This window comes from Salvelinus alpinus, chromosome 4 (genome assembly GCF_045679555.1).
Source record: "Salvelinus alpinus chromosome 4, SLU_Salpinus.1, whole genome shotgun sequence".
Lineage (NCBI taxonomy): Eukaryota > Metazoa > Chordata > Actinopteri > Salmoniformes > Salmonidae > Salvelinus > Salvelinus alpinus.
The window spans coordinates 36,748,531-36,866,168 of NC_092089.1; the positions used below are offsets into that span (position 1 = coordinate 36,748,531).

At 42.6% G+C, this 117,638-nt stretch overlaps 2 protein-coding genes and 2 long non-coding RNA genes across 8 annotated transcripts; 2 read left to right on the top strand and 2 right to left on the bottom strand.

Annotated features, from left to right (window-relative positions):
- Positions 1-15,382: 15,382 nt before the first annotated feature.
- Positions 15,383-18,839, bottom strand: LOC139572416 (uncharacterized). The gene is made up of 5 exons (XR_011674409.1): positions 16,831-18,839; positions 16,478-16,585; positions 16,225-16,356; positions 15,972-16,093; positions 15,383-15,847 (listed from the first exon to the last, which is right to left on the bottom strand). It is a non-coding gene; the product is annotated as an uncharacterized lncRNA (long non-coding RNA).
- Positions 18,840-19,131: 292 nt separating this feature from the next.
- On the top strand, positions 19,132-21,631 carry LOC139572414 (uncharacterized). Its single transcript, XR_011674407.1, has 4 exons — positions 19,132-19,258; positions 19,483-19,851; positions 19,989-20,024; positions 20,516-21,631. It is a non-coding gene; the product is annotated as an uncharacterized lncRNA (long non-coding RNA).
- Positions 21,632-26,262: 4,631 nt separating this feature from the next.
- LOC139572382 (amyloid beta precursor like protein 1-like) lies at positions 26,263-74,227 on the bottom strand. 4 transcript variants are annotated; one of them, XM_071395128.1, is made up of 18 exons: positions 73,816-74,227; positions 44,114-44,293; positions 41,673-41,802; positions 37,335-37,447; positions 36,274-36,464; positions 35,842-36,194; positions 34,908-35,035; positions 34,315-34,389; positions 34,020-34,178; positions 33,467-33,595; positions 32,783-32,882; positions 32,259-32,426; positions 32,089-32,112; positions 31,917-31,981; positions 31,479-31,544; positions 31,178-31,321; positions 29,987-30,102; positions 26,263-29,948 (listed from the first exon to the last, which is right to left on the bottom strand). In XM_071395128.1, exons 1-17 carry the CDS (start codon positions 73,879-73,881, stop codon positions 30,004-30,006), a joined length of 2,190 nt encoding a protein of 729 aa, XP_071251229.1. In that variant the 5' UTR covers positions 73,882-74,227; the 3' UTR covers positions 26,263-29,948; positions 29,987-30,003. The 4 variants fall into 4 exon arrangements, with proteins under 4 accessions (XP_071251229.1, XP_071251226.1, XP_071251228.1 ...); XM_071395125.1 differs by having other exon boundaries at positions 29,987-30,105; XM_071395127.1 differs by having other exon boundaries at positions 26,263-30,102.
- Positions 74,228-75,177: 950 nt separating this feature from the next.
- Positions 75,178-113,436, top strand: LOC139572381 (suppressor of tumorigenicity 14 protein homolog). 2 transcript variants are annotated; one of them, XM_071395122.1, is made up of 19 exons: positions 75,178-75,515; positions 95,499-95,646; positions 96,406-96,566; positions 98,258-98,328; positions 98,628-98,797; positions 99,877-99,912; positions 100,516-100,747; positions 102,519-102,658; positions 102,786-102,889; positions 103,387-103,496; positions 103,657-103,787; positions 104,407-104,511; positions 104,792-104,899; positions 105,233-105,346; positions 105,721-105,840; positions 106,380-106,560; positions 108,091-108,359; positions 110,657-110,793; positions 110,960-113,436. In XM_071395122.1, the coding sequence occupies exons 1-19, from the start codon at positions 75,489-75,491 to the stop codon at positions 111,119-111,121; spliced, it is 2,526 nt and encodes an 841-aa protein (XP_071251223.1). In that variant the 5' UTR covers positions 75,178-75,488; the 3' UTR covers positions 111,122-113,436. The 2 variants fall into 2 exon arrangements, with proteins under 2 accessions (XP_071251223.1, XP_071251224.1); XM_071395123.1 differs by lacking the exon at positions 75,178-75,515 and adding an exon at positions 76,528-76,627.
- Positions 113,437-117,638: the final 4,202 nt, after the last annotated feature.

Here is a 117,638-nt window from a genome sequence, read left to right on the forward strand (position 1 = left end):
ATTGAAGGTCCCCAAGAACACAGTGGCCTCCATAATTCTTAAATGGAAGAAGTTTGGAACCACCAAAATTCTTCCTAGAGCTCGCGGCCCTGCCAAATTGAGCAATCGGGGGAGAAAGGCCTTGGTCAGGGAGGTAACCAAGAACCCGATGGTCACTCTGACAGAGCTCCAGAGTTCCTCTTTGGAGATGAGAGAACCTTCCAGAAGGACAACCATCTCTGCAGCACTCCACCAATCAGGCCTTTATGGTAGAGTGGCCAGACGGAAGCCACTCCTCAGTAAAAGACACATGACAGCCCACTTGGAGTTTGCTAAAAGGCACCTAAAGGACGCTCAGACCATGAGAAACAAGTTTCTCTTGTCTGATGAAGCAATGATTGAACTATTTGGCCTGAATGCCAAGCGTCACGTCTGGAGGACACCTGGCACCATCCCTATGGTGAAGCATGGTGGTGGCAGCATCAGGCTGTGGGGATGTTTTTCAGCGGCAGGAACTGCAAGACAAGTCAGGATCGAGGGAAAGATGAACAGAGCAAAGTACAGAGAGATCCTTGATGAAAACCTGCTCCAGAGTGCTCAGGACCTCAGACTGGGGAGAAGGTTCATCTTCCAACAGGACAACGACCCTAAGCACACAGCCAAGACAATGCAGGAGTGGCTTCAAGACAAGTCTCTGAATGTCCTTGAGTGACCCAGCCAGAGCCCGGACTTGAACCCGATCGAACATCTCTGGAGAGACCTGAAAATAGCTGTGCAGCGATGCTCCCCATCCAACCTGACAGAGCTTGAGAGGATCTGCAGAGAAGAATGGCAGAAACTCCCCAAATACAGGTGTGCCAAGCTTGTAGGGTCATACCCAAGAAGCCTTGAGGCTGGAATCACTGCCAAAGGTGCTTCAACAAAGTACTGAGTAAAGGGTCTGAATACTTATGTAAATGTAATATTTCAGTTCTTTATTTAAAATAAAAATGTACCTGTTTTTGTATTGTCATTATGGGGTATTGTGTGTAGATTGATGAAGAAAAAACAAAAAATTTAATCGATTTTAGAATAAGGCTGTAACGTACCAAAATGTGGAAAAAGTCAAAGGGTCTGAATACTTTCCAAATGCACTGTAGATGTATGAGAACAATGTAATTTTGTAACTGTAGTTCTGTATTGACCATTGGGCAGGGAAAGGTGGTACAGACAGATAAAGCATTGTGTGTTGTGCCAATGTCATTGATTGATCCATTTGCACAGGATCATTTGTATAGGAGCCACACTACCTCTATACCTTGTATAGCCCTGGTCAACAAACTCTTGTCCATAATACCACTGGTTCAACTAAAATAAAATGTTATTCGTCAAATGCTTCGTAAACAACAGGTGTGGACTAACAGTGAAGTGCTTACTTATGGGCCCTTCCCAACAATGCAGAGAGAAAGAAAATTGTGAAATAATAGAGAAGTAAAACACATAGTTATAAAAGATAGACAATTAGTAACGATAACTTGCCTATATACCAGAGGTACCAGTACAGAGTTGATGTGCAGGGGTACAAGGTAATTGAGGTAGATATCTACATATAACTAGGAATAAAGTGACAAATGGTGAACAATAGCAACAGCATATGTGATGAGTGAAAAAAGTTAGCGCAAAAAGAGTCAATGCAGATAGTCCAGGTAGCTATTTGGTTAATTATTTAACTAACTATTTAGCAGTCTTATGGCTTGGATGTAGAAGCTGTTCAGGGTCCTGTTGGTTCCAGACTTGGTGCATTGGTACTGCTTGCCGTGCGGTAGCAGGGAGAACAGTCTATGACTTGGGTGGCTGGAGTCTTCTACAATTTTTGCAAACTAGACCCTCCCTTGGTCCAGCAGACACATAAAGCCAGTGTTTCAGCCAGGGCAGCAGGTAGCCTAGTGGTTAAAAGCATTGGGCCAGCAACCAAAAGGTCGCTTGTTCAAATTCCCAAGCTGACTAGGTGAAACATCTGTTAATGTGCCCTTGAGCAAGACACTTAACCCCAATTGCTCCATAAGTCTGGATATGCATGCATGCTTAATGAGAATCTCAACCAAGACAGACTGGGTGGAAATACTGTAGGTCTGGGTGTAACTAACACCACATTAGGTGTGGGTTCAGATGGGGACAATAGCATCATGTGCAAAGGTTTCAATGGAACCAAGAGGTAGTGTGGCTCCTGACAAGGAGGTAGAGAACATTTCAGGATGTAGCTGGCTTATGTGCATGTACCATAACCACAATTCATGACACAAGCCTGAATACAGCAAACACATCCATCCAGCAAACACATCCATAACACCTCTTTTTTTTCAGTCTAGCTGAACCCCGTGTGGCTCAGTTGGTAGAGCATGGCGCTTGCAACGCCAGGGTTGTGGGTTCATTCCCCACGGGGGGACCAGGATGAATATGTATGAACTTTCCAATTTGTAAGTCGCTCTGGATAAGAGCGTCTGCTAAATGACTTAAATGTAAATGTAAATGAACCCAGTAGGCCAGAGATCTCCAGCCTTTGGTCAAATCTGGTGCTTAGTTAAAATCTTTACAGTGGAACCCTAGCTTGATGCTGTAGTCAACGTTTGAGTAAGTGAGGAATCCTTGAGGTAATAGGAAGCCAGTCTGAGTTAGTAGTCCTTATGGTACAAGAGAACAGATGATAATATCTACTTTCAGCTAAACTCGTCTGCTTACAATCTTAAAGGGATAGTTCAAGATTTTGGTATGGTACTAGCATTCTTGGCTTCTATTTTTGTATTTATTTCTTTTTTACTTCAGTTTATTTAATAAATACTTTCTTAACACTTATTTTTCTTAACTGCATTGTTGGTTAAGGGCTTGTAAATAAGTATTTCACTAATAGGTCTACACCTGGCGGATGTGACAAATAAAATACTAAGCTGTGTGGAATTGTTTTAAGGTCATACCAAGGATCATTTTGCTATTTGATTTAGAATTGTAAGACCCCTTGAAATATCCCAAAAATGTATACAAAAATAATTTAATGGAAAATGATTTTGACCCTTAGTGCTATTAGCCCATACAAACGCATTAAATAACAGATTCACCACATGGAACAACAGATAGACCGCCCACAAATAAAATCTAAAGGTAGTTTGTTCTGATGTGTCTGTCCTATATCTGAGTGATATAAGAAAGATCAGGATTTTTACATTTTATTTTAATGTATTTAACCCCTTATTTTTGTAATTAACTGCCTGAAGTCTGCAACATTTCGACCCACCAGACGCTGGGTATCTTCTCTGGTGATGCTCTGCCAGGCCTGTACTGCAGCAATTGAGGTGTCTTTTGAGTCACGACCCACCGTAAGGGTTGAGCGGTAAAGAAAAACATACACAGACCAAAGAATAAGGCACATCTATTATCTTGGCAGTTGACAGAACATTTAGCAGTTTCAAAGCTAATCTCCTGAAATTCTACACATCCTGACAAGGAGCAAAAGAACATTAGCAATTTTCAAGACAATTTCCTGCAATTCTATGCATTTTGCCATGGCTGGTGTCTCGCTTTTATTTTGTTGAGTGTAAATTCTTAAAGATTCTAGGCTATTAATTGAAAAATGTATAGGTTCATTATCTTTTCTACGCACTTTCTATTTTGGTTTTAGTCATTTACGTTTACACTGAAAACTTTTTTCTATGTGCTCCCGCGACCCACCAGTGGCTCCCAACCCAGAGTTTGGAAACCACTGCTTTAGCAGACAAGTTGTTTCTGCACACTTCAGAATTCATTCTGCTGCTGCCGTCAGCAGTTACATCATCAATGAAGACAAGTGAGCCAGTTCCAGTGGCAACCATACATGCCCAAACCATAACATCCCCTCCACCATATTTCACAGATGAGGTGGTAGGCTTTGGATCTTGGGAAGTTCCTTTTTTTCTCCACACTTTCCTCTTGCCATCACTCTGGTACATGTTAATCTTTGTCTCATCTGTCTACGAGACCCTTTTCCAGGTCATTGACTTTAGAGGTCTTCCTTGGCCCACCAGGCCATTTGCGATTGCTGAGCTTACCAGTGCCTTCTTCCTTTTTAATGATGTTCCAAACTGTTGTTTTTGGTAAGCCTGAAGTTATGGTCATGTTTCTGATAGATTTTTCCCCCTGTATTGTTCAGCCTCATAATGGCTTCCCTGACTTTCTTTGACACCTCTTTGGTCTTCATGTTGACAGACACCAATAGCAGACTTCAAAGGCAAACGAAAAGCCTAGAATCAAGACTACACATTGACAGCTTTCTTATGCCTGCACAAATCATGTGAAGGAACACACCTGACTAACCAGAAACACCTGTCAAGCCAATTGTCCCAATACTTTTGGTGCTGTGAAATAGGGGGGCTTCATTGTCAAAATCTTGAACTATCTATTTAAAGCCATATCTCCCCTGGAAGATCATACAGTATGACAGACTGATTCACTCAAAAAATTCTGGATTCAAATGAATGAAGACTTAAATGTGTGTGTTTGTTGGTTGTGTGCACATGTACATTACTATTTTTTCTGTATAAACTCTTGTGTAAGTTTCTATTTCCTAAGAAAAGCAATTTTTCCAACTTGAATGTGCACTGGTTTGAGTCAGAGGGCCTTCCCCCTACCCAACATGAACCATTCATGACAACTTATACACTACACAGGTAGCATAATAACAGCTCCAATTACTTCCCTTCTATATATAGCCTACAGATGCTTATCATGTCTTGCAACATCTCCAAGGAAGGAAGGGAACAATCAAGAATCAACACTTTATTGTCATACCAACCGAAGCTGTTAGGAAATTGATTTATTTCAGATCACAGCGACAAAGTTACACATTAATATAAATCTTTATACTTGCATAACCTGTACATACACCAGACACAGTGAACATAATTCATGGTAGAAAAGTTCAAAACAAAGGGAATTTAAAACATTACAGTCTAGTCCTGAGTAGTTAAGTTAGTGTTTCTGTTCAGTTCAAGGTTCTTAGGGCTCGACTCAATCCGTGGCACTGAAGATCAGGTAATTTCCGATTGAACCAACATATGCAGCGTTTACCTTGAATGCTGTCTCCACGAATGCAAAATATTGCTTTTAAATGTATATTGATTGCAATGAAGCGCAGGTCTTCAGCGCTATGGATTAAATCGAGCCCTAACTATTACGCCAGTAGCTCCCTGCTATGCACTATACAGTAGTATCTTAATATATACTATATGAAAGGGTGTGTGATTCAACCTGTACCGTGCTGTGCAGGGATAGAGAACAGAGTATGGAGTAGAGTGTGGGTGGGTGGGGTCTTCCCCAATGTTAAAGAGGGGGAACCCAGTATATGTAAACCATATCTGGTCCTTCATACAGGGTATTCCTTATCAGTTCCCCTTTCACACTGTATTACACAGAACTATTCAACTTTCAATTATAAAGACTAGTGCAAATATAGTGTTCATGCCATTTAATGATACTTAATTAGTTGCATATTTAGACTTATTGAAACTGAAGACATTTGACAAGATGCACATTCAGTCAATCAAGTAAACACAATACAATAAAATATATATATTTAAAAGCCAATATAAGAAGCTGGGAAATGAATGGTGGGATATTGATCCCGCCTCTCCTTCTGTCTCTCTCTAAAGCAAGACACTGCCCCCTTGTGGCCAAAAGGTGGTGTTACTGTAAGTATATCAACGGAGCAAATTTAGGCAGAATTCAATCATTGTGGATAATGCACCAAAGTCCACAAAATAACAAACAATATAATTGGAAATACAAAGGAAGGTTAGGATGGGAGTGGCTTCATACTATATCAACATCCAATGACAATGTCAATAACATGTCATTATTTGAGTGCACATAGTTTGTGACAGGAAGCAGACAAGTTTATCAGCCATAATAATCATGCACCTCAGGCACCTCTGATACAGCATAAACAACCAGAGAGAAGTGGCGGAAAATCTGTAATGATTGAAACCCAGCCTTATTCACTTGGTTTAGTGTCTGTTAATCTCCCTAAGCATTATGGCACATGAGGTCCTGTTACATCATGAACATAGTCACAGTTTAAGGGCGTTGCTAGGAACAAGTTAAAATCATGTGCCTGCACCAATATAATTCCATATGCATATTAGACTGTAGCTTGTTTTTTTCCACAGTTTTCACATATTTCCGGTAATTACAAATGTTATTTTTCTTATTTCACATTTTCCGATTACATTCCATAATACAATGTGATGGGTCAGAGGGTCAGGTACACTCATGGTCATTGAGAAAGGAAATCTTCACCTTATTTAAAGTTGCTTGAACATCTAAAATTTACAATGAACAATTCAATAATTTAGCTGACGATCAAGCAATGAGTGGAATAATTAAGAAAGCACAAAATACACCGTAGGTACTGTAAATCTAAAAAGCACAGTGGAAGAAATACCCACAATTATAAAATCCTTACAAAGTCAAAACAAATACAGAAAAAAATACATTGTTAGCCTTAAAAAAGCAGGGCACTCAAGCGAATGACTAAGTGCACGACCATAATTAGTATTTAACAGTAGTAAACAATATGTTATAGGTAGGGGACGATAAGGCAAAACAGTAACTACACTATACGGACAGTAGAAAGGTAATTCTACCATTCCAGTGACATGGACAATAAAGAGTCCTTTGCTCTCTTCTAAAATGAGTGGCTTATCATGTCTTAACAAAATGTTATGTTATTTGTTAGGTATCTTGAAAAAATTATTGTAATTGGGGTTAGGATGAAGTCAAAATACTCATATCAGTTGATGATTAATCTCTCCAGTGTAGTTAGTAGTGTCACAAACATTAAAACAGTTAAATCCAGTTTGAACCCCCGCAGTGATAGATAAGGTTGAGTCATGGGGGGTCGATTGGTGAGTGGGTGTTAGAAAACCTCCCACGTTCCACCTGAGTCATGCTTCACATATTATCAGATTATTAAACTATGAGAAGAGGGAGAAGCCCTTTATCGTATGTCATTTTGTGGCTGTCATGTTAATTACACCTTATAATAACATTTGTAGTAACTACTGTAAACCATTTTCAAACTGTCTGCTAAGGTATATTAATGTATGCATTCCTTCAGGTGTTTTATCATTGCATCATACAGGATGGCAAACACTAATCCATGCAGATATTATATACATAATTTTTAAAAATCAATTTATCCCGTTGAGATGAGTATTTAAATAGCCTACTGGCTGTGGGGTGATGATGGCTCATACTAGTGTACCCATAGGTTAACAATAATACCTCCTCATTCGTTTTAAACCACTGTATCCGCTTCACCTGGTTCTATATCCGCTTCACCTGGTGTCGTAGCTGAATCAGAATTAGTTAGGTAACATAGATAAATAAGATGTTTTATTGTTACATCATAATATGCTTATGTGAGAAACTTGTCATTAGAATATCTTCTTTTGGACTATACTGTTGGCAGTTGCATTTTTCCTTTGTTCTCCAGGGAAAAGTCACTTGGGGCCCAGAGAGGGGAGAGGTCAGGCTTGTCTTTTACATGTCTGGTAATATGCAGAATATCAGAATGGAACATATGTGAACAGGTTTGAACATTGTCTTCATATGTGAATGTATCTGTTAAACCACGTGAAGGGCTCCACAATGTCTGTATGCCAGTCATTCCCTCATTTTCCCATTGGGGGGAGGAGTATGGCAGTGTCTGGAACCATTGTATTATCCCTCTGATGTTGAACTTATCTTGACCTAGTATATGACCTAGAGGGTCACTCCCCTCAGTGAGCTTGTCCAGGAGGGGGTGTATTTGAGATGGGGGTATCTAGAATTGACAATTGATATATGCCATTGGATGAGGTAATGTTTTGGTACTATGAAGTACCAAGAACGAGATTAGAACCTCGTTTCAGATCACCAAACTGAACGATAATGTATAGCTAATGCTATCTGGCTATGGAATACTCCTCTCTCAAGTAAAAGGCCCTTTGTGAAATTTCTGAGATCTGTGGTTCGTCATGTGAGTTGAGAGGGGTATATCTTGGCTATAAAAGATACTAGAATTATTTTGTATGCACTCTCAGAATTCATTTATAGACACTGAATTGATCTGAGAGTCAAAGGGTTAACTTCTTGCCGCACGGATCCCTTTTACGGGATCATTTTCGTAAACAACCGCTGAATTGCAGCGCGCCAAATTCAAAAATAATCCTAAAAATATTTATAATCATAAAATCACGAGTGAAATATACCAAAACACAGCTTAGCTTGTTGTTAATCCACCTATCGTGTCAGATTTTGAAAATATGCTTTACAGCGAAAGCAATCCAAGCGTTTGTGAGTTTATCAAACACTAGACAAAACAGTAAGAATAGCTAGCCGCAAATTAGCTTGGTCACGAAAGTCAGAAAAGCAATAAAATTAATCGCTTACCTTTGATAATCTTCGGATGTTTGTACTCACGAGACTCCCAGTTACACAATAAATGTTCTTTTTGTTCGATAAATATTAGTTTTATAACAAAAAAACGCCATTTGGGTTGCGCGTTATGTTCAGAAAACCACAAGCTCGTTCCGTTCCTGAAATTCCCAAAAGTATCCGTAATGTTCGTAGAAACATGTCAAAGGTTTTTTATAATCAATCCTCAGGTTGTTTTTAACATACATAATCGATCATATTTCAGCCGGACGGTAACCTATTCCATAAAAGAGAGAAAGAAAATGTCGAGCTACCCCTCTCGCGCGCAGGAACTAATCAAAGGACACCTGACTCGTTTTGAAAAATCTCGCTAATTTTTCAAAATAAAAGCCTGAAACTATGTCTAAAGCCTGGTCACAGCCTGAGGAAGACATTGGAAAAGGAATCTGGTTGATACCCCTTTAAATGGAGGAGGGGCAGGCAACGGAACAGCGATAAAAAAAAGAAAATGCACTTCCGGGTTGGATTTCCTCAGGTTTTGGCCTGCAGAATCAGTTTTGTTATACTTACAGACAATATTTTGACAGTTTTGGAAACTTTGGGGTGTTTTCTATCCTAATCTGTAAATTATATGCATATTCTACGATCTGGGCCTGAGAAATAGTCAGTTTAACTTGGGAATGTTATTAAAAAATAAAAAACAATCTGGCCCCTAGCGTCAAGAAGTTAATGAACTGAACTAAACTGTTGTTCTGATCTGTTCTTTCGAGGTTATCATGAAAAGTGACATCAGGGGGTATCTTCTTATGGCTGTAATCCCGTTAACGGGATGATATGACAACAGCCAGTGAAAGTGCATTGCGCCAAATTCAAAAAACAGAAATCTCATAATTAAAATTCCTCAGACATACATGTGTTTTATACCATTTTAAAGGTAATCTTGTTGTTAATCCCACCAAAGTGTCCGATTTCAAATATGCTTTTCAGCGAAAGCAATACAAACGATTATGTTAGGTCACACCAAACCACAATAAGTACAGCCATTTTCCCAGCAAAAGATAGTAGTCACAAAAAGCAGAAATAGAGACAAAATTAATCACTAACCTTTGATGATCTTCATCAGATGACACTCATAGGACATCATGTTACACAATACATGTATGTTTTGTTCGATAATGTGCATATTCATATCCACAAATCTCGGTTTACATTGGCGCCATGTTCAGAAATGCCTCCAAAATATCCGGAGAAATTGCAGAGAGCCACGTCAAATAACAGAAATACTCATCATAAACTTTGATGAAAGATACATGTTTTACATAGAATTAAAGATACACTTGTTCTTAATGCAACCACTGTGTCAGATTTCAAAAACACTTTACGGAAAAAGCACAGCATGCAATAATCTGAGACGGCGCTCAAAAATAACAACATTTCTCCGCCATGTTGGAGTCAACAGAAATACGAAATTACATCATAAATATTCCCTTACCTTTGATGATCTTCATCAGAATGCACTCCCAGGAATCCTAGTTCCACAATAAATCGTTGTTTTGTTAGATAATGTCCATTACTTATGTCTAAGTAGCTACTTTTGCTAGCATGTTTAGTGCACATGTCCAAACGCTCGCGCAGATGAAGGCGAACTCGGACGAAAACTTAAAAAAGTTATATAACAGGTCGAATAAACTGGTCAAACTAAGTAGAGAATCAATCTTCAGGATGTTGTTATCATATATATCCAATAACGTTCCAACCGGAGCATTCCATCGTGTCTGTAGAAGTTATGGAAAGCGCATGACCAGAAACTGCCATTCTGCCAGACCAATGACTGAAACACCTCCCATCCGGCCCCACATCACACTAGAGGCTTCATTCCACGTTCTACAGACTGTTGACATCTAGTGGAAGGCGTAGGAAGTGCAAACATATCCATATCTTACAGGGAATTGAATAGGTGATGAGTTGAACATTGACCAGTCTCAGAATTCTCACTTCCTGTTTGGATTTTTTCTCAGGTTTTTGCCTGCCATATGAGTTCTGTTATACTCACAGACATCATTCAAACAGTTTTAGAAACTTCAGAGTGTTTTATATCCAATAGTAATAATAATATGCATATATTAGCATCTAGGACAGAGTAGGAGGCTGTTCACTATGGGCACGCAATTCATCCAAAAGTGAAAATGCTGCCCCCTATATCAAAGAAGTTAACATATATCTTGAATAACATTCCAACCGGAGAATTACATTGACTTCAGATGAGCGATGGAACGGAGGTCCTCCTCATGTGAATGCGCGTGGTCAAAGAATGTTCACCTTATGGCAGACTAATTCTACTCTCATTCGGCTCCCCTTCACAGTGGAGTCATCAGACAAAGTTCTACAGACTGTTGACATCTAGTGGAAGCCGTAGGAAGTGAATACTCATTCATATCTCGCTGGGATTTCAATGGGATCTTGGTTGAAACTCGACCAGCCTCAGAATTTCCACTTCCTGTTTGGATTTTTTCTCAGGTTTTTGCCTGCCATATGAGTTCTGTTATACTCACAGACATAATTCAAACAGTTTTAGAAACTTCAGAGTGTTTTCTATCCAATACTAATATTACTATGCATATATTATTAACTGGGACTGAGGAGCAGGCCGTTTACTCTGGGCACCTTTCATCCAAGCTACTCAATACTGCCCCTACAGCCATAAGAAGTTAATGCATGGAAGAGATAATTGGACCGAACAGTGTGTGTACCTCAAAACCCCCTCTAACTGGCTGAAGAAGAGTGACAAAGGTGTTGAATAAGGCCCTGTCCGAACCACTTCTACCAAGAGAAAGGAGCCGAGACAGAAATCGGTGTACAGCATCAGATCTGTTCTCTATCAACTGCTTTTCTCTCATGTTTTTCTCAGGAGTGTGAGAGGAGTCCACGTGGAGTGAGCATGGAGAGAAATCTGTTCTAAACTTCTCTTATGTTGCTGGTATACTGGTTGACGAATGGACAAGACATAATGGGTGGTAAAGGTGAGACATTGAAATTGGGACATTATCATGGGACATCCACTTTGAACTGTAAAGCTATCTGAAGAAGTACGAAAAGGACGCCAGAAGAAACAGTGCCTGAAGGAGGGGGTTGGTCGACTGTGCCCAAAAAATTGTTTAGATTTTTAGGTTATTGTTAGGTGAAAATTATCTGTTAATTGAATGATTAGAATGTTCCGCCCTGAAACATATAATTGTATGGAATTGATTAGAATGTATAAAATCATAATCAATAAATGTGTAGTCCTAGTCAGAATTAGGGTAAAGACCATATGTCTTTATGGTATTATAAACACAGACTGTCTGAGCTTGGTGCCGACCTGACTAGAGATTTGGGAGAGAACAGGGAGTACGTGTCAAGGACAAGGTCACTAATCTCTGGCGGCTGGGTAGTGAGACAGTGTGTGCGTAGCAGGACATTGTGTGTGTCTGTTTGTGTGTATGTTTGTGCGTATGGTTGTGTGTGTGTGTATTTGTGTGCGTATGGTTGTGTGTGTATGTGTGTGCATACGGTTGTGTGAATGTGTGGGCGTGAGAAGTCAGTATAAAATGTATTGTTTTGTATTCCTGACTTTAGAACGTTCTCTGAATAAACCTTTTTGACTATCTATTGTAGCTGGGCCTCCGTCTGTTTCATTCGACCAGGATCTTACAAATTCTGGTTTGCAGACTGAGTAATATAATTAAATTGGGTTATGTACCTGGAGAACAAAACTCTCTTAACAGTTATCAGGTTGATTGTAGAGGTCTACACCACGTAAAATTATAGTAATTTAGATTAAGAATGCATTTAAATACTGATCTGTATTATAATCGTGATGAAAATGTTAATAGTAGAATTATGGGATAATTATACTGGATGTTATTATATATGTACATTCTCCCAATGTTGATGTGTGTTAAATTGAGTTTTTTACTTTGAGTGATAGGACCAATTTGAATCACTGAGCAATGTCATTTTAAAATTTTGGTTGGATAATTAACTGGGTTCTAATTATGATTTTATTTGGAAATTGAATGATTTTTAAAACTGAAGGATTGTTGTTATGAACTAAAGATGTTGAAACTATTATAAGCCTGCCATGGTGAATATAGAGGGTGAACTCTGATTTGGAGAGTGAAATTGATCCTAATCTATTTGATCTATAGGCATTGCCTTATAAATAGTGGAATCATGATGCTTGTCTTGGGTCATGTTCATTAGGCACCAATGGGATACATTTTATTTTAACTAGAAGTCATTCCCTGGCTTTGTTCAAAAGGATATGCTAATTTTAGCTTCTGGAATGAAAATAGTCATTTCCAACATAGTATGCTGATCCATTGGAGTGTGATAGATAACTAAAGCTTATTTTATTCAACTCCATTGTTGCATGCACTGCATTATGCATTAAATATGTGCTTTTCACTGTCTATGGAAATTATAGCTTTGAATCTCATAAACTGTATGTATTTTTTGTTTTTCTTCGTGGGTTCGTGCAGGTGACTGTGTATCATAACCTTCCCAGACAAATTGCTAGAGTGCTTAGAAAATGTGTTGGGGATTGAAATAAGAGACAGTGCTGAGTTTCTTGGAATGAGGCTGAGTTAGTGTTGTGGAAACTGGTCATGTGCAAGAATCCCATGCAATGAGTTATTGTTTTGTGATTTTTGGTTTATGTAGAATATATGTATTTTCTATGTGAATGAATGTTCTTAAATCTTGTAATTTTCTTATAAGTTGAGAAGATTCTCAAAATGGGGGAGATGTCGTGGAAAATTGCAAGATTATGTTATAATGCTTGTATTGCATTATAATGGTTGTTTTATTCGGCAGAATAGAGTATTCTGTTAACTATTGTGTGTGTGTTCCACTGAGGATGGGCCTCTATGAGATAGCACTGACAGAGGAGATTTACGATGTCTTTGGGTTATAAAACCTAAAGAGCATTCCAGATAACATGAGGTAATGTTTTTGTGCTATGAAGTACCAGGAATGAGTTTAGAACCTCGTCTTAGGGACCAAACTGAACGATACTTTATAGCGAATGCTATCTGGCTATGGGATACTCCTCTCTCTCAAGTAAAAGTCTTTCTTTGTGAACAGTTCCTAAGATCTGTGGTTCGTCATGTAAGTTGAGAGGGGTGTATCTTGGCTATAAAAGATCTTTGTACTTTTCTGTTGACACTTTCAATGGTTCATTAGAGATAGCGCATCATTGAAAGTCAAAGGCTATTGCAAAGCTCTTATTATTAAAGATGTAGTTTAAGTATAACTCTGACTGTTGTGTGAAGTTTGTAACTCTCCTCATTTTGGTAAAGCAGAAATATGCCACCACAGTGGTCTGCTTGAAACATGTTGTTATTACAGACTCAAACAGGGAGAGGTTGAAAATGTCAGTGAAGACACTTGCCAGTTGGTCAGCGCATGCTCTGAGTACACGTCCTGGTAATCCGTCTGGCCCAGCGGCCTTGTGAATGTTGACCTGTTTAAAGGTCTTACTCACATCGGCTGCAGAGAGCGTGATCACACAGTCATCCGGAACAGCTGATGCTCTCATGCATGTTTCAGTGTTACTTGCCTCGAAACGAGCATAGAAGATATTTAGCTTGTCAGGTAGGCTCGTGTCTCTGGGCTGCTCTCGGCTGTGCTTCCCTTTGTAGTCTGTAATAGTTTGCAAGCCCTGCCAGATCCGATGAGCGTTGGAGCCAGTGTAGTATGATTTGATCTTAGTCCTGCACTTACACTTTCTCTGTTTGATGGTTCGTCAGAGGGCATAGCGGGATTTCTTATAAGCTTCCGTGTTAGAGTCCCGCTCCTTGAAAGCGGCAGCTCTACCCTTTAGCTCAGTGTGAATGTTGCCTGTAATCCATGGCTTCTGGTTGGGGTATGTACTTACGGCCACTGTGGGGACAACATCCTCGATGCACTAAAGCCAGAGACTTATCTGGTGTACTCCTCAATGCCATCGGTGCTTCCTGCTTTAATTTTTGCTTGTAAGCAGGAATCAGGAGGATCGAGTTATGGTCAGATTTGCCAAATGGAGGGCGAGGGAGAGCTTTGTAATCAAGATAGTGATGAAGTCCAGGTGTGCATAATGATGGGGCGCAGGTGTGGATAATGTTGGTTGGCAGGTGTGCGTAATGATGGGTTGCCAGGACCGGTGGTTAGTAAACAGGAAACGTTGAGCGCCAGAGTGGGAGTAGGCGTGACAGTGCATTTTTTTGTTTAATTTACTGGGTAATAAATGCACAAGTAGCTTATGTTAGGTTCAGTTATGCCTTGTTCACATTGGCAGTTTGAAGTGACTCAAATCTACGCAAAAAATCATATCCGATTTAAATCTGTTATTTTTCCTTCAGTCTGAAGAGCCAAAAAGCAAATATAATTGGATATTTCAAGCCACCTTCGTAGGTGGTTTGAAATCAAATACACATTTGATTCCTGGGCATGCAACTTGTGACTGAATGGTCAAATCGAATTTATTTGGCATAGCTTGTTGCTTGCTAGCTACTCTGTTGACAGTTTGACAAGAATATGTGGTAGCTAATTAGCTTGTTAAAAGTGTTCTTACAATTTCATTTTGAACATTCAAAGCAACTGGGAAAATGCAAATGTACACCACTGCACACACCCATCGTTACTATGACAACTAGCATAGCCGTGTCAGCAGATGACTGCTGTCTGAACAGACACAATATGATTTGGTCACTTGCTGTTTGGGACAGTCAGTATTCCAAAACGGATTTGAGCATTAAGGTCTGGCGTGTGAACAAGGCTTTAGCTCCTCAAATGGGGATTTGGAAAGAGGAAGGGAAAGTCAAACATAGTCAATCATTGTCATACCCTGTAACAGGGCTGGGGTCAATAAAAATTGAATCCAGTCAATTTGACAATTAAAAAAAGGACATCTATTTTCAAAGACTTCTCAATAAACTGAAAAGGAGGCGCTATTTATGTGAAACATTTTTTTCTTTTAAATATTTTTATTCAAATCACTTCCTAAAGTCACTTGACTGACTTCCCTAAACCTGGTAGCTAAGCAACTTAACAAAATGATAAAGTGGGTCTTATAACAAAATGATAAAGCTTGTCTTTAAAAACAAAATAAAAGTCTTATTGACCTTCTACAAAATACAAAACACTGCTTTAAAAAGTAATACTTTAAAAAACAATCACAGTCATCCAAATTCAGAATTTATTAAAAGGTTGTATCTTATTGTTGTGTCATCTTCTGCATGTTAAGTGGGATTTTTTCCTTCTTTCAGTCGTCACATACAACAGAAAGGCTTGTCGTCCCAGACAATATGTTTTCTGCTGCCTGCCATGGTTTCCATGCTTCCATTTGGTTCTATTAAGTTACTAGTGAATAATCCTTAGATGTTTGAGGATGTCAATCTTTCCATCTTCTGGTATAGCAGCACACCTGTAATAAGTTAAGATAGGATAAGTATAATCATTCTACCAGAATGTTTTAAGATTATAGTTAATGTACTAATTTAATTATCTTAATCTAACGGTGAGTGGTCAGAATGAGTAAATTAACTTACCAATCATACAATGAATAGGCCTAATACTGGTATGGCCATGATCAATATGTGAAATTTGATTTGTTCCGAATGGTTTTGTATTTCGTGAATTTGTTTAGTTTTTCCGCCCTCTCCAGATACCACTGTATGAGGGGAAATTGATATTTTGGTTTTAAAATGTCTCAAAGAGTTCGGATTGCCACTGAAATGCAAATATTTGAAATTTGAAATTATACAACATTCCTAGCTGCATGCTGTAATAAGTAAAACCTACCATTATTCAGAATATTGCATCTCACATAATCTTGCCCTTCAAACATATCATTGAATCCACACTCTTTATTTGAGGAACATAATGCAATGTTGTTGGTGGAGCTGTCTACCTCTAGGCACTGAAATTCTTTGCCTGTAGAGAAAAGAAAATACAAATATATTGCACGTGTGAATTCTTAAATGTCAGAACGTGAAATGTACTGTAGAGTGAACCTGAATGGTGTCATAGTCAGGAGACCTAGGTCAAAACTGACCTTTTGCTTGCTTTGTACATTTAGCCTTGACTGCTGAAAAGGCTTTAGTCCAACCACATTCCTTTTGGCATATGACTTCTTTGGGACTTTCACAAGTAATGGTGAATTCTGGAATAAAGTCAAAGAAACACATTGTGATTGTAAAACAAATACAGATCTGAAAAATTATTAGCTATACAGTACATAATACTTTACCCACACAAAAATATGATGTAAGCTATATTTGGATCTCTAACTAGGTGGAGCAGGTGGAGCAGTAAACATGTTATTTAATGGTTTCCTTACACTTGATAAGCTGAAGAGGCAGTTTGATCATTTTAAAAACAACTTAAATGGAGATGCAGTATAATTACCTTCATTGACTGATGGAGTTTCTACAGGAACATATAAAAAGGTGAGGAATATCACAATCCTTACACGTGCAGTCATTCTCAGGACTATTGATTATTGTCTAAAACAGAGAAACATGTGAGAAATAAGTAACATGTAAAAAACAACATCTGCTTAGTTATGTATGTAGTGGAATACAATGGAAAAAGGAAAAACTAGCAGGAGACTGAGATAAAAACTATATTTTTGTTATTTAATACATGCATGACAGTGATTACAAAAAAAGTGGTGGTGCAGTGCAAAAAGTTGCTTATTAAAAGAAAATCACACGTTGCGGCTCTAAGCCATCTACAGCACTGTAATAAATAAATACAAACGAGACACACATTGAGGAGACCTGGTGTGTAATAACGGTAGATAATGTATGCAGAAGTATTGAACATGCAATTATGGGTCATCAGTTAAGGTGTTCTATGATGTCCCATATTTAGCTGTATGACATGTATTCAGTATGCTCTCAATGTTAAATTGTTGACTTCAACGGGCCACATGTACAGCCACAGAAATCGGAACCTATCATAGTGGCTCAGAGGCCTGCGTACCCACATCCATCCCCACACATGAAGTCAGAGCCGATCGTAGCCTTTTATGGGCCCTTAGCGAATTGTTGTGAGCAAAACATTTTAGTAGCTCCCTTCTTGACGGCGAAGAGAAAATCAAGTTTAATTTCCTGCAATTCTACACATTTTGCCATGGAGTGGAGACAAATGATTTCAGTTTTAAAACAAGTTTGCTGTTATTCTACACATTTTGCCATGGAGTGGAGACAAATGATTTCAGTTTTAAAACAAGTTTTCTGTAATTCTACACATTTTGCCATGGAGTGGAGACAAATGATTTCAGTTTTAAAACAAGTTTGCTGTAATTCTACACATTTTGCCATGGAGTGGAGACAAATGATTTCAGTTTTAAAACAAGTTTTCTGTAATTCTACACATTTTGCCATGGAGTGGAGACAAATGATTTCAGTTTTAAAACAAGTTTGCTGTAATTCTACACATTTTGCCATGGAGTGGAGACAAATGATTTCAGTTTTAAAACAAGTTTGCTTTAATTCTACACATTTTGCCATAGGGTGGAGAGAAAATGTTTGCAGATTTTAATATAATATCTGATGATCAATGGGGGCCCCTCGGTCGGTAATTCGAACATGATATAGATTAGATAGCTGACCGCTAGACTAATTTACCAATCTAAAAATAGTTGACATGGGCTAATAAAGTGACTGTCAGTGACTGACATAAAAGAGAAAAACAGCTGATAAACAACGGCATTTTGAAATTTCACCTTGTGTATTATATTATTCCAACTCTCAACATTAAGTTCAGACCCCGACTGAGTTCCTAAATACTTCATTTTTAATTTTATTGTGGAAATTGATCCCCGGGCATCAAAAGGGGGCCTCCAGTTGCTATTGAGTAACATTTATCTAATTTGAACCATAATAAATTACAATACTGAAAATATAATATTTCAAAGCAATGCAATGTTTCCTGTGGCTACCCCACTCAATGGAGAAAGTTGACCCCTGGTCTAGCATGACAGAAGAGATGTAAAATTAGGGAACGTTTGTGGGAGACCTGCTAACCTTTCCGCTGAATCAAAAGGCCATACATAGTCCTCCCTTATCACAACCATAGAACCTAACAATCCTGTGGCTTCTTAATGTTGGAACTGTATTTCTGTTATTAAACAGGACCATTCAAAAAAGTAGGGGATATCTTACCAAACACATAACGTAATAGAAGGGATGCAACAAAATAAGTTTGGACTTGATTATACACGTTTTTCTTTCTCTTGCGCACAAAGTTGGCCTATTGATGCCATCTTGTGGACACTGAAAGCAGATGTTGAGATATTATGTACATAGTGAGTGTAAGTATTTTCTGCACATTTAATAATGCACTGCATGCATTAATAAATATAATTTATATTTTAATTGATGTATATATTTATATTTTCTTAATTCATATACATGGTTAATTTTGTTGTTTGAATTCAACCTCAGATAACCTGATATTTATATAATTCACTATGCCAAAATGTAATGAATGTATAAATAAAAGAGAAATGTAATTTACCTATATAGGCTGTAGGAATTTTACTTGTATTGACTTACAATGTTGCATTCAGACACCAAATTATAACCAGTGGCAGCCACATGAATAGAACAACCATGAAATACTTTGACCCGTTTCTTGAAAATTCTGTCAATGTTACAGGACATTGAATGCCTGTGTCAATGTGGTTTCTGTGGCTATAACTGCTCTTTTCTTCTTAGGTACAGGAAACAAGTCAATCATTTTCACATGTGTTGGAACCAAATTCAACAAAGAAACGACACAATTAGATCACCAATGTTCTGTGCTTTTCTATTGCTGTTACTGGCAGGTAAGAACATTTTCCAGTTTTTTTTTTATATCTATGTTTAACTGTTTGATAATATGCAGTAAAATGAGGAGGAAAGATTCAGAGGAAGCATCAGAGCTTTACCTGATACATGACCACTTAGATGGCATGCACTGACAAGACCTCAATTAGACAGATGATTCGTGAGATGATTCTATTCTTACAGTATCTCATTACCCACACACTCTTTGTCTCTTCTCCACAAGGTCCTGCACACACTAGTGTGAGGGTAAACCAGTGGACGTCTAAAACTCGCTACACATTGGGAGACATAGCCATTTTGCATTGCAACATAACCTCCGATCAGGAAGTGATAGAGAACTGTGAAATGCATTGGGTAATCATGGATATCAACAACAAAAACCGAACAATAGATGTCCTGAAGACAGAGTTGTATAAGCAACGTGTAAACATTGAGTCAATTGAAAGCACCACTTCCATGACATTATTAACAAACCTGACCTTACATGACAGAGATATGCCAAACTGTACAGCAGAGTGCTACATTGATGGACAATATAAAATATATTTTGGGATGGGTTCTGTTCAGATTTTCGAAGAGATGGAAGTAAAGGGTATGTATTACTGTATGTCTTATGATGTTGTATATCTATATGTAGTAAGGATTCTTCAGAAAATTATCATTGGTATACATCATTTTGTATGTTGATTTGATAGACAATGATATCCCTCTTATTTTTCCTTTCATCAGAAGTCACCCAGGACAAGACAACTGTGGCTCCAAGTGGTAAGTCACTATAAGGTTTTATTCATGCTAAATACTAGTTTAGTACATTATGAGTCCGTTTCACCGAAATGTATTAAATAAAGATGTAATAGCTCAATTTGTTATGTTGTAATGTAAACAGTTATATAATTTCTTTATTATTTTATTTTACATTATGTCCTAAATCAAGTTACTAAAGAACTAGGATCATTTTTACAATCACCACCAAATCCTGGATTAGGCCTTAATTTATTATTTTTGTTTTTAAAAAGCACTTTTAAAACAAGTCTAGTCAATTTAGCCTAGTCCTGGACAAAAAAATTAACTCAATAGAGAATCTCCATTTAAGGTGTTTTTTCATCCAGACTGGGCTTAATCTGTGTCCAGGAAAGCACCTAGTGCAGTTGAGTCTATGACTAGGCAATATGATGAACAACATGTTATAATAGGTTTGATAGCGTTCTCTCTACACAACAGGTTGTATTGATAACATGACTGTCTTCTTCTTGCAGAACTTAAAGAGGAGCCATTTTACCCCTGGATCAAATATCTACTGTTCTCTAGTAATCTTCTAATATTCCTTGTAGCAACAGCTATTTATGTGTCTTACATGCGAAACCAAATGCAAAGGAATTAATGAACGAATTGGCCGTGTTACTGCTGTATGCATCTCTCGTCCAGCACCAGATCAAATGTCACCTTTATGAGAATGTATCAAATTGATATAACATGGCTTTGGCTAGTGTAAGTGTCCGGTGCTGGTGATCGCGTGCCCGTTGGAGCCGCTTCTTCTTGTTTTCAGCGGATAGGAGTGGAACCCGGTGTGGTCGCCTGCTGACAAGGACCGATGAGTTGTGCATTCCGATATGCGACCGATGAGTTGTGCATTCCGATACGCGACCGATGAGTTGTGCATTCCGATACGCGGTTCTGCACACCACTGTTGTACTGCAGCGTTATTTGCCTGTTTTTGGCCTTCATGTTAGCTTGCACGATTCTTGACATTCTCCTAGGACTTCTCATCAACGAGCTGTTTTCGCTCACTGGACTGCCGCTGACTGGATGTTTTTTGTTTGTCTCACCATTCTCTGTAAACCATAAAACATTGATGGGCAACTTTGATTGTGTTGGGGGGCCACAAAAGATCTAAACCAATCACGAGGGGCTGCCGTTGCTCGCGGGTCTGCATACCCACATCCATCCAGCGAATTTCCTGCTATTCTACACACTTTGCCATAGGGTGTAGATACATTTTGGCCGTTTTTAATATGATATCTTAGTGAGACTGACAAAAAAATCAATGGGGGACATCTCGGCCGATAATTCGACCATGATTACAAGTTTAGATAGCTGTCCGATAAACTAATTTGGCAATCTAAAAAATGTTAGCTGACATGGGCTAATTGACTGACTATCAGTGTCTGACATAAACAAGAGAAACCTTACTGAAACACAACCACATTTCGAAATTGCACATTGTGTATTCTACTATTCTAACCCATAACAGTAAATTGAGACCCGTCTGAGTTCCTAATTGATTTGAAGTCCTTTAAACCTTTTGTCAATAGGGGGAGCTGTTAGCATTATTTTTTTTTTTACATTTCCAAATTAAACTGCCTCGTACTCAATTCTTGCTCGTACAATATGCATATTATTATTACTATTGGATAGAAAACAATCTCTAGTTTCTAAAACCGTTTGAATTATGTCTGTGGGTGAACCAGAACTCTTTCTACAGCAAAAATCATGACAGGAACTGCGAAGGTCTGAAAACTAGGCTCTGATCTCGGATCAGTTTAAAACTCTGTGTATGCCATGCCCTATGGATCGAAATGAACTGCACCCGCCTTCCCCTGGATGTCAGTAACCAATGAGAAGTGGAATGGTGTCTCTACGTGTTTCTCAGAGTTTATAAAAGGCAATGGAGTCAGATGTCCCTTCTTTTCGACGCTCGCCAAGGCGCAAGAGGGGACATCAGAATTGCATGTTGAATAGCTCTTGTTATCGGGCTAAGATATATCCGTCTGTGATTTAATTCGAAACAGGTGTTAGAAACATCATAACGAAGTTATTTGAAACCGATTTATATCAGTTTATGCGAGTATATTGCTAATTTTCGGAATTTCCTTAGTATTGCGTTTGAGGATTTGGACATGTGTGTGCCGTGTAGCTATCGTTAGCTGCTAGTTCCGAAGTTGAAGAGGTCGTTTTACAACAAAGCAACGATTATTTTGGACAAAGGACACATTGCCCAAGATACTGATGGAAGCTCGTCCAAAAGTAAGAGTTATTTATGATTTTATTACGTATTTATGTGGAAAAATGTAAACGCAGTTGTCGGCCATTTTTTGCGGCACTAGTCTCACAATGTATGTCTAGTAACGTTAATTTAAAAAATCGAAATCAGCGGTTGCATTAATAACCAATGCATCTTTCATTAGCTGTCCAACCTGTATTTTTTTTGTCAATCTAATCGATAAATAATCGTAAACATAGGTGCCTTTCCAAGATGGCGCCGGCCAGAATGCATGCCATGTTTTGACAGATTACATTGCATAACCACGATTTGTGATGCTAAATATGCACATTTTCGAACAAACTCTATATGCATTGTGTAATATGATGTTACAGGACTGTCATCTGAAGAATTCTGAGAAGGTTAGTGAAAAAATTTATATATTTTGGTGGCGATAACATTATCGCCCCTTTTGCCTTGATTCAATGCGGGGGTGATGTTAGCTCATGTGGTATGCTAATATAACGATATATTGTGTTTTCGCTGTAAAACACTTAGAAAATCTGAAATATAGTCTGGATTCACAAGATCTGTGTCTTTCAATTGCTGTAGGCTGTGTATTTTTCAGAAATGTTTTAGGATGAGTATTTTGGTAATTGACGTCGGTCTCTGTAATTATTCCGGCTGCTTCCAACGCTATTTCAGATTGCAGCTGCAATGTAGAACTGTGATTTATACCTGAAATATGCACATTTTTCAAAAAAAACATATGCTATACCATAAATATGTTATCAGACTGTCATCTTATGAAGTTGTTTCTTGGTTAGTGGCTATATATATCTTTATTTAGTCGAATTAGTGATGGCTACTGATGGAGTAAAAAAATGGTGGAGTAAAAAAAGTGGTGTCTTTTGCTAACGTGGTTAGCTAATAGATTTACATATTGTGTCTTCTCTGTAAAACATTTTAAAAATCAGAAATGATGGCTGGATTCACAAGATCTGTATCTTTCATCTGGTGTCTTGGACTTGTGATTTAATGATATTTAGATGCTTGTATTTACTTGTGACGCTATGCTAGGCTATGCTAGTCAGCTTTTTTACTGTGGGGGGTGCTCCCAGATCCGGGATGAGTACCAAGTAAAAGTTAAAAGGAGCCGCGGGACGCAAGTTGCCCAATTTTACCCTAGACAATGTCATGCGTGAAAAGTCTCGGAAGCCGACCGTTTCAAATAAACTGGCCACTGAGTATAAATTATATGAATAGTGATAGATGAGCCAATGAAATAGTCTTCCAATGCAACGTTATCCTAGTCTACTACAGGCTGCACAGTTTTGTCGTTCACGTGTCGCCTTGCAAAACCGGTCACATAAAACATTGTAGCTTCAAGGTAATCAAAATCGAAAGTAAAATGTTTCTTTCTTTCTTTCGTTTTTATTTTATTTTCAACTTTACATTGTTCATTCTATAGCTACTAGGCTACTATGCTATTGATTAATACACAATTTATCATACTTAAGTTGACTGTTCACTTAAAATCCCAGACTATATTCAAATGAAAGCTTTAACAGCCTCTGCTGTTTTTTGAATCCCAGACTGTAGCTTTAACACGAAATTATCAATATTACAGAAGGACATTGGATCTTTTTTATTTGTATTATTAGCTGTTTATATTAGGCTTACTCTCTACGTCTATCGTTATGTATGTATGATATGAATAGTGATCGATTAGGTAATGAAATCAGCTACGTACAGTATGCCACAAAACCTATATATATATAGGCTACTATCCTGGCCTAGGCTATGCTACTGTAAGGCTGATGCTTCACATTTCTGCCTCGAAAAACCAGTCAAATATCATGTGGAATTGTGGATCAAAATCGAAAATGAAATATTATTTTTGTTTTTATTTTATCTTTTCAACTTTACAATGTTCATTATATAGCTACTGTAGGCCTACTGTGCTATTGACTAATAAACAATTTATCATAATCAAGTTTACTATTCACTTTAATCCTGGTTAAATCTGAGGAGCAAAACATCAATTCCTACCGTGGTGCTGGTACAGAACTGGAGTGCAGACTGGCATTCAAATCACTGTACAGATATAGCCTTGGAACACTTCATAGACAGGTAATACAGGTGAGTGACTAGCGTGACGATTAGTGTAACTTAGGCTACGGAAATAATAATAACAATAGTATAATGAATACAGATATTTACAAACGCAAGTTGAGTTCATAAAGGTAAAAGAGGAAACATACATCCTTGTATGACATGGGTTTTATGTGTACTTATGTTAGCAAATGTTGCATAAATGTCAGACACAATGCAGGCTACAAACGTATTATAACTCTAGCAGGCCAATCCTTCTGCTGGAGGTATGCTGGGTATGCTTGCCATTCCAAAGAAACATACAGTAAATTTAGGGAATGCTTGTAAAGCTGTGGGAGTAGTGCTACTGTATGATCAAACTGCCATTCAGCTCCTGAAATCCATCTGCTTGAAATCGAGCACAATGTCAAATTCTTCGAGAGGGATAATTCAATTCACCTACAATGACACAAGCAGGCAAAGGAATTATGTTTCTGTATCTAGAATCCACTCCAGAATGATGTCCTGGTTGTCTGTAAGACAAAAAACTAACCAAATTATACTCCGTTTGTACAGTTTGAACAACAGTTGAACCGTGCCAGCATAACGTCAACATTAGGGTAGACAAGTTGAACATGCAAACATGTGCATAGGCACAGAGGTTACATTTACAGCAATATCAATAAATCAATCAATCAAATGTATTTATAAAGCCCTTTTTACATCAGCCAATGTCACAAAGTGCTGTACGGAAACCCAGCCTAAAACCCCAAACTGCAAGCAATGCAGATGTAAACTCAGCAAAAAAAGAAACATCCCTTTTTCAGGACCCTGTCTTTCAAAGATAATTAGTCAAATCCAAATAACTTCACAGATCTTAATTGTAAATGATTGTTCAATGAACCATGAACAATTAATAAACATGCACCTGTGGAATGGTTGTTAAGACACTAACAGCTTACAGACGGTAGGCAATTAAGGACACAGTTATGAAAACTTAGGACACTAAAGAGGCCTTTCTACTGACTCTGAAAAACACCAAAAGAAAGAAGCCCAGGGTCCGACTGGTTTGTGACCACTGGCCTAGATAAATAATGATTTATCAAATGTCATATAAAAAGTCATAATTAGCCTAATAGAAGCCTAATAACGTTACAACCAAATAACATGTGCTGAGCCTGCTGACACTTCATGTTATTTTTAGAATGATAAAAACAGAAAATAAATCCACTCAGATGAGTTTCAATTGGAACAAGTGAATTTGACTTAGTAGACAAGCAAAACCATTGACTATGGTGTTTAAGACAGTATTGCTGCTGAGGGTTGTCATTTGGCCTAGAATAAACCATAAAACCATAACCATGTTGACTTCCTGACATTGCAGATAGTTTCAGTCTGTGACGTTTAGAAACTGGAATGTAAATTGAGGTGAAAGAACAGGATGTGATGTCATTGTGCTTCATGTTCTATTGAATCTAAATAGGTGTTGGTTGATGTGTGGTTGTGTTCAACTCCCTGCTCTGACATCCATAAAAATGCACAAACACATTTGCAGAACACTTGAGGTTTTATTCCCTTAACTATCAATGCCGGTTATGTTTTGTACAAATATGAAGGTGGGTTTCAATCAAGACCTCAAACCCCAAATATGGCAGCAAACTGTTTATAGTGTTGCACACAGTATCGATATCTTCACCAATCTAGATAATAAAATAGGCTACACCAGGTCACAATAAAAGTCATACTTCAGAACACTCCACTTTCATGTGGGTGGTGTGTTTATTAATGTGTTATTATATCTCTCTGGTTATAGCTGTGACAGAACACAAGCGTCTCTCTAGGTGACGCCATGCTGGCTGATATTATAAAATCAAGACAACTACCCCATCCTGTAGTCAGAGCGGAAAAACAGTGATTCAAGAAACATAGTTTCGTGGGTCATTTCTAATTTTATTACAGTTTTAATTAGCTTAATCAGATCGCCATTGCTCAGATTTCTTGCACATGAATTACACTCTACATAGCTCAGGGACAATTGGCCAAATTAGTCAGTTGTCTGACCTCTTCTAGAGTAAAGTATGTCTTTGGTCAAGTTCTGAATGGATTTGAAGATTAGCTCCCTCATTCCAATCAGAGTATAGTCAAAATGGTGGGAGTTCACATTATATACAGTCAGTATCTGTCTGACAGAGCAATATTTTGTTCACAGTTGTGCTTGGCGCCACACCATGGACAATTTAGTTATAGACTTTATTATTTTTAATTGAACATTTATTTAACTAGGCAAGTCAGTTAAGAACAAATTCTTATTTACAATGACGCCTTACCGGGGAACAGTGGGTTAACTGACTTGTTCAGGGGCAGAACGACAGATTTGAACCTTGTCAGCTCGGGGATTCGATCCAGCAACCTTTCGGCTACTGGCCCAACAATGCACTTAGACAGTGTAGGTCTGCTGTATCTGAACTGCAGGTTAGACATTTAACCTGTTTACGGTGCCTTAAACAAGCTACTATATTTTTCATACAGTGAGAAAACATGACCCTCAATCCAATTGATAATTACTCAAATAAAAAATACATAATTACATCCAAAACACAGCATTGTAAAAGGCAATAATGCAGCAATTAAACTCTCCATATAATTGTTTAATATTTTCTCTGGTGGGGAGGGGAGGAAGGCCAACATAGAAGTATCTTAATCAAGAGAGGACATACAAATGTGTGTTCAGTCACTACAGTATACACCATTCTACATCTGCTAAATGCTGGTATGAAAACCTTGAGTCTTTGGGGAAACACAGGCAAGCTTGTTCTCTTCTATGGTTTCCGTAGTATCGATACAAGGTTCAACTGACTTAAACTGTGAACATACCATGTTTTCATTCACTAAACGGAGCTGTACAAATTATACAAAGACTATCTCAGCTCTCTAATTATCTTGATTCAGTAACCACAACCTGTGATTCCTACAATCCAAAAGCAATACATGGAAAATACAAAATCTCTGAGTTCAAGCATTTGAACTCATCTTCCCATATTCAAAGCAGTGTTTGAATAAAGAAACAGAACGGTTTGAGGTGATAAGGCTGAGTCAGCCACATCTCTCCTCTGATGTGATCAATAATTTACTCCCTCGTGTCACCAGTGGTTTCATGGAGTACACAACAGCAGAACAACCTAGCCATGAGTTATAAATAAATGATGAACCTCTAAGGATGTTTCAGGACTGGTGTTTTACAAAGTGCTATTTTCAGAATTCTGAGAGTAGTGAAAGATGATTGGTTTTGGTTAGGATCCTCTGTAGTACAGTAGGCCAACAGTAGTTGTAGTTGACACCGTAGCTTACGAAGAAACCTCCTGTGTATGTGACCATCCAACACAGAACTCTCTCTGGTACCAAAATAATGTAGTGGAAAATAAATTCAACATAAAACCCATCCAAGAGGTCAACAATCAGCCATTGAACAGTGGACAATTCCTTCTTATCTATATACAGTGAATGATATTGATCATTATAACAGTGACAGATACTTCAGTGAGATACAACACATCTCCCTAGTAGACTAACATTCAACTGGTGTTTATACAGCGTCTATATGTTCTGTATTGTATGTTCATTCTGCCTGAAACCGGTTGTCCCTAATAAAGATTCAACTTGAATTTGAAGCAATAAACAGAAAATAACTCACTAAGGTGTGCTATAGCAAATATTGTGGTCCCACCTAATCTGAGCAATAGTCCAGTCCTCCGCATACCTCCCTTAGGTGCAACTGTTCCACAATATCACCATGTTGCCAACATCACTATGTTCCCTAATGCTAAAGTCCATTGCACCACAATAATGAATGACATCCCACTGTTCTCATTCAGACCTGCAAAAAGTGAAAAGAGACATCCAGTGTTACACTACAGTGAGATAATGAGGAAGGTATTGGATATGTAGCTTGTCTACTGATTACCGGTTAGTCCTTGGGGTTCTACTAGGGGAGTGATGCACTATCGAAGAGGAAATGGAGTCTCAACGTCTACCTAAAATACATTCAGTCAGAAGTTAACTGTATCGTCTTGTGCTGGTTTTTACAACAGTCCGTTTTCAATCAGCCATGTTAGGAAAATGTTCTCTCTCTGAACAGCACAAGGTATTCTTTTTTTGTTTTTATTCCATTACACTGATGCAAAATAATTCTAGAAATGTCTATTTTGAAGATGTTTTTTTCTAAAGATATTTACACTGTCCATTTTAATCTGTCACATTTCCATCTTATCAAAAGCAAAGAACAGGAACAACACAAAGACGGTAGCATCATACACCAAATCTGCATGCTCTCATTCAAATAATGGACTTCTCATTACTTTGTTACAATTTTGTAGGTAGCAGTCATTCACTTAACTTAAATGGTACATTTGGTACATTAGTTCAATTAAATAGTTCACATCACATAGAATAGGCACTGGGTGCCGGTTGTGTCAGATGCCACAGACTGAAGGAGATGAGGTTGGGCTTAATATCAAAAGACCACAAACCCATTTTACTATGGATTGATAATATATGTTGGTGTAAGTAATAACTAAGTAACAACTAAGTTAATCAAGCTTCAATACCTCACATTCCCAACCCAACCTCCTCATCTCTGCTTCATTCATTATAACTACCCAACCTCCTCATCTCTGCTTCATTCATTATAACTACCCAACCTCCTCATCTCTGCTTCATTCATTATAACTACCCAACCTCCTCATCTCTGCTTCATTCATTATAACTACCCAACCTCCTCATCTCTGCTTCATTCATTATAACTACCCAACCTCCTCATCTCTGCTTCATTCATTATAACTACCCAACCTCCTCATCTCTGCTTCATTCATTATAACTACCCAACCTCCTCATCTCTGCTTCATTCATTATAACTACCCAACCTCCTCATCTCTGCTTCATTCATTATAACTACCCAACCTCCTCATCTCTGCTTAACCTTTACAACTGTGCCTGGCTTTGAAAGAAGATATCCTTCATTGACTCATGGAGGTGGGGTTGGCTTGGTGGTCATCATGTCAGAGTCATTGTAGCTTTAGATAGAGAACCAGTTTGTATGGAGATTTAAATCAGTTATACTATAATCAGACTATATTCTTTGTTCACATTTTACACCATTTATCTGAACTGGAATATAATGAATCAGAGCTGTAACACAATCCAACAAAGAATAAACAGATGACATACACAACAAAGCAAAATGCACTGTTCAACATTGAGTCCGTTTCTGACAAATATCAATCCATTTTATTAAGAATAAGGGGGTCAACTCAAGCCATTCCAATGGCATTCCTATCCAAGTAGACAGGAGTGAATCTCTCCAAAGGAGATGATTGTTACACTGTGGCATTAATGTCCACCCCTTTATTCTAGACCAGAAGAGTAAGAGGATGGGTCAGTTGGTAAAACATCTCTGTTACTGGTTTACATTCCAAAACTGATGTGGGGACATGGTTGGTCAGAGGTTTGGGGTATATACCCCCTATTTGCTTGTCAAGTTACATTAAAGTGTTGGTCGTAATGATACATCTTAATACAACATAGGCGGTGTGACTGGGACCACCCCTAGGAGGGGAGCAAGGAAAGGGAGCGCCTCGTGTGATTGGGCATGACCGGGAGGCCACACCCATCGCCTCAGTTCATTTGCTCAAAGAATTTGTAGGTGGGGTTTTCGTAGCCGTGGTTCTGCATCTTGTTTAGTTGGCGCTCCTCTGGGGTCAGCATGGGGTCAACCTGCTGTGAGACACGGAGGGTCAAAGGTCATACTGATACAGATACAGTACAAGTAAATGCTACGGTATAAGGAAGTACTAGCAGCAGGAAGGAGGGGACACTAATGTGCTATAAGCATAAAGTGCCTCTCCTCCCTGCCGCTGCAGGGATAGACACTTTGAATACCTGCCGACGAAAAGCCAACTGACATTTACTCCTGAGGTGTTGCTCTGCTGCGCCCTCTATAGCCACCATGATTATGATTTGACCCTGCTTGTCATTTATGAACGTTTGAACTTCTTCAAAAATTATCTAGCCTTAATGGCCACATGTATCTCCACCCGGTACAGCCAGAAGAGGGCTGACCACCCCTCAGAGCCTGATTCCTCTCTAGGTTTCTTCCTAGGTTCCTGCTTTTTAGGGAGTTTTTCCTAGCCTCTGTGCTTCTACATCTGCATTGCTTTCTCTCTGGGGTTTTAGGCTAGGCATCTGTAAATCACTGAAAACTGTAGATGTAAAAATGGCTTTATAAAATACATTTGATTGATTGATTGTGTTTAGTTTTATTTTGCATACAGCTAAAAGCTGTACAAACAAACATCAACTAATCAACAAATTGTGTGAGTAATGGAACTGGAAGGGACGATGATCAAGGAAGAAGGATTATGGCATTGAGATCGGAGGAAGCCTTGATGGTCAGATAAGTCAAAATAATATTTAAACCCACACACTAATAAAGAGATCTACTGGACGTTGATTTATTTTATTTAACCCCTATTTAACCAGGAAGGGCTCATTGAGATTTGAAATCTTTTTCAAGAGTGTCCTGGCCAAGATAGGCAGCACCAAGTCATTACACAATTACAGACAGACAACATGAAAAACTACAAGTAATCTAGTAAAAACCATAGAATTCACAAGAGTATAACAAAATCATAAAGCGGCAAATTAAAAACATTGACAGGTCAGGGAATCAGCCTCAAAATCCTTCATCAGTGATTTAAAAACACCAATCGGGACAAGTTGTTCCAGTTTACACGTTTTGGAAGCATCAAAGTGAGCAGGTGTTTGTTCTGTCTGATTCCCTGCCTCCTACCTCCACAATGCCGTGGCTGATGGTGCCATACGGCTTCCTGCGCACCAGCAACAGACTGATCACCATCACCAAGGCGATGGCCACGGCAACCACCAGCAACCCCACCATGGCCCCACGGTTGAATGTCTCCAGGGCGTCTGGTTGCTAAGGACAGAAACAGAAAAGGGGAAGAGAGGGCACAAAGAGGGGAAGATGGAGAAATGAGGTTGATATCATCATGGGAATGACTTACAATACCACAAGAGAGGACGGGTCCGCCCAGCCCAGCCCATCCAGACACTTATCTAGGTAGCAGACTCACCAGTTCATCGGTCTGGATCTCAGGAGACTTGTAGACCACCTGCTTGAGCTCCAGAGAGGTGTTAATCTAGAGAATGAGAGCAAAAGTGAGAGAAGGGGTTATTTAATAGGTCATTAGAGGAAGTATCACATAATTAAATAGAACACATTAACTATATCTCTATGGGAGTTGACTTCCTGCTGTGGGTGGATGTTATAGTAAGTGAGTAAAAATGTAGCAGTTTATCACGTGGAGGCTGCAGTGCGACACAAGCTATTTGTCCATATACACATGAGGGGGTGAGATACAAAGTGGGTAGGGATGGAGGGAGAGAAGGAGAGATGATGATTGACAATGTGTCAGCGTAACTCTTGGCTGTGTTGTAAACACAAGTGCAAGTAGGATGCCATGTCTGTAAAGTAATGTGTATGTTTGTAATAAAAAAAAGATTTTTCTTACTTTCTCCTCATATTCATATGTGGGGCTTCTCTCAGATGTGGCATAGTCATACTCGTCTGTAGAGGCTGAGTGCAGAGGCAGAAAACACAGATCAACTTCAACTTTTTCTTTCTTTGAAAATGACATTTTGGCAGACAAATACCAGACTTCATGTCCCTTCCCTTTAACTCACCTTTCTTAGTGTTGGGCTGTGGGTCTTGACAGGACAGAAACAATAGAGATAAATAAAATGTTAACCTACTGCTTGTATTCAAAGAAATGAATGAATTCCTGAACTATTTGAAGAGGAGCATTTTGTGTGTATGCGTGCATTCATGAGTGTGTGTGTGTGTGTCCCTGTACCGATGCGGGGTGGGTAGGGCCTGTTCTGGAAGGCTCTCTCCTCCTCCTCCTCGTCATCCTTCTCCTCCTCACTCTCGGCAGGAAGCAGCTCCTCGGTGGTGCGTGTCTCAGAGAAGGAAGTGGTCATGAGCTCACTGATGTCTCCTCGCTCCGCCTTCACCAGCTCCTCTACAGGGAGGGAGGGAGAAACAAGCAGGTTTTAAACACAGGAAAGCTTGATATACAGTAAAGTATAATGTATATATGGTAACACTGCGTTATTTACACCTTATATCCACCAATCCTTTATTTTCTGAATGAGAGTTCCCTAGAGAAATGTCAAGATTATAATAACCTACTAATTAGATCATGTGAATTTGGAACTTTCAATGTCTTACAAAAGACATCATGATAAATGCTAGCTTATCTCTTTCTAAATGTCTTATGAAGGAACTAAAACATGAATATTAGGACAGGGTCAGTAACCCCACATCCTGGTCTACATGGCTAACACTAAAAGGAGAGTAGAGAGGAGTGTAGCGTACGGATATCATCGTGCAACTCCTCAGCCAAGGCAGGGACCTGGTAGAGTAAAGCCAAGCTCTGGTTCATCCTCTCCTCAATCACATGGAGGTGGGTGTAGACCTGCAACCTCAAGAGATCAATGCTGGTTAGGTTCATTACAAGACAAAGCCCCCACTGAGTCTGAAAGAGTCATGTGTTGATTTAATGTATTGGCATTTACAAGTGAAAATTAGTTTTGCTGTGAAGGATGATTATGACATCAGGTATTGATAATTTTGTTAAAGGGTTGCTACATGTAGTTGCTACATGCATTTTTGGACTTATAAATAAATTATATGGACCCACTGATTCTTGACAAATATAACTTATAAATGCCTCATGAGCTTAGTTCAACTGTGGTACCCCATTAGAACCCAATCTATACGTTTTTTTTACTCCAATAGCCTCAAACATAATTGATATCATGAATGGTCAGTCATAGCATCCATAGCTCTGTCTATGAATTTGAGAGTGGTTACATTTCTCCAGCCCGATCCCTCAGCTTTTAACCAAAACAGGCGCGGGGATACACTTTTTTTTATTGTTTCAACTGCTGATTGCCCCTTTAAGAGTTATTTTATGAGCATCTGTTTTTCATGAAGCAGCATCACTGCTTAAGGAAGAGGTACAGTATATTTTCATTCCAATATATTTTCATTTCACACCTGGAACTTCATCTGCTCAGCCTTCTGGGGGTCGACGGCCTCAATGTGCTGGTAGTGTCTCAGAGTGTGTCTGCGGTCCTTCTGCTCTGCTGCCATGTATCGCTTCAGAGCCTGCAGCACCCGCTCCGGCTGTTGAGAGAGGAGGGATATTATAGTCAGAGTATGGAGGGGGTGGACAAGGTGTGGTAGAAATAAACACACTACAGTCCACTCATGCTCTCTGCCTAACAAATATACACTGAGTATACCAAACATAAGGAACACCTTCCTAATATTGAGTTGCACCCCTCCCTTTGCCCTCAGAACAGCCTCAATTCGTCAGGGCATGGACTCTACAAGGTGTCGAAAGCGTTCCACAGGGATGCTGCCCCATGTTGACTCCAATGCTTCCCACAGTTGTGTCAAGTTGTCTGGATGTCCTTTGGGTGGTGGACCATTCTTGATACACACAGGAAATTGTTGTGTGAAAAACCAAGCAGCGTTGCAGATCTGTACAATCCTGCTCTCTGCCTAACAAATGTAGATATCCCTGCTGCCCCTGCTGTCTGCGGACCTGAGGGGGCTCGGCCTGCACGGCGGTCAGGTAGCTCTCCAAGGCCAGTCTGCGGTTGTTGTTGAGGGTGGCCACCACACGGGCCAGATGGGTCTCCACCAGCCTCTGTCTCTCCCCTGCCACCTGCTCCTCCAGAGTCTGCAACACAGACTGGAAATGCTGGGGGGAGAGGAGAGGAGAAGGGGATCATTGTTGTGTTAATAGGTATATGAGTGTCCGTCTCCCATATTTTCTTCCTTCTTTAATCCCTTTCTCCTTTCTTCCATCCCCTCCTCTTCCTATTCCATCTTCTTACCTCATTAAGGGCCTGGCGGTCAGACTTGGGCAGGTTCTTAGACTGGTTGTCAGCCTCAGCCCATTCCTTCATGATCTGAAAAGGCAAGGTGCGTTAACGTCATTCACAAACACACTCAGAGCCAAGTACTAATTTCCTCAGACAGGAATCCACCGAGGACCATTCTGATGTTTAAAATGCTCCATATCTGCCTCAAACTGCAGCTACTAAAAAAGTCTGTCTGTTCTTGAGTATCCACTTGGCTTGGTTCACATGAAGTAAACAGTGGGACAATCTCAATTGCATACTCCTCGCGTCCTCTCTCCTCGCCACCTTCTCAAAATCCATTGGATGAGAAAGCAGGCGGTCCCCCCCTCTGACCTTCTCCTCCAATGGGTTTTGAGAAGGAGTTGAGAGGACATAGAGTATTCAATTGAGATTCTCCCAATATATTAATATTGCATTAAAACCTCACTTCAGGTCCCAGAGCAATTTGCCCCTGTCTGTCAACAGTGGGTTTTGTATGAGATCACAGATAAGGAAACAGCACAGCAGGCCTGGCTTCATCTTATTGGTTCATTGCCTGTCCAAACCCGCCTCTCCGCCCACCTTACCTCATTGATGCGTTTCATTCGCCGCTCCTCCAGGTCCATCTTGGCACGCAGGAAGTTGGCGTGTTCGCTGTCGTCCCCTGGCATCTCAAAGTAAACATCCACACCATCTGTGGGGCGAGGGGTGGGTACTGCAGAGGAGAAGGAGGAGAGGGGGATAAGGAGAGGAGGAGAATGAGAGGAGGGAGAATAAAGGATGGAAAACAGAGAAGGAGAGAGATGGAGGTACAGGCAGTGCAGCAGAATGAAAGACAGGGGAAGGATGAGGGAGACAGAAAGATATCCTAATCACTGCCATTACCCAGGGAGAGAGAGCCAGAGAGCCATTGATCCAGATAGTAGGGTGAGTGGTCAGCATTATTGAGTTGGAGACGAGTAGTGCTGTAAATACATCAGCCAGCCACTCCTATCTAACTCCTATATCCAGCCAGACAGATAGGCATGGTGAGTGTGTGTGCGCGTGCGTGTCCTTGCATGCATGCGTGTGTGTGTAATCATCCTTAGTCTATTACAGAGAGATAGAGTGTGAGAGAGAAAGTACTGGAGATGCTAACTGGGCACTACAGTTCATTCCCCAGTAAGTAAGAGTAAGTGGGAGAGTGATGTCAGCATTTACCCAGTCTTTTTACTGCCCTGTTAACCACTCTAAGTGTAGCAACTACAGTCTATTCCCTTACTGAGACTGGCCTTTAGAGAGAAAGGTCCAGACTAGACACAAAATCCTAGTCACGACTTAATACCCCACTTCTCCACTTTTGTAGGTAAGAATATAGACAATATGGTTAAAATTCCATCTAGGGCAAAGCGGTATTCCTATAAAGCTTATGCCCAATAAATACTCTCAGATCTAGTTGAGAGGAAGGTAAGTAGGGGCTAAGGATGGTTTCTGGACAGGGTGAAGATGTAACTGTGAGACAGAAGGTAGAGGGTTACTCACGGCTGTCTCCCCTGGTCTGGGGTGGGGATGTGGAGGGGTTGCGACCAGCCTGACCCTGGCCTTTCTCATAGTAGAAGGAGTCTGTGTAGTCAGTAGCCTGGTAGGGGCCAGAGTCAATGGAGTACTCATACTCCTCTGGGTCTTTCACTGCTGCTGCTTCTGCAACCTCCTGCTGCTCCTCCTCCTCTTCTTCCTCCTCCTCCTCCTCCTCATCCTCTACTGCCTCCTCTTCCTCATCCTCTTCCACCACCTGCTCATCCTCTTCCACCATCTCATCATCTTCCTCCTCCATGTCTGCCTCGTCCACATCGGTGCCAGGAGAGGGGCTTGGAGTGAGTGTTGTCACTTTGACTCTGGGAATGGGGTACAAGGTCAAACATTATGATCATCATCACTATCATCACCACAGAGAGCAGGGTTCATGGAACTCACCCTGTGTTGACTTTGGCCTGAGGGTTAAGGGCCTGGGGTCCTGCTGAGAGAACGTCCCCTCCCTCGGTCTCCCCCCTGCCACTGGACCCGCCCCTCCCTGGGCAGCACACATACTCCACCCCACGGAAACGGTCGCCGCACGGCAACAGCATCCCATAACTATGCAGCTCCAGACTGTCTGCTGTGCAGGCCTGAAACAGAAAGAGAGAGGATGAGAAAAATAGGTTAAACATGAATCAAGATTGGAAAAGACCAAGGTGAACTAGAGAGAGATCAGGGATGTATAGAAAAAGAGAGGAAATGTGAGTGTGATCAAAGGGAACTAACTAGCAGGTGAATGGAATACGAGGGGGTAACTTCTTCCTCAGCATGATGAAGGTGAGTTATAAAAACGACCTTACCCCCCCGGCCTATAATAAACTACCTTACCCCCCCCCCCCCCCGGCCCTATAATAAACTACCTCACCCCCCCCCCCGGCCTATAATAAACTACCTCACCCCCCCGGCCTATAATAAACTACCTCACCCCCCCGGGCCTATAATAAACTACCTCACCCCCCCGGGCCTATAATAAACTACCTCACCCCCCCGGGCCTATAATAAACTACCTCACCCCCCCGGGCCTATAATAAACTACCTCACCCCCCCGGCCTATATTAAACTACCTCACCCCCCCGGGCCTATAATAAACTACCTCACCCCCCCGGGCCTATAATAAACTACCTCACCCCCTTGGCCTATATTAAACTCCTCTAGCCGCTCTCTCTGCTGATGCAGTATGATACTGTATGTTACACTACACCCAGCTTGGTACAGTTACCTTCCAGCTCCAGTCTTTTACTGCAGTCTACACTGCAGTTTAGTTATTGACGCAATTAGTCCAAGTCAAAGTTTAATGTCTCATAGCAGTCTATGCTAACTCTCTATAAAGAGTCCTAGTTGTGTTAAAACCCAATTAAAACTTAAGAAATGAATTGAAAAATGAACATGTAATATCATTTAGGCATAATTTCATTAACTCTAATATAATCTTAGTTAATATAATGTGGCTCCGCCCGCACCTCCTTGGCTATGTTGTGCCAGTAGACGTAGCTCTCACAGGCATCCATCTGCTCCTGGTGCAGGAAACGGCATCGGTCTGGAACCAACAGGGCTTCACTCACATACTCACCCACTGCAGAGCGAGAGAGAGAGAGGAGGGAAATGGAATGAGGGGGAGAATTTTTATATTTTAATACTTGCCATGGTTGTAAAAAAAAAGAAAAATAAATGATCTAAAATGTTCATAAACCCGAGAGAGACAGTCAGTCAGACAGAGACAGACAGAGAGAGCCTTGAACTAGAAAGGTTCAGTATAATAAGATAGTGCAGAGGCACTGTAATGTTGGCATTATCTGAGCTGAGGACAAGGTGGGGAGTGGAGATTGATCCAGAACACCATGGTGTGCTGCTGCCTGCAGTTCTACTTTCAAAAGCTGCAGGCAGGCAGTCAGTCAGTCAGTCAGTCAGTCAAGGACAGAACAATGTGAAATATGCTTAATTTCAGATTTTCATTTAAGTCATTTGATTCCATCGGTCACAATAGTGAAAAAAATTACTTTTGTACTTTACAGACTCTAGAGAAGTTAAAGCTGTATTTATTAACAAATAAGCCATATATTATGCATTATTCAGGTATCTAGTATGATTCAAAACCAAATCAAATTGTATTAGTCACATGCGCCGAATACAGTGAAATGCTTACTTACTAGCCCCCAACAGACAAAGCAGTTAAAAAAATATGGATAAGAATAAGAAATAAAAGTAACAAGTAATTAAAGAGCAGCAATAAAATAACAATAGCGAGACTATATACATTGGGAGTCAATGTGCGGGGGCACCGGTTAGTTTAGGTAATATGTACATGAAGGTAGAGTTATTAAAGTGACTATGCATAGATAATAACAACAGAGAGTAGCAGCGGTGTAAAAGAGGGGGCGGCAACGCAAATAGTCTGGGTAGCCATTTGATTAGGTGTTCAGTAGTCTTTTTGCTTCGGGATAGAAGCTGTTTAGAAGCCTCTTGGACCTAGACTTGGCACTCCGGTACCGCTTGCCGTGTGGTAGCAGAGAAAACAGTCTAGGACTATGATGGCTGGAGTCTTTGACAATTTTTAGGGCCTTCCGCTGACACCGCCTGGTATAGAGGTCCTGGATGGCAGGAAGATTGGCCCCAGCGATGTACTGGGCTGTTCGCACTATCCTCTGTAGTGCCTTGCGGTCGGAGGCCGAGCAGTTGCCATACCAGGCAGTGACGCAACCAGTCAGGATCTCTCGATGGTGCAGCTGTAGAACCTTTTGAGGATCTGAGGACCGATGCCAAATATTTTTCCAGTCTCCTGAGGGGGAATAGGTTTTGTAGTGATTGTATCATCTCCTTTGTCTTGATCACTTTGAGGGAGAGGTTGTTGTCCCGGCACCACACAACCAGGCCACTGACCTCCTCCCTACAGGCTGTCATCGTTGTCGGTGATCAGGCCTACCACTGTTGTGTCATCGGCAAACTTAATGATGGTGTTGGAGTCGTGCCTGACCGTGGAGCCATGAGTGAACAGGAAGTACAGGAGGGGACTGAGCACACACCCCTGAGTGGCCCCTGTGTTGAGGATCAGCGTGGCGAATGTGTTTCATGTGACTTCTCAAAATTGTCACAATACATTGAATTCATGATGCTCGTGGTATATGAAAATATTTAAGCGGAAACATGTGACCAATGGCTCTAACATATTATGTATATTTAATCATAGCAGATACATTTTTTCAGTAGATTGAAGTTGAGTTGGGTTATGGATATATTTGATCAAGATGATCTTACAGATGATTTTACCATTATTCATTAGTCTTTACATACATTTACATAAGTGATTTTGACTGTAAACATCACATTTTGTTATTTTAGGGCAAATTGGCCATGTATAGACCCATAAACTGAATTAGTGTAATAACTTAACAAATATTTAATGTTAATAGGTTTATGTGAGTTTTGCTGAATAGTCACAAGGGTAGACCTGGTTTATGTGAGTTTTGCTGAATAGTCACAAGGGTAGACCTGGTTTATCAGAGTATTGGGATAGTCACGTGTAAACCTGGTTCATATGGGTAATTGGCTGCGATATGCAGGTGTAGATCTGGTTTATATTAGTATTGGGACTTAGTCAAAGATGTAGACCTAGTTTGTAGGAGTATTGGAGATGAGGTGCAGGGGTAGACCTGTTTTACAGTTTACAGTATTCAGGCTTCGGTACATTTAGACCTGGCTTAGTTGACTAATTGGGTTCAAACACAGGTGCATACTTTACAGATATGTAAATTGGAGCTGAATTACAGGTGTAGATCTGGTTTATATGAATATTGGGGCTGAAATGCAGAAGTACAACTATTTTTTTATGACAATTGGGGCTGACATGTAGCAGTAGACCTGTTTTTTATAAATGTTTTAATCCATATTGGGTTAGATGTGCAGGTGTACACCTGATCTGTAAGAATATTGGGGCTGAAGTACAGGTGTAAACCTGGTTTGTATTAATATTGAGGCTTGGGCACTGGGGTAGACCTGTTTTATATAAGTATGCCCATGGATTTCCCTGGTTTATCTGAGGAAAGGGGTGTACACTCTTAGACAAAAAGGTGCTATCTAGAACCTAAAAGGTTTCTTTAGCTGTCCCCTTTAGCAGAACCCTTTCAGTTACCCTTTTTGGTTCCAGGTAAAACTATTTTGGGTTCCATGTAGAACCTTTTCCACAGAGCGTTCTACATGGAACCCAAAAGGATTCTACCTGGAACCAAAAAAATAGTTTTCTTATGGGGACAGCTGAACAAAGAACCCTTTCGGAACCCTTTTTTCTAATAATGTAGGGCTAAACAAGGCTCATACAGATAATTGGTCTGGATGGACGTCTATTGCCCATTCAAATCCTTTCTGGCAACATACCTGTCATGCCCTGACTTTAGTTATATTTGCTTTCTTTATTATTTGGTTAGGTCAGGGTGTGACAAGGGTGGTTTGTGTGGTTTTTGTCTTGTCTAGGGTTTTTTGGTTATCTATGGGGATTTTGTATTGTCTAGGGGTATGTAGGTTTATGGTGGCCTGAATGGGTTCCCAATCAGAGACAGCTGTTTATCGTTGTCTCTGATTGGGGAGCCTATTTAGGTTGCCATTTTCCATGTTGGTTTTGTGGGTAGTTGTCCTTGTTAGTTTCCTGGATGCACTACGTTGGCTTCACGTGTCGTATTGATATTTATTGTTTTGTTAGAGACATCGTTAAATAAAAAAGTATGTACCCTCAAAACGCTGCGCCTTGGTCCACTCCTTTAAACGGCCGTGACAATACCACTGTACTATGAGTTTATCTATGAAATTATTATTGACAAAGGATCTGGGGTCTATGAGTAACAAATAGGGCATTCAGGGCTAGGATATGGGTGTATCATTCAGGGCTAGGATATGGGTGTATCATTCAGGGCTAGGATATGGGTGTATCATTTAGGGCTAGGATATGGGTGTATCATTTAGGGCTAGGATATGTGTGTATCATTTAGGGCTAGGATATGTGTGTATCATTTAGGGCTAGGATATGTGTGTATCATTTAGGGCTAGGATATGTGTGTATCATTTAGGGCTAGGATATGTGTGTATCATTTAGGGCTAGGATATGTGTGTATCATTTAGAGCTAGGATATGGGTGTATCATTACTTGATTGTATCAATATTAGGGTATTGGCATGTGGGTGTTAGGGTTAGGGCATGGGGGTATGAGGGATGGGGTGTGTGGGTAAATGAGCTGAGGTATATACAGTAGATATTGGGGCAAATGTCTGTTCATTTTATTATAGTCAGAGCACTGTATGTTCCCATCAGTCACAATTCTTTTTACATACCTTTCAATTACTATAATTTTTTAAGCAATTTGGATTACGTGTTAGGGTTACTAATGGTGTAAGATGTGCATAGTGGCATGTTTGGAAAAATGTGGGGACAAGTGGGTTAATATTCAACACAGACTGAAAGACCTTCCCACCATTTTGATGGAGTGAAGCCCTTTGGTGCACCTGACAAAGCTTTGACAATGGAATCCATTCAAATGAACTATTAGACATACTATGTCCGTTTCTATTATTACTTCCCCGAGGCTGAATTTGAACGCTACTTAACCATATAACTGAAATGACATGCTTTGTATTAAACATAATGATGACATGATGTTACTTATTAATATAATAAAGTTATCCGTCCGATATGGGGTGTGTGATCAAAGGGAAGTTGTGCAATGTTTTGAGTGATGTTTGTGTAGGGATATGATGAAGATTAGAAGGATGATGATGAGGCTGAGGGTGCAGACATTGCAGACATGTGGTTCTTACCCTGGCAGCGGTAGGGCATGACAATGAAGGGGCGTGTCTGGCAGTGGCCCCAGCCCTTCTTACACCAGGCTGGGATGGTGACAGGGCTGGAGGACTCCTCCACATGGGAGATCTGTAGGGCTGGGTACATCTGGTTGGACAGATGGACGGACAGACAGACGGCGGGAGAGACAGACAGAAAGACGGCGGGAGAGACAGACAGAAAGATGGATGGACGATATGGACAGACAGGACATCAGGGAGGAGTTAGGACAAGAGAGAGGAGAGAGACAACAGGGTCAGACAAATTGAGAGGGAAAAAGGAGGGTTGAGGGGACGTACAGTAGACAGAATGAGAGAGGGCAAGAGGGAGAGAGGAGGAGAGGGAGAGAGTATGAGAGGGAGAGAGGAGGAGAGGGAGTGAGGAGGAGAGGGAAGAAGGATAGCACAATCAATAGGGAGAAAGGTAAAAAGGAGAGACTCATGCAACGGTCTGAAACACTTCGGCCCTAAGGGTCTATTTTCTGACTATGCAGGTCGTACACTGATATTCTCCTTAAGTTGTAGAGAAAATTCCAGGCTGAAAACAAGTTGACCTATACAATCCCACTTCCAATTATTTCAATAATCCCAATTTCACATCTGACTACTTTCAATTAAAATGTAGGGCAATGGCATACGCACAGCCCTATAATGAGGTTTAATGGATTGAGAAATGTATTTGGCACACTGTCAGAGCCGGATCCACAGACGTTGAGGAAAAAGGAACGCTTTTGTGGAAAAGCAATCACAGACGCATAATGAGCTGGGTAATCACATTACAGCCATTTCAACTGTGTGACTGCTGTTTCCTTTACCTGCTGTGCTTCATTTAGCCACCAGGTGGCGCATGATGTCATTTTATAAAAACTGGCTCCTTGCTCTTGTTTCAGAGGGGGAGCAGCGAGTCTCAAATCAAACCAAGGCTGTGGCTAGGCCTGTTACGCCATTGATATGCCTTAAATTTGGCATGCAGGAGACGTTCAGGAATTAGGGGGATAAACGTGGCAGGAGGAAGATCGATGGATGGTAGTATTAATATTCAGGAAATATCAATAAATATTTCCTCCTGACCACCATCACTCCACTATATATACGGAAATATATAGATTTGATAGGACAAGACAAACCAAGTGAGACAGATTGGGAGATTAGGGTTGGTTACTACTACTCATATTTGTAATGTTGTGTGAGGTATCTATCTATACCAGTCTGTCCACCCATTTACAGTGCATTCAGAAAGTATTCACACCCCTTGGCTTTTTCCAAATGCTGTTACAGCCTGAATTTAAAATGGATAACATTAAAAAAAATTGTCACAGGCCTATACACAACACCCCATAATGTCGAAGTGGAATGATGTTTTTAAATGTTACAAATCAATAAAAAATGTAAAAGCTGAAATGTCTTCAGTCAATAAGTATTCGACCCCAACCCCTGTTATGGCAAACCTAAATAAGATCAGGAGTAAAAATCTGATTAACAAGTCACATAATAAGTTGCATGGACTCACTCCATGCGCAATAGTGTGTAACATTTTTGAATGACTACCTCATCTCTGTACCCCACACATACAATTATCTGTAACGTCCTTCAGTCGAGCGGTGAATTTCAAACACAGATTCTACCACAAAGACCAGGGATGTTTTCCAATGATGGGTAAATATATATATGTATCCCTTTAAGCTTGGTGAAGTTATTAATTACACTTTGGATGGTGTATCAATACACCAAGTCACTACAAAGATACAGGTGTCCTTGCTAACTCAGTTGCCGGAGAGGAGGGAAACCGCTCAGGAATTTTACCATGAGGCCAATAGTGACTTTAAAACAGTTAGAGTTTAATGGCTGTGGTAGGATAAAACTGAGGATGGATCAACAACATTGCAGTTACCGTATGCCACAATACTAACCTAATTGACAGAGTGAAAAGAAAGAAGTCTGTACAGAAGAAAAATATTCCAAAACATGCATCCTGTTTGCAACAAGGCACTAAAGTAAAACTGCAAAAAATGTGGCAAAGCAATTCCATTTTTATCTTGAATATGTTTGGGGCAAATCCAACACAACACATTACTGAGTACCACTCTCCCTATTTTCAAGCATAGTTGTGGCTGCTCTTGGTATGCTTGTAATCATTTGCAAAAACATGTTTTCACTTTGTCATTATTGTGTGTAGAATTTTTTTTAAACCATTTTGAATTCATTCTGTAACACAACAAAATGTGGAATAAGTCAAGGGGTATGAATACTTTCTGAAGTCCCTGAATCTACCACTATCGTTATATCCATGAACCTATCTAAAGTATCTGCTCTCTAGTATGCTATTGCAGCAGCATTGGAGATGAGCATTACAGTAACAGTGCAGTAACAGTGCAGTATGAGGTCGATCTCATAACCATAGCAGTGTTGTTGGCTCCTACCTCTTGGCAGTAGGACAGGATCTGGTTGGGCTCTGTGAAGCAGCCCTGGCGGCCCTGCGGGTCAGGCTCCCATTGGCCAGTCTCAGGGTTCATGTGCAGCAGCTGACGCCCACAGAACATGGCAATCTGCGGCTCGGCAACCAGGGGCCCTGGTCCATTCACCTCAGCCATGGCCAAGGCCTAGAGAGAGGGAGGTAGACAGGGAGAGGGAGAGGAGGGGGGGTGAGGGGAGGTAGAACAAGAAAAGACACGTTGAGAAATAGAAAGAGTAATAGATGGAAGTAGAGAGGAAGGAAGGTGGTAAGGTGGAGGGAGAGAAATACTTTGTTATGGTTGTCCTGAGAGAGAGAGCGTGTGAGTGTAATGTTTACTGTTCATTTTTATTGTTTATTTCACTTTTGTTTATTATCTACTTCACTTGCTTTGGCAATGTTAACATATGTTTCCCATGCCAATAAAGCCCTTGAATTGGATTGAGAGAGAGAGAGAGAGATGAAGAGCAGTCAATACAAACAAAGTGGTGGGATATTATCGAGTTTGAGAATGAAGGACAGGACCTTAGATTAGACTAAATGTACCAGCTGGTATAGTCTCTCTGATCTATCTCCCAACACAGACAATGGCTTAGCTGCCGTGAGAGAGAGTGTGTGTCTGTGTGTATAGAGAGAGATGGACTTTCAAGCTAATGCATATACCATTTAGTCTCACACACTGTAGCTACAGTGATTGAGAAAATAGGCAGAAACAAGGATCAGAAAATATTTACACCAGATCATGCGTTGAGTGACACCCAAAGCAGGTGAAAAGTCTGACTTAGACTGACAAACTACGCCCTGGTTCTGTTAGCAATGTTAAGCGTTGAGAATATAAAGATAGGGTGGATAAATAGGAAGTGTACAACAACTATATACTGTAAAGCCTGCTCCCATCTGCCCCTCTTTTATCCTCTTTCTACCACTCCCCTTTATTCTCTCCCCTACGGTCTCTCTCCCTTAGCTCTTTCTCTTTTCCTCTCCCTCTATCTCCATCCTCCATCCTCCCACCTCCTCTCACTTTCCTACCCTCTCTCAGTAGCCTGCTAGGATGTTATTGATCATGGGATCCGTTCCCTCTGCCTGCAGCCTGGGGGTCGGGCCCAGGGGAGGCACCATGGAGGAACAAACACCAGCCGGCCCCAGCCCCGCTGCTCCCAGTCAGGTGTTAATACAAGCTCATTGACCGCCGGGCCACTTCAAGTACATTAACACACAGGAGAGGGAGGGAGGGGAGAGAGTAGGAGAGGAAGGGAAGGGAGAGGAAAGGAGGAGAGTCGAGGGGGGGAGACAAAAAGATAAGATCTGCAGATGTAGAGACCAAACATGCTCGTTTTGTAACACAAGCTGAGTATTATGACGTCAATGCCTCACTAGGATTATTTTAGAAAGGGACATAGAGGGATGGAGTTATCAGGTGTTGTGTTCACACGTACAGTATATATAGCAGAGAGATATGACTCCTCTTTGGTGCAGAAAAAGTAGGGGAATATTTCAAAGACATGCTTGAACATCTCCCTAACAAACCATTTAGCTCAGTCTTGCCATTCTCCTGGCTTAACAGCCAAGAGTCACTTATGAAAACTGATATGACGGAAAGTTCAAACAATATCCCTATCCACACTGAAACTGGCAAATGGCAACCCAGAACCCATTCAACCCGTCTTATGACTGGCCCAACTGCTTTAATCTCCATAGACAGACAGGCGGACTGACAGGCAAGAAGAGCAACACTCAGCCTATTAGCATCAAGATGCCCAGGGGTAAAGGGGGAGAGGAGAAGAGAGAGAGAGGAAAGCAGGACGAGTGAAATCTGATCAAAGGGAAGCTCTGCCTCAGCCGAAAGCTGCTAAAATGTTTGAAGTTCTAATTGAAATGTATAATAATCGGAAATAAATATATATAAAACCCATTAATAAATATATACAAAAACCATTAATAAATATACAATAAATATAATAGGACCGGAGGAGTCTGAGCTTTAGAGCCCCACTTTAGATATGAATGGAAACCATGATAATGAGTTCATTGGATTATAATTAAAGCTGTATGGATGTGGCCGAGCGAGGCCTTGAGGAATGGGGTTTGGAGCTCCAGAATGGTGCAGACACCCAATTTATTTGGAGTTCAGTGATAACCTTAGCTCTGTACTTTGTTAATTAAAGTCTCTATGAGTGACTGCTGGTACTGTACGTGACTTTAGACTCAACATAGAAACTGTTTGCATATTATTAAGAGTGGTGCTTAGAGATGTTGATTTCTGCTGAACTGGCAGCTTTCTGGGAGCACGTTATTGATGTGTGTTAAGTAAAGGGTGTGTGTGAGAATAAAAGCTCTTGCTTAAGCTACACACAGCCCACAGTGACAAGCCACTGGGCCTGCTGAGGTAGTGGTTAAATAGATATGTCTCTGACTCAGGGAAGGTCAACGCCACAAAAAAATACTTCTGGATATTTGAGAAGATGACCTGACAGCTCTGCTGTGCTCCAGCCTTCACCCCCCCCCCCCACACACACACCCCCTGCAGCCTGCTCTCTCCACTCCTGCACTTCAGCAGAAAATCGATGATGTACGCCTGCAACTGGATCGCCATGCTCCCTCCGCCCTCCGATCAATAGGAGTCCATCTGGAGCCAGATGGCCTGACCTCCAGCGTGGAGAGGAGGCTCCGCAGCACCTCAGCCAATCCCAGCTCTCCCTGATTCACCACCAGATTAGATGGGCCTGCCGTGATAACAAATACTAATCACAAACACTCTGCCTGCGTTCCCTCAATATGCCCTGGATTTGTTTATACATTGTTCCATCTTCCCCTCCTCTCGCTCTCTCGCTCTCTCTCTCTCGCTCTCTCTCTCCTCTTCAAAGTTACCATGTCCTGCCAGCAGTTATGGACATGCTGTCTTTGACCCACTTTGGGAATAATCACTCTGCATTTCACCATCTCACCACCATGACAACCATCACACAAGGATAGACATCCCAACCTCCCACTCTCTCCCACTCCTCCGTGGTGTGACTGCCACCCTACCACGCAGTGTCTCAGCATGGCGCTGACTGGGAAAAGTCACAGGTCTGATTGCATGAAAGTACCACTGCAAGCCATGATAGTCCAAGTTTAAATGTTCCAGTCAGAGCTCCGTTGCATTCAGTTCAGGAAATAAAAGCCCTGGCATATTTGCATTATAGTCATTTTGAAACTCAAAATTAAAATGCTGAATTGACAACAAGGCTGCCTCGCTTCATAAAAAGGTACAGTATCTCTCAGTGTGTTCATTAATGCATGAAATTGTTCATAAATGCATGAAATCAGTCAATTTCAATCGAGAGACCCAGGAGAGAAACTCTCCCACCCACACACAGACTCATTAAAGAAGCCTTGTATCTCTGTTGTCAGTGAATCAGACAGGCTGACTAACACGGTTGTTTACAGAAGGAACGGTACAGTTACATGCGTGTGAACAGGAACTAGCTGCCGTCACTCTGTCATTTACTTATGACAATTGTTTAGCACGCCTGTTCTACAGTCACCCGGGGCCTGTTCAATCTGGTGGGTTGCAGATAGAAGATGTACTGCATAGACCTGGCATGACAGTTTATTACACATAATATAATGTCATATATATTCTATACAATGCACCTCTATCTGGAACATTTTGAACATCAAAATCCTAACTGTTTAGGTCCCTGTCAGGAGATGGATTCTATCTGGCTGTGATTGGTTGGTCAGACAAGACAGCATGCCCTCTGCTAATTGCTCTAAATGAGTTTTAGGAGGAAGTACCAAAAGCCTGAATGAAAGGTGCTGGTGTGGTCTTGGCGTTTGCCTTGGCACACTAGGGGAATCTGGCAGCCAGTCACTAATCCGGTTTAAATGGTAAATCAGTCAAGTGTAGCCCCCACCTAACCAAGGCAGTCAACTGAGAAGATGCTCTTGCTAAAGGGTAGCAGGAACAGACCGCTAGAGCAAACACATTTCCAGGTGTAATTCATTTGTTCTATATATTCAGTAGACTTTTAATATTAGTCCTAATGGAATTGGAACTGATAATTAGTCTCACATAAAAAGTATGTTTTGTCAGTTTTTGACTCCTTTTAATTATCTCTCTAATAGTCTCTTCGTTCTCTGCTCAGTAGAAAAGCCAGTTCCTCTGCCTGCCAGGACGGGGGCTTTTCATTCTATTTCTTAGTCAATTAGGCTTAAGACCACTAAGACCTCTCTGCTGTGACCACAGCGGCGGCCGGTCGGACTGAGACGTCCTGATCCACACTGCTTCACAATAACACTTCCCAATCTGTTAACAATTACCCAGCTCCTCCATGAAGAGAGAGATGAGAGCGGCGGAGGCTGGAGAGCTGCTCTGTTCTGTACGTTCCCCCCTGGGCCAACCTTAATTGGACAGTAAAGGCCTGGATGTCTCCCAGAGATGTACAGTACAGTGTGAGCTGAGGTGTGTGTGTGTTTGAGGGGTGTGTGTGGTGCCCCATCCCCCACCCCTCTCCCTCCACCTCCTTCAAGGCCCTCCCTCTCTCTCTCTCTCTCTCTCTCTCCCTTCCCCCTCTCTCTCTCTCTCTCCCACAAATCAAGCCTTAGTGCTGAGGGAGCTAAACACAGTGGACAGGAGAGGAGTGCTCCCTGACTCAACCACTGCACAGAGGAAAAGAGCCAGAGCCCACCTCATCATTAATAATTGCCTGTTGACACAAGCCCAGAGACATCAATTGCCTTTTTGTCTTTTCCTGGTTCCTTCTCTCTTTCTTGCTCCTCATTCTCCGTTGATATTTCCCTCTTTTTCTCCAACATCCACTAACTAGGGATGGATGGACTCTACTCCTTTCATGAACAGTACTCCCTAGTCCCCATGTTCCCTATTCTCCAAGGAAGAAACATCACAAGGAGGTATTGAGTACTTTGACACAAAGAGCACAAAGGGCAGAGGGAAGCACAGCGGTCTGGGAATATCCTAGCATAGCATGAAGAAAAAGTGAGACAGTCATCCTCATTTCTCAGATACACCTCTGATAGGAGGTAGTTAAGCTACAATGCAGATGCATGTGTGTGACTGAGTACAGGGACAAATAAAGAGACCAAACGAAAACCATAATCTTGCCCATAAATATCTCTGTGTCAGCTGGATTTAGCTCGTGCCAGGCCAGGGCCGCCATCAAATTTACATATTCCTCTGGCATCGCCACGGCCCAACCGTTTGTCTAATTAAATATGCAGCACCTGTTCCCTCCTGCCTGCCTTTTGTTGCAGGATGACTTCATCCTCTGATATGATGCAATCTCCAAGCCCTACATGGCAAGGCCAGGCAGCGGAGGGGGAGGAGCCACTCCATTGTCTGCCAATCCCTTTAATCCATCAGATGGCCCTGCCATAAATGTTAGCTGAGCTGCACGTCTGACACCGACTCATCTAGCTCATCACTTCCTATGTGTGTGTGTGGGGGGGGGGTGGTGTCCAAGCCTAACGACGCTGATCTAAGGTCAGTTTGGTTTTCTTCCCTCTAGTGGTTAAGGTTAGGACTTGGGAAGGGTCAACTGATCTTAGATCTGTAGCTAAGGGCTGTGTGTTGAGAGGACCATGTTAAGTCTATGTTCAGACTGGTGTACTGATGTTGATGGATGTTTAGTGGGGTCGGGTGGTGAACTGGAGACATGGGACCTCTGAGGGGTTAATCCCTTGGCAGTAGGGATCTGGGTTATTTCACCTGCTAATTTACATCCCTTCTCCCTGAGGGCTGGCTGGCCGGGTGACACTGCAAGGGCGAGGCGCACACACACACACACAGGGATCCAACGTAAGGGCGAGGCACACACACAGATAAGCACATACACTGGGATAAATACTGTACACAAATGTACTCACACACACACGGATTAAAACACATTAATGCACATGAACGGATGCACAGAAATGCATGCACACACGTGCACACACGCTGAAACGCACACTTACAAACACACACAGCCTGAAGCCGTGCTGTGCCTGTCTCTGTGGTTCTCTGCCGCACAGATGGTCAGAGAGTGGGTGGCTGCCCGGCCCTGCTGCCCCTCCCTCCCTTCCAACTTCCCTCTACCCTCTCCCTCCTATCCCATTCTTCCTTCCCTCCCACCTTACCTCTGCTCTCTGTAACCTCCCTCTCAATCCCCCCCTCCACTCTCTGTCCTATCTTTCCCTCCTAGATTATCCCTCCATCCCACCCACATTCCATTTGATCTCTGTCCTCTCCCTCCCTCGCTCTCAATCCCCCCTCCACTCTGTCCTATCCTTCCCTCCGAGACTATCCCTCCATCCCTCCCACATTCCGTTTGATCTCCGTCCTCTCCCTCCCTCCTCCCTCAATCCCCCCTCCATTCTCTGTACTATTCTTCCCTCCAAGACTATCCCTCCATCCTTCCACCCCTTCCACATTGTCTTTGATCTCTGTCCTCTCCCTCCTCCCTCCCTCTCAATCCCCCCCTCCACTCTCTGTCCTATCTTTCCCTCCTAGATTATCCCTCCATCCCACCCACATTCCATTTGATCTCTGTCCTCTCCCTCCCTCGCTCTCAATCCCCCCTCCACTCTGTCCTATCCTTCCCTCCTAGACTATACCTCCATTCCTCACACATTCCCTTTGATCTGTCCTCTCCCCCCCGTCTCTCCCTCTCAATCCCCCCTCCACTCTCTGTCCTATCCTTCCCTCCTAGTCTATCCCTCCCGCATTCCCCTTGATCTCTGTCCCCTCCCTCCCTCCACTCTCTGTCCTATCCTTCCCTCCCACATTCCCTTTGATACCTGTCCTCTACCTCCCTCCCTCCTATCATCTCAATGCCCCTCTCCACTCTCTGTCCTATCCTTCCCTCCTAGACTATCCCTCCATCGATCCCACATTCCCTTGATCTCTGTCCTCTCTCTCCCTCCTTCTCAATCCCACCTCCATTCTCTGTCCTATCCTTCTAGACTATCCCTCCATCCCTCCCACATTCCCTTTGATCTCGGTCCTCTCCCTCCCTCTCAATCACCCCCCTCCACTCTGTCCTATCCTTCCCTCCTACTCTCTCTCACCCACTCCACTCTTTATCCTATCCCTCTCTCCCTCCCTCTCACACCTCCCACTTACTTCTGATCTGGGCTCTCTCCAGCCAGCCAGCCTGTCCCACCCCAACCCAGGCTCCCTCCCTCCCCACCACACCTTCCCTCCCACCCCTTCCCTCACCACCGCACCTTCCCTCCCCAAACCACACCTTCCCAACCCACACTCCCTTCGCTCCCCACCACCACCACACCTTCCCTCCCTCCCTCCCTCCCTCCCTCCCTCCCTCACCACCTTCCCTTCCCTCCCTCACCACCTTCCCAACCCACACTCCCTTCGCTCCCCACACCACACCTTCTCTCCCTCCACCACACCACCGCACCTTCCCTCCCCTTACCTCACCACCGCACCTTCCCTCCCTCCCCTCCCCACCTTCCCTCCCCAAACCACACCTTCTCAACCCACACTCCCCTCACCACACCTTCCCCCCCTCCCCTTCCCTCACCACCACACCTTCCCTCCCCAAACCACACCTTCCCAACCCACACTCCCTTTGCTCCCCACACCACACCACCCTCCCCTCACCACACCTTCCCCCCCTTCCCTTCCCTCACCACCACACCTTCCCTCCCCAAACCACACCTTCCCAACCCACACTCCCTTCGCTCCCCACACCTTCTTTCACACCACCTTCCTACCCCACCCCTCACCGCCTCCACACAAAGCCCCACACTCTGCTGTTGTTCCATCCCATCGCTGGGCTCAGACTAAATGGTGAAATAGATTTGGGAGTATTCATCATTGTAATCACAGTGTTTAATTATTCATTGGCTTTGCCAGGGTCTCTTCCTCATCTGCCAGGCAGGCTGGGTCCATGATAATGAGAGAGGTGCGTCAGACACACAGGGATACAGAGAGTCTGGTCTGGTGGAGCATGGAGACAGTTAAGGTGTGTGTCCCAAATGGGGGCCCTGATCACAAATAGTGCACTATATTTATAAAATAAATATATATAAAATACATTTGACTATATAGGGAATAGCGTGCCATCAACATCAACCCCCATCATCGCTCCATACTAATTAAAACCCCACTGCTAAATTGTTGTGGTTGCCAGTTTGTGTTAGATACCTAACACACCAGCTTAGTGGCGGATTGGTAGACCCTTAACCTGCTGGGCTTAACCCCCAATGTACGCTACTTTTGCTGAATGGCCAATTTGACATGCACAATAGCGGACAAAAGTAGACATCATGCCAGGGATATGGTTAAGAGGCCACAGTTCAATAAAAGCTGTCAGGTTCCAGGCTAAGAAGACAAAAGATTATTGCACTGCAAGAACGCACTTCAGATGAATTCAATCAATAGAACAATGTTTACTATGATATTTGTGGGCTATACTCAGCCTTGTCTCAGGGTAGTACGTTCCTGGTCTGTTGATATCCTCCGGTGGTGTGGGGGCTGTGCTTTGACAAAGTGGGTGGGGTTATATCCTGCCTGGTTGGCCCTATCCGTGGGTATTGTTGGACTGGGCCAGTGTCCCCCGACCCCCCCGGTCTCAGTCTCCAGTCCTGTCTTATCTGGTGTCCTGTGTAGAGGTCTTCACGGATCTACCTGTGCCTGAATACACGAGACACGATCCAGGAACGTGTGGATCCAGAATTCTAAATGTCACGGATCTGGGTGGGATCTGATATGATTGTCTCATGTATGTGTAATTTTAACTGACTTGTCCGGAAAAGCCCGTACAGATCCGAACGTGACTGCTGCAGTAGTGAGATAATTGTATGGTGCTACTCTTGCTTTTCAAGAGAGTGGAGCATGTAGCTTGTTGTTGGCCAATCATAAGTCATCAAAGCTGCAATAAGCTACAATCATAGAGCCTCAGTTTGTGGCAAAAGTTAGGAGATATTTAATCAATGGAAAATGGAATTACATTTACTAAATTAAAAGTTAAAGGAGAAGGATAGGCTACAACCAACAGTTAGGCTGCTACCAATAACCAACAGGTAGGCTGCTACTTAATATTGTGAAAGGAGATGTTTGTAACTGTAGGATGAGAAAGTGCATGCAGCCTCAATTAGCCTAGCTAGCTTATGTTAGCTTAACGAGCTTCTCCCGGTTTGATGCATTCAAAGCAGATACTACATAATCATATTGATGATAAATAACCTAGCTATGGCGTTAAATCTACTATAGCGCGAGTCGGCTTGGTTGGTAGCTGTCTCTCCCTCCCTCTTCCCGTGTCACTCGCTCACAGTACAGCCCCATCCCCCGCCTGCTAGAGCGGAATCCCTCTCTCCCTTTATCAGCTCCGGTTAATAAAATAGCTTAAAAAAAATGACTTTTCTGCTGCTTCCCTCATTCAGATCAGGTCTGGATCTAACCAGGTCTATACAGAATGGTTCTAGTTGTCCTCGTGTTCGTTCGGAACCGGTCTCTATATTAAACTAATAAATGTATGCATATCAGGTCCGGTTGGGAAAGCCTAAGTTCTATTTCGGAACGGGTCAAACTATAGTACTGTGTGATCTTAAGTATGCTCCATCTAATTCGCCCATCTTTCTCTCCCCTCCGGAGAACCGGAGCCCAAGGACCACACCTCAGGACTACCTACAAAAGATAGCCTTACTTGGTAAAAGACCAAGTCCATATTATGGCAAGAACAGCTCAAATAAGCAAAGAGAAAAGACAATCCATCATTACTTAAAGACATGAAGGTCAGTCAATACGGAACATTTCAAAAACGTTGAAAGTTTCGTCAAGTGCAGTCGCAAAAATCAAACGCTATGATGAAACTGGCTCTCATGAGGACCGCCACAGGAAAGGAAGACCCAGAGTCTTCCGAGTCTGCTCTACGTTCAGAGCTACCAGCCTCAGAAATTGCAACCCAAATAAATGCTTCAAGTAACAGACACATCTCAACATCAACTGTTCAGAGGAGACTGAGTGAATCAGGCCTTCATGGTCGAAGTCAAATTGCTGAAAAGAAACCAATACTAAAGGACACCAATAATAAGAAGAGACTTGCTTGGGCCAAGAAACATGAGCAATGGACATTAGACCAGTGGAAATTTGTCCTTTTGTCTGGAGTCCAAATTGGAAATTTTTGGTTTCAACTGCCGTGTCTTTGTGAGACACGATGTGGGTGAACGGATGATATCCGCATGTGTATTTCCAACCATGAAGCATGGAGGAGGTGGTGTGATGGTGTGGGGGTACTTTGCTGGTGACACTGTCTGTGATTTATTTAGAATTCAAGGCACGCTTAACCAGCATGTCTACCACAGAATTCTGCAGCGATACGCCATCCCAACTGGTTTGGGCTTAGTGCGACTATCATTTGTTTTTCAACAGGACAATGCTGCATCAGATGACCTTGCCTCCACAATCACCCGACCTCAACCAATTGAGATGGTTTGGGATGAGTCGGACCGCAGAGTGCATATATATATATATATATATATTTTTTTTTTTAAAACCTTTATTTAACTAGGCAAGTCAGTTAAGAACAAATTCTTATTTTCAATGACGGCCTAGGAACAGTGGGTTAACTGCCTGTTCAAGGGCAGAACGACAGATTGTACCTTATCAGCTCGGGGATTCGAACTTGCAACCTTTCGGTTACTAGTCCAACGCTCTAACCACTAGGCTACCCTGCCGCCCCGTGGGAACTCCTTCAAGACTGTTGGAAAAGCTGGTTGAGAGAATGCCAAGAACAAATCTGTCATCAAGGCAAAGGGTGGCTATTTGAAGAATCTCAAATATAACATTTATTTTAATTTGTTAAAAAAAAAAATGGTTACTACATGATTCCATATGTGTTATTTCATAGTTTTGATGTCTTCACTATTATTCTACAATGACGAAAATAGTACAAATAAAGAAAAACCCTTGAATGAGTAGGTGTTCTAAAACTTTTGACTGGTAGTGTATATAAAACAAAACTAACTGGACATCTAGTCAAACACATTCTCTCCCTGTAATGGAGGATTGTTGTCTTTCCTTCAACCCAGAAATTAGTGGATGCCTTACACAATCAAATCAAATAAAACATGGCTTTAGATCATCCTGGTAGAGGGTCTTATTTATGGTTATACTGTGACATCATTGTCCCTCAGCGACCCGGACTTCATCCAACCAGATTACAGCAGTGTCCCATCCAGCTGGGCCTACTGGGAGCAGATGGTCTATAATCACCCCGGCACCCCACAGGTCACGTAGGGCCACAGCACCGGCCAGAAACCAGCCAAAAGCCACAGAGCAACATTTAATTGAATTTCAGATGTGGCTTAAAATAAGGGGCGTAGGCTATCAGCTGACACAAACATCAGAGAGTCCAGAGATGGAGAGATTGGTCAGCAGTTATATAAACCAGTTCATGGTGGTGATCGTCATATTTTGGGGATTCTATTTCTATGGTGGCTATACCTCTTAGAAGTAAACCTACAGTGTGTATAATTTTTCTGAGTCATATGTGCACTGGTCTGTACATATACAGAATCATAGATACTTAGTAGAAAAAAACCTTACTAGCCTACAGCTCCATTCTCTGAGCGCCTGCTTATCATCCTGACCTATCAGGCTGTGGCTTGGAGAATAAGCAGCACAGTAAGTCGTGACTTACAGTAGGCATCTCTCCTCTGCAAAGGTCCCAAACTTCTCCTGAAGTCATGAGGCTGTGGATGGCGGGCAGAGTCCTGTCTCCCACAGACCATGGGACCAGTCCAGGTCCAGGAGCATATCACCCAACAGACTTGTAGGCATCTCCTCCACAAAACTCCCCCATTCACACAGATGGGTTCACAGCCATGACTTAAACACACACACACAGTATTTGTATCAATGCTATAGTGTAGGAGCACATTTTAATCATTCCATTCAATGTATCCATCTTCTGTTCATATTCTGTCTCTCCACTCCTTTATCAGTGGTTTGTTTATGCATTCATACACTAAGGGTTTTATCTAGATGTTTTCTTCCATTAGAGGCAAGGCTTTAGTCATTTGAAATATGGACTTACACAGAAACAAGCACTAGTGCACCGCTTTTGTTGTTATCCATTTGTTTACCTAATACTTTCTCTCCATTTACTAAACAATAGAACAGAGACTGAAGACACAGCAAGAGTCATCCTATCAGTCAATGAAAACCTTACATTTCAATCAACACTAACTCCCATTGACACTAAAATGATTCATGTGCTCTGGAATGATTCTTATTGAGAGGCACTCATTCCCAGACTTGTTATATTGACGGTTCTATTGTAGTCAGGATTTCTCTTTAGAGAATGTAGTGATTGATTAAAGAGAGGCCACCCCACCTTCTTTTTCTCTCCCCCTCTCTCTCTCTCTGAGTCATGCACCTTCGTCACACTAGAAGTGGGAACCTACGTGCGTACAGTAACTGTTCTGATCTTCAAACACAAGGAGGTCTGCCCAGAATGTCCTGCTGTTTCCACGTCTCCACTGACACTACGGAGGACCTTGGACTTTGAAAACTGAACTTGTCTAACTTTGCATTAGTAGGCTGTAAACTGTTCCTGTGCTTGAAAAGGAAACTTCCGAACATGCAAGTCCAGCAGTTAGTCAATACCATCAGAATCTCAACATCAAGTCCACTGAAATTAACATTAGATAACCTGGTCCACCGACACAAACCATGAAATGCAATTTCTATGTAACATACTGGTCGTCCATGACAGTGAACATCACACTAGTAATGTCATCATGTTAATGCCAAGTGTTGTGTAACTCTTCCAGATGTGATGAAGGCCTCCCAGCTAAAGTATTACAGATGTAGGAGCTTAACCCTTTTGTTGCTGAGAATTGTATAACATACTATATATATATATATAATAATAATAATAATAATAATACGGGTCAAATTAAGATCCTACATCTGTACCCTCAGGGGTTTAAGGAATCAAAGGCTTAGCTCTAGTTGGAGCTCCACTGCAGATCTCTCTGACTGCAACACCCAACTGTCAACTCAACTGTTACCCAATCAGAGATTGAGCACTAGACCACTCAGCACCTGGCTGCTTGCCTCAGATAAAGACAGGTAGTATGGAAAGCAGCCTCAACATGCCTCAAAAGACAATATTATCCTATGTAAAGGCTCATCTAAAAAGCTGGTGTGCAACAGAGATATGTTTACTCAATATGTCAATGGTTTAAATTGCTAGATTAAATTATGAAACCATTGTTATATGATACCATGTAAGATGCTTCTAGCTGTCCAGAGACATCAATTCAATGTCTATTCCACGTTGGTTCAACGTCATTTCAGTGGAAACATTGTGGATTAACCAGTGTGTGCCCAGTGGCTTGTCTGTCATTTTATTGCATGTGTGTTTTATGCCATGGTCAAGGTGACAAAATAATATCCCTACAGGGATGAATAAAGCATAGGCCTAATACAATCAAATCTAATGTTCTGTCCCTATTCAAATGAAACATAAAAAATATAAATCCCAGATAGTCACATAGTGAACCAATTCAGTGTGGGCTTCAGCTAAGCAGGCGAACCAGGCATCTAGTTGGAAAGGAAAGCAGTCAGGACAGGACAGCCAGTACAAGACAGGACGGCAGCTGCATCTCCTTTCCTCCTCGATTTGAGCGTGGTGAATCAGCCGCCCTACGTTTAACTGGCTGACAGACAGCCGGTGCTTTGAACTGGGTATGTTACCAGCGTGAAATTGTTAATCCCCCTTTGGAACCGGCCACTTTTCATCCCAGGTTATTGGAGATTACGGAATATGCGTGAGATTGGATATTTTTTTTTTTTTTTGGGGGGGGGGGGGGGGGCGATACTAAGCTTTTCTTTCATTTCTTTTGGTGTTTCTTTAAAATAAAAGGAGGTGCATGAGGGGCAGAGCCATTGTAGACTACTGTACAGTGGCCAGATTTGAAGAGGTATTAAAACAATGTCATAATAGATTTAGAACATCTGGAAAGACATTTGATCCACTCATTCATGTGTGTATCTTGTCAGGCAGCATCTCTGATCTATCAGCTTTCCTTTCCTGCTCTAGGCCTTGGTCCCTGCATCTATGCTGACATCTTTATTGAAGCCTTTCCCCCCTGTCCCAGGAGTTGTCTTCTGTTCTGCTCTGTCTCTCTTAAAATGGATCTGCGTGTCATTTTTCTCCCCTTCACTACTCGACTACCCGCATACTTTCTCAGTAAATGGCTTTCTGAGTAGTTCTCTACATCCTACTCTGTATGCAGGAGGTTTTCCTCAGCAGAGCTACTTGGTGCGGGGGGTCCCGTGGGCCTGGGGTACGTGTGCATATTTAATAGATGGCGGTGGCTTTGGAATATTCCTCCGCTTGATCTCTCAGCCCTGCCACAAACACACAGACTGACTCCAACACCACAGGTAGTTAAGATTGGAGGAGTGTCTCAGAGAGGGAGGGTGAGAGAGAGAGAGAGAGAGAGTGGGAGGAGAAAGTGTAGTAACATGAGCAGTGCATGCACCCAAATTATTTGATCCCATATGATATTCAGCTGAAGACTACAACTACACATTTTTACCTGTGGGACTCATCCCGCTCTCTTTCACTTCTCCCCTTTTCTCTCTCTCTCCCTCCCCCCGTCTTTATCTCCCCCCTCTCCCTCACACAAATTTGTGCACCCACAGTTCTCCAGGGTGCCTGTATGGCAGATGCATGATATTGAAATAAGACTTTGAAATTAGATATTTCAGACAGTGTTTGTGTGTGGGGGGGGGGGGGGGATGGCGGAGATGGTTAAAATGAGAGATTATTTGACCATTGTGGCTGACAACACAAGATACAAAGCTGAGATCACAAAGAGACCCACACACGCACATTCACACACTCTCACAGACACACACAAGGCCAATACACACACACCGTGAAGCCCACAGGAATTACACGCCGAGAAGCCCACACACCTCACAGGTTTGACCTATTGTCCCGGCCCAATCTGACATTGTGTTGTATCATTTGAACTCTCACACATTACATTCACACTCCCCAGTGGGGGGGGGGGGGGTCTCCTCCAAGTCCTGAGGTTTGGCCCCAACATCTTGTGAGTGAGTGAACATGACGTCCCCCTCTCCCCATGTCTCTCCTGTCCCCGCCACCCCAGCATGTTTGGCACATTGTTCATGATAATAAAGGAGCTGCTAATGTGCTTTAATGGACAGGAGGCAGAGCAGCTGGGGCTGCCTGGGAGAGAGCTGTGGAGAGAGCCGTGGAGAGAGCCGTGGAGAGAGCCGTGGAGAGGCTGGGGTCTCTGCTGTGCTCCACTGAGGTGACTCATTTATAACCGTTGTGTAAATTTCACACAAAATATTGAGATATATAAACTTGGTGCACGCCATACATACGCATGTTTCCTGTTATAAATCAGACCGTTCGTAAAACTGTGTGCACATGAACGAGCATTAAAACACCTGGAAACCGCCTCCATTCACCTTTCATGGTGACAATAACGCCCTTCATTTGCTGTATAATTTGGAACTATTGCCATTAGGCCACGGCATAGAAAAGACAAATTGTTGTTCAATATTTAGTTTATCAATAGATTATTGTGTTTCTTTACCCTGCCTTGGTATAGACGCTGAGATTAAATATGCAACGATATCGCGCTCCTATTGCACAGCAATACTGTAGCCTACCTTACTGTCAATGATTTTACATAAACTACTGGTCTATTTATGGTATTGGCAGAATTTATGTTGTATCTGGAAAAGGATTGCGTCAGTTTCTGAATGAGAAAACAATGGCAAATTGTCATGGACTGTCAGCAGAACATTTGAATTTTTTAAAATAAATACAGTACCAAAAGTTTGGACACGTACTCGTTCCACAGTTTTTCTTCATTTTTACTATTTTCTACATTGTAGAATAACAGTGAAGACATCAAAACTATGAAATAACACATATGGAATCATGTAGTAACCTAAAAAAAGTGTTAAACAAATGAAAATATATATTAGATTTGCGATTCTTCAAAGTAGCCACCCTTTGCCTTGATGACAGCATTGCACACTCTTGGCATTCTCTCAACCAGCTTCATGAGGTAGTCACCTGGAAGGCATTTCAATTAACAGGTGTGCCTTGTTAAACTTAATTTGTGGAATTTCTTTCTTTCTTAATAATGCATTTGAGCCAATCAGTTGTGTTGTGACAAGGTAGGGGTGGTATACAGAATATAGCCCTATTTGGTAAGGACCAAGTCCATATTATGGCAAGAACAGCTCAAATAAGCATAGAGAAATTACTTTAAGACATGAAGGTCAGTCAAACCAGAAAATGTCAATTCCTTTGAAAGTTTCTTCAAGTGCAGTCGCAAAAAGCATCAAGCGCTATGATAAAGCTGGCTCATATGAGGACCGCCACAGGAAAGGATAACCCAGTGTTACCTCTGCTGCAGAGGATAAGTTCATTAGAGTTACCAACCTCAGAAATCAGCAATTAACTGCACCTCAGATTGCTGCCCAAATAAATGCTTCAGAGTTCAAGTAACAGACAACTCAACATTAGCTGTTCAGAGTAGACTGTGTGAATCAGGCCTTCATGATCAAATTGCTGCATTGAAACCACTACTAAAGGACACCAATAATAAGAAGAGACTTGCTTGGGCCAAGAAACACAAGCAATGGACATTAGACTGGTGGAAATCTGTCCTTTGGTCTGATGAGTCCAAATGGCAGATTTTTGGTTCCAACCGCCGTGTCTTTGTGAGACGCAGAGTAGGTGAACGGATGACCTATGCATGTGTGGTTCCCACCATGAAGCATGGAGGAGGTGGTGTGATGGTGCTTTGCTGGTGACATGGTCTGTGATTTATTTAGAATTCAAGGCACACTTAACCAGCATGGCTACCACAGAATTCTGCAGCGATACGCCATCCCATCTGGTTTCCGCTTAGTGGGACTATCATTTGTTTTTCCACAGAACAATGACCCAAAACACACCTTCAGGCTGTTTGAGCAAGGAGAGTGATGGATTGCTGCATCAGATGACCTGGCCTCCACAATCCCCCAACCACAACACAATTGAGATGGTTTGGGATGAGTTGGACCGCAGAGTAAAGGAAAAGCAGCCAACAAGTGCTCAGCATATGTGGGAACTCCTTCAAGACTGTTGGAAAAGCATTCCAGATGAAGCTGGTTGAGAGAATGCCAAGAGTGTGCAAAGCTGTCATCAAGGTAAAGGGTGGCTACTTTGAAGATTCAGCCTTTGCTTTGGCTCCCCCTCTTGTCCAGCTCAGGCGTTCGGTGTCGCCAGCCTTCTAGCTGCTGCCGATCCTACTACTGGCAAACGCCCTTCACTCATCAACCCCGGACTTGTCTCGTCATCACACACACACACTCACACACCTAGTTCCAATCCCCACTCTATATATACACTCCCTCTGCCATTTGTCTTTGTCGGTCATTGCAAATGTTACTTGTTTTCCTGAGAGAAATCTCTCCTACTATTTCCTGAGTACTTTATATTTTGCACTTTGGGTTCGCCCTGTGCCTTTTGTTTCTGAAGATATGTTTTGAGCACAACAGTATTTGAGTTCCGTCTCTCTTTGATCTATAGTCCTTAAACAAACTCAGTAGTTCTAAACCTGCAACTGCCTCCTGCCTACTTCTCTCTACACCAGTGACAAATCTAAAATATATTTTATTTTATTTTTGGTTACTACATGATTCCATATATGTTATTTAAATTTTCTACAATGTAGAAAATAGTAAAATAACGAAAAACCCTTGAATGAGTAGGTGTTCAAAAACATTTGACCGGTAGTGTATATAATCAACTTTTCCCCCAACCTAAATATGCCCACAAATTCTGAAACATTGTTGGGTAGGCTACTCAAAAAACTAAATTACAGTACTTACAGTGCTATTTCTCAAGCGTTTTGTTCTACTTGACTTTAAAAAAAAAAATAGTACCACTGATATTCATTACTGCATTGTTGGGAACGAGCAAGCAAGAAAGGCATTTCACTGTACTTGCGCACGTGACAATAAAAACATGGAACTTGATACGTAGGTCTACTCCAACGTAAAAGATCAGCTGTTAAATTCAACTGTATACTGGTAATATAAACAGAGCTGCCTACGATATTGCAAAAGTTTAAATACATGTAGCCTATCTATTTACTAGGCTACTAGGTCCAATTAAATGAGAGATGTGTCATTTGTTGTATGGCTCCTTCAGGAATATGAACCCATCACAGACAGAAAAGGTGAGGATTACAGTATATTCTGCAATTGCTATAAAAATAAAAATAGGAAAAAGATTCATATGTCTAATTATAAGATTCCTATATCTAATTATTTCAGATTCTAAAAATAAAACAAAGATTTTAACTTCTCACTATTGGCAAATGGTTGCATTCTTGTTAATATGTTTTCAGATTTTTTTTTATGAATAAGCTTTTCATCATATCCCCCATTAGCACAAAATACATATTTGTCAGCTTTCAGTACAACATTTCAACCACTAGACGATGTGCACATGGTCTAAAGCTGGGCCCTCCAACCCTGTTCCTGGAGAGCTACCCTGCTGTAGGTTCACTCCAAACCCAGTTATAACTAACCCGATTCAGTTTATCAACCAGCTAATTATTAGAATCAGGTGTGGTAGATTAGGGTTGGACTGAAAACCTACAGGACAATAGCTCTCCAGGAACAGGGTTGGAGAGACCTGGTCAAAAATTGAGGGGAGATGAGAACATTCTCATGTCAAGTAAATTTAAATACAAACTTGTGTGAAAACTGGCGCACGTACATTGTGGGGTATATTTTGTACGTACACACGGTTTATAAATGAGACCCCAGGGTATCCCAGCTCTCACACAGTCCCTCTCACCCCATCCGTCTCTATTTTACCCTCACTTCACAGAGAGAGAGTGTTAAGAAATTTCCATGAGGAGCGGGGGCTCCGATAAATGGACTAATTAATGAAACACGCATCACGGCACACCTCAATGACACACTCGCACGTTTTTCATCAGCTTCCTCTCATCTCATTTAACATCCCCTCTCACATCACACACTTACGCATACATTCCCCCCCCACCCCCCTCTCCTCTCCTCTTTCTCCCTCTCAGCAAGATCACTTGGCCACTGAGACCCGTTGCCGTGGAAACACCTCCCATCGGAGCTGGCTACATTCCCTGTTACCGTAGCAACTGGCTCCCTGCAGAATTTCAAAACACGCCACTTGGTCTCTCTCCTTTGCTTGCTCTCACTGTGTCTGATAATTGTGTCTCCATGTTTGCTCAGTGATATGGGCTCAGTAGGTCACTGATGGCTGGAGGAATGGTTGGTTCGGCAATGTTTAGCATTGCCAGCTGGTTGTTGTTTAGTTCACACATCCATTTAATTGCCCGTCAACGTGGAAGTATGCATTTGTTGGGAAGGACAACATCGGAAAAAATGTTTTCAAGAATTCTGTCACGGAGCTGGTGTCAGTTCGTGTATGATGTTATGACTCCTTACCCCGGGCGATGCTATGCCTTATGTTTCTTGCTAACCTGTTATTGGAGAGTGTGCATTTATAAAATGTCCATGTAAATGCCTGCACATGCTTTTTGGTTATTTCCTGTCTTTATTTCACGCCAGTGATATTTGATTGGTCAATATTGGTATGTTCCAGGTGGGAGGATATCCCAGGTACTATTTAAGCCTTGTCATTTCTGTAACTGGCAGACATGGGTAAGGCTGGCATACTGCTGGTTCAGGCATGATTGAGGCCTGCATTATTTGAGTTTAATGTATTATTTGATTTACTTTGTTATCCCCAGTTTATGGTACTCATCTTAGTCATCGTCCTTTTTGTTGTATACATATACACAGTGTAGAGTTTGCCACTCACTCTCCTGCACATTAAATAAAAGTCCTCCCCCTGGACATTGCACTGCTACAACTTGTCTGCCTCCTCTCTGAAACCTCCATCTTACGAGTGCCTCCTTTACAAATTCCTAGAAACAATTGACACATCATCACAATAATAACACAATAATAAATGCAATTGACTAACTAAAATGCATCACCAATCTCTAAACAGAAAAATCCCATCCAAACAGCCTATCAGAGTTCTGCATGCCTGAGAGTCATGTTAATAGGAATCACATCAATGATTCAGGCCTCAGGTCCAGACTAATGAGTAGTAGAGGACACTAACAGAGTGGAAGATAGATCTGTTTAGAGCTCATGTTTTACCAACACTACTGATAAACAAAAACTCATAACAGTCTGATTTGCTGAGCCTCAAATCAAATCAGATATATTTCTTCTTCCCCGGGCTAATCACCCTGCTCTTCCCAGACGTGAGCCACTGGTCAGAGCCACTCCTGATGAACCATTAGATTACCCAATCCCTTATCTTGTGGCAACATCCCTTCTGTTCCCACTGCCTCAGGGCACTGTGGAATGACAACGCATCTTGCTTCAGAGCAGACTGTGCCCATCTTTCCTTATTTTTTAATCATCCTCGCCTTCGATCTTCAAGCCTGAATCTGTTCTACTGACAGCTGCTGTGATATGCCACACACACCTTGTCTTGTATGACTCAACACCTGTACATTTCCTTGACACAGTCATTATCATGGAATCCACACTGCCACCCCTATCACCATGTTTGAACTGACTGCAGGTGACTCACCCTGTAGTGGAGGTAACACTTCACCACATGATAATAGCACAATAATATCAGTAACTTCACCACTGTCACGTCCCTGACCTTATTTCCCTTGTTTTGTCTTTATTTAGTATGGTCAGGGCGTGAGTTGGGGTGGGCAGTCTATGTTATTTGTTTCTATGTTTAGGTTTGTTCGTTTGGCCTAATATGGTTCTCAATCAGAGGCAGGTGTTTGTCATTGTCTCTGATTGGGAACCATATTAAAGGTAGGCTGTTTTTACTGTTTGTTTGTGGGTGATTGTTGCCGTGTCTGTGTTTGTTCGCCACACGGTACTGTTTTCGTTCGTTTGTTCACATTGTTTTGTATTTTTGTCAAGTGTTTTTCGTCTTCGTTGCTTTAATTAAAATATGTATTCAAACCACGCTGCGCTTTGGTCCGATCCTTGCTCCTCCTCAGACGAGGAGGAAGACGAGCGTTACAACCACATGATAATAGCACAATAATATGAGTCACTTCACTTTTTTACATAAAGGTCAACCATACAAAATCTAGTACACTATACAATTCAGATAAGGCTACATACAACCCTACATGCACTAGTCCTTTAACAGTAGGCTATGCAATTTGGACAAGGCTACATATCACCATGTTACATGCTGTAGGGCTACAACGATCACTGTGAGAGGCTTGACACCATCTCTCCACTCAATCTGAGCCTGTCACTCCCAGACACAGCTCAGTGCCTCTTTATATGAACACCGCATTGTGTTATTGCTTTCCTGCTATTCCCCCTCTTTAAATCAGAGTTAAAGAAATGGTTTGAGGGCTGGCATCTTGTCGTGACGCAAGATGGAAAAATAGGCACTGCGGATAACAGGCCAGGAATAGTGTTATGAAACAATGCCAAATGACATGTCCTGTCTTGTACTGCCCCGGTCTGTGTGTGTAACTGCATGTCCTGTCTCTGTGTGCTATTTCAGCCTGTGCCACTCTGGTGAGAATGTGTTGCAGGGTGCAGTCTGTTGGCCTCTCTGTGCTCCAGTCCCTCAGTAGATTAAACATTAGTATTATCTCATTTCCTCAGGCCATCAAATCCCTATAGACTGTCAGATGGGGGAGAAGAATGGCTGAATCATTCAGACGATCTGTAAAATGAACCCTCTCTGTCCAGGCCTAGAAAACTCAATTTGAGCTTCTTGTCCTTTCTGAACTTATTTTTTTGCAGACAGTAGACCAAAAAATATCCAATTTGTCAGTGGAGCTAGCGTGAATATTGGCTGGTGTGTGCAGCTGAGAGCTTGGCCTTGACCATGGTGAGCTGGGGGATGAATGAAATATTGAGCTGTCTCAGTCTCTGTCGGAGTCCTATTGTCACAGATTAAATAGCTGAGACTTTTCATTAGCTGTTCCCTTCCATATCGAACACAGGTACCTACGTCTGTCACCTTAGCCATTACCCCAAGAGGTCTGAACCTCTTGACAAGGTTGTAGGTGTCACTACAACATGTTTACAACCATGGTATCCTCGGTACATACATTACTTTATGGCAATACAGTAAGAGGATATCTATCAACTTACTATTTTGTTGGTGTAAAAATATGTGCTATGGCAATTGAGTGCAGTTAGAGATTTCTGTTGTGGGAACATACTGTATGTGGAGGATATTGTCTCGTTTGAGGTATGTAAAATGTACAGTCAGACGAGCAGCAGTGAGATCTGATGAGGTTGGGTGAGGATGGACGACAAGGAAGATGGAGACAGAGTGTCTGTGTGTTGAGAGAGAGAACACAGAGGAGAGAGAGAAAAAGAGAACAGGAGAGAGAGTGAGAGAGAGGTAGAGAGAGTGAGTGAGAGAGAGGTAGAGAGAGTGAGTGAGAGAGAGGTAGAGAGAGAGAATGGAGAGTGGGCGTGGAGGATGAATATTTCAAGAGCAAACATATTGTATGTGTAGAAAAAAACCTGGAGAAGAGCTGGTGTACAGTCAGGATCCACTCTGAGGCTGGGAGGGGAGGACGGAGGGAGGGATGGGGCTGGGGCGGGTTCTGGGGAGGAGTGAGTGCGTGACAAGAGTTCCAGAGCTCAATCCAACAAGCAAGAGCCCAAACCTTTCCAAGGCCGTCAATAATTGATGCAGCTGCCGCAGCGTGCCATCTTTTTAAAGCAGTGAGTGTGAGTGCCTGGATAGTGTGTGTGTGTGTGTTGGATTACCCTGCATGTGTCTGGGCTGTTTGTCTGTCAGCGCGTGTAGAGGTGTGTGTGTCATTGAGGTGCATTGTGTACCCACTATCCCTTTAGTATTCATGTGAGCATAGGAAGGAGGAAATTAGTCGCTAGCTCACCCGCTTCACACCACACCACCTCACTGCCCTGCCACCAGCTGCTGGGTTTGCCCTGTGCCATGCTGCATCCCTCTGCTGCTAGAGATGGCAGAGAGCAGGGCACTGACACTGATCCAGACATCTCCCTCTATGCCAATCCACTCCACCCATCCAATGGTGTGTGGAATGTTAATGCACTGCTGATCAGCCTCACCAGACCCTCTGAAATTCTCCCCACCACTACCTGTCAGCCAGGCCAGCCTCCTCCCCACCACTCCCTGTCAGCCAGGCCATCCTCCTCCCCACCACTCCCTGTCAGTCAGACCAGCCTCCTCCCCACTCCCTGTCAGCCAGGCTAGCCTCCACAAATCTATCCATGCGTCCCAGTGTCATTATGGAAACGTCCTGTTGCAGTCCAGCCCCGCCTCGCCCTCCTCTTCACTGGCTCTCTGCATGTGTGTGTGCGCACATGTGTGTGAATGGGTAATGACTAGGCTCAGTGCTATGGCCTGCAGGCAGTGTCCTTCCTCCACTTTCCCTGGGCCACCTGTGAATACATATACAGTACATGACAGAGATTAATCTCTGCCTTTCAAGACACCAGGGTCAGAGAGCCTGTGGGTTTAGAGTTTCTCTTAGCACCAACTATGTGCCTTCTACTCCCCTCCTACCCACCAAGCCTATATCACCGCTCTCTCTCAGTAAACTGTCTCCTCTCCCTCTGTCTACTCTCTCTAGCCTCCCCCACTCTCTCTGACTAATGGAGAGCGTTCTCTCTCTCTCTCCTCCCAAACACGGAGGACAAATGTTATCACTACGCCGCAGATGTCTCGCGGGCGGCTCTACTGAAACCTCCTGCTGGCTTCAGCAGGGACCAGCCAGACCCACAGCTCCTTTTCACTTCAACTTTTTACAGCAGAAATTTAGCCAATTAGGCTTACCAGGCCTAGCGTTTGGGATGGGGGACCTTGGATTGGAGTGATATCTCCAGCCTGCCAGAAGTTCTGACATGCAAGCAGGCACAGGATCCAGATGTGATCAGAGTGGTTATGGATGTACTGTATGCCTCCCACTCCCTCCCTCTCCACACGTTCCCCTAACTCCTAAACATGCACACACAGTTTTAGGGAATATTAGTTCCCATTTGTGCTGCACCCTCCCAATCTCTCTAGCTGTTGGATTTGCATGAGACTCCCGATGGCCATTCATACTTCGTGATTCCATGCACTTCCTTGAATGTCTGTCATGGCACGAATAACCCAGGCCGTTTGTTAAATGGCACACGTAACGTCTTTTCATTTAGCCATCACCTCTGGTAACGGCTTGATTGCTGAGGCACATTTCCAGCAATTATTTTATCTCATGCCTTTCCTTTCATTGTGCCCAGGTTTAATTTCACAATGACTGTGCAAGATTTTGGATCAGGTCCTTGTTATGTGCTTTCCCCGTCAAAACGCTTGGAAAGAGCACAATAAAGAGAGGAGAGGAAAGATGGGATCCAATAAAATGGTACATGTCCTCTGGCACAGGCACACGACAGAGCAAAGCACAAGGGAAACCATTAAAGAAACCAGATTATCTCCTGGCTCGGAAATTAATTAAAGGAGAAAGAAATACAGACAGACAGAAAGAGAGAGAGAGAGCTGCTAGTCTCCTGTAACTGTTTCTACATATCCATAGCACTGCAGTCACAGGCAGGGGGAGTGGAGGGGTGAGCGTCTGTGTTCCAACACAAGGCCTGAAAGTGCTGAGGGGGGAACATGCGCAGCAATTTAGCAACTCCCTGTATCCGTTTAATCTTCTTCCTCCTCTTCTAAACATACCCCACTATCTTTCTCCCCCTTCCTCCCTCATAAATTGGAGTGCATATGAGACCCGGAAAGCTGCGTTTCATGGCTCTACCAATGGCAGGTAGCTTCTCCGGCCTCCCTTGGTTCCAGTGGCCTTCTCTGCAGTAATTTATCTTGATAAACACGATGTGCATTTCCCCCAAAGCTTGCGGTTTACTGTACTGTACCCCTTTCTCCCCAATTTGGTGGTATCCAATTGGTAGTTAGTCTTGTCTCATCGCTGCAACTCCCGTATGGAATCGGGAGAGGCGAAAGTCGAGAGCCATGCGTCCTCCGGCTTCTTGATACAATGCCCGCTTAACCCGGAAGCCAGCCACACCAATGTGTCGGAGGAAACATTGTACACCTGGCGACTGTGTCGCTAGAGCGCGATGGGACAAGAACATCCCTGCTGGCCAAACCCTCCCCTAACCCGGACGGCGCTGGGACAATTGTGGGTCTCCTGGTAGTGGACGGCTGCGACAGGGCCTGGACTCAAACCAGGATCTCTAGTGGCACAGCAAGCAACTGCGATTCAGTGCCTTAGACCACTGCGCCACTCGGGAGGCCTGTACTGTACTCAAATATATGCACTGGCAGATAATGATGAGGAATGAGCAGGTTTCGTTAATACATCACTTGACTCTTCAGCTTGAAACAAAACATGTCTTTGAGGAAACGTTCATCTTCATCATCATTGCCATCTTTCCATTTTCAGGCAGGTGAAAGTAGCATGACGCTGAAGTGCTGTTATAAAACAGAATCTGTCAATGTTTAAGATCATCAACATAATCTTTTTATAGCAGTTATTTTCTGTCAGAGTCATGACACACGCTGTGTTATTGTAGGAAAGGTGACCTCTGCTTGACTGACTACCAAAACTCCTTGCTCCGGCCAAACGCTACACCACGCCCACTAGTTTCTTCTCTGCAATGAGTCTGGATCTGAGTACCTCCCCTACAATTTCTAGAATGCAAAGATGTTCTAGACCGTCTGATTGGTCATTCTAGACAGTCTGATTGGTCCCAGAAACCGATGGTATATATATATATACACACACACACTATATGACTGATAGGGGGTGCTGTGTTGACACCACCATGCCTCCATCATGGCACTTCCCACCATTATAAAGAAATATTTTGAAGATATAGAAATGCATTTATTAATGTCTACAGACACCTTGATGCAGACACCCTAATGCATACTTTTAAATTAGATTATGTGAGCTAAACATAAAACATTTCAAATGAAAATGTATTAAAATAAATCCTTAAAGTACTTTTTTATTGTATTATGTTACTGTCACCACTACAACAAAAACACTGAAATACATGTATTTTTGTCCTTGAAATGTTTTATTGAAATACTGTAGAATTCCATTGATTCTTATGGAGTACTGGTCCTACTGGGGAGTGCCAATATGGCAGACAGGTGACTTCAAAGCCTCTCAAATCGCCAATACAAAGCATAAGCAATCCAGGGTTGGGCCAGAGACAAAACGTGTGGAGAGGGAGGGAGCAACATTTTGAAAATGTATCATTGTCTTTGATACTCTGATTGGTTAGAGATGATCCAATCACTGATGGCTTTGTACAACACCCCTCATTTTGATGTCACCACAAACAACTTGAGATTGCAGTCTCAGACTCAAGTATTTAGCGAATGAAGAATTCAGTTTGTCATCAGGCAAGACCTATGCCAAGTTGTCAATCAACTAAACAATCTCAGCACTGCAAGTGGCACATGTCATTTCATCCAAGGTAGCTGAGGTTAAGACACATAGGACAGTATAGATAAACTGTAAAAGTATCATGCTAGGAGTGTCACGCTACTGTGTTAGCTTCATGGACACTGATGTGAAGTAAACAGTAAAAAAAAAAAATTAACAATGCACTGGTCCCTGCTATTAACACAATACACATTAAGAACATCACACACTGTATGTGAATAGCAATCAAAATGGAGAACAAGGACAGAGAGCAGAAGAACACATTGCATTATGGTTGTGTTTCAGATAGGTAAATGTTGACTTTGCCCTTGTGCTTTGAAACTCTCTAATGCCTTCGTTCTCTTACATTTCGTTCTGTGTAAACAAACACCATTTGCACTGCACCCTAAAGCCCTTACATTATACAGACAACAGTTTGCCTCCATCTCCTTTACAAAGTCATTATTAGACTATAAAAATACAGAGTAGTGCCATCTACCAACAATGCATTAAGTGGAAAAGATCAGGCCGTAGCAACGCAAAATTGCCCAATTTCAACCTTTACCACGGAAATGGTGACACAATTCAAGAACCATCCTTAACACAGCTAATACCAGGGTGTTAAACCAGCTAGCCAGCCCTCTTCAAAGTGTAATCTGGACTGTAAACCTTCACATATCTGCGGGTCTCTTTGTGTAAACCTAAGCATGGTTCCTCACCATACAGCAGTAATCCCAGTAATGCTCTTACAGCAGTGGAATAATTCCACAATGAAAGGAACAGGTTTATGGCTAATAAAACGCACTGTGAGCAACCAGCACCGATGGTTAATAAATACACATGCTAATCCTCTTAACATCTTCAGAATGAATCCTTACACACCACACTATGATGATTACATGCTTTCTACTGACTGGAGATTGGGATTTATAATACCTTCCAAGGGCATAATGTACTGTTGGTAGACAGTATATGAATAGATACAATAAATAGATAGAAAGATCAATGTGTAGATAGATAGACAGATTATGCATGTGAGCTAGTTCTTACAGAGGAACATAGAGCTTCTCCTCTAGTCTACCTACACCCTTACAATGCAACAGTAACAAAGAGAGGGAACAACTCACACTTCTATTCCCAGGTGGAAAGTGAGCTTGACCTGCACTGTAACTCCAGCTGAGACTCCATGAGTCACTGCTCACGCCCCACTCTCCCCTGCTTTCCACCCAGCACAACCCTCTGCCATTTTATACCTCCCCTCCACTCCAGAGCCCCCACAGGGAGCCTGGCCTCCCTCATTAGCTGTGGGGCTGAAGGCCTCTGGGGGCTGGGTGAGGGAGGCGTCTGGGTCTAGTGGTCCCTGGAAGTCACCTCTGACGCATTGGCACAGCTCGGTGGTGGGTGGCACAGGCTGAAAGGGCCCATGATGGCACATATCAGTCTGGAGTCTAGACCTTCATAGGTGTTCTATATAGAATAGCCAGATGTGAGAAAATTCTGCACATGTGCTATGGTTTCCCAATTAGCCTAAGGAGTGATTTGGACAAGGTTAAATGTTATGTCTAAGTGTTAGCACTTTGAGATACACGAGCCGTTATATAAAAAGGTAAAACGGTAGAATAGAAAATAAATGACCCCATTCAAGTAACACAGCAAGGTACTAACAATTCAAACGTCATGATTTTGAGTTGGGAAACTAAAATAATTGGGTCTATTCTAGTGATCCATGGGGGAAATGGAAGAGTCATAGTCTGGAGAGTGCAGTGCTATGCTGTGGTAGAGCTCATTAAAGTCTGCTGTCAGTGATAGCAGTATGGTGGGAGGGCAGAGTGACTGATGGCTGCCTGGTCATTACATTGATCTGGCCCCAGAACAGTCTGTCTGTCAGAGACTCTTATCTACAACACATGAAGCATGAGATAGGTCAGCTCAGCAGGCTCTGAGAACAGCCATTTGCATTTTTTTTTTTCATTCAGTGCAGTGACAAGATGGAGCTTAGTAGTGGCTCAGGCCTCAGCCTTAGTTCATTCTACATCCTGCTATACAAAATGTAGTCGGATCAAACTTAGATCAAAGATGACCCCATATCAAAGCAGGAGGCTAAGGTGTAGGCTTACAGAAAGATAATTTGCACTCATTAAAAAAAGAAGGATATAAGATGAAAAGCACCACATTTCACAATCAATACAGAATTTCTCTCTTTCCCCTGGATTCACAGTGGCGCAATAAAGGTTCAAGCACAGGCCTCCACTGCAGATAAATCTTATGCATCTGATGCAAGTCCCAGATTCAAGACATAGCCTGGAGAAGACTGTACATTTTTATTAAAATAGCAGGTGTGATGCTACTCTCTCTCTGTAGGCAGCCGGAAGGCCTACTGTGTTCTCTCATTCAGCATTCCTAGCATGGGCATCATGACAAAGCAAGCAGGCAGCCAGTGGAGCTCCTCTACAGCCCCCCTACCTTCTATACTGATGGTATAAGGCCACCATTACATTCATGGCTCTGTGATGTTCAAACAGCACTTGATTGTGCATTCTTTCGATAGACTTGCAGGCCTATAATAGCATATACCAGTCTATGGCCTACTGATATGATACTAACAAATTAGATGTTGCGTTGCATTCTTCATTTTTTTCAATTAGACCAGAAGAAAAAATAACAAAAAACAATGACCCCACCCCAGGCTATGAAGACGTTCAGTACATTTATCTCTTTGTTTATCAAGGGTAGATCCCAGATGGTCTCTCTCTCCTGCTCACTAAAACCATGGGGGAGAGGCTGACATACAATAGCCTAATACAAAATAAATGTATTGGCTTGAATACTTGGTTGGCATGACCAAATGTCTACAGATATTTTCTGCATTTCAATAATACAAATTTGCTAATTGGACAATAACACATATTCTGCGTAGGTAGGTTACTGAGCGTTCCTTCTTGTTGACGTGTCATTTATCATCTGACAGTCTGTGTGCGCATTCATTTGCTAATTAAATCTGTCCAAGATAACGGTGCGCGTCAGCAAAAAGGATACGAATTGATATTCATGACATGAGTGATATCGATATGAACATTTACAACACCACTTCGAGCAAAACGCATGTTTATACAACAAATATAAAGCAACAATGTGTTTATCATAGAAATGTAAGATAGTACTATTGGGGCTTACCTCGACATTTCCCCACATGCAATGGGACAATACGGCCATCAAAATGGGTAACATTGTATGTCCCATTTTCACCCCTTCTTCTTTTCCGTTTCTCAATTGGAACGTTTTCTCTTTATAATCTGAATTGATTCCCAAATACAGTTAAATCAGACACTATGATGCGCTCTGTTCTGGTCGGTGCCTGCCTCCGATATCGTCTGCGTCCGTGCGCACTTGCTCTCTCCAATCGCAGCCCAGACTATTATGTGGCTGCAGCCTGGCCAGAAAAAAAAGCTTTTTTCTCAACGCCCATCTACGAGCTTGTATTGTACCATGGACTTTCCTTAATTAAAGCGCCAACATTTTTAGATTAACTGCGGTTTGATATGGTAGAGGGAGACACCCAATGGATATGAATGGGAAGTGCAGGCAGTGGATAGAAACTGGTCTATCTATGAAACTGCCTGAGCGTTTTCATAATATGCGTCACCAATTCAGTGACAGCAGTGCTGAAAGAGGCTGCGTTCATGTGCTACTCGGAACTAGGCAACTTTGAAATGTCCGATTTGGGATTGGGAGTTTTCTCGTCGGAAGAGTTACATGGTGTGTTAAGTGGGGGTGTCCCATCCTTTCAGGCTGAAATAGATTTAAATAGTGGAGTATGGTATTTATTTTATTTTTAGGTAGGGTATTGTTTTTATTTAATTTTTTAGCAACGTATAAGGGAGTTATACTCCAGTCTAGTAGGTGACGGTAATGCAATATTTATTGGATGGCAACCGCCGTTAAACCTCATCAAAGAAGAAGAAAAACGCACCCTTAAAACACAATAACCTTAAAATTCACAATGATGTAATTGATCACATGCCGACTTTTTTTTCCCCCGTGGTGCGTGTTTGATTGAATTTCAGTGTGTTTTACCTTGTAAGTTTGGTCGGGTCCAAAAAATATTTCCTGGCCCAAGCATTAAGCAATGGACCCAGTCATTCATCATACGAACGATAAAAATATGCCAATTCAAATTCTGTATTTGGTCACTAGGGGGCACACAAGGTAAGATAATGGTCTCGTTCTCTACGTGAGGGCTATCAGTGTCTTCAATCACTTCCAATACTGTATTGGCGATTTTTCTACTTTTCTACTTCTACACAATATTTTTCTCAGCGTTATGAAGATGTGATATAGACCTATCTGTTATAAAACGTTGCTATCGAGAAGATATATATGTGTTTAGCCTACGTACATGTAGAGCTGATATAACAGAACCGCATCTGTTTACACAAACTACTTCTAATTTAAATGTTCTGTAAAATCGCAACTTCCTGATCTCACCTGGCGTTCTGGCCATTTACAAAGGCTGCACCAGGTGTGGGCGTGGCTAAATGTCGTGGGTGTGGATGGAAAGGGTCAGTTTCAAGGTGTACAATTGTTGACTGAAACAAACACCTCAGCCACGACAACCACAAAGGTTTCACACCTTTTAACCACAGGATTTGAGTCATTGAAGGAATTTACCAAAGGGACAGTTGTTACTTTTGATCAACATTTTAAATAAATCTCTCTCACGCGTTGATTTGAAACTTCTTGGACCCCAGGGAGGGAGGACTATAGTCCCGTGCATTTAAAGTGTCTAAATCGTTTTGATTGATCGAACTGTCTACCAACTGGATTTAACGCTGAAATAATTGAAGAAAATGAATTCCGCAAGATTTGAATACGAGGTAAGTTTATTTTTTTTGGAAATGTTGTGTAAACCAAACAAATTAGAAATGTAGGAACAACGATGTAACCAAGTCGCGCATTCGCCATTGCTGTCACTTTTGCATTTTCACAGTTGTATTGTTGTTAGAAACTTCATTTGAAATTCTATTTCACAGACAAATGCATAACGTTTAATTCCAGTCACCATAATGTTTCTGTAAGGCCCACCTGTCAAACTCAGCCATATAGGCAAACCTACTCCAATTGACTTTCAGTGACAACATACCACAAGTAAACACTTCAAGGAAGTAACGTTACGTTGCTTTCTCACTGGCCTTCAGGTTATCCCAGTTAATTTTAAACTTGTATAGTTCACTTTTATGTAGGGTAGTTATTCATTATTATATAATTTGAATATGGATGGGCATAATTCGATTTTAAATGAAGGTTAAATCATTTTTTAAATAAAAATTTGATTGTTTTGAATGCGATGTATTTTTGATGACTTAAAAAAAAATTGTGTTGGAGGAAGGAACACAGGATAGGATATGTTATTTTAAAATATCCTTTATTTAACCAGGGAAGTCACATTGAGAATTACATCTGTTTTCCAGATGAGCCCTAGATAGCATGAATGAAACACCTGTAGCCTAGTTAGCAGGGACCCTCCCCATCTTGACTGTCTGGATATTTCTCAACCCTATGTTAATTTAAAGACCGTAAACACTTTGATAGGAGACACACATGACAAGTGTAAAGGTATCAATTCATGATATAAGTCACATAACTCTAATTAATATGTCAGCACCGTGTACTCAATCTCTCCCTCACTGGTCAGGGCGGCCATATTGATTTCATATACCTGCAGTGTTCAGTGATCACAAACTAATTACATGTCCCTGCTGTACTAAGGGCAGGCACCGGCCCCCTGGTAACAGTACATAGTATTGAGTCCCCACTCCTAGCCCAGACAGTGCTGCCCTGCCCCATCTTCAAGGTATTCTGATACCCTGTGGATTCCAGACTTGTCCTGACTCGATCCCCCTCTAGCCTCGCTGCTGCTCACCCACAGAGGAAGACTACTGAGAAGAAAGTTAGTCGCTGCACAGAGGAGTTTAGAGAGGGGGGGAAGGTAGGTTCCTCTATGGTATACCTCTTTCACACACTATACATTTTGATATTATTCTAAATGTTGGTTTTGATGTTTATACACGTACTTACATGTTGATTAAAAAGTGAGGGTTGTGAAATGCTACATAGTTTTGAGCTCAGTCAAAAAAGAAAAGCAAACAGGAGGTTGGAGTCCTGAAAGAACATGCACTTTTTAGGGACCAATAATGGATATCATATTTGTAAGGGAAAGGAACAACATTTCTTAATACTTGCTGGTATACTGAATTATATGGTCCGTTTTCCCTGAGTGTCCTGATGAGATGGGCGCTTGTGCAGTTCATTCATCCTCAGGAATGTAGTCATAGTTTTCCTAGTTTGTACAGTATGCATTGTCATAGTTCTTGGACTGTCTCTAGGTTTCCCGTAACAAATACAGAAATTATAGTAAAAACTCTGTCACCAGAGGTCTTTAGTTAAATATTAGCTACACATAGAAGAGCTGGATTAAGTATAGTCTGTAGAATTGGGTCATGGAGATGTCCACACAGATATCCTGTTTGTCATTGATATGTTTCCAGGTTACACAGTAAGTTAGTACATGCAGTAGCTTTTCATTAGTTGTGTCTCAGGGAAAATGCTCCATTGCTTCCACAAGTGTCATTAAGAGCAGTTCCCTGATGAACACGTGCACTGCTTGACCAAAAGTATGTGGACACCTGCTTGTCGAACATCTCATTCCGAAATCATGGGCATTAATATGGGAAGACTTTCCACTAGATGTTGGAACATTGCTGCGTGGACTTGCTTCCATTCAGCCACGAGCATTAGTGAGGTTGGGAGCGGATGTTGAGCGATTAGGCCAGGCTCACAGTCGGCGTTCCAATTATCCCAAAAGTTGTTGAGGTCAGGGCTCTGTGCAGGCCAGTCAAGTTCTTCCACACCGATCTCGACAAACCATTTCTGTATGGACCTTGCTTTGTGCACGGTGGCATTGTCATGCTGAAACAGGAAAGGGCCTTCTCCAAACTGTTGCCGCAAAGTTGGAACCACAGAATCATCTAGAATGCAGTTGTGTGCTGTAGCGTTTACGATTTCCCTTCACTGGAACCAAGGGGCCTAGCCCGAACCATGAAAAACAGCCCCAGACTATTATTCCTCCTCCACCAAACTTTACAGTTGGCACTATAAATTGGGGCAGGTAGCGTTCTCCTGGCATCCACCAAACCCAGATTAATTTGTCAGACTGCCAGATGGGGAAGTGTGATATCATTCCAGAGAACGCGTTTCCACTGCGCCGAAGTCCAATGGCGGTGAGTTTTACACCACTCCAGCCGACGCTTGGCATTGCACATGGGGATCTTAGGCTTGTGTGCTGCTGCTCGGCCATGGAAACCCTTTTCATGAAGCTCCTGACGAACAGTTCTTGTGCTTGTGTTGCTTCAAGAGGCAGTTTGGAACTCGGTAGTGAGTTTTGCAACCCGAGGACAGACAATTTTTACAGACTACGATCTTCCCCTTCTGTGAACTTGTGGCACACCACTTTGCAGCTGAGCCGGTTCTGCTCCTAGACATTTACACTTCACAATAACAGGACTTACAGTTGAATGAGGCAGCTCTAGCAGGGCCAACTGGCTTGTTAGAAAAGTGGCACCCTATGATGGTGCCATGTTGAAAGTCACTGAGCTCTTCAGTAAGGCCATTCTACTGCCAATGTTTGTCGATGGAGATTGGATGACAGTGTGCTAAATGTTATACAACTGTTAGCAGTGTGGCTGAAATATCAAAAGCTACAAATGTTTAAAGCGGTGTTCACATACTTTTTAAAATATATAGTGTATATCTTTTTATGTGTGGTATTAGTTGTTTTTCACAACCCTGAACCCAATAGAGAGAGTTGCTTTTCATCAATGATATTAATAACCATGACGCATGTGACTAAGTCATTACTGGTTAGAGATGATGTGTGTGTATATATGTGTGTGTATATATATATATATATATATATATATATATAAGTGTCACTAGTGGAAAGATGTCGAAGAAATTGATGTTGTGCAAACAAATTAACTAATTTGTATAGGTAATAATTTGTATGGGTCAGGATTGCTGGAAAGAAGATCCCCTTTTCTGTAGTGATGGGGGAAGAAATCCATACAGTTACATATTGGGATATTATTTTTGATGATATATATTGCAATATTGTTTTTGCGCTTGTTGGCTTTACGTGCACCAAAACGCCAATATTTTTCCTTCATAGCTTGTTCCCCATCTTTTTAAAAAGGGACCCAATTTTCTTTCAGAGCTTTTATTTCCACTACTGAACAAGACTTGTTTTCATGGCTCTCTGTTTCTTTCTGCAGCAGACAGTTTGAGCAATATGTTTGGAACATCGAATCGCAATAAAATCACAGTATCAAATTGTAATAAATTCACAGTATCGAATCCGAAATACATATCGTATCGTGATAATATCGTATTGTGAGGCCCCTGGAAATTCTTAGCCCTACTTTTCTGTACTTTGCCTTAGCTCCCTGCCCTGGCCGGGAGCTAATTATTAATTTTTATTAATAATATACACTGCTCAAAAAAATAAAGGGAACACTTAAACAACACAATGTAACTCCAAGTCAATCACACTTCTGTGAAATCAAACTGTCCACTTAGGAAGCAACACTGATTGACAATAAATGTCACATGCTGTTGTGCAAATGGGATAGACAAAAGGTGGAAATTATAGGCAATTAGCAAGACACCCCCAATAAAGGAGTGATTCTGCAGGTGGTGACCACAGACCACTTCTCAGTTCCTATGCTTCCTGGCTGATGTTTTGGTCACTTTTGAATGCTGGCGGTGCTCTCACTCTAGTGGTAGCATGAGACGGAGTCTACAACCCACACAAGTGGCTCAGGTAGTGCAGCTCATCCAGGATGGCACATCAATGCGAGCTGTGGCAAGAAGGTTTGCTGTGTCTGTCAGCGTAGTGTCCAGAGCATGGAGGCGCTACCAGGAGACAGGCCAGTACATCAGGAGACGTGGAGGAAGCCGTAGGAGGGCAACAACCCAGCAGCAGGACCGCTACCTCTGCCTTTGTGCAAGGAGGAGCACTGCCAGAGCCCTGCAAAATGACCTCCAGCAGGCCACAAATGTGCATGTGTCTGCTCAAACGGTCAGAAACAGACTCCATGAGGGTGGTATGAGGGCCCGACGTCCGCAGGTGGGGGTTGTGCTTACAACCCAACACCGTGCAGCACGTTTGGCATTTGCCAGAGAACACCAAGATTGGCAAATTCGCCACTGGCGCCCTGTGCTCTTCACAGATGAAAGCAGGTTCACACTGAGCACATGAGCACATGTGACAGACGTGACAGAGTCTGGAGACGCCGTGGAGAACGTTCTGCTGCCTGCAACATCCTCCAGCATGACCGGTTTGGCGGTGGGTCAGTCATAGTGTGGGGTGGCATTTCTTTGGGGGGCCGCACAGCCCTCCATGTGCTCGCCAGAGGTAGCCTGACTGCCATTAGGTACCGAGATGAGATCCTCAGACCCCCTGTGAGACCATATGCTGGTGCGGTTGGCCCTGGGTTCCTCCTAATGCAAGACAATGCTAGACCTCATGTGGCTGGAGTGTGTTAGCAGTTCCTGCAAGAGGAAGGCATTGATGCTGTGGACTGGCCCGTCCGTTCCCCAGACCTGAATCCAATTGAGCACATCTGGGACATCATGTCTCGCTCCATCCACCAACGCCACGTTGCACCACAGACTGTCCAGGAGTTGGCGGATGCTTTAGTCCAGGTCTGGGAGGAGATCCCTCAGGAGACCATCCGCCACCTCATCAGGAGCATGCCCAGGCGTTGTAGGGAGGTCATACAGGCACGTGGAGGCCACACACACTACTGAGCCTCATTTTGACTTGTTTTAAGGACATTACATCAAAGTTGGATCAGCCTGTAGTGTGGTTTTCCACTTTAATTTTGAGTGTGACTCCAAATCCAGACCTCCATGGGTTGATAAATTTGATTTCCATTGATCATTTTTGTGTGATTTTGTTGTCAGCACATTCAACTATGTACAGAAAAAAGTATTTAATAAGAATATTTCATTCATTCAGATCTAGGATGTGTTATTTTAGTGTTCCCTTTATTTTTTTGAGCAGTGTACATTGCTTTCAGAAAGTATTCATACCCCTTGACTTTTCCACATTTTGTTGTGTTACAGCCTGAATTAAAAATGTATTAAATTTAGATTTTCTGTCACTGGCCCACTCACAATACCCCGTAATGTCAAAGTGGAATTATGTTTTTAGACATTTTACAAATCAATTAAAGATGAAAATCTTGACTCAATATCTATTCAAACCCTTTATGTCAAGCCTAAATTTGCTTAACAAATCGCATAAGTTGCATGGACTCACACTTTGGCCATAATAGTGGTTATCATGATTTTTAATGACTACCTTATCTCTGTACCTCACACATACAATATGTGTAAGGTCCCTCAGTCAAGCAGTGAATTTTAAACACAGATTCAACAACAAAGATCAGGGAGGTTTTCCAATGCCTCGAAAAGAAGGGCACCTATCGGTAGATGGGTAAAAATAACAACGGTACAGCAAAAGTTGAAATATTTGAACTCAGGCGGCAAGTTCCGTCTACTGGGGCAGCGAACGGCATTCACAGTTGTGCTCTCATTGAAAACAATGACATCCGGTTTGCTGTCTATCTCGTACCATATAAACACTTCATTACAGACTTACCGAGAGAGACTCACAGCTGTAGTCACTGCCAAAGGTTATTGTAACATGTATTAACTCAGGGTTGTGAATACTTATGTACATTAGATATTTCTGTATTTCATTTGACATACATTTGCAAAAGTTTCCAAAAACATGTTTTCAAATCAAATTGTATTGGTCACATACACATGGTTAGCAGATGTTAATGTGAGTGTTGCGAAATGCTTGTGCTTCTAGTTCCGACAGTGCAGTAATATCTAACAAATTCACCACAACTAACTTATACACACAAATGTAAAGGGAATAACAAATAAGAATATGTACAAATAAGAATATGTACATATACAGTTGTAGTCTGAAGTTTACATACACTTAGGTTGGAGTCATTAACTCGTTTTTCAACCACTCCACAAATGTGTTGTTAACAAACTATAGTTTTGGCAAGTCGGTTAGGACATCTACTTTGTGCATGACACAAGTAATTTTTCCAACAATTGTTTACAGACAGATTATAACTCACTGCATCACAATTCCTGTGGGTCAGAAGTTTACATACACCTAAGTTGACTGTGCCTTTAAACAGCTTGGAACATTCCAGAAATTATGTCATGGCTTTAGAAGCTTCTGATAGGCTAATTGACATCATTTGAGTCAATTGGAGGTGTACCTGTGGATGTATTTCAAGGCCAACCTTCAAACGCAATGCCTCTTTGCTTGACATCATGGGAAAATCAAAAGAAATCAGCCAAGACCTCAGAAAAAAATTGTAGACCTCCACAAGTCTGGTTCATCCTTGGGAGCAATTTCCAAACGCCTGAAGGTACCACGTTCATCGGTATAAACACCATGGGACCACGCAGCCGTCATACCGCTCAGGAAGGAGACTCGTTCTGTCGCCAAGAGATTAATGTACTTTGGTGCGAAAAGTGCAAATCAATCTCCGAACAACAGCAAAGGACCTTGTGAAGATGCTGGAGGAAACGGGTACAAAGGTATCTATTTCCACAGTAAAACGAGTCCTATATCGACATAAACTGAAAGGCCGCTCAGCAAGGAAGAAGCTACTGCTCCAAAACTGCCATAAAAAAGCCAGACTACGGTTTGCAACTGCACGTGGGGACAAAGATCGTACTTTTTGGAGAAATGTCCTCTGGTCTGATGAAACAAAAATAGAACTGTTTGGCCATAATGACCATTGTTATGTTTGGAGGAAAAGGGGAAGGCTTGCAAGCCGAAGAACACCATACCAACCATGAAGCACAGGGGTGGCAGCATCATGTTGTGGGGGTGCTTTGCTGCAGGAGGGACTGGTGCACTTCACAAAATAGATGGCATCATGAGGGAGGTTAATGATGTGGATATATTGAAGCAACATCTCAAGACATCAGTCAGGAAGTTAAAGCTTGGTTGCAAATGTGTCTTCCAAATGGACAATGACCCCAAGCATACTTCCAAAGTTGTGGCTAACTGGCTTAAGGACAACAAATTCAAGGTATTGGAGTGGCCATCACAAAGCCCTGACCTCAATCCTATAGAAATTGTGTTGGCAGAACTGAAAAAGCTTGTGTGAGCAAGGAGGCCTACAAACCTTACTCAGTTACACCAGCTCTGTCAGGAGAAATGGGCCAAAATTCACCCAACTTTTTGTGGAAAGATACCTGGAACGTTTGACCCAAGTTACACACATTAAAGGCAATGCTACCAAATACTAATTGAGTGTATGTAAACTTTTGACCCACTGGGAATGTGGTGAGAAAAATATAAGCTGAAATAAATCATTCTCTCTACTATTATTCTGACATTTCACATTCTTAAAATAAAGTGGTGCTACTAACTGACCTACGACAGGGAATTTGCAAGATGCAGTAGATGGTATAGAATACAGTATATACATATGAGATGATTAATGTAGGATATGTAGACGTTATTTAAGTGACTGACGAGTGATACCTTTTTATTACATTTACCAAAGTGGCCAGAGATTTGAGTCTATGTTGGCAGCATCCACTCTGTTAGTGATGACTATTTAAGTCTGATGGCCTTGACATAGAAGCTGTTTTTCAGTCTCTTGGTCCCAGCTTTCATGCACCTGTACTGACTTTGCCTTCTGGATGGTAGTGGGGATAAACAGGCAGTGGCTCAGGTGGTTGTTGTCCTTGATCTTTTTTTCCTTCCTATGACATCGGGTGGTGTAGGTGTCCTGGAGGGCAGGTAGTTTGTCCCCGGGTGATGCGTTGGCCAGACCACACTACCCTCTGGAGAGCCTTGCGGTTGTGAGCGGAGCAGTTGCCATACCAGGCGGTGGTACAGCCCGACAGGATGCTCTCGATTGTGCATCTGTAAAAGTTTGTGAGTGTTTTTGGTGACAAGACACATTTTTTCAGCCTCCTGAGGTTGAAGAGGCACTGTTGCGCCTTCTTCACCACGCTGTCTGTGTGGGTGGACCATTTGAGTTTGTCAGTGATGTGTACGCCGAGGATCTTAACTTTCCAACTTCTCCACTGCTGTCCCGTCAATGTGTTTGGGGGGTGCTCCCTCTGCTGTTTCCTGAATACCACTATCATCGCCATTGTTTTGTTGACGTTGAGTGAGGTTATTTTCCTGACACCACACTCACTTTGTCATTATGGGGTATTGAAATCATTTTGGAATAAATGTACTCCATTTTGAATTCATTCTGTAACACAACACAATTTGGAATAAGTCAAGGGTTATGAATACTTTCTGAAGGCACTGTATATTTTCCACCTTAGTATCGGGGAATGATGTCATAGTCCTGATTTGTGCTTTGTCATTTCCTCAGTTACCAATTTAGGATTTCCTGTGTGAATCCTTTTGAGTATTTGTATTTATTATGCCAGCAGCTTCTTTTCCTGGTGTCCATCCAAATTAAAGCAGTTTTATACAATTAAAAAACATGACATAAAATTTCACAACAGATACACATTAAGTGTGTGCCCTCAGGCCACTACTCTACTACCACATATCTACAACACATGATCCATGTGTACATGTGTGTGTCTGTGTGTGTATAGTGCGTATGTTATCGTGTGTGTATGCCTGTGTGTGTGTCTTCACAGTCCCCGTTGTTCCTTAAGGTGCATTTTAAAGTCTGATTTTACAGCTTGCATAAGTTACTTGATTTGGAATAGAGTTCCGTGTAGTCATAGCTCTATGTAGTACTGTGTGCCTTCCATAGTCTGTTCAGGACTGTGAAGAGACCTTTGGCGTGTCTTGTGGTGTATGCATGGGTGACTTATAACAGTGAGTGAGTATTTATAATTGAGAAAATTCCTTCACTCAGAGTTTGTGTAAAGATGTTGTTTTATTTTGGCTAGCTAAATTGCAGGGGGGGGGGGGGGGGTGGAAGGTGTACCCATTGTACACCCATTGATTCTGGAAGGATATAACTTTATAAATGCCTTATGAGCTTAGTTCAACTGTCGTACCCATCAGAACCCCAAATATAAGCTTGTAAACGTAAACAAACACCGTATAGTCTCAACAAAGTTAAATCAAACATTTTGATATAATGGATGGTCAGTCCTTGCATTCATAGCTCTTTCTATGGATTTGAGAGTGGTTATTTTTCTCCTGCCTCATACCTCAGCTTTTTACAAAAACAGTGGCGGGGTAGCCACTTTGTTATTGTTTCAACTGCAGATTGCCCGTTTTAAATTGCGCTTCAAGAAAGGTTTTCTAGAAACGAAGCAAGAGAACATGAGTGATTCCACTATTATAACCACCACCAACTCTGTTCTGGCCAGTAATGCATATTCCTCTACCGACTGGCATAATTGTTCACAGAAGATCTATTTGTACATGTGGAGATGCGTTTCATCCATAAACAAGGTGGATCCCCAAATGTAAGGGCACAACAGCAATATTCTGATCTTAGAATTCCAGAGATCCCAAGATTGAGCTGAGGGTCAGGTCAGGTGAGGTCAGTGTGACCGGTCATTTTCCAGACAGGATCAGTGTCAGCAGTGGAGTGTGATTATTGGAGAATGTGGCTGTTTCGATCAGATCAGAGCACACAATGTCCTCTTTCCCTCGCTCTATCTGGTAGTGAGTGAAAGGTGTGGGTCAGAGTGGAAGTGAGCAGTACAGGGACACCCAGGTAGGAATTCAACAAGGGAGTCTCCGACAGTCTGCGGTCTTATCTCCTGACTGTCCTGTGGAATGGCCCGTTAACCCTGCCTACTGCAGTCTCTCACACATGACCAGTAGAGCAGGTTGGTTATTAAATGAACCGAGTCACCTAGTAACGTCAGCAGGTCAGTTCCACATCGTGTGAATTCTCTCTCCCTGGACATCAACTCAGCACAATGTGGTGATGTTATTGTACTAGAACAAAATAACCTCTACAATATCCATAGTAGTGACACTTGTCATGACCATTTTCTACCACTTATCTGTAATCTAATGTTATGGGTTATTATATTGTCAAAGTTCCATAACATAACATGGACTATTAGAATGCTCATTGTCATAAACAAAGCATCGCTATATCATGACTTTATTATAACACTACATTTTCAATTTAAGTTAGTTACTAGCCTGAGAAGGTTAGTGTAGTCATGTTTGATGTGAAATTTACATTAAATATGCTTTCACAAATGCATTACACTTTCATAAATAGATCACTTAATTTGTGAATTTTAAGCCATTTCAGAACTCGCGCTCTCTCACGCTCTCTCTCACACTCTCACGCTCCTCACTTTCTTACAATGTATTTGTCATGTAGTTTTAGGCTGATGAGATATTTCAGTCAACAGGTTTCTAAAGTTCTGGTGGAGCTGACATTAAAAAGGTGCTACCTAGATAATGATTGAAGGTTTAAATAACAACCATTGAGTCCTGGTTAATGTTTAAACAGATGGAATGCCTGTCTATTTAAAGCGCAGTTGCTCTGCTCAGTTATATTGTGTAGGCCGAATCAGACTACTCATTGATTTGGTTTAACTTTCATTCCCACTCTCTAAAGCCACATCTTGTAATGTACAATACAATAAGAAAAACACAGAGGATGCACATATGTATGTTTACATTACAAACATCAAATGGTTGTGTGTGAAAAGGAGCTTGTCAGTGCTAGCTATTTCTCTGGACCACGCCTCTCAGTACAGAACACCTCATTACCCATCAGTCTAACTGGTTTGACTAATATGCTGCTACCCTGCTGTATGCCTAGCAGTCCTACTATACCTTATTGTTTAGTTAATACCATTAGCTCTCCAGATGTCCCCTCGTGCTTGTAGTGGTCACATGCAGTGCCTTCAGAAAGTATTCACACCCTTTGACTTTTTCAAAAAGATAAATAGTTTTACAGCCTGAATTTAAAATGGATTACACTTAGATTTTTTTGTCACTGGCCTATACACAATAAGTAGAATTATGTTTTTAGAAATGTTTACTAATAAATATGAAATTAAAAGCTAAAGTGTCCTGAGTCAATAAGTATTCAACCCCTTTGTTGATGCAAACCTAAAGTTTAGGAATATGACTTCCACCTTACCTGTCACCCCAGACCCAGTTAAATTTGCTTATCGCCCCACGATGCAATCGCCTTCACACTGCACACTGCCTTATCCCATCTGGGCAAGAGGAATACCTATGTAAGATTCTGTTAATTGACTACAGCTCAGCATTCAACACCATAGTACCCTCCAAGCTCATCATTAAGCTTGAGGCCCTGGGTCTCAACCCCGCCCTGTGTACTTGGGTCCTGGACTTTGATGGGCCGTCCCCAGGTGGTGAAGGTAGGAAACAACATCTCCACTTCGCTGATCCTCAACACTGGGTCCCACAAGGGTGTGTGCTGTACTCCCTGTTCACCCATGACTGCGTGACTATGGACGCCTCCAACTCAATCATAATTTATGAACATTTGAACATCTTGGCCATGTTCTGTTATAATCTCCACCCGGCACAGCCAGAAGAGGACTGGCCACCCCTCATAGCCTGGTTCCTCTCTAGGTTTCTTCCTAGGTTTTTGCCTTTCTAGGGAGTTTTTCCTAGCCACCGTGCTTCTACACCTGCATTGCTTGCTGTTTGGTGTTTTAGGCTGGGTTTCTGTACAGCACTTTGAGATATCAGCTGATGTAAGAAGAGTTATATAAATAAATTGGATTTGATCAAGTTTGCAGATGACACAACAGTAGTAGACTTGATTACCAAACACAACGAGACAGCCTACAGGGAGGAGGTGAGGACTCTCGGATTGTGGTGTCAGGAAAATAACCTCTCACTCAACGTCAACAAAACAAAGGAGATGATCGTGGCCTTCAGGAAACAGCAGGAGGGAGCACCCCCCAACCACATCGACGGGACAGCAGTGGAGAAGGTGGGAAGTTTTAAGTTCCTCGGCGTACACATCACTGACAAACTGAAATGGTCCACCCACACAGACAGTGTGGTGAAGAAGGCGCAACAGCCTCTTCAACCTCAGGAGGCTGAAGAAATTTGGCTTGCCACCTAAAACCCTCACAAACTTTTACAGATGCACAATTGTGAGCATCCTGTCGGGCTGTATCACTGCCTGGTACGGCAACTGCCTGGTACGCCCACAACTGCAGGGCTCTGCAGAGGGTGGTGCGGTCTGCACAACGCATCACCGGGGGAAAACTACCTGCCCTCCAGGACACCTACAGCACCCGATGTCACAGGAAGGCCAAAAAGATAATCAAGGACATCAACCACCATCCAGAAGGCGAGGTCAGTACAGGTGCATCAAAGCTGGGACAGAGAGCCTGAAAAACAGCTTTTATCTCAAGGCCATCAGACTGTTCAACAGCCATCACTAGCACAGAGAGGCTGCTGCCTACATACAGACTTGAAATCATTGGCCACTTTAATAAATGGAACACTAGTCACTTTAATAATGCCACTTTAATAATGTTTTCATATCTTGCATTATTCATCTCATATGTATATACTGTATTCTATACTATCTATTGCATCTTAGCTTATGGTGCTCTGTCATTGCTCATCCATATATTTATATATTCTTATTCCATTCCTTTACTTATATTTGTGTGTGGAATTGTTAGATATTACTTGTTAGATATTGCTGCACTGTCGGAACTAGAAGTACAAGCATTTCGCAACACTCGCAATAACATCTGCTAACCGTGTGTGTGACCAATAACATTTGATTTGATTTGAATTCAAATTTGCTTAAGTCACAAATTGCATGGATTCACTCTGTGCAATAGTGTTTAACATGATTTTTGAATGACTACCTAATTTCACTACCTCACACATACAGATAATTGTAAGGTCGAGCAGTGAATTTGAAATTCAACCACAAAGACCAGGGATGCTTTCCAATGCCTCGCAAAGAAGGGCACCTATTGGTAGATGGGTGTAAAAAAACGTGGGGAGAAAAAAAGCATACATTGAATATCCCTTTGACCATACTGAAGTTATTAATTACACTTTGAATGGTGTATAAACACCCATTCCCAACAAATATACAGGCGTCCTTCCTAACTCAGTTGCCGGAGATGGAGGAAACCGCTCAGGGATGTCACCATGAGGCCAATGGTGACTTTAAAACAGTTACAGAGTTGAATGGCTGTGATAGGAAACAACTGGGGATGGATCAACATTGTAGTTACTCCACAATACTAACCTAAATGACTGTGAAAAGAATGAAGCCTGTACAAAATAAAATAATTCCTAAACATGCATCCTTTTTGTAGTGAATACAAAGTGCTATGTTTAGGGCAAATCCAATACAACACATTACTGAGTACCACTCGCCAGATTTTCAAACATAGTGGTGGCTGCGTCGTGTTATGGGTGAGTGTCCGAGTTCTAACTTAAATCTTCTTGAAATTCTATGGCAAGACTTAAATGGTTGTCTAGCAATGTTCAACAAGCAATTTTGAAAAAGATTCATAGCTGTAACTGCTGCCAAAGGGGATTCTAATATGTATTGACTCAGGGGTTTGAATACTTATGTCAATTCGATATTTGTTTTTCGTTTTCATAAATTTGCTAAAATTTTGAAAAACATTTTGTCATTGTGGTCTTTTGTGTGTAGATGGGTGAGACAAATGTATGTAATCAATGTTGAATTCAGGCTGTAACACAACAATGTGGAATAAGTCAGGGGGTGTGAATACTTTCTGAAGCCACTGTATTTTACTTTTTGTGGTGTTAAAAAAATAAAAAAATTACAGGCATAATACTGTGACAGGCTTTTGCAATGTTTTTGATTTGTTTTCCTCTGTTCTGTTTATACTGTCAGTGAAAGTTGTGTTTGTATGTGTCCACTGCATTCAACACCATTTCCTGTGTAATCATATGACACTACTGAGGCCTGTAGCTGGAAAGACATCAGCACAGTTCACATGGATCTAATTGGAGGGAGTAGTATTTTTGTTTGAGGGCAGAGAGATGGAGGCAGGGGATATGACGAAAAGCATGTAATGGTTTTATTAGGCTGTGATCAGGGTGACTGATGGAGAGAGCGACCACCCCCCCCCCCCCCCCCCCCCCCCGAGCGCTCACTGACCCCATCCCTAATGATTCCCTTAATTCCATACCATGATTGCTGTTATAAATTCCAATTAGGAGTTATGTGTGAGAGCCGGAGCATGGTAAGAATGGCCTTTAATTGCGATGAGTTATCATCTAGACCAGTGTAATTGAGCCCCCATCTTAAGGGGCGGCACTTCTGACAAATTGATTTAATACCGAAGCGATTCTCCCGTCCCTAATGGTGGATCGGGTCCTTCTCTCCACGCTGGGCCACAGGCGCAGAGGCAATTGTGTGCGGTGATTACTATCTGCTCTGTAATCGCTCTCTGCCGTCTGCGTGCGCAAGAGGACTCGGACACACCCTGGACCCAGGGCAGGGCACATAGATCTTAGCCTATGCCCCAGGTAGCCCTGAACTTACCCATCATACTGAAGTACTGTAGGGAGAGAGAGAGAGAGAGAGGGCTGATATGGAGAGTCACTATATGACATATATTAAAATTAATGGTCACATACACATATTTAACAGATGTTAGTGCTTGTGTTCCTAACTCCAACCGTGCAGTAATATAAAACAATTCACAACAATACAAAGAAATCTAAAAGTAAAAGAATGGAATTTAAAATATATAAATATTAGGACGAGCAATGTCGGTGTGGCATTGACTAAAATACAGTAGAATAGAATAAAGTGTATACACTAGAGGTCGACCGATTTAATCGGAATGGCCGATTTTAATTCAGCCGATTTCACGTTTTCATAACAATCGGAAATCGGTCATTTTGAACACCGAGTTAGATCCATTTGTGAACTGTGCTGATGTCTTTCCAGCTACAGGCCTCAGTAGTGTCATATGATTACACCTTTATTTAACTAGGCAAGTCAGTTATGAACACATTCTTATTTTCAATGACGGCCTAGGAACGGTGGGTTAACTGCCTTGTTCAGGGGCAGAACGACAGATTTTTTACCTTGTCAGCTCAGGGATTCAATCTTGCAACCTTACACTTAACTAGTCCAACGCTCTAACCACCTGCCTCACGAGGACGCGAATGCAGTAAGAAGCCAAGGTAAGTTGCTAGCTAGCATTAAACTTATCTTATAAAAAAACAATCAATCAATCATAATCAATAGTTATAACTACACATGGTTGATGATATTACTAGTTAATCTAGCGTGTCATGCGTTGCATATAATCGATGCGGTGCGCATTCGCGAAAAAGGACTCGTTGCTCCAACGTGTACCTAACCATAAACATCAATGCCTTTCTTAAAATCAATACACAGAAGTATATATTTTTAAACCTGCATATTTAGCTAAAAGAAATCCAGGTTAGCAGGCAATATTAACCTGGTGAAATTGTGTCACTTCTCTTGCGTTCATTGCACACAGAGTCAGGGTATATGCAACAGTTTGGGCCGCCTGGCTCATTGCGAACTAATTTGCCAGAATTTTACGTAATTATGACATAACATTGAAGGTTGTGCAATGTAACAGGAATATTTAGACTTATGGATGCCACCCGTTAGATAAAATACGGAACGGTTCCGTATTTCACTGAAAGAATAAATGTTTTGTTTTCGAGATGATAGTTTCCGGATTCGACCATATTAATGACCTAAGGCTCGTATTTCTGTGTGTTATTATGTTTAAGTCTATGATTTGATAGAGCAGTCTGACTGAGCGATGGTAGGTAACGGCAGGCTCGTAAGCATTCATCCAAACAGCACTTTAGTGCGTTTTGCCAGCAGCTCTTCGCAATGCTTCAAGTATTGCGCTGTTTATGACTTCAAGCCTATCAACTCCCGAGATTAGGCTGGTGTAACCGATGTGAAATGGCTAGTTAGCGGGGTACGCACTAATAGCGTTTCAAACGTCACTCGTTCTGAGACTTGGAGTAGTTGTTCCCCTCGCTCAGCATGGGTAACGCTGTTTCGAGGGTGGCTGTTGTCGATGTGTTCCTGGTTCAAGCCCAGGTAGCGGCGAGGAGAAGGATGGAAGCTATACTGTTACACTGGCAATACTAAAGTGCCTATAAGAACATCCAATAGTCAAAGGTATATGAAATACAAATCGTATGGAGAGAAATAGTCCTATAATAACTACATCCTAAAACTTCTTACCTGGGAATATTGAAGACTCATGTTAAAAGGAACCACCAGCTTTCATATGTTCTGAGCAAGGAACTTAAACGTTAGCTTTCTTACATGGCACATATTGCACTTTTACTTTCTTCTCCAACACTTTGTTTTTGCTTTATTTAAACCAAATTGAACATGTTTCATTATTTATTTGAGGCTAAATTGATTTTATTGATGTATCATATTAAGTTAAAATAAGGGTTCATTCAGTATTGTTGTAATTGTCATTATTACAAATAAAAATAAAGAATCGACCGATTTTAATCGGTATCGGCAATTTTGGTCCTCCAATAATCGGTATCGGCGTTGAAAAATCATTATTGGTCGACCTCTAGTATACACAGTGCCTTCGGAAGTAGTCAGACCCCTCATTCTATAATGTATTAAATTGTTTTTTTCCCACATCAATCAATAACCAACACACAATTTATTACAAATAAAAAAACAAATCTCACATTACATAAGTATTCAGACCCTTAACTCAGTTTTTTCTTGAAGCACCTTTGGCAGTGATTACAGCCTCAACTCTTCTTGGGTATGACGCTACAAGCTTGGCACACCTGTATTTGGGGAGTTTCTCCCATTCATCTCTGCAGATCCTCTCAAGCTCTGTCAGGTTTGGAGGGGGGGGGGCGTTGCTGCACAGCTATTTTCAGGTCTCTCCAGAGATGTTCGATCGGGTTCTGGGCCACTCAAGGACATTCAGAGACTTGTCCCGAAGCCACTCCTGCGTTGTCTTGGCTGTGTGCTTAGGGTCATTGTCCTGTTGGAAGGTGAACCATCACCTCAGTCTGAGATCTTGAGCGCTCTGGAGCAGGTTTTCATTAAGTATCTCTCTGTACGTTGCTCATTTCATCTTTGCCTTGATCCCAACTAGTCTCTCAGTCCCTGCTGCTGAAAAACATCCCCACAGCATGATTCTGCCACCACCTTGCTTCACCGTAGGGATGGTGCCAGGTTTCCTCCAGACGTGACGCTTGGCATTCAGGCCAAAGAGTTTAATCTTGGTTTCATCAGACCAGAGAATCTTGTTTTTCATGGTCTGAGATTCTTTAGGTGCCTTTTGGCAAACACCAAGCGGGCATATGCCTTTTACTGAGTTGCTTAATTCTGACCACTCTACCATAAAGGCCTGATTTGGTGGAGTGCTGCAGAGATGGTTGTCCTTCTGGAAGGTTCTCCCATCTCCACAGTGGAACTCTGGAGCTCTGTCAGTGACCATCGGGTACTTGGTCACCTCCCTGTCCAAAGCCCTTCTCCCCCGATTGCTCAGTTTGGCCAGGCGGCCAGCTCTAGGAAGAGTCTTGGTGGTTTCTAACTTCTTCCATTTAAGAGTGATGGAGGCCACTGTGTTCTTAGGGACCTTCAATGCTGCAGAAATGTTTTGGTACCCTTCCCCAGATCTGTGCCCCGACGCAATCCTGTCTAGGGGATCTACGAACAATTCCTTCAACCTCATGGCTTGGTTTTTGCTCTGACATGCACTATCAACTGTGGGTCATTATATAGAAAGTTGTGTATCTTTCAAAATGTTGTCCAATCAATTGATTTTACCACAGGTGGACTCTAATCAAGTTGTAGAAACATCTCAAGGATGATCAATGGAAACAGGATGTACATGAACTCAATTTTGAGTCTCATAGCAAAGGGTCTGAATATAGGTATTTCTGTTTCTTATTTTAATAGATTTGAAAAATGTTCTTGCTTTGTCATTATGAGGCATTGTGTGTAGATTGCTGAGGATTTTTAAAATCCATTTTAGAATAAGGCAGTAATGTAACAATGTGGAAAAAGTCAAGGGGTCTGAATACTTTCAGAAGGCACTGTACATATGAAATGAGTAAAGCAGTATGTAAACATTATTAAAGTTACCAGTGTTTACATGTCTATGTGTATATAGGGCAGCAGCCTCTAAAGTACAGGGCTGAGTAACCGGGTAGTAGCCAGCTAGTGATGTCTGATGGCCTTTAAGATAGACGCTGTTTTTCAGTCTCTCGGTCCTAGCTTTGATGCACCTCGCCTTCTGGATGATAGCGAGGTGAACAGGCCGTGGCTCGGGTGGTTGTTGTCCTGGAGGATCTTTTTGGACTTCCTGTGACATCAGGTGCTGTAGGTGTCCTGGAGGGCAGGTAGTTTCCCCCCGGTGATGCGTTGTACAGACTGCACCACCCTCTGGAGAGCCCTGCGGTTGTGGGCGGTGTAGTTGCCGTACCAGGCAGTGATACAGCCCGATAGGATTCTCTCAATTGTGCATCTGTAAAACTTTGTGGGTCTTAGGGGCTGTTGCGCCTTCACCACACTGTCTGTGTGGGTGGACCATTTCAGATTGTCAGTGATGTGTACGCCGAGAAACTTAAAGCTTTTCACCTTCTCCGCTGCTGTCCCGTCGATGTGGATAGGGATGTGCTCCCTCTGCTGTTTCCTGAAGTCCACAATCAGCTCCTTCGTTTTGTTGACGTTTAGTGACATGGTGAGGCAGTGGCTAGGGAGTAGTATTGTTGTTGATGTCACCAAGTACTTGCTCACAGTTGGCTGTTCCTTAGAGAAGGTGAAGCACATACAGAGCGCCATGGAAGTCTTCTCTGCAGTGCAACGTGTGTGCTCTCAGGTCACTAAACTGGTTGGGCCTGTTTTGACGTCAGGATTCATTCTGAGCCTGTTTAAACTTGTCAGTGATTCTCCCTAAACAAAAACATGGAAGGTAATGTAAAACAGACACGTTATTGTTATGGTGTGAATCAGTGTTAGCCGTCTTTGCAATTCACCGTCAGTCTAATACAGGGTGATGATCCAGATGGCGGTCAGTTTCACAAACAACGCAATTGTCTGTCTTTCCCCTGCTGACCTACACACACCACACATCTGACTACTACACCGATAGACACACACTGAACTTTCCATGGCAGCACCTCAAGGACATCTCCCCCTCTGTCTCTCTGTGCTCATCTCTTTTTAAATAAGGTTTTAGCCTCCAATGTGAAATGAGAAGTATGGCAGAGGTTATACTAACGATACATAACCCTTCCTGATGAGAACAGTGAGTTGGATCAGTTCCTCTTTGGGATAATGCAGCTGCGGTTGCTTCTTGATTTTAGTTGCCGAGCCACAGAATTTTAGCTTTCATTTAGTTTTTTGTTACTGTTCGAATGTTGACGATGGGAACTTTCTGATGCCAGGATCAGTAGAATTGGCACTTTGTTTCTAGTTTCTTTGTTGATGTCACAGGCTTTTCCTTTGTAGCTTTTTACAAGTCCACTGTCATTACTTTCATCTCGTATGGTAAGACTTGAGTCTGGAGGTGGCTATTGCTACTGTCTTGTACTTAGTTTCAGGATGATTTTAGGAGGAGACTGAACACTATGATCTCCTAACAATCTCCATGTCCTCCAAGTTAGGTGACTCACACACTACACTGGATATGTTATTGTACTCCTACGTCTTGAGTATTAGTAATCTCATCATATAACTGTAGGTAAGAAATTAACTTATCTCCCTCTTTTTATGTCTCTGTCTCTGTCTACCTAGGGGCAGAACGGGCGGCATGAGCAGGTCACCTTCCTGGATAACAAAGAGAAGATGGCATCGAAGAAGAAGACTGGAGTGATAGTGGGAGTCCTCATCGCTCTGCTTGTCTTGGCAGCCGTGGCAGGAATCCTCATCTGGCTCTTTGTTAGTGAGTACAACTTTACTATGTAGTCTGAGACTAATGCATGTAATAATCATAGACTGAGTGATAGTACCTAGTCTAACTGAAAATGCAAAGGATGCCCCAAAGTGGCTCAATAACTCCAACTGTACTAATCTTGCTAATTTCCAATCCTCTCAGTTTGGCCTGGAGTATTCTGGGAGGTTTGTTTCTTCTAATGTCTGAATATAAAATTGATACCTGAAATGTAAATAATGGCAAACAGCTTTTTATAATCTACCCGGAAAGACTTGGGTTTGAGTTGGCAGCCCTAGCCAACTGCAATTGGCCAATCTAAACCTGCCATCTACAGAGCACACCCAGGAGATTTCACATTCACAGGCGCTGCCTGACTGCTGCTTTGTGGGCCTAGACGTTTGATACAAATATCCTAAATAAGTGTGAAGTTTGGAAGTTTTAATTTGCCATTGATAACCTGTTTGACAGGCCTTAATTTGTTTAGTGTTAATAATTCAGGGGAGTAAAGTGGCGCGGTGCAGAGTAGACGGAACATCCTGACAGTCACACACACACTCTCACTCTACAGCCTGATCAAAGAGGCTTTTACTGAGAGATAATCAAAAGATTAACAAACTCCTAATTCTCCTAAATCCCTGTTCTCTTTTTATTTGCTCCAGCAGAGAATCATATTAACCATCTCTGGAAATGTATGAGGAGGCATTGGTGTTGCATGTACAATTTATCTAAATGACTTCCTCTTTCTCCCACTCTCTTTCCCTCACTCAGTCAAAGGCAGGGAGTCGGCGGCCACCATAAATATGAAGCGTGTCCCAGCTCAGCGGGTGTATAGCGGGCACATGAAACTGGACAACGTGCCCTACAACCAGAATCTGGAGGACCCCACCAGCACAGAGTTCCAAAAGCTGGCAGACGACCTGGAAGAGATAGTGAGTTTGACCCAGGTTTAGGCTCAGATACCATGTCCTAGTGATGTTCTGTTAAAAAAAACGATTGAGCTTATTGTTTTTGTATGGTGACAGACAAAAGTGATGAGATGACAGACAGACATCAGTCATTTCCCATTTTCTTGCCTGCGTCAAAAGTTGAAATTAGTTGAACTTTTGATAGATAGGTTGATGACTGGCACAATACCCTTCTACCAAGTTAACCTCCACCCACAATACCCTTTAGGCCAGGTATTAAGTCCGGTGTCAGAGTTCAGAACTGACTGAGATTGTTTTTCTCTCTTGTTTGTTGTAGCTATCTGCCACAGCATGTTTTTCTCCTGGTGGAAGGAGATTGCTAAAGGCATATTTGTGGGGGTGGACTGGAAGAGAGAACATCATTTAGTTACTCTGTTATTTCCTCCAACAACATTTCCTTTCATTGGAGTTATGGAGATGTGTGTATCGCCACTTGGGAACATGACAATGATAAACTGCTATTGCTAAATCCCCGGTCAGTGTGGCATTGCTTTAGAATGTATGGCTGCATGAGTGACAATGTAAGGTAGGTGGTCTGAATGGAATTCTAGATGACTGTTCAATGAGCATTAATGTGACAACAGAACACACCCCCACCATTATTCTCTCTGTTCGGTACATTCAGTTCATCCTCTGGCCATGTATTGCAGATGCAGTAGAGCAAAGTGACATTATATGTTGGTGATTGGGTCTACAGTATATACAACTGAACTAACAAAGCCAATCAGACACCAACACACTATTGGCTCCACTGGCAAGACTAAAGAATACACAGTTATTTTTATTTTTAAATTGAGGGAACAATGCACCTCTCTGTATGTTGGCGGTGCTGTGTGGTTGACTTGGTAGTCTGCTGTTACCTGCTGTAGAACATGGTATTTGTGCTTAGAAATTGCTTTGAATAAGGAAATCCACACTTAGGAGACACTGTGTCTCTCATCTGAGCTCTGCAAATGGCAATGGGATCACATTCTGCACTTCTGGGTTCAACTTCAGTGGATCACTCATTTTGCTCTCCTCTGAAATTGTTAATGGGCTTTCTCCATTGTGGTCCATTGAAAAGTCTCCAGCCCATTTCTCGGTTATCAATGTGGTCTTATCAGAGTTGATACAGATGAAGATCGTTCACTACTCTCTTCAGTCTGTTTCAGGGAGCTGAGGTGAGTTCAGCTACTCTGCCTTTATAATGAACCTTTTGGATTTAACATTTACCAGCCTGATAATTACATGTCCTCTACATGCGTTCTTATTCACAGTCTGAACTGGAGTTTAACACATTAGTAACAACACATGCTAGGATTCGATATCCAGTTTCTTTCTACATTTCTTTCACATAACTGTAGCTGAAGACACTCGTCCTCCATGGGATCTCCAATGGAAACCCTGTTATTCATGGCATGCAGGCAGTTTGAATGCAAGCATACACACTTGTTCTCAGGGGCCTTATTGCAGCCGCAGACAAACTTTTCTTGGTATCGAACTGGCCAATACCTGGAGCACTCCCAACACCATGGTAACCTTGATCAATTAAACCATATATGGAGGATTCGGCTGAACTCTGAGGTCATGGCTCCCTATCTTCGCCATGGTAACAGCAAATGGGTTGTCAGGTAACCTAATGAATGCTAATTTTTATGTTTGTCTTTTTTCACCAGCTTAAGATTAACTACAAACAAGTTGAGTTCCTCTCCAAGTACTACACCACATCTGTGGTGACTGCCTTCAGGTAGGAGAGCATTCTGGGATGTGGAGGTTCTGCATGTTGGTAATGTACAGTTGGCCATAAAGCTAGTCATGTGATCACTTTGTTTATTACATAATATGAATCTTTGAAAATGCTTATTGGATAAGTGTGATTTGGACAATGGAACGTCCATTGCAGCAACTCAAAACGCCAGCTGTTGTTGAGGAGAGGTTTGGTCAAACCTGCACTATAGAAACGTTGAAGTGCATAACTGAGTGATCAATGAAGGCCTCAGTCAGCATAGTTTGGTCTTCTTCCTTCAAGTCCCTCTCTCTCTCCAGTGAGGGGGTGCTGGCCTACTACTGGACCCAGTTTGACATCCCGGCAACGGACCTGGAGATGCTGCCAGAGTTCTCTGAGGAGCGGGTCCTGGAGGTACTGTGGAATGGCATCAGGGAGCAGGGCAAACGCTCCGGCCAGAGCCTCCGCATCAGCCAAGTCACTGCCTCACGTGAGTTAGTAGTTAGTACAACCCAGTCAAGACCAAACCAGGGGGTGTAGTCTCTGGGGCAGGGGGTTTATCTAGAGGCTTAGGGTTTAAACTAAGCAAGCAGTGACCAACCCTCCTCCTGGAGAGTTACCCTGAGTCCTGCAAGCTTCCACTTCAACCCAAATCCAAAACCTATCATTCTATTAATTGGCTGCTCACCAGGACCTTGATCAGCTGAATGAGGGGTAACAGAGTTGGTCACCAGGACCTTGATCAGCTGAATGAGGGGTAACAGGGTTGGATCAAAAGCCTGCGCACCCAGTAGCTCTCCAGATGCAGGGTTGGCCTCCCCTCAACTAAAGGGTCATGTTTAATGAAGAGAAATGTATTGTCTGAAACAAGCCCCCTCTGTCATTTTCCATAAGCATTCATATCTGATCTGATTTCTGCCATTAATGGCTGTTCTATGCCAGCTAGATGTCTCTGACATGCCCTAATAAGATAACGTGGAGGTATAAGGGACGCCACTCTGTTTGTATTGTATCAGTGATTGGACACTTTATGTAGTTTGGGTCCTCTAATGACGTTACAGTAGTTGGCCCCTGGGCTGCCCTCTAGCTGCCTGGCTCTAGCCATTATCATTATTCTAGCTTCTGTCTACTTCACATTGCATTGCAAAAAGGTCACCCTATATGACTTAGTGGTTTTGCTCTCTTTAAAATGATTTATGTTTATATGATTTGATGTGGCTGTCAGACGGTTAGACAGAGATGTATCCCTGGGCTCCGTGGGGCAATGGGGGGTTTTAAAAAAAACTGTCCATCGGCAGCTCTCTCAACAGCAGTGCGTACGGCGAATTGGAACAGTAAAAGTGCAACCCAAATATTATACGCCTGTGCATCAAACTCTATCAGCCTCTCAGTAAGGTAACACTCTCTTAACCCTCCCTCTTTATCTCTCATTTCCCCTTTCCTCCTCAATTCTCTCTCCTCCTTCTCCATCTCTCCTTTTCTCCCTTCTCCCTCCCCCTCTTATTCCACCACTCTTCTGTCTCTCTCCCTCACCCCCCTTCTCCCCCCCCCCCCCCCCCCTCTCTCCAGGCACAGACCCCAGGATGGCCCGGAACCCCAGAGCCGGTGAGTAAACCCACTGTCTCCCGTTTCAATCACACGCCGCTGTAATTTTCCAGCCCGCTAGATGTTCACCCCGCTGCTGCCAGTCTGTGACGAATGCCTGCCCCGCTTGATACATAATGCTGCTGCTGCTCCGTTCATGAAGAGATTGAAAGCACTGGCTATATAGTACATGAGTGGACTACTGAATAAAAATGGATGTTGGCCTATTTCACTCGTCTTCTTTTACCCTCTGTGTTGAGGCGTAATCCTCAAACGATTTTGCGCATGTTCCATTTAATTTCAGATGAGAGTTGATAGTTGACATTGCATCAACAGATGACACTGGATGATGAACAGTGTAGTAGACATGGTATAAGATGTGTACATTTCTCCACACCATGATATGACATTTTGATTGATGCCATACAACACAGCTCAGCACAGCTCTTTTTCCCACTATGTTATCTGCCTTGGCGTTTGCACTTTTGGGACTAGCGAGTCTAAAGTTCTTCCTTAGCATGTGAGCTGACCAGGGAAAACCCACAGCCTTGTTGGGCTACTGTACCTGTATGTCTGTACATCTACTAATGTAATCTGTTATGCTGTTCATTTCCTGCCCATCAGATTACGAGTGTTTCTTCCGGTTGGAGGCTAACACCTTAGTTCAGAGCTTCCAGTCTCCAGGCTTTCCAGATCAGTACCCGGCCCAGTCCCGCTGCCAGTGGCAGATCAGAGCCCCGGAACAGAACGCCATCTCAGTCCGCTTCTCCAACTTTCACATAGAGGACGACTGCTCCGATGACTTTGTGTCCATCTACGACTCCCTCAGCCCGGATGAGTCCCAGGCCATCACTCAGTGAGTGCTCTCACAACCACTACTGTGATGATAAATAAATAATATGAATAATGCATAGATTTTTTATTAGTGCATTTCATGAACCTAAAGACTCTAGTACAGGGATGGTGATGAGAGAGGCTGAATCAGGCCAGTGTCTGTCATAATGCCACTATTCTCCACAGCCCAAGGAAATCTGTGACAAACTCCATCTTAATATCAGCAGTGATACACAGACAAGTGAATTCAATTGTAAGATTTCAAATTTGTGTGAGACATATTGTCTTTGTTCAATCGGAGGTGGTTACCTGGTGTCTAGGCTAGGTGTAATTGATAGGTTGTTGTGCTGCGAGAATGCGGGTTTGTTTCCAATCAATAAGGTTATGTTACAGTGGGGAAAAAGGAAGCAGGAAGTCAACTTCAAACTTGCTTTCTTTCAGCACAATAAATAATATATTCTTCATCCTACCAAGATACATAGACAGGTTAAAGAATGACTTTTAAACCAAGTGAAATATGGATTGTTTGTGTGCCATTCAGAGGGTGAATGGAAAAGACAAAAGATTTTAGTGCCTTTGAACGGGGTATGGTAGTTGGTCCTAGGCGCACCGGGTTTGACTGTGTCAAGAACTGCAACGCTGCTTGGTTTTTCACGTTCAACAGTTTCTTGTGTGTATCAAGAATGGCCCACCACCCAAAGAACATCCAGTCAACTTGACACAACTGTGGGAAGCATTGGAGTCAACATGGGCCAACATCTGTGGGCAAACGTGGGCGGTACAACGCAATATTAGGATGGTGTTCATAATGTTTTGATAATGTCCAACCATAATGTCCAACCAAGACATGCATACTACCAGTACCAACATATGCTTACTTAATGAGGAAAGAAGTCGTTTTGAAGTGTAGCGAATGCTGTGGACTTCATTCCCAATACATCATTGGTGATTTTAGTCACTTGTTGGGATCCTGGTGCATTTAGCCCAGCACGTCGTCTTTCATTGTTAACATTGGGGACCTTCAGTGAGATTGAGTTGGCTCAGAATGACCTCTCTTTTCCAATCTACCAGGGGTGCCACCCAGCAGCCATGCTGCTGTGTGTAATTGTGGTTGGTTGTCTGTGGACTCTGTGGGTGTCTGTCTCTCTTGCGCTCTCTCTCTCTCCCCCACTGTGGCAACCTGAGTGCAAATCAGTGGGGGCTACACTGCAGGCAATTTCAAGTTCCAGACCCTTCGCCAAACAAATGCGGGTAGCCAGGCGCTGCATAAGATTTTTATATTGCTGCTCAGCCTATCAGATTTATCCAAGGTGACACCAGGTTTGAGAGCCTTAATACAATAGTTTCTAATGGCATTACCCTGCTGCAGGTAGATGTAGTGCTGCTCTTGCAGCGTCATTCACACTTCTGTGGCTCCGGCCGCCGGCCCACGCTGCAGGAGCGTTTTGCTAAAATACCTGTTTGACTTTGAAATGTGTGTCTGAGCGGGCAGGGGTATTTTTCTTCCCTTTAATAGTTGACTTAATGCTTTTTGATGTGTGGGTGCTCATCAGTTATTTAGACATTTCAAATGTATTTAATGGGCTTCTTTGGGTTTCTGATTCATGTGTTTTATTAAAAGTGTACTATGTCACTCTAACAACACAGTGTAGATGGTATACTGATGGTTTATGCCTTTCACGCCTGCACCACATTCTGTCAGTGAATGAATTGAAGTCCCACACCTTGATCAGTGTTGCCCAGCCCTGTCATTTGTTGACGTCTCCATTTCCTGTATGAATCGCCTCCTATAGCAAGTGTGGTCAGAGGCCTCCCAGCAATCCCCTGGAGGTGGTGTCGTCCAGTAACATCATGCTCATCAACCTCATCACCGACAGTGCTGTCCAGAGGCCCGGCTTCAGTGCAGAGTACTCAATCATCCCCCTAACAACATGTAAGATAACATCACACAGTCATCCCCTTACCAAGATGTACAACGACAATGCCAATCAAACAGTCCATATTTCACTAAGTTAACTAACATGATGAACACTCTAATGACCCAACTGTTGCCATTTTAGCTAAAAGTTGTGGAGGAGTCCTGAGTGATGCTCAGGGGAACTTCAGCTCTCCCCATTACCCCAGCTTCTATCCCCCAGCCCTGGACTGCAAGTGGACCATCGAGGTTGGTGATCCTGCATCATAGCCCCTTCTGTTACCCCCTCTCTCTGCTACCTCTCTATTTACCCCCTCACTCTCTGGTCCCGCTCTCTAGTCCCCTCTTTCCTGCACCATCCATAGCTCTGTATGAGGGGAATGCTGAGGCTGCAGAATGTCAGCCAGGCTGTTCAGTACCTCTTCCATCTTCATCTGTCCTATTGCAGCAGCAGTCCTTAAGGTTTTGTGTCTTGGGGGAGGAGGTGGGTTAGGTGTTCTCCCACAGCTACTGTAGTTTGAGTTCCAATTCCCTACACCTCCCACTTGGTTCCGTTCCCCTTGTGGATTTCAAATCATTGAATTGGTGTGAGCAGGCTTGAGAGACCACTATATTTCCTACACCATTTATTTAGAAACTATGAGGAGGAAGGAACAAGTGCGTACCTCTAAGGAGCAGGGCAGAGGGGAAAAGTGGTGGCATTTTCCAACTCTTAAGACTCACATGAACACAACCCTGTCTCTCAGGTCCCTGCAGGGAAGCAGGTACGTGTCAAGTTCACCATGTTCCGTATGAAGGAGCCGAGAGTGGACGTCAGGGTGTGTCACAAAGACTACATAGAGGTCATGGACACCAAGTAAGAATTGTCCTCTACTTACTGGAGCTCCATAGAACAGTATGACTTCATTGATTATCACAGGATAAAGGAAATGTGTCCTCTGTATGTCAACGGAATGTGATGGTTTAAAACAATGTCAGTATTTCCACTGAAATAAACGTTGTGTGCTTTGTGTCAGGTACTGTGGGGAGCTGTCTTCTCTGGCCCTTACCAGTACCACCAGCTCACTGGTTGTGATGTTCCACTCTGATGAGTCCTTCACAGACAAAGGCTTCCAGGCTCAGTACAACGCATACGATCCTTCCAACCGTGAGTGGTTTCTCTCTGGTGTTATATATGACTGGATTGTATGAAACGTCCTATGAAGGTGTTACCATTTTATGGGACTGTTTTCAAACTGCTCTTAATCTCAATGGCAACTGATATGGGAGTGGTGGTGCTATTGAAGTGAAAGTTGCTATATGACAGAGTAATCGTCACTATAACAACTGAACTAGTGCCCCAAACCCAGTGGCACGCTGACTGACACTCAGAGACGGTTCAATGATGGAGGTTTACAGACTGCAGCTCTGACTTCACAGGTCCACCAATCACAATGAGAGTGTGTTTATTGTCTGTTTTATCAGGCAGGAGCACTTCTAGTCTCTGTCTCAGTCCCCTCCACTCCCCTCGTCCCCTCTACCCTCTGTAGTGCTGCTCTTTCAGAGTTTGGGCCATAATGGATTTCAAATTGCTTTGATCAATAGGGACGAGCAGATTGCAACAAGATGGATGGGCCGGATATACACTGTCATTCCCTCACACTCCTTCTGTCACTCGCTCTCTCTCCATCTTTCTCTCTCATCGCTCACTCTCATTCGCCTCTTCCCCCTGTCTCCCTCTCTCCCTCCTTCGTTCCTCATTCCCTCCATTCTGTTACTGTGTGCAGCTTGCCCCAACCAGTTTGCCTGTGGCTCTGGGTTCTGTATCAAGAAGGAGCTGCATTGTGATGGCTGGAACGACTGTGGGGACATGAGTGATGAAATGAACTGCAGTAAGTAGATTCTGGCCTTGCTTGGCCTCACCTCACCCCTACCTCACTCCCCTCCCTCTTTTCCCCTCACTTCCCGTTCACCCTCCCTACCTCGCTTCCCCCTTCACCCCTCCCTACTTCAGTTCCCCCTTCAACCCTCCCTCACTGCCCCTTCAACCCTTCCTCACTCCCCCTTACCCTCCCTTCACATACTTCCCACTCCCCTCACATTCCTGTGTGTGTGCATATCTGTGTGATAGAAGCCTCTGACACACTGGACATTTCCTCTTGCTATTTTCAGAATGTGAAAAGGACCAGTTTGCCTGTGACAACGGGATGTGCAAGCCCAAGTACTGGGTGTGCGACCGTGTCAACGACTGCGGTGACGAGAGTGATGAGAAGCACTGCAGTGAGTAGCCTCCTAGTCGGCCAGACCCTCTCTATGTAATGCCAGTCTGCGGGCTAAACGGCCCGCTAATGCCATACTAATTGTGCTAACATTAAAGGCGCTAATCGGTGGACACTGGCTCCTAGCTCGGCTGTGTGTGGTCATTACTTTATCAGTAATGTGGCTTGTTGGAAGCCTTGCCCAATTTGCTCAACCTCCGTCTAGACTCTTAATCATGTATAATGCATTCAGCCTTTTAAAACCCAGAGCAGGGGAGAGATGGAGGGAGAACAAGCATCCAGTCTGGCCACATCAGTAAAAATGTCTCTTTCTCTCTCCTCCCCCCCTTCCCAGGCTGTGCTAAGAATGAGTGGAGGTGTGGCGACGGGACCTGTTTGCCTCAGGATGTGGTGTGTGACACTAAGATGGACTGTGTAGACGGGAGTGACGAGGCTTCCTGTACCGTCTGTAAGTCAACACCAGACTCACTCGTTACATGACAGGACACACCTCTCTTTTGACATACATTAGCTATGCTACTTCACACACAACCCTGTCACTCCTTTTCAATCTCAGTTTTGTGATTAAAGTGGGATGTTAGACTAGACAGTCTCAATCAATACAGCCAGTCAATGTAAACCACAGCACCATCACCATGTATGGTGCACTGCATTCTAATGCCTGACTGATTGGAGTGTCTTTTTCATCAAACCTGGCCTAGCACTGAAATAGGTTTATGAAAAATGGGATCGTTTTTTAATATCAGAAATGTGTTTTCTTATGATTTCTTGATGGGTTTTGACTTTTATTTTACATTTTTATCCACCTCTCTCTCTGTACAGCTCCTGGTATCTGCTCTGACTTCAGCTTTAAGTGTAAGAACGAGGCGTGTGTGAACAAGGTGAACGCTGAGTGTGACCGGGTCAAAGATTGCACCGACGAATCAGACGAGGAAGGCTGCGGTAAGACAAGACAACCCAGCAGCAAGCTCTTTCATTCCTCCTCTCATTTACGTCTTCACTCGCTTCCTATTCTCTGGGCATCTCTCTCTGTCTTTGTAAAAACATCCATGAGTTAGCATGTAGTTTTAGAACTCCTGTTTGATGCAAAAACCTCGACTAGCACATGAAACCAGTTGTAAACTCATCATTGTCACTCCTAACAGTGAGCTACAGGACAGCAGAGTAGTGGGGCTGGGATAACGTATGACTGGCTGCTTGTCTACAGAACACCAAACAAGCCGGAGGGCCTCCATCCAGCACTTTTATTTATTTGATTCTTCTTTGGAGAACTATTGACATCTGTGTGAATATTTTTGTGTTTTTCCTTTCCTACAAGCCTCGGGGTCTGGCAGTGTTTTTTTGATAAGCTAATGTCGGTACCTTATTTCAACGAGCCGTTCAGTTCAGCGCCAAGGCTGCGGTGTCAAGTTATTTTCTCCTTCTCTTCTCTGTTCATTAACGCTCATCTCACTCTTCCTCTCCGCCATACCTTCCAACAGACTGTGGCATCCGGCCATATAAGCTTAACCGTATTGTGGGCGGGGAGAATGCGCAGCTGGGGGAGTGGCCCTGGCAGGTGAGCCTGCACTTCCAGACCCGTGGGCATGTGTGTGGCGCGTCAATCATCTCCAACCGCTGGCTCCTGTCTGCCGCCCACTGCTTCAAGACCATCAGCCCTGAGTGAGGTCCACATACACAACACTGCTCTCCTTCTTTCCTCCCTGCTCCTCCTTCCTTCCTCTCTGCTCCTCCTGCCTCTCTGCAGTTTGTCCTTCCTATTGTTTCGAATGTCCTCCCTTCATCCCTCCCTACGCCTCGCTTTTGTTCTCTATGCCTCTTTTTTTGGGTCTGTCTATCCCGTCATGCCTGTGGGTAGTTTATGGCTTCTCTACTCTACTGAAGCTTCTCTCCTTGACTTCTTCTTTCAAGATCTCCAGCCCTGTATGTGTACATGGCACCCCTCACACCTCTTCTGGTTTCTGATTCAGAGACAGATCATCCCATCTCTGCTTCTGAAGCCTCTATCTCCCACCTCCCTCTACTCTGCTTTCAAACATCTTTTTTTGGACCTTTCCCACGCCCGGGGGTAGTTTATGGCCACTCTGCTGTCTTTCAACTACTTCACTGAGTTAACTTAGTTTGTTGGCGCCCCATTCTCGTTATTATTATTATTATTCATTATTCCTGAGGACATCGTTTTAGAGATCCTGTTCGTTCATTTTATACTAAGGGCTTTTCAATCTGTAAAGCTGAAGAGTTCCAGGTTCCACAATAGAAATGTAAAGGTATTGAGCCAACATGTGCAGCGTTTACCATGAATGCGTTCTCCACTAAAGTGGGAACATTGCCTTTACATTTCAATCACGCTGTAAAGCTGAATTTCCTCAATGCGGATTGAACAGAGCCCTAAGAGAGATGCGAGTATGATGGGTAAACAGTGCTTTACACAACACAGGAGTTTTGATCCACAGCACAAGGACTGAGAAATTACCCCTTGATTATACTATTTAGAAGAGATGCTTCAGGGCCACATTTACATCAAAGCAGCTTTATAGTGTGTATATACTGTGTGTAATTAGCTGGGCTGCCAGTAGGTGGAGCACTAGCCCTGCACTAGAATGTGATCCAGCACCGCTGTGTTGGGATGGATGTGGTCTTTTCCATTTAGAGCCAGCCACTGTAGGAGATGATGTAGCTGTGCACTGCGGCAGTTTCATGAACAGTACAGAGATTTACAGAGCTCTGCTGCTAGCATTGGTTCCCCTCACAATCACACAGTCAGCTTGGAAGAGAAATGGCTTCCTTTCTGTTTACAGACAGCATTCTCTTATGCTGTGGAGAGGCTCTATAGGAGTAGCTCAAGCTCATATCCTATAGCAGCAGTAGGCAATCTTAGACTCAATCTTACATGGACAATTCAATCAATTGAGTCTTTATTAAAGACTAATTAGTTCATTATTTGAATCAGGTGTGTTGCTGCTTTGGCCGGAGCAAAAGCCTGCCACCACACTGGCCCCTTTCAGATAAGACTGCCAGCCCTTGGCCCTGTAGGCTGGTTAACATGCCCACAATCAATTCTATCCACTCCTGTACTTTGTAAAAAAACACTTTCAAGTGAAATTTCAAAGGCAGAGAGGCCAGCAGAATAACTGAATAATGTTAACATCCCATGCTCTCTCTCTCTCTCTCTCTCTCTCTCATCGCCTCTAGAAACCACGTGGCCTCCAACTGGCAGACGTACAGTGGCATGCAGGACCAGTATAAGCAGGATACTGTTCAGAGAAGCTTCGTGAAGACCATTATCACCCACCCAGACTACAACCAGATGACCTATGACTACGACATCGCCCTGCTGGAGCTGAGCCAGCCGCTGGAGTTCACCAACACCATCCACCCCATCTGCCTACCCGCACGCTCCCACCTCTTCCCTGCTGGCATGTCCTGTTGGGTTACAGGCTGGGGCACGCTCCGTGAAGGAGGTGGGGGATCATATAGTTACACTGTTGTTCTTATAGACCTAGGTCATATACAATACATATGTTGAATAGCTCCAAATGCTAATGTTGCAATTGATTTAGTGCATGGGGTCAAAGTTAACATTTACTTCTATTTCATGCTACAGAACTGGGTCATACTAGGGAGGGTCATTTGAAATGTTTTTACTGTTAAGAGTACTCTCATTATTATTTTTTTGTACTAGAGTACTCAAGTAAAAAAAAGTATATTAGAACACACTAGAGGAAAATATGTGCACGTTTATCTATATGCCAACAGCGCGCAAAAATGCCTAATTTATCATAACCTTTACAGATAACATGTTCTATATAGCCTAGTATATTCAGTCAATAAAAAACCAAGTCCCATTTTAGAATCATTAATTGAAACCATAATGAGCTGTATTACCTGCTCGGCTCTGGCTTCGCCTAGCAGTGGCAAAAAATAAAAGATAAAACGCATAAGGAAATAGGCAGACCTAAAATTATGCTCGGCTTCAGTTGCGCTTCTTCACTCTGATGAGAATTCACCAACTGGCATTCTATCAGCAGACAGCACTCGGACTGATTTGTAGCTACTTTTCTCGTAGCTTCATTTTCTCTGGTAAAATGCAAGATTAACTTCAAATAAAACATTAGATTAAGAAATGGAGCTGATAAACAACACTAGAAATATATATGATGGCAATGCATCACTTTTGCAAAAAATGACCTTACTCATTGGAAGCTCATTTAATTGTGTGGCTGCTAGCCAAATAGTGTTGCACTTCGGGTGTCATCTGATGAAAATGAAATTATTTCCTGGTGAATGTATTGCGCAAATGTATTTTCTGTGAAGGATATAGTTGCTCAATCCTGATCACTCTATTGAAGAAAAAAACGCGACTTCCAACAAAACGCAGGTGAAAGGGTTTAAACTCGACCACCTATCCCGGCGTTCGACCTAGGTAGTCCACATCTGTGCGCACTCAAGCAATACTGACAAGACTGAGAAACCAGACATGTTGACATAAAACTGGCAGATATGATTAATAAACCACAACTTCATCATCAGTGAGCTCTCAAAACAACGTCTCCACTACAAGAATGAGAATGGTATGCTGGATTAATACATTGAATTAACAGAAATGACCGTAACCAAACATTCTAGATTAATGGGGAAATTGCAATGATTAACGGTAGCCTACATTTACTGCTGGTGATACTTTTGAGATATAGCGGGGAATTCATAAACTTTCACAAACAATTCACACCATGAAAACAATGATTGAGCACGAATTGACAGAAGAGTGTACATGGAGAGAGATGCACACTATCGCCAATCTCTGGTTAAAGATAATTTTTGACATCCATTCGAGTAATTACTCAATTACTCATGCCCATCCCTAGGTCATACATGTTGAATTCTTTAAGATTGTTGAGCTGTGCTTGATTTAGTATTAAGGGTCTCATTTAGACCAGCATTACTGTTCTCATACGGCAGACTTGGGTCAAATACTGTGCATTAGGTCAAGTATTTCCAAATGCTCGAGCTGCACTTGATTTCGTTTGAAAGGAATGGAGCCAAGAGACAGTGGAATAGTCCAAGAAAGTGCTGAATCAGCGCACCTCACATACTAACCATTTGGCATAGTATTTGACTCAGTCAGGTGTGTTATATAACTCCTCTATGATGTATATACATCTTTTACATCTCTCTTTCTTCTTGGCATGCTGCGCTTCCCTCATCTTGACATTCCTTGCGCGTTCTCTCCATCCCTCCCTCTTCATCCCTCTCATCTGTCTCCCATCATGGCGTCTTTCCCTTCACCGCCATGGCATCCTTCTCTTCCCTTCATCCCTCTCTCCTGACGGCCGTCTTCCCTCACCTCCTCCCCATTTTCATTCTCAACCCTCATCTCTCCCGTTCATGACATCCCGCTCTGTCTCCCTTCATCTCTCATGACGTCCCTGTCTTCTGTCACCCCTTTCCCATTCCTTCTCCCTCATCTTTCATCCTAATATTTTCCTCATCTCTCTCATCATGTCATTCCTCTTGTTCCCTTCATCTCGCACACATCTTTTTCCTATCATCCCTCTTCCATTACACCTTCCTCCACATCCATATTTCATACCAGACCTCCCTATCCCTCTCCCTCTTTCTCTTGAGGAATCTCTTAACTGTACATTAGCCAACCCAAAGCCAACTCATTAGCACCTGGGTTGTAGGCAGTTGCTAGTGGACATGAAGGTCATCTCCTGCTAGTTATAACCACGTGTCCTCTCTTTCTCGTTGCGGTCAGGTGCCATAGCACGGCTGCTGCAGAAGGCGGAGGTGAAGATCATTAACGACACGGTGTGTAACGTGGTCACCGAGGGTCAGGTCACATCCAGGATGCTCTGCTCCGGCTTCCTGTCCGGAGGGGTTGACGCCTGTCAGGTGGGAGGGATACGCATGGCAGGCTACATTATCACACACACACAACACAAACACATGCAATTATAAACAGAAACGTATGTCATACACCTACATCTTAAAACACTCCTAAACACGTTTCCTTTGTGCCCAATGTAATGTCTCTGTCCTCTGTTGCTCTCATCACTAGGGAGACTCGGGGGGTCCCCTGGTGTGCTTCGAGGAAAGTGGGATGTGGTTCCAGGCAGGCATCGTGAGCTGGGGTGAGGGCTGCGCTCGTCGGAACAAGCCCGGCGTCTACTCGCGTGTCACCAAGCTGAGAGACTGGATCCGCAAGAACACGGGGGTTTGATGCTGATGATGGGGGAGGGGGAGGGACAGCGGGTAGACAGTTTGGGGGTCTGACAGGACAAGACAAAAAATAAGGAATATGGAACATTGAGTCTGATTGAGGTCGAGTCCCCCCATGATGACCAGAGGTATCCATCCTTCTAGCCAGCCTCAACCAGCCTCCGACACCCACTGAGGGCCTGCATGGGGCTAGCTACTGCTCAGATGAATGATTTCAAATGGGTTTTGGATTAGATTTTTCAATGTTTTTATGCTGTACTGATGCAACCCTGGTTCTCAAAGGCTCCGAGAAGCAGCAAGACTCCTGCACCTCCATCAATCATGTCATGTTCCACTGGTTTGATGAATATTCTCCCAGTGTAAATAATGGAAGATGTATATTTTGAAGATGCACTTTGTTTTTAGTGGTACAGTATTTGCCAAATCTCCCACATTGCTATGATGTGAGATCACATCTTCTGTTAGACAGACAGACATACCAAATGAACTGAGGGAATTAGAAATGTAACAGAAGTAGAATAGTTGGTTGTATTTTTACAATGTATTTCTTTACCAGCTGTTTTCACCTGCCAATTTTCACTTAAAGTGCCTTGACAAGAACATTGAATTTTTTATAAGTCAGTGTGATACTAGTGATGTTAGTAATTAGTAATTCCACATTTTGTTACAGCCTGAATTGAAAATGGATTAAATATAAACTTAAATCACCCATCTATACACAATACCCCATAATGACAAAGTGAAAACCTATTTTTAGAAATGTTTGTACAGAAATATCTCATTTACATATGTATTCACACCCCTGAGTAAATTCATGTTATAATCACCTTCGGCAGAGATTACAGCTGCAAGTCTTTCTTGGTAAGTCCCTATGAGGTTTCCACACCTGTATTGTACAATATTTGCACATTATTATTTTCAAAATTCTTCAAGCTCTTTCAAGTTGGTTGTTGATCATTACTGGACAGCCATTTTCAAGTTTTGCTATAGGTTTTCAAGTCGATTTTAATTCAAAACTGTCACGAAGCCACTCAGGAATATTCAATGTCATCTTACTAAGCAACTCCAGTGTATATTTGGTCTTGTGTTTTAGGTTATTGTCCTGCTGAAAGGTGAATTAGTCTCCCAGTGTCTGTTGGAAAGCAGACTGAAGCAGGTTATCCTCTAGGATTTTGACTGTGCTTAGCTCTCTTCTATTTTGTCAGGATATACACTACCGTTCAAAAGTTTGGGTTCACTTAGAAATGTCCTTGTTTTTGAAAGAAAAGCACATTTTTGTCCATTTAAAATAGCATCAAATTGATCAGAAACACAGTGTAGACATTGGTAATGTTGTAAATGACTATTGTAGTTGGAAATGGCAGATTTTATGGCCAGCATCCCGGAGTTGCCTCTTCACTGTTAACGTTTAGACTGGTGTTTTGCGGGTACTATTAAATTAAGCTGCCAGTTGAGGACTTATGAGGCGTCTGTTTCTCAAACTAGACACTAATGTACTTGTCCTCTTGCCCAGTTGTGCACCGGGGCCTCCCACTCTTTCTATTCTGGTTAGATCCAGTTTGCGCAGTTCTGTGAAGGGAGTAGTACATAGTGGTGTACGAGATCTTCAGTTTCTTGACAATTTCTCGCATGGAATAGCCTTCATTTCCCAGAACAAGAATCGACCGATGCATTTCAGAAGAAAGTTATTTTGAGCCTGTAATCGAACCCACAAATGTTGATGCTCCAGATACTCAACTAGTCTAAAGAAGGCCAGTTTTATTTATTTTTTAATGAGCACAACAGTTTTCAGCTGTGCTAACATAATTGCAAAGGGGCTTTATAATGATCAATTAGCTTTTATAAAATGATAAACTTGGATTAGCTAACACAACGTGCCATTGGAACACAGCAGTGATGGTTGCTGATAATGGGCCTCTGTACGCTTATGTAGATATTCCATAAAAAATAATCAGTTTCCAGCTACCATAGTCATTTACAACATTAACGATGTCTACACGGTATTTCTGATCAATTTGATGTTACTTTAATAAACAAAAAAATGTGCTTTTCTTTCAAAAACAAGGACATTTCCTAGTGACCCCAAACTTTTGAACGGTAGTGTGCATTTCATTTCTTTGCCACATTTTTTTTTTGCAGTTTTACTTTAGTGCCTTATTGCAAACAGGATACATGTTTTCCAATATTTGTATTCTGTACAGGCTTTCTTTTTAGTCTGTCATTTAGGTTAGTATTGTGGAGTGACTACAATGTTGGTGAGCCATCCTCCGTTTTCTCCTGTCACAGCCATTAAACTCTGTAACTGTTTTAAAGTCACCATTGGCCTCATGGTGAAATTCCTGAGCCATTTCCTTCCTCTCTGGCAACTGATTTAGGAAGGATGCCTGTATCTTTGTAGTGACTGGGTGTATTGATACACCATCCAAAGTGTAATTACTAACTTCACCATGCCCAAAGGGATATTCAATGTCTGCTTCTTTTCCCCTTTTTTTACCCATCTACCAATAGGTGCCCCTCTGCGAGGCATAGGAAATCCTCCCTGGTCTTTGTGGTTGAATTTGTGTTTGAAATTCACTGCTCGGGACCTTACAATTATCTCTGTATGTGTGGGTTATACAGATGAGGTAGTCATTCAAAAATAATGTTAAACACTATTGCACACAGAGTGAATCCATGCAATTTGTGACTTGTTTTTATTCCTGAACTTTGAGGTTTGCCATAAAGGGTTTGAATACTTATTGACTCTAGTCATTTCACCTTTTCATTTCTAAGAACATAAATCCACTTTATTATGGAATACCCATATTATAAACCCCACTGTGATAGAATTTAGACCTCGATAATCAATGCACGGGCGCAGACCTCCCTCCTTCTTCTTCACAAAAAAGAAGTTCGAGGAGACGGGCGATGCGGAGGGCCGAATGTACCCATGTCCCAGCAATTCAGTTACATATGTCTCCATAGCCACTGTCTCCTCCTGGGACAATGGGTACATGTGACTCCTAGGAAGTGCAGCGTTCTCCAGGAGGTCTATCGCTCAGTCCCCTCGACGATGGGGTGGTAATTGGGTCGCCTTCCTCTTACTGAAGGCGATAGCCAAATCGGCATATTCAGAGGGAATGCGCACGGTGGAAACCTGGTCTGGACTCTCCACCGTAGTCGCACCAACGGAAACTCCTATACACCTGCCTGAACACTCCTCTGACCATCCTCTAAGAGCCCCCTGTCGCCAGGAAATCACCGGGTTGTGATGAGCTAGCCAGGGAATTCCCAACACCATTGGAAACGCAGGTGAATCGATAAGGAATAGACTAATCTGCTCCTTATGACCCCCCTGCATTACCATGTCCAGTGGCACCGTGGCCTCCCTGACCACTCCTAACCCTAATGGTCGGCTATCTAAGGAGTGCACGGGGAAAGGTAGGTCTAACGACACCAGGGGAATCCCTAGCCTTAACGTGAGCCCACGATCCATGAAGTTCCCAGCTGCGCCTGAATCGCCAAGCGCCTTATGCTGTAGAGAGGGAGAAAACCCAGGAAAAGAGGTTAACACAAACATATGACCGACAGGAAGCTCTGGGTGAGTCTGGTGCTGACTCACCTGGGGTGACCGAGTAGTGCTCCGCCTGCCCTCCCGACTCCCAGACGAGCTCCTCCAGCACCGGTCGGCCGCATGTCCTCGCCGACCACAACTGGAGCAGGAGGAAACTCCTCCTCCGGTCCCCCTCGATGCAGCCCCCCCTAACTCCATGGGGATGGGAGCAGGAGGGCCTGGGGGTGGAAACAACAGGGCCTGTTCCGGACGCCTGCGGGAAGCCAGCAGGTTGTCCAGACGAATGGACATGTCTATGAGTTCATCCAAGGTGAGGGTGGTGTCCCGACACGCTAGCTCCCTGCGGACGTCCTCCCTGAGGCTACATCGGTAGTGGTCTATCAAAGCCCTGTTGTTCCACCCTGCTCCTGCGGCCAAGGTCCTGAACTTCAGGGCAAAGTCCTGCTCGCTCCTCGTCTCTTGTCGCAGGTGGAACAGCCGTTCACCCGCCGCCCGACCCTCTGGTGGTTGATCGAACACAGCTCGGAATCGGCGGGTGAACTTGGGGTAGTGATCCCTCCTCGAGTCTGAGCCATTCCACACTGCGTTAGCCCACTCCAGGGCTCGTCCCATCAGACAGGAGACGAGGACGTTCACGCTCTCCTCCCCTGAGGGAGTAGGACGGACGGTCGCCAGGTATAGTTCTTGTTGGAGGAGGAACCCCTGACACCCAGCCACCGTCCCATCATACTCCCTAGGGAGCGCCAGACGCAGAGCTCCAGAGCCGGATGCTGAAGCAGAGGTAGGAGGTGCTGGAGATGAGGTGGGAAGGCCACTCCTCTCCCATCGGTCCATCCTCTCCATCATCAGATCCATTGCCGATCCTATTCGGTGGAGAATGCTGGTGTGATGGAGGACCCTCTCCTCCATCGACGGGAGAGGAGGTGCGGCTGCTACTGCTGATTCCATTTTGTTTGGTGCGGGATTCTGTCACGGAATACTAGGTGTGTGAGGGAAGAATCAGGCGCAGAGAGCAGAGAGTTCCATAGGGAGAAGTGCACTTTAATATGGCACCAAAAGCAATGCCCAAAACACAGGGCGCGAAAAATATGGACCAACCCAAAACACAGGATACTCGGTCCGGAGCACGAACACACCCAACAACACAAACACGTAACACAAGAATAATCATGCACAAAACAAGGGCGGGTAAACTAGCTTTAAATAAGGAAGCCCATCAGGCAAACACAAATAGACACAGGTGCAACTAATAAGACAAAACAAACAGAAAACGATTAAAAGTGATCGTCGGAGGCTAGTAGGCCGGTGACGACTACCGCCGAGCACCGCCCGAACAGGCAGGGGAGCCAACTTCGGCGGAAGTCGTGACAATGTGGGCTATTTTTATGCTTCTCGTTATTAAGTTTTGTTTTAGCGTCTCCAACTTTCAGTTTTGTATAACAGCGTCAAACAACTGAAACAATATTCTTGGTTATGGAAAATGCTGCATATTTCACAGCGGTTTAGATGGTGTAATGATTCTCTACACTATACTAGCTTATTTTGTCACATAAACTGAAATTAGGCAAACATTTAGTTTTAGCAACCAGGAAATGGTGAAGCAGGAGTGAATCATCTCACAAAGCTCCTGTTTTCTTTGTTGTGCTTCTTTGTAAACAAGCACTTGACTGGCTGAAACAGCTGTTTTGTGAAACTAGTACATGTAAGCTTCATAGTGAAAAATAATGTAACGGGAAATGAGGAATGCGATCTGTTTTATCTATTACCTAGTGCATAAGTTGAATGCAGATATTTATTTAAGAAGTACAAATATTCAAAAACAACTGTATTGGAAAATCAAACAGAGCGTATTTCTAAATACCCCGGGATACCGTATACTGCTCAACCCTAGCTATCTCCATTTTAAAGTAGTCAATTTTCTCCTTCATTGGGTGATTGCTCCCAACTCTAGAATCCTCACCCAGTTCACTAATTTAAAATAGTGGAAGCCCTCAATGGCAATGCCCATGATAAATGGGTTATATCTATGATGAGTCCTCTGTGAAAATAGGCACAACTCTGATATAAAGTTGTTTTGGGTAAGTTGCAGAAAGGCCACATGCTTCCTCTTATATCAGTAATAACCAAAGTATTACAGAACGTATATTTTATCAAATAAGCGGCACGTAGCAAATTAGCAATAAAAAATGTTTGTTGACTAAATTCGACACCTCGTGGACTTATTTTCGTAGACAGATTTTGACCAGAGTAAAACCTCTCGCTTCGCCTCTTCCTCTCTGAGGGTCAATGGGCACAGTGCAATTTGGAGGTTCCTATCAATTCCAATAGATGCTTGGCCATTTCCCTCACATTAGTATTCTAGGAGAACTCAATATACAGGCTAGCTAAAATGGTCTCCATTTGCCAGTTGAGCTGAGGGTGATTCGGGTCTTCACTCCCCTACGCACGGCAGCTCAAGAAAATCAATTGGGTTTAGCTGTTTGCACGGAGCAACACAATGAGTTCATCTCATCCCTCTCAAACAGTGGACTTCTTATTGGACAATCTTGGTCCTGCTTTTAACTGTTCAGATTCTTCATTGGTTTTCTTTCACTCTCTATTTTGGCTTGTATTTGTGCATTTACTGTGACTTGAAAACCCAAAGATCTCCATTATGTTTGTAAATGATGAAGTGCTGAAGAGATTTTAATTGTTAAAGGTTGAAGATATATTTTTTTGTATTCCTCATTTTTATATAAAATATTTATGAATCCTACACAATAAACATACTTTACCTGAATCTTCTGCATGTCAATTACCTCCATTTGTAATGGACCGATTCGTGTCTCTATAATAGTTATTGCATAGTAAGTATTATCTGAGTCTATTGTGGGGCCATGTCCCTTTACACAGCAGCCTGTTGTGAATGTGGAGCTCTCATAGCACTCATCTCCTCCCTGCTGTGACTAGCATGTCTACCTGGAGA

What these genes read in the sequence shown, in the direction of transcription:
- LOC139572382 (XM_071395125.1), bottom strand. Translation starts at nt 73,881, where the DNA reads ATGGGACATACAATGTTACCCATTTTGATGGCCGTATTGTCCCATTGC. An exon ending in GCATGTGGGGAAATGTCGAG is followed by an intron (nt 44,294 to 73,815) that starts GTAAGCCCCAAT and finishes CCCTCTCTCTAG; the next exon opens with GCCTTGGCCATGGCTGAGGT. An exon ending in GGCACAACATAGCCAAGGAG is followed by an intron (nt 36,465 to 37,334) that starts GTGCGGGCGGAG and finishes TTTCTGTTTCAG; the next exon opens with GCCTGCACAGCAGACAGTCT.
- LOC139572381 (XM_071395122.1), top strand. Translation starts at nt 75,489, where the DNA reads ATGAATTCCGCAAGATTTGAATACGAG. An exon ending in AATCATCCCCCTAACAACAT is followed by an intron (nt 102,659 to 102,785) that starts GTAAGATAACAT and finishes TTGCCATTTTAG; the next exon opens with CTAAAAGTTGTGGAGGAGTC. An exon ending in GAGGGGTTGACGCCTGTCAG is followed by an intron (nt 110,794 to 110,959) that starts GTGGGAGGGATA and finishes TCTCATCACTAG; the next exon opens with GGAGACTCGGGGGGTCCCCT.